Source organism: Loxodonta africana, chromosome 9 (assembly GCF_030014295.1).
Source record: "Loxodonta africana isolate mLoxAfr1 chromosome 9, mLoxAfr1.hap2, whole genome shotgun sequence".
In the NCBI taxonomy this organism is placed as follows: Eukaryota; Metazoa; Chordata; class Mammalia; order Proboscidea; family Elephantidae; genus Loxodonta; species Loxodonta africana.
The window spans coordinates 81,890,843-82,031,298 of record NC_087350.1 but is presented as its reverse complement, the minus strand read 5'-3'; the positions used below and the strand labels follow the sequence as shown (position 1 = coordinate 82,031,298).

The 140,456-nt window shown below is 45.8% G+C and overlaps 8 protein-coding genes across 10 annotated transcripts; 3 read left to right on the top strand and 5 right to left on the bottom strand.

The window, feature by feature from the left end:
• The first annotated feature begins 26,376 nt into the window (after positions 1-26,376).
• NPR2 (natriuretic peptide receptor 2) lies at positions 26,377-45,690 on the top strand. Its single transcript, XM_003407289.3, has 22 exons — positions 26,377-27,815; positions 28,645-28,850; positions 35,848-35,961; positions 36,253-36,388; positions 36,633-36,727; positions 36,957-37,089; positions 37,325-37,409; positions 37,907-38,027; positions 38,190-38,264; positions 38,476-38,553; positions 38,775-38,879; positions 39,014-39,085; positions 40,995-41,154; positions 41,338-41,493; positions 41,572-41,740; positions 41,889-42,035; positions 42,523-42,646; positions 42,838-42,906; positions 44,181-44,355; positions 44,427-44,525; positions 44,790-44,881; positions 45,013-45,690. Exons 1-22 carry the CDS (start codon positions 27,149-27,151, stop codon positions 45,076-45,078), a joined length of 3,144 nt encoding a protein of 1,047 aa, XP_003407337.1. The 5' UTR covers positions 26,377-27,148; the 3' UTR covers positions 45,079-45,690.
• On the bottom strand, positions 45,580-47,949 carry SPAG8 (sperm associated antigen 8). Its single transcript, XM_064290849.1, has 7 exons — positions 47,860-47,949; positions 46,796-47,647; positions 46,503-46,677; positions 46,247-46,292; positions 46,049-46,163; positions 45,864-45,926; positions 45,580-45,759 (listed from the first exon to the last, which is right to left on the bottom strand). The coding sequence occupies exons 1-7, from the start codon at positions 47,947-47,949 to the stop codon at positions 45,580-45,582; spliced, it is 1,521 nt and encodes a 506-aa protein (XP_064146919.1).
• Positions 47,950-48,542: 593 nt separating this feature from the next.
• Positions 48,543-50,885, bottom strand: HINT2 (histidine triad nucleotide binding protein 2). The gene is made up of 5 exons (XM_003407288.4): positions 50,620-50,885; positions 49,249-49,389; positions 49,012-49,116; positions 48,837-48,909; positions 48,543-48,733 (listed from the first exon to the last, which is right to left on the bottom strand). The coding sequence occupies exons 1-5, from the start codon at positions 50,698-50,700 to the stop codon at positions 48,642-48,644; spliced, it is 492 nt and encodes a 163-aa protein (XP_003407336.2). The 5' UTR covers positions 50,701-50,885; the 3' UTR covers positions 48,543-48,641.
• Positions 50,886-54,172: 3,287 nt separating this feature from the next.
• Positions 54,173-64,403, bottom strand: FAM221B (family with sequence similarity 221 member B). Its single transcript, XM_023545148.2, has 4 exons — positions 61,738-64,403; positions 55,354-55,464; positions 54,969-55,166; positions 54,173-54,782 (listed from the first exon to the last, which is right to left on the bottom strand). The coding sequence occupies exons 1-4, from the start codon at positions 62,678-62,680 to the stop codon at positions 54,334-54,336; spliced, it is 1,701 nt and encodes a 566-aa protein (XP_023400916.2). The 5' UTR covers positions 62,681-64,403; the 3' UTR covers positions 54,173-54,333.
• TMEM8B (transmembrane protein 8B) lies at positions 63,627-95,672 on the top strand. Of its 3 annotated transcripts, XM_010587840.3 has the most exons (13): positions 65,164-65,764; positions 70,540-70,729; positions 71,090-71,297; positions 76,872-77,005; positions 77,319-77,587; positions 78,418-78,743; positions 83,429-83,522; positions 83,700-83,823; positions 83,925-84,067; positions 84,311-84,489; positions 89,171-89,317; positions 89,483-89,599; positions 89,845-95,672. In XM_010587840.3, the coding sequence occupies exons 1-13, from the start codon at positions 65,203-65,205 to the stop codon at positions 90,178-90,180; spliced, it is 2,829 nt and encodes a 942-aa protein (XP_010586142.2). In that variant the 5' UTR covers positions 65,164-65,202; the 3' UTR covers positions 90,181-95,672. The 3 variants fall into 3 exon arrangements, with proteins under 3 accessions (XP_064147810.1, XP_023400912.1, XP_010586142.2); XM_064291740.1 differs by lacking the exons at positions 65,164-65,764; positions 70,540-70,729; positions 71,090-71,297 and adding exons at positions 63,627-64,428; positions 73,714-73,768 and having other exon boundaries at positions 77,422-77,587; XM_023545144.2 differs by lacking the exons at positions 70,540-70,729; positions 71,090-71,297 and adding an exon at positions 64,999-65,146 and having other exon boundaries at positions 65,686-65,764.
• A 173-nt stretch (positions 95,673-95,845) lies between these two features.
• On the bottom strand, positions 95,846-96,832 carry LOC100664819 (olfactory receptor 13C7-like). Its single transcript, XM_064290848.1, has one exon. The coding sequence runs from the start codon at positions 96,830-96,832 to the stop codon at positions 95,846-95,848; it is 987 nt and encodes a 328-aa protein (XP_064146918.1).
• A 10,330-nt stretch (positions 96,833-107,162) lies between these two features.
• On the bottom strand, positions 107,163-108,219 carry LOC100664538 (olfactory receptor 13J1). Its single transcript, XM_003407594.3, has one exon. The coding sequence runs from the start codon at positions 108,217-108,219 to the stop codon at positions 107,281-107,283; it is 939 nt and encodes a 312-aa protein (XP_003407642.1). The 3' UTR covers positions 107,163-107,280.
• Positions 108,220-135,342: 27,123 nt separating this feature from the next.
• Positions 135,343-137,451, top strand: HRCT1 (histidine rich carboxyl terminus 1). The gene has a single exon (XM_064290895.1). The coding sequence runs from the start codon at positions 136,274-136,276 to the stop codon at positions 136,634-136,636; it is 363 nt and encodes a 120-aa protein (XP_064146965.1). The 5' UTR covers positions 135,343-136,273; the 3' UTR covers positions 136,637-137,451.
• The last annotated feature ends 3,005 nt before the right edge of the window (positions 137,452-140,456 follow it).

The window sequence follows — 140,456 nt, the reverse complement described above, 5'->3', positions numbered from 1 at the left end:
CATGGCAAATTAGTTTCCCATTCGATAGTTTGTACACAAAGTGTTCCATAACATTGGTTCCAGTCTCCACAGTGTACCTGCCCTCCCCCATGTCCATCCTAGATTCCCCGTTTCCTCTTGTCCTGAATTGTTTTCCCTTCCTGCCTTCTGATCTTTGCTTTTGGGCAAATGTTGCCCTTTTGATCTCCTATAATGGGTTGTTCTAAGGAGTACATTCCTCTTGCGCGTTACTGTTTATTTTATGGGCCTGTCTATGGTTTGACTGATGGGTGGTCTCTGGTAATAGCTTCAGTTCAGGCTCAGAAGGGTATCTTAGTACCATAGTCTTGGGGGTTCCTCCAGTCTCTATCAGATCAGTATGTCTGGTCTTTTTTGTGAATTTGATTTTTTGTTCCGCTATTTTTCTCCCACTTTGTTTTTATATATATATTTTTTTGTCTGGGACTTCTGTTGTGATCCCTGTCAGAACAGCAGGTAGTGGTAGCTGGACACCATCTAGTTCTTCTGGTCTTGGGTTCATGTAGGCTGTGGTTCATGTGGCCCGTTAGTTCTTTGAACTGCTTGCTCCTTTGGGTCTTTGCTTTTCCTAATTCTCTTCTGCTCTGGATGGTAAGAGGCTGATAGTTGTATCTTAGATGGCTGCTCGCAAGCTTTTAAGAACCTAGGTGCTACTAACCAAAGTAGGGTATAGAGCTTTGTTTTTATGAACTATGTTGTGCCAATTGATGTAAATTTCCCCCGAGTCTATGATCACTTGCCTTTGAGCCTAGGAACTACATCCTGCAAGGTGTTTGGTTATATCTAAGAAGTTTCCCTAACTGTGGCCCTTATGTGTTGTATTGTTTATATTGGTATATAGCATCACCTATAGTTGTATATGTAGAGATATCCAGCACCAGACTTATATCTGCAGATAGGTGTGTTCCCTCATATTCTCCCACACCTCTTGTCATATCTATCTAGATATGTATCTATTCATAATTTGTTGTTGTTGTTGTTAGGTGCCATCCAGTCGGTTCTGACTCATAGCGACCCTATATACAACAGAACGAAACACTGCCCGGTCCTGCGCCATCCTTACAATCATTGTTATGCTTGAGCTCATTGTTGCAGCCACTGTATCAATCCACCTTGTTGAGGGTCTTCCTCTTTTCTGCTGACCCTGTACTCTGCCAAGCATGATGTCCTTCTCCAGTGACTGATCCCCGCTAACAACATGTCCAAAGTATGTAAGATGCAGTCTCACAATCCTTGCTTCTAAGGAGCATTCTGGTTGTACTTCTTCCAGGAGAGATTTGTTCGTTCTTTTGGCAGTCCATGGTATATTCGATATTCTTTGCCAACACCACAATTCAAAGGTGTCAACTCTTCTTTGGTCTTCCTTATTCATTGTCCAGCTTTCACATGCATATGATGCATGTGAAAATACCATGGCTTGGGTCAGGCTCACCTTAGTCTTCAAGGTGACATCTTTGCTCTCCAACACTTGGAAGAGGTCCTTTGCAGCAGATTTGCCCAGTGCAACACGTCTTTTGATTTCTTGACTGCTGCTTCCGTGGCTGTTGATTGTGGATCCAAGTAAAATGAAATCCTTGACAACTTCAATCTTTTCTCCGTTTATCATGATGTTGCTCATTGGTCCAGTTGTGAGGATTTTTGTTTTCTTTATGTTGAGGCGTAATCCATACTGAAGGCTGTGGTCTTTGATCTTCATTAGTAAGTGCTTCAAGTCCTCTTCACTTTCAGCAAGCAATGTTGTGTCATCTGCATAACGCAGGTTATTAATGAGTCTTCCTCCAATCTTGATGCCCCATTCTTCTTCATATAGTCCAGCTTCTTGTTTTATTTGTTCAGCATACAGATTAAATAGGTATGGTGAAAGAATACGACCCTGATGCACACCTTCCCTGACTTTAAACCAATCAGTATCCCCTTGTTCTGTCCGAACAACTGCCTCTTGATCTATGTAAAGGTTCCTCATGAGCTCAATTAAGTGTTCTAGAATTCCCATTCTTCGCAGTGTTATCCATAGTTTGTTATGATCCACACAGTAAAATGCCTTTGCATAATCAATAAAACACAGGTAAACATCCTTCTGGTATTCTCTGCTTTCATCCAGGATCGATCTGACATCAGCAATGATATCCCTGGTTCCATGTCCTCTTCTGAAACCAGCCTGAATTTCTGGCAGTTCCCTATTGATATACTGCTGTAGCCATTTTTGAATGATCTTCAGCAGAATTTTGCTTGCATGTGATATTAATGATATTGTTCTGTAATTTCCACATTCAGTTGGATCACCTTTCCTGGGAATAGGCATAAATATGGATCTCTTCCAATCAGTTGGTCAGGAAGCTGTCTTCCATATTTCTTGGCACAGATGAGTGAGCACCTCTGGCGCTGCATCTGTTTGTTGAAACATCTCAATTGATATTCAATCAATTCCTGGAACCTTGTTTTTTGCCAATGCCTTCAGAGCAGCTTGGACTTCTTCCTTCAGTACCATCAGTTCCTGATCATATGCTACCTCTTGAAATGGTTGAATATCGACTAATTCTTTTTGGTATAATGACTCTGTGTATTCCTTCCGTCTATTTTTTTTTCCATTTATTTATTTTAATAATTTTTATTGTGCTTTAAGTGAAAGTTTACAAATCAAGTCAGTCTGTCGCATATAAGCTTATATACACCTTACTCCATACTCCCACTTACTCTCCCCCTAATGAATCAGCCCGCTCTCCTTCCATCTTCTTTTGATGCTTCCTGCATCATTTAATTTTTTCCCCATGGAATCCTTCACTATTACAGCTCGAGGCTTGAATTTTTTCTTCAGTTCTTTCAGCTTGAGAAACGCCGAGCGTGTTCTTCACTTTTGGTTTTCCATCTCCAGCTCTTTGCACATGTCATTATAATATTTTATTTTGTCTTCTCGAGAGGCCCTTTGAAATCTTCTGTTCAGTTCTTTTACTTCATCAATACTTCCTTTTGCTTTAGCTGCTCGACGCTCGAGAGCAAGCTTCAGAGCCTCCTCTGACATCCACCTTGGTCCTTTCTTTCTTTCGTGTCTTTTCAGTGACCTCTTGCTTTCTTCATGGATGTTGTCCTTGATGTCATTCCACAACTCGTCTGGTCTTCGGTCACTAGTGTTCAGTGCGTCAAATCTATTCTTGAGATGGTCTCTAAATTCAGGTGGGATATACTCAAGGTCATATTTTGGCTCTCATGGACTTGCTCTGATTTTCTTTAGTTTCAGCTTGAACTTGCACATGCGCAATTGATGGTCTGTTCCACAGTCGGCCCCTGGCCTTGTTCTGACTGATGATATTGAGCTTTTCCATCGTCTCTTTCCACAGATATAGTCGATTTGATTTCTGTGTGTTCCGTCTGGCGAGGTCCACGCGTATAGTCGCCGTTTATGTTGGTGAAAGAAGGTATTTGCAACGAAGAAGTCGTTGGTCTTGCAAAATTCTATCATTCGATCTCCAGCATTGTTTCTATCACCAAGGCCATGTTTTCCAACTACTGATCCTTCTTTGTTTCCAACTTTCGCATTCCAATAGCCAGTAATTATCAATGCATCTTGATTGTGTGTTCGATCAATTTCAGACTGCAGCAGCTGAGAAAAATCTTCTATTTCTTCATCTTTGGCCCTAGTGGTTGGTGCGTAAATTTGAATAGTCATATTAACTGGTCTTCCTTGTAGGCGTGTGGATATTATCCTATCATTGACAGCGTTGTACTTCAGGATAGATCTTGAAACATTCTTTTTGACGATGAATGCAACACCATTCCTCTTTGAGTTGTCATTCCCAGCATAGTAGACTATATGATTGTGTGACTCAAAATGGCCAATACCGGGCAAGGCCAAGATGGCTGACTAGGTAGAAGCTATCTCGGATCCCTCTTGCAACAAAGACTCGGGAAAACAAGTGAATCGATCACATACATGACAATCTACGAACCCTGACCATCAAACACAGATATAAAGAGTTGACCTGAGTGACAGAGACTGAGAACGAACAACCACGGGGAAGCAGCGACTGTTTTCGGAGCCTGGAGCCAGCGTCCCAGTCAGGACCTTGGCGCTGGGCTTTGGACTGAGTGCAGGGGAGCTGAGCACGGCATCCTGAGACGGCGCAAACACGGGACGCAGCCCTAACCCCCTGAAGTGACCTCAGGGGAAGCCCAGCCAGTGCACACAGGCAGCGCAGCAACGCCGCTGACAGGAGAAGTCACCAGGAGGCAGCGACTGGTTTTGGAGCCTGGAGTGCGGTGTCCCAGCCAGGGAACCTTGGTGCTGGTCTTTGGACTGGGAGCGGAGGAACTGACCACAGCTTCTGAGACAGTGCAAACACGGACGCGGACCTGACCCTCGGGGGCAATCTCTACCCAGCCAGTGCACACAGTTGAGGCGCCCCTCAGGAATCTCAGATAAAACAGTCATCCCAAGCAAGATAAGTAACTTTGTCTATATTCTGGGGTGCTACTCTCTCCTATTTATCTGAACCCTCCCCTCCCCTTCCCAGGTGGCTTCATTAACATTGGAATTTCCTGAGCTAGAGAGAGAAGTGCACTGCGGTTTTTCTTTCCTTTTTTTTTTTTTTGATCTTTTCCTAACCCATTCTCCTGGCCTGAGAGAAGCAGCTACAAAAAACCCAGGGACCAAAAATCCTTCCCTAATTGGACTAAAAACACAGAACCAGCTCTAGCCAAACATATGTGATCCACAGTCTTGGGCTTTCATCCCTACAGGGAACAAGGTGGCTATTAAAATGCAAAGGCCTTTCTGATAGGGATCTGACTGTAATTGTTTTACGGGATTACTGGAAAGACAAGTTTCCCAGGTCTGATATCTCTGCATATTCAACAGAGCCCTCACTGACCCACAACAGGGAACTGAGGGCTGAAGCTCCCCCCAGACCACCTAGCCTCCTGCCTTAGGAGTCTAAGGAGGGTGACACCTACCAATCTGTAGAGGTACTTGCATTGGGGGCCTAAGGTACAGCTGCAGAGCCCGCCCACCAAAGTCCTTTAGGAATAGAGATACACCTACCTCGCTGGCACTTGGGGGAAGCCTGTCAGCATCCTGCCCCCCCTGGAGTGTGAAACCCTGCTGCTGCTAGAATCTGGTGCACACAACTATCACCACTACTTCTCTAGCTGGATAGGTGACAGTCTGCACCACACACTTGATGACCCAAAATCAGATTCTACTCAAGAATAGTGAGTGAATGGACTCTTAGGCTTATATATCTGGTAACAGCCCAAACCAGCTGGTCATAGGACATAAGTGATTCAAGGGCTACAACAAGCAAGGCAGCACAATCTAGTAGCCCATCTATGTATATTGAAAGAAAATAAAACAAAACTCAGTGAGCAAATATGGAATAAATCACTACAATATCTTAGAGACGGCTCAGAGACAGCAGTCGATATCGAACCACATAAAGAAGCAGACCATGATTGCTTCTACAACTCCTCAAACTAAAGAATCAAAATCTTTCCCAAATGAAGATACAATCCTGGAATTGCCACATGTAGAATATAAAAAACTAATTTACAGAATGCTTCAAGACATCAGGGATGACCTCAGAAATGAAATAAGGCAATCTACAGAAAAAGCCAAGGAACACATTGATAAAGCAGTTGAAGAACTCAAAAAGATTATTCAATAACATAGCAGAAAAATTAATAAGCTACAAGAATCCATAGACAGACAGCATTCAGAAATCCAAAAGATTAATAATAAAATTACAGAATTAGAAAACGCAGTAGGAAGTCAGAGGAGCAGACTCGAGCAATTGGAATGCAGGATGGGGGATCTGGAGGACCGGGGAATTGACACCAATATAGCTGAAAAAAAAATCAGATAAAAGAATTTAAAAAATGAAGAAACCCTAAGAATCATGTGGGACTCTATCAGGAAGAATAACTGGCATGTGATTGGAGTCCCAGAACAGGGAGGGATAACAGAATATACAGAGAGAATAGTTGAAGATCTGTTGGCAGAAAACTTCCCTGACATCATGAAAGACGAAAGGATATCTATCCAAGATGCTCATCGAACACCATTCAAGATTGATCCAAAAAGAAAATCATCAAGACATATTATCATCAAACTTGCCAAAACCAAAGATAAAGAGAAAATTTTAAAAGTAGCCAGGGATAAAAGAAAGGTCTCCTACAAAGGAGAATCAATAAGAATAAGTTCAGACAACTCAGCAGAAACCATGCAGTCAAGAAGGCAATGGGATGACATATATAGAGCACTGAAGGAGAAAAATTGCCAGCCAAGCATCATATGTCCAGCAAAACTCTCTCTCAAATATGAAGGTGAAATTAAAACACTTACAGATAAACACAACTTAGAGAATTTGCAAAAACCAAACGAAAACTACAAGAAATACTAAAGGAAATTGTTTGGGCAGAAAACCAATAATATCAGATACCAGCACAACACAAGGTCACAGAACATCCTGATATCAACTCAAATAGGGAAATCACAAAAACAAATTAAGATTAATTTAAAAAAGAAAAAAATGCTCAAATCAGGGAATCATTGAAGTCAATATGTAAAAGATCACAATAATCAAAAAGAGGGACTAAATACAGGTGGCATAGAACTGCCATATGGAGAGGGATACAAGGCGATATAGGACAATACGAGTTATGTTTTCACTTAGAAAAATAGGGGTAAATATTAAGGTAACCACAAAGAGGAATAGCAACTCCATAACTCAAAATAAAAACCAAGAAAAATATAATGACTCAGCAAATGTAAAGTCAAATACTATGAAAATGAGGAACACGCAATTTACAAAGAAAAACATCTCGGCACAAAAAAGTAAGTGGAAAAATGAAATTGTCAGCAACACACATAAAAAGGCATCAAAATGACAGCACGAAACACATACTTATCTATAATTACGCTGAATGTAAATGGACTAAATGCACCAATAAAGAGAGCGTCTCAGACTGGATAAAGAAACACGATCCATCTATATGCTGCCTACAAGAGACACACCTTAGACTTAGAGGCACAAACAAACTAAAACTCAAAGGATGGAAAAAAATATATCAAGCAAACAATAAGCAAAAAAGAGCAGGAGTAGCAATATTAATTTCTGAAAAAATAGACTTCAAAGTTAAATCCACCACAAAGGATAAAGAAGGACACTACATAATGATTAAAGGGACAATTGACCAGGAAGATATAACCATATTAAATATTTATGCACCCAATGACAGGGCTACAAGATACATAAAACAAACTTTAACAGAACTGAAAAGTGAGATAGACACCTCCACAATTATAGTAGGAGACTTCAATACACCACTTTCGGAGAAAGATAGGACTTCCAGTAAGAAGCTCAATAGAGACACAGAAGACCTAATTGCTACAATCAACCAACTTGACCTCATTGACTTATACAGAACACTCCACCCAACTACTACAAAGTATCCTTTTTTTTTGTAGCGCACACAGAACATTCTCTAGAATAGATCACATATTAGGTCATAAAACAAACCTTTGCAGAATCCAAAACATCGAAATATTACAAAGCATCTTCTCAGACCACAAGGCCATAAAAGTGGAAATCAATAACAGAAAAATTAGGGAAAAGAAATCAAATACTTGGAAACTGAACAATACCCTGCTCAGAAAAGACTGGGTTATTGAAGACATTAAGGAGGCAATAAAGAAATTTATAGAATGCAATGAGAATGAAAACACTTCATATCAAAACCTCTGGGACACAGCAAAAGCAGTGCTCGGAGGTCAATTTATATCGATAAATGCACACATACAAAAAGAAGAAAGGTCCAAAATCAGAGAACTGTCCCTACAACTTAAACAAATGGAAAGTGAGCAACAAAAGAATCCATCAGGCACCAGAAGAAAACAAATAATAAAAATTAGAGCTGAACTAAATGAATTGGAGAACAGAAAAACAATTGAAAGAGTTAACAAAGCCAAAAGCTGGTTCTTTGAAAAAATTAACAAAATTGATAGACCATTGGCCAGACTGACTAAAGAAATACAGGAAAGGAAACAAATAACCCGAATAAGAAACAAGATGTGCCACATCACAACAGACCCAACTGAAATTAAAAGAATCATATCAGATTATGACAAAACATTGTACTCTAACAAATTTGCAAACCTAGAAGAAATGGATGAATTCCTGGAAAAACACTACCTACCTAAACTAACACAATCAGAAGTAGAACAACTAAATAGACCCATAACAAAAAAAGAGATTGAAAAGGTAATCAAAAAACTCCCAAGAAAAAAAAGCCCTGGCCTGGACGGCTTTACTGCAGAGTTCTACCAAACTTTCAGAGAAGAGTTAACACCACTACTACTAAAGGTATTTCAAAGCATAGAAAATGACAGAATACTACCTAACTCATTCTATGAAGCCTCCATATCCCTGATACCAAAACCAGGTAAAGACATCACAAAAAAAGAAAATTACAAACCTATATCCCTCATGAACACAGATGCAAAAATCCTTGACAAATTTCTAGCCAATAGAATTCAACAACACATCAAAAAAATAATCTACCATGACCAAGTGAGATTTATACCAGGTATGCAAGGCTGGTTTAATATTAGAAAAACCACTAATGTAATCCACCATATAAATAAAACAAAAGACAAAAACCACATGATCTTATCAATTGATGCAGAAAAGGCATTTGACAAAGTCCAACACCCATTCATGATAAAAACTCTCAGCAAAATAGGAATTGAAGGAAAATTCCTCAACATAATAAAGGGCATCTATACAAAGCCAACAGCCAACATCACTCTAAATGGAGAGAACCTGAAAGCATTTCCCTTGAGAACGGGAACCAGACAAGGATGCCCTTTATCACCACTCTTATTCAACATTGTGCTAGAGGTCCTAGCTAGAGCAATTAGGCTAGACAAAGAAATAAAGGGCATCCGGATTGGCAAGGAGGAAGTAAAATTATCTCTATTTGCAGATGACATGATCTTATACACAGAAAACCCTAAGGAATCCTCCAGAAGACGACTGAAACTAATAGAAGAGTTTGGCAGAGTGTCAGGTTATAAGATAAACATACAAAAATCACTTGGATTTTTGTATGTTTATCTTATAAACATCAGCAAAAAGAACATCGAAGAGGAAATCACCAAATCAATACCATTCACAGTAGCCCCCACGAAGATAAAATACTTAGGAATAAATCTTACCAAAGATGTAAAAGAAAACTACAAAGTACTACTGCAAGAAACTAAAAAGGACCTACTTAAGTGGAAAAACATACCTTGCTCATGGATAGGAAGACTTAACATAGTAAAAATGTCTATTCTACCAAAAGCCATCTATACATACAATGCACTTCCGATCCAAATTCCAATGACATTTTTTAATGTGATGGAGAAACAAATCACCAACTTCATACGGAAGGGAAAGAAGCCTCGGATAAGTAAAGCATTACTGAAAAAGAAGAAGAAAGTGGGAGGCCTCACTCTACCTGATTTTAGAACATATTATACAGCCACAGTAGTCAAAACAGCCTGGTACTGGCACAACAACAGGCACGTAGACCAGTGGAACAGAATTGAGAACCCAGATATAAATCCATCCACATATGAGCAGCTGATATTTGACAAAGGCCCAGTGTCAGTTAACTGGGGAAGAGATAGTCTTTTTAACAAATGGTGCTCGCATAACTGGATATCCGTTTGCAAAAAAGTGAAACAGGACCCATACCTTACACCATGCACAAAAACTAACTCCAAGTGGATCAAAGACCTAAACGTAGAGACTAAAACGATAAAGATCATGGAAGAAAAAATAGGGACAACGTTAGGAGCCCTAATACAAGGCATAAACAGAATACAAAACATTACTAAAAATGACGAAGAGAAACCAGATAACTGGGAGCTCCTAAAAATCAAACACCTATGCTCATCTAAAGACTTCACCAAAAGAGTAAAAAGACCACCTACAGACTGGGAAAGAATTTTCAGCTATGACATCTCCGACCAGCGCCTGATCTCTAAAATCTATATGATTCTGTTAAAACTCAACCACAAAAAGACAAACAACCCAATCAAAAAGTGGGCGAAGGATATGAACACGCACTTCACTAAAGAAGATATTCAGGCGGCTAACAGATACATGAGAAAATGCTCTTAATCATTAGCCATTAGAGAAATGCAAATTAAAACTACGACGAGATTCCATCTCACTCCAGCAAGGCTGCCATTAATCCAAAAAACACAAAATAATAAATGTTGGAGAGGCTGCAGAGAGACTGGAACTCTTATACACTGCTGGTGGGAATGTAAAATGGTACAACCACTTTGGAAATCTATCTGGCGTTTTCTTAAAAAGTTAGAAGTAGAACTACCATACAACCCAGAAATCCCACTCCTCGGAATATACCCTAGAGAAATAAGAACCTTCACCAAACAGATATATGTACACCCATGTTTATTGCAGCTCTGTTTACAATAGCAAAAAGCTGGAAGCAACCAAGGTGTCCATCAACGGATGAATGGTTAAATAAATTGTGGTATAGTCACACGATGGAATACTACGCATTGATAAAGAACAGTGACGAATCTGTAAAACATTTCATAACATGGAGGAACCTGGAAGGCATTATGCTGAGTGAAATTAGTCAGAGGCAAAAGGAGAAATATTGTACAAGACCACTATTATAAGATCTTGAGAAGAAATAGTATAAACTGAGAAGAACACATACTTTTGTGGTTACGAGGCGGGGAGGGAGGGAGGGTGGAAGAGGGTTATTTACTGATTAGTTAGTAGATAAGAACTACTTTAGGTGTAGGGAAGGACAATACTCAATACACGGAAGGTCAGCTCAACTGGACTGGACCAAAAGCAAAGAAGTTTCTGGGATAAACTGAATGCTTCAAAGGTCAGCGGAGCAAGGGCGGGGCTTTGGGGACTATGGCTTAAGGGGACTTTTAAGTCAATTGGCAAAATAATTCTATTATGAAAACATTCTGCATCCCACTTTGAAATGTGGCATCTGGGGTCTTAAATGTTAACAAGCGGCCATCTAAGATGCATCAATTGGTCTCAACCCACCTAGATCAAAGGAGAATGAAGAACACCAAGGTCACACAATAACTATGAGCCCAAGAGACAGAAAGGGCCACATGAACCACAGACCTTCATCATCCTGAGACCAGAAGAACTAGATGGTGCCCGGCCACAACCGATGACTGCCCTGACAGGGAGTACAACAGAGACCCCTGAGGGAGCAGGAGATCAGTGGGATGCAGACCCCAAATTCTCATCAAAAGACCAGACTTAATGGTCTGACTGAGACTAGAAGAATCCCGGCGGTCATGGTCCCCAAACCTTCTGTTGGCCCAGGACAGGAACCATTCCCGAAGACAACTCATCGGACATGGAAGGGACTGGACAATGGGTTGGAGAGATATGCTGATGAAGAGTGAGCTACTTGTATCAGGTGGACGCTTGAGACTGTGTTGGCATCTCCTGTCTGGAGGGGAGATAGGAGGATAGAGAGGGCCAGAAACTGGCAAAATTGTCATGAAAAGAGAGACCGGAAGGAGGGAGCAGGCTGACTTATTAGGGGGAGAGTAAGTGGGAGTATGGAGTAAGGTGTATATAAGCTTATATGTGACAGACTGACTTGATTTGTAAACGTTCACTTATAGCTCAATAAAAAATATTAAAAAAAAAAAAAAAAGTCCAGTACCAGTCCATTTCAGCTCACTAATGCCTAGGATATCAATGTTTATGCATTCCATTTCATTTTTGATGATTTCCAATTTTCCTAGATTCATGCTTCATACATTCCAGGTTCCGATTATTAATGGACGTTTGCAGCTATTTCTTCGCATTTTGAGCTGTGCCACATCAGCAAATGAAGGTCCCGAAAGCTTTACTCCATCCACGTCATTAAGGTCGACTCTACTTTGAGGAGGCAGCTCTTCCCTAGTCATCTTTTGAGTGCCTTCCAACCTGGGGGGCTCATCTTCCAGCACCATATCAGACAATGTTCCACTGCTATTCATAAGGTTTTCACTGGCTAATGCTTTTCAGAAGTAGACTGCCGGGTCCTTCTTCCTAGTCTGTCTTAGTCTGGAAGCTCAACTGAAACCTGTCCTCCATGGGTGGCCCTGCTGGTATCTGAATACCGGTGGCATGGCTTCCAGCATCCCAGCAACACACAAGCCCCCACAGTACGACAAACTGACAGACACGTGGGGGATTCATAATTTAGTTTTTGTTAATACTACTGTTGTAGGATTGTCTATGTTGTAGTAATTACTAGAGCCCTGGTGGTGCAGTGGTTAAGAGCTTGGCTGCTAATCAAAAGGTTGGCAGTTTAAAGCTACCAGACATTCCTTGGAAACTCTGTGGGGCAGTTCTACTGTGTCCTATAGGGTAGCTATGAGTCAGAATTGACTGGACGGCAACGGGTTTGGTTTTTGGTATAGTAATTACCGTCGCTCTTTTTTCTTGCATTCCTCTTGGTGTCCTCCCATGGCTTGGTGATGTTTTGTTGACTTCTCTCATATTGTGTATTGCCTTTCCCTTCACCATAATTAACATGTAGACCTTGGAGAATGACAGTGGATCTTTGAAAACTTGACCAGGTGGTGACTCCAATTGCAGCTGCTGTTCCAGATGTCATTTCATTGCTTGAGAAAATTAATACATCTCCTGGTACCTGGTATGCAGCTATTGATCTGGCTAATGCCTTTTTCTTCATACCTGTTTCAAAGGACCACCAGAAGCAATTTGCCTTCAGCTGGCAAGGCCAGCAGTACATAGGCCTGTCATGGATTGAACTGTGTTCCCCAAAAATATGTGTCAATTTGACTAGACCATGATTCCCAGTATTGTGTGATTGTCCACCATTTTGTCATCTGATGTGATTTTCCTACGTGTTGTAAATCCTACCTCTATGATGTTAATGAGGCAGGATTAGCGGCAGCTATGTTAATGAGGCAGGACTTTCTACAGGATTAGATTGTGTCTTAAGTCAATCTCATTCGAGATATAAGAGAGAGAAGAGAGCAGAGAGACATGGAGACCTCACACCTCCAAGAAACAAGAGCCAGGAGAATAGCGTGTCCCTTGAACACGGGATCCCTGCACTGAGAAGCTCCTTGACCGGGTAAGATTGATGACAAGGACCTTCCCCTAGAGCCAACAGAGAGAAAAAGCCTTCCCTTGGAACTGGCACCCAGAATTTGGACTTCTAGCCTCCTAGACTGTGAGAGAATAAATTTCTCTTTGTTAAAACCACCCACTTGTAGTATTTCTGTTATAGCAGCACTAGATAGCTAAGAGTGTCCTACCTCATAGCTATATCAACTCTTCAGCCCTATGTCATAATTTAGTCCACGGGGACCTTGATCAACTTTCTCTTCCGTGAGATATTACACTGGTCCATTACATTGATGACATTATGCTGATTGGACCTATTAAGGAAGAAGTATCAATGACTCTGGACTTATTGGTAAAACATTTGCATGCTAGTGGGTGGGAAATTAATCTAACAAATATTCCGGTACCTTCCACCTCAGTGAAATTTATAGGGAACCAGTGGTGTGGGGCATGTTGAGATATTCCTTCTAAGGTGAAAGATAAATTACTGCATCTGACCCCTCCCACAACTAAAAAAGAAGGCACAATGTCAAGTGGGCTTCTTGGAATTTTGGAGGCAAACATATCCCTCATTTGGGTATGCTACTCTGGCTTATTTATCCAGTGACTCGAAAAGCTACTAGTTTTGAGTGAGACCCAGAATAAGAGAAGGCTCTACAACAGGTTCAGGCTACCATGCTAGCAGCTCTGCCACTTGGGCCATATGATCTGGCTGATCCAGTGATGCTTGAAGTGTCAGTGGCAGACAGAGATGCTGTTTGGAGTCTTCGAAAGGCCCTTATTGGTGAATGTCAGTGCAGACCCTTAGGATTTGGAGCAAAGCCCTGCCATCCTCTGCAGATAACTACTCTCTTTTTGAGAAACAGCTTTTGGCTTGTTACTGGGCATTAGTAGAGGCTGAACACTTAACCACCGGCCAGCAAGTCAGTATGTGGCCTAAACTGCCCATCATGAACTGCTCTGATCCACAGAGCCATAAAGTTGGAAGTGCACAGCAGCGCTCTACCGTTAAATGCAAGTGGTATATACAAGATTGGGCCTGAGCAGGACCTGAAGGCACAAGTAAGTTAGTTACATGAAGAAGTGGCTTAAATGCCCATGATCTCTACTCCTGTCACATTACCTGGTCTCTGAATGGGCCAAAGAAGTGAAGATATTTATGTCTTATGTGAATGCTCACAAAGGGTGAACTCAGCAGAGGAGGATTTTAACAACAAAGTGGATAGGATGATGCATTCTGTAGAAACCAGTCATCCTCTTCCCCCAGCCACTCCTGTCATTGCCCAATAGACTCAAGAAAAAAGTGGCCATGGTGGCAGGGATGGAGGTTATGCACAGGCTCAGCAGCATGGACTTCCACTCACCAAGGCTGCCCTGGCTACAGCCACTGCTGTGTGCCCAATCTGCCAGCAGCAGAGACCAAGACCAACACTGAGTCCCTGATATGGCACTATTCCTTGCAGTCATCATCCAGCAACCTGGTGGCAGGTTGATTACACTGCACTGCTTTCATCATAGAAAAGGCAACGCTTTGTTCTTACTGGAATCGACAGTAACTGTTCCCTGCACGCAATATTTCTGCCAAAACTACCATCTATGTGCTAACAGAATGCCTTATCCACCATCATGGTATCCCACACAGCATTACCTTGGATCAAGGGACTAACTTCACAACAAATGAAGTGTGGCAATGGGCCCATGCTCATGGAATTCACTGGTCTTACCATGTTTCCCATCAACCTGAAGCAGCTGGCTTGATTGAGTGATGGAATGGCCTTCTAAAGACACAATTATGGCTCCAGGTAGGTGGCAATACCTTGCAGAGTTGGGGCAATGTTCTCCAGGAGGCTGTATGTAATCTAAACCAGTGTCCAATACATGGTGCCATTTCTCCCATAGCAAGGATTCATGGGTCCAAGAATCAAGGGGTGGAAATGGAAGTGGCACCACTTACTATTACCTCTAGTGACCCACTTGCAAAATTTTTGCTTCTGTCCCCGAGGCCCTATTCTCTGCACATTTAGAGGTTCCAAAGGGATGAATGCTCCCACCTGGAGACACATCACTGATTCCATTGAACTGAAAGTTAAGAATGCCACCTGGCCCCTTTGGGCTCCTTATGACTCGATAGGCAAAGAGGGAACTTACCATATTGGCTGGTGTGATTGATTCTGATTACCAAGAGGAAATTGGATTGATACTACATAAAGGAGGTTAAAAAAGTATGCCTGGAATGCAAAAGATCCCTTAGAGAGTCTTTTAGTACTACCATGCCCTGTGATTAAAGTTACTGGAAAACTACAGCAACCCAATTCCAACGTGACTACTAATGATCCAGACCCTTCAGGAATGAAGTTTTGGATTACCCCACATGGTAAAGAACCTCGACCAGCTGAGGTGCTTGCTGAGAGTAAAGGGAATATGGGTGGTGGAAGAAAGTAGTTCTAAATACCAGTTATGACCACATGACAAGATGCAGAAATGAGGACTGAAATTGTTATGAGTATTTCTTCTTGTATGCGTGCATCAAATAGTCTTGTTTTCTTCACTTAAAAAATTTAAGATGTAAACAAGACTAGTGCATTTTCAGCTGTACATGTGTTGGTTTTATCATGTTAGGCACAAGTATGACTTTATAATTGTCTTTATCAGAGGCTATGTATGCTTTAAGGAGATGTGTATAGGTGCCAAGTTGACAAGAGGTGGACTGTGATTGTTAAAGTTGTGTGTCAAGTTGGCTTGGCCATGATTCTCAGTGGTTTGGAGGTTATAATGTAGTTTGGTAGTTGTACAATGATGTAATCATCTCCATGATGAAATCTGCTATGAGCAGCCAATCAGTTGAAAGGGAGTTTCCTTGGGGATATGGCCTGCATCCAATATATGTGGACTTTCTGGCAAAGCTCACTGGCTTTTGCTGTGGCCTGAATCCTGCATGGTAACAGTGGTGGTGTAGTGGTTAAGTGCTACGGCTGCTAACCAAAAGGTCAGCAGTTTGAATTCACCAGGCGCTCCTTGGAAACTCTACCGGGCAGTTCTACTCTGTCCTATAGGGTCACTATGAGTTGGAATCTACTCGATGGCAATGGGTTTGTACATATATATGTACACTTCACTGGTTTTGCTCTTCTACAAAACCCAGCCTGAGACAGTTCTGTTTTTACTCTTTTGGAGAAGTCTTTTGATGAGAATAAGTGTTTAATTTTTAGGGTTCCCATTTATCTGGTTCATCTTCTGCTGTTTGTACATTTTTAGATGTATTTTGTATTCTATTTGTACCATATATTAGGACCCCCTAGGGCTATCCCTTTTTTTTCTTCCATGATCTTTATAGGTTCAGGTTTTATATTTAGGACTTTGATCCATTTTGATTAAAGTTTTTGAGTATGACATATACTTCTTCAGGGTGAATGGGACAGGGAATTATATTCTGACTTATCTTTGTATCCCCAGAAGGCTGCTCAGTAAGTATTTGTTATATTGAACTGAATTGAACAGCTTCTGTCTTTTCTCACTGACCTGCTTATCAGACTTTTCAATGAAAATTCTGAAAACCTTCACACAATGTTATAAGAGCAAGCAAACCATTTCTTTATTTTAAACCATTTCACCCTTCCAGAATATAACTTCAAACTGCTGATGGTAGGTCTAGTTCATTTTGGGGGAGGAAAGACCCTTAATAATAACCATACCAATTAACATTTATACATTGCTTTATAATTTACAAAGTGTCGTTGTAAAAAAACTAGTTTTCAGGGAGTTCATTCCGGAATCATAGCGACTCCATGTGTGTCAGAGTAGAACTGTGCTCCATAGGGTTTTCAATGGCTAATTTTTTTCAGAAGTAGATCACCAGGCCTTTCTTCCAGGGCACCTCTGGGTGGACTTGTAGCTCCAACCTTCTGGTTAGCAGTTGAGCGCATTAACCATATGCACCACTCAGGCACTCCTGTTCTCATTGTAAGTAGATTTTAATCTGGGGGTTCTGGATTCTGTTTATTTGACCTCTGTCGGGATAGTTTTTTTTTTTTTTTAATGGAACTTTAGATGAAGTTTTACAGAACAAAATTAGCTTCTTATCAAATAGTACACACATTGTTGCATGACATCGGTTAACAACCCTGTGACATGTCAACACTCTGCCTTCTCAACCCAGGGTTCCCTATTACCAGCTCTCCTGTTCCCTCCTACCTTCCAGTCCCTGCCCCAGGGCTGGTGTGCCCCTTTAGTCTTGTTTTGTTTCATGGGCCTTTTCAATCTTTGGCTGAAAGGTGAACCTCAGGAGCAGCCTCATTACTGAGCTGAAAGGGTGTCTGGAGCCATACTCTTAGGGTTTCTCCAGTCTCTGTCAGGCCAGCAAGTCTCGTCTTTCTTTCTGAGTTAGAATTTTGTTTTACATTTTTCTCCAGCTCTGTGCAGGACCCTCTGTTGTGATCCTTGTCAGAGCAGTTGGTGGTGGTAGCTGGGCACCATCTAGTTGTGTTGGACTTAGTCTGGTGGAGGCCATGGTAGATGTGGTCCATTAGTCCTTTGGACTAATCTGTACCTTGTGTCTTTAGTTTTCTTCATTCTTCCTTACTCCCAAAGGGGTGAAACCAGTGGAGTAACCTAGATGGCCACTCACAGGCTTTTAAGACCCCAGAGGCTACTCACCAAAGTAGAATGTAGAACATTTTCTTTATAAACTGTTATGCGAATTGAGCTAGATGTTCCCTGAGACCATGGTCCCCACAACTCTGTCAGAATAGTTTAAAGGCCAGTTTTGAAAGAAAAACATTAGTGTTCTTTTCTTGTTCTCTCCTGAGTCACAGATGATGGGCAACTTCTGTGTCTTTTGTTAGGCAGTTCAGCTACTCTCAGTAGTTGATGGAGATGTCCTCAGCTGTCACTTGGTGGGAGAAGCTGGCGTCACGTTACCACTGCACTTTTCTCTCAGAGATCTAGCAGGTGTCTGGGGACAATAACAGACTCATCTGCTCACATGGTGTCTTTGCAGTCATATATATCTTGCCTGCTGTTTTTAAAGCCCTGTTCCCATCCAAATAAATATTTTGTTTGCTTTGTTTTGTTTTTAAATTATCAGCCTCAGACCTCAAGAAAGAGTCTAAGTCAGTCTTATAGTACATCCTGTCTAGTGCTTGATCAAGATTTGCTTTGTGGAAAAATCAAAGTAATTGCTTCCATGACTTTATTCTTGGGTCAGAGGTACCCCAACCAATCTTAGCTGTATTGTTTTTCTTTTTTTAATGGCATTACGCATGAAATTATCTAAATCATAGGATTTTTAAAATTATGATACGTATTTATTATAAGCTGTTCTAGTCCTAAATCTTCTTTTAGACCTAGATTTACTAATTTTGGGTTACACTTTCTATAATACGTCATTATTCTTTTCTTTCTTTTTGCCCCAAATTGCTGGTTTTCAGAAAAGCCCCCTTGGCTCTGATGTCAGCATTCTACTTTCTGATATCTTTAATCTCCCTAGTGTAGCTATGAGGGATTCATCATGTGGGTTTATCTATTTAAGGAAATCTCATCTTTCCCTTTGATGCCCCATTGGCTTCCTTTAAAACATTTAAAATATCAGGCACCCTATATCAGTATCATATATTTTTATAATTTTTTATTTATGATTAATATGAATTTTAATTAAAAATCTGAGTAGTAATACTTGCACATGTTACAAAATTTAAGAAGTACAAAATGATCTATATAAAAAAAAACTCCTCCTCATCTCATCCCTCAGAATCCTTGCTCCTCTTCAGAGAGGCAATGTTGCCACTTTCCAGTCCAACATCTACATTTTAAGGCATAATCAAATTTCTGTCCCCTACTCTGAAGTCCCTCAATTATTAATTATATTTACTATACGTATCATGACATGATGCTGAAAAATAAGTTGAATATACTAAAGTGTACAAACAATCAGAATAGTTTGGATTAGAACATTGCACTTAGAAAACTGGCACCTGGAATGGATTTCTTCTGGGTGTAAGACCAAAAAAAAAAAAGCCTGTTGCCATCGAGTCGATGCTAACTCATGACAATTCCATGTGTCACAGAATAGAATTGCTCCATAGGGCTTTCTTGGCTATGGCTTTTACGGAGGGAGCTCTCCAGGGCTTTCTTCCCTGGTGCTTGTGTGTGGGGTTGAACCACCAGCCTTCAGGTTAGTAAACCCAAAAAACCAAACCCAGTGCCGTCTAGTCGATTCCAACTCATTGCAACCCTACAGGACAGAGTAGAACTGCCCCATGGAGTTTCCAAGGAGTGCCTGGCGGATTTGAACTGCCGACCCTTTGGTTAGCAGCCATAGCACTTAACCACTACGCCACCAGGGTTTCCTTCAGGTTAGTAAAAAAAAAAAAAAAAATTCAGGTTAGTAGTCGAGCGCAAACCATCTGCGCCACCCAGGGACCTTCTGGGTGTATGTCTGACCTCCCTTCCATGTATTTACTCTACCTGATTAAAGTTAGGTTTGAGATATAATTTTTTTAAGTCAAATTTGAGTACCTTTTTAGTGTACTTTGGTTGTTTTTCTCCAGTTGCTTTTACAAGAAAACGTGTCACTAACATTTTCTGCTTTGGCTGTTCTGATCACAGAGAATCCCAACGTGAAGCACCCCATCTCTAAAGTCAAGCTTCACCCTTAACAGAAATACGTATATGACGGGGAAATGCAGGAAGTCCCATTAGTTTAAGGCATCTTGACTCATCTTTAAAAGTTTCCCTAGATCGAGGTTTTGATTTATATAACCTTTGGCTTCGTGCCCAGAAGTTTTTACACCGTAGGACAATTCATCATAGTAACGTTTGGCAGGGATGAGGGACATGTCTTTCTTTTGGAGGGTGGGAGAAGGGTACTTGTTGAGGGCAGGCTTATCCTCGGGCAGGTTGGTTTTAGGAGAGCATACAGATGGACATAGATCTGGAAATGGATTTCCTTAAAACCATCCGGACATACATACCCCTTGCAAAACCGTTCTGTGCTACCCTGTTTGAAGGCTACTGCCCCGAGGTTCCTTGAAGGAACCCAGAGGCTCTTTTCTAAGGAGGGGGCTAGAGAAGGAGGGGGACAGTTTCTGGGCCCATCACTGCTGTTCATCTGGCGCAGCTGGGCTTTTATCTGTTTTACATTTAAAATTTGGTTTGAAGGAAGAGTTTTGCTGCTAAAAATAACAATTTGAAAAACAGAGCTTCTGTGGGGAACCATTTAAGGATTTTATGCAGGGAAGTGACATAATTAGGTTTTTGTTTCAAAAGGCCACTTTGGCATCTGAACGTATTGTGCAGGATGCATTGGAGGGAGCCGAGAATGGAGGCCCAGAGACTTGTCACAGAGGCTGTTGAAATTGTCCAACAGAAAAATCAGAACTGGCAACTCAGGACTCAGTCCCAAAGTGCAGCATCCACCTTAGCAGGGGCTTTGCGTTTGCCAGTCCCCACCCAACTGCTTCTCATATTTGCATTTCCTGCCTGGCCTGGGTAATAGGCCTTTGAATTTGTGATACTGCAACCCAGTTGGGCACCAAGTCTTGCTGTTTCTTCCTTCAAATTATCTCAGATTTTTTTCTCTCTTTCCATTACTATTCCATCATCCTAGACCAGGTACCTATCATTTTGTGCTTGGATTTCTCTGGGAGCTTTCAGACTGTCTGCCAACCAATCCTACATTGCCACTGCTAGCTGCTCTTCTTGTTCCTTTTTTTTTTTTTAATTAGTAGACTTTATTTTTTAGAACAGCTTTGTTGTTGTTGATTGCTGTTGAGTCATTCCGACTCATGGCAACACCATGTGTGCAGAGTAGAACTGCTCCTTAGGGTTTTTAAGGCTGTGACCTTTTGGAAGAAGATTGGCCAGGCCTGTCTTCGAAGGTACCTCCGGGTGGGTTTGAACCACCAGCCCTTCGGCTAGTAGTCTAGTGCTTAACCGTTTGCACCACACAGGGACTCCAGAATAGCTTTAGGTTTACCGAAAAATTTAGCAGAAAGCGCAAAGACTTCCCATATATTCCCAATACACAGTTTCCCTATTATTAACACCTTACGTTAGTGTGGTATATTTGTTACAATTGAGGAATCAATATTGATACATTATTATTAACTGAAGTCCAGCATTTACATTAGGGTTCACTCAGTTCTATGGATTTTGACAAATGCGTGATGTCATGTACTGTTACAGTAGCATACAGAATAGTTTCACTGTGCTACACCATCACCCTGCCTTGGTAAGCACTGATCTTTTTACTGTCTTTGTAGTTTTGCCAAGGAGCCCTGGTGGTGCAATGGTTAAGCGCTAGGCTGCTAACCAAAAGATTGCTGGTATGAATCCACCCAGCGACTCTATGGGGGAAAGACCTGGTGATCGGCTTTTGTAAAGGTTACAGCCAAGAAAATCCTATGAGAGCAGTTCTACCCTGTCACATGGGGTTGCTATGAGTCACCTGATGGCACCCAACAACAACCCAACATAGTTTTGCCTTTCCCAGAGTGTCATATAGCTGGAATCATGCAATACGTAGCCTTTTCAGACTGGGTTCTTTTACTTAGCAATATGCATGTCTTTTTGTGGCTTGATAGCTCTCTTTTTGTTTTTTCATCGCATATTTCAACCATATAGAGAGACTAATACAAAGAACACTTGTGTGTATTACCTGCTTTCCAATTTTGTCAAATTTTGCTCCACATTTCTCCTCTTCCTTGTTTTTGGATCCCAAGTGGCATAGTGGTTAAGAGCTCAGCTGCTAACCAAAAGGTCAGCAGTTTGAATCCACCGGCCACTCCTTGGAAACCCTATGGGGCAGTTCTACTCTGTCCTGTAGGGTCACCATGAGTCGGAATCGACTTGACAGCAACGGGATTTCCCTGTTTTTGGCTTCTCTAGGAAATTCAAAGCAGAGCAGAAGATTAAAATAGTGATTAATACATTTCCATTCTATAGAAACTGTCATAATTATGTTTGTTTTTATGTGAGATATTGCTTGTTTTTATGTGAGATATTTGTAAATTTAGCAAAATTTGAAACGGTGAAGCGAACTCATACTACTTCGTCTCAGTGAAAGATTTTGTGAAGAAAGTGAGATTTTAAGTGGAGCAAGGAAGGAAATATTATATTTGACACTTTATGCTATCATATGCTCCAAGGGGTGGTAAGTGACCACTTGGATTGGTAATAATGGTGAAAGGTGGTAATCAGAACATAGGGAAGCAGCATATGTACCTACCTGGAAGGCAGGCCAAGTGTGGGAGAGCAGAGGAGACACTGGGACCTGTCTGGACACTCAAGGAGGTGCAGGCCCAGGCCTGGATGGAACAGATGGGTGAAGTATAGGTTCGTCTGGAGCATGGATCATCATAAGACAAAGATGCATGGTTGCTTCTCCTGGCGATTTTTAAATTCCTCTCTTAGGTATCACTGGCTCTCTCTGAAGCACTTTCCATTGAAAAACGACTTCTATTTTCACAAAGCTGATATCTCTGGCCCTCAGAATATGGTACTAATTCATCTTTTAGAACACACACCTAGGCAGGTAAGTTGAAAGCTAGGACCTGATTTGAAAATATTTCAAATTTTAAAGCTTAACTTACAAAAGTTAAGTTAAAGCTTAACTACAAAAGAAAGCTATGAATGAATTAAAAGTAAAAACCTTTGACCCTTCAAACAATAAGAGCAACTCTTTGAGGAGGCTTTCATATGAATGTTTATGAAGAGCACTGGACCCAAGGTCTAGAACCTACTGTGTCCTGCTGCATGGATTGTGAGGGCAGGAGAGAGGTGGAGGGGAGTAGGGTACCTGAGCAGTAATGGGTTGATTGATTTTCAAGATTCTCCCTCGCTGAGGCTAAAAAATAATGTAGAATTTTAATAAACTCTTTCTTTGCCTTCTATATGGTTCACTACCTTTCTTTTATTATACTGCCTCCCCTTCCCCCTTACTGAAATCCATCATTTGAAATGGATCTTTTCTGCCTTATTTTAGCTTACTTTTCATGGCTGTTCTTTGCCCTCTGTTGGCAGGTTCTCTTGGAAGGGTCTTGTGTGCAGGGGATAATTGCATGTAGTCAAAGTATTTTTCTGCAGGTCAGGCTGGTCAAGCAGAGCGAAGACTGAAAGGTGTTTTGTTTTTCTGGAATTCTACAGGCCAGGAGGGCATGCTCTGGTTTAGAGCAAACTTGAAAGTCCAGACTTAGCTGTGAAATCAGGTAAGTTATGAAACTGTTCAGCTCTGACCTGGGAGTCAGTTTAGGACATCAGGACCTACCATGGAGAAGATGAGCACGAGCCTGAACCACATGGTAGCTCCAGAACTCAGCTAAGGTCTTGATGCTCCATTGGCCTGAACATGACTAGGGCTTTGATTTCTTTTCACTAAGGAACAGGCTTGGTGCAATGGCTAAGCGCTCGGCTGTTAACCAAAAGGTTGGTGGTTCAAATCTACCCAGCTCTGTGGGGGAGAAAGACCGAGTAATCTGTTTCCGTAACGATGACAGACTAGAAAACCCTATGGGGCATTTCTACTCTGTCACATGGGGTCACTATGAGTCAGAATTGACTTGATAGCACCCAGCAACAACATAGCAGGAACAACAAGGAAACCATAGCAGCTTCTAGCAGCTAGCCATTAGATGCTCTGGAGTTTAAATCCGGACTAGTAATAAGGTGTTTCGGCTGGCCCTGTCCCAGGAGTCATTATACGGGGGATCTGCGGAGTAGTAAGAAGCCATATCAACCCTACAGAAAGGAAGTTGTACCCTAGCTGGGTGCTGCTAAGGCCAGAAAGATCTGTAGATGGGTTTATATGGGTTGCATGGGTTTCCATGGAGTCACCAAAAACAGTCAAAATCTTATTATCCATATGAATGACGGCAATAATATTTTGGATAACTGGAATATATAGATAAGGAAAGATCTCTTTTATCTAATATTTTCAGCCTTCCCCCAAAAGGGAAAAGAAAAACAAAAATCTTTCACTGGATGCTGATAAGAAACCACATTAAATAATTTAAGTTTCATCTCCCTGCCTGTTCCCACTTTCAAGTATAAAGGGCCAGTTGGAAAGAAGACGGAGGGTGCAAGATGCTTGAAAGTTTAGTCCCAAAAATAATGCAGAATTTTCCTTAATATTCAGCATAACGACATATCATGAGCTTAAACTTGTCTGGGAGTCTGGGTAAGAGTGATGGCTGGTCTTCACTGGTGTCTGTCTATTAGTCAGCAGAATATCTGTGAAGAGCCCTGCCCTAGAGATCAGGAAACTGGATTCTAGTCTGCCATTAAAAACCATGTGGGGGTTAGGGGGTAGCTATGTGACTTCCCTCTTTGGGACTCACTTTTCAATTATCTTTAAATGATGGCATTGCATGATATATTTACAAGATTCCTCCTAGCCCTGACATTCCATAATTCTGGAAGAGGTGGTGACATTTTGACTCTGCTTCTCCCACAAAGCTGTGTGTTGTTGCTTAAAAAGTATGATTTGGTGTATATAAATTTATATGTGAGAGACTGACTTGATTTGTAAACTTTCACTTAAAGCACAATAAAAATTATTAAGAAAAAAAGTATGATTTGGTTGCCTGTCTAATGTTAGACCCATGTCTTTTCAAGGTGTTCTGTCACCCCTCTGTTCCATCCTTCTTTTCCTTGCCCAGGCAGGACAAAATTCCTTTTCACTGTGGCGGTATCACGAGTCTGGAACAAGAGTTACCATCTCTCCGTGTTAAAGGTGGAGCTGTCCTGAGGCTTCTGTTTCTACTGGGCTTGGAGCAAGAAACATCGTCAGGGGGCTTGCCTTTGGCCTCTGAGCCCTGGGAATTGCAACAGCATGCTCCTAAAGGTAAGGACTTTATTCAGTTTTCTTTGTATTCACCCTTACAACATGTGCAAGGCACCCCCCTGCTCAATAAATAAATAAATAAATAAATACCTTGGGAGAATAAAATGGCATTGTCCTTCATTTCCACCCCAAAGCCACTAGGTGTCGCCTTCATCTCAGAGAAACTGCGCCCCTCCCTTCTCTCTACCTACACTCCCACCCTCCCCTCCTCTGCTCAGGAAGCTCTCTTAGCTTCTTGGCACTGTGATTTCTGGAGGAGTGGATTGAAGGGGGTGATAAACTGTGGCTCTCCGCAGGGGGAGGAGAATGGGTTTATGTGCATCTCCTTTATGACAGTTTGAGGAAAACTCCCCAAGGTCCCATAACAGTTCCTCCCAGCAACCATGATATCATCCTTCACAAGCTGTTCCTCAGATCAGATAAGCACTCCAGAAACGGAGTACCTGGGGTGAGCTCTCTAGGTCAGAAGCTTAGGACAGGGGTGGAACCCAAAGGGGGTGGAGAGGGCTTCCGTTGCAGAGGGAATGCTGTGCTTAGTCAGGCTACAAGCATTTACCAGATGCTGGCTGTGCTGTGGAGGGAGACAAAGAAAGAAGACGCTGTTCCTGGGTGCTGCCCTGGAGCAGATGGTGTGGGGGAAGCCCAGTGGGCTCTGGTGGGCCTCTGAGGACATGGGGGAGGGCACAAGAGGGGACATGGAGACAGGAAGAGGGAGATCGGAGGGTTAAGTCCCAGGGAAGGAGACTCAGGATTTAAGAACTCATGAAAAATCCGTCCTTGGAGGCCTGCTGCTTCTGGAGAGAGGCCTGTCTCCCAGTGAGGGGGCATGTCTTACTGAAGGGTGTGAGGTTCGTGATAATTAGAAGGGTGGAATAAGTTTATTAGGTGAAGGACTAGTGAGGATACCAAATATTTGAGAATTCCTGACTGCTTCCTGGAGACTGGAGAGTATGAGGGACTCAGGGGAGTTAAGAGAGGGGACCCTAAGAAGAGCAGGATAGGCAAGGGAGAGAAGAATGTGTGAGATGGCAAGAGGGCGGCGGGCTGGACCAGGGGCTTGGGGAGACAGGGGTAGGCCCCCCGAGTGAGGGGACACCCGGGAAGCACGCCGGCCTGAGAGCCCCTAGTGCAGAGCCCCGGGTTTTCACTGGGGTGGCTTTGGGAAATGGGAGGTCCCTGGGTGCCGGGTAGGGGGTGAGAGGGAGACAGCAGGCGCCGGAGGGTGGGGCGGGGAGGGGAGGAGGAGGGGCCGTGGGGGAGGGGGCGGGGGAAGTGGCCGGGCGGGGGCGGGGGCAGGCGGCCTGCCCCGGGAGTCACACTCGGCCGCCGCCGCCGGCGCAGCGAGCGGGGACGGGCCCGGCCGAGGCGACCTGACCCGGACGAGCGGCGCGCACGGGGGCCCAGGCGGGGGGCGGGAGGAAGCGCCGGGCAGCGCCGGCCGCCGGGCCCAGGAGGAGCGGAGCAGAGGAGCTGGGACACGGGCGGAGCCGCCGCAGCTGCGGATGGGACCAGCGCCCAGGGCCCGTTAGTCCAAGCTGGAGCTTCGGGAGAAGCCTTCACGGGGAGATTTACCCCTGCATTCCCCTCCCTCCGGCCCAGGCCTCGCTTCGCTCCCCGCCAGCCCATGGTCCCTGTTCTTCTGCGGCGCGGGCACCCTCTCACCTTACCCCCTTGGTTCTGTTTCTCGCAGCTCTCTGCCCTCCTAGCCCCTTCAGCTGGGAGGTACCCCCAGGCCGGTTCTTCATATCGGCCTCCCCCCCCACCCCCACCCCATCCTAACCTCAGATCCTCTTTTCCTTCTCAGCTTGATTCATCAGGCTACTTCACCCCGCACTGCCCGCAACCCGCTCACAGGCCCCCTTGGTGCCTCCCTCCTCCTGCCACCCTACTCTTATGTACGTAGTCCTCAGCCTTGTCCTTAGCCCTTGCCCTAGGCTGCTAGATCCACTCCTTACCCACCCCTGAGGCTTCCACCCACCCTACCCTCCTCTCCCCAGTCCGCAGCACTTTCTGTGTCCCCGCCCACTTAGCTTATCCTTACTTCTCTTCCTAGCCCCCTTTCCCAGGTGCCAGGCTGGGTGGTGATTGTGCCTCCTCTGTAGGCCACAGCAGCCCCAGGTCCTGGGGGTGGTGGGGCTACTGTTGTATCCCCATGGCACTGCCATCACTCCTGCTGTTGGTAGCAGCCCTGGCAGGTGGGGTGCGTCCTCCCGGGGCTCGGAATCTGACGCTGGCAGTGGTGCTGCCAGAACACAACCTGAGCTATGCCTGGGCCTGGCCGCGAGTGGGTCCCGCTGTGGCACTAGCTGTGGAGGCACTGGGCCGAGCACTGCCCGTGGACCTGCGGTTTGTCAGCTCTGAACTAGATGGCGCCTGTTCTGAGTACCTGGCACCACTGCGTGCTGTGGACCTCAAGCTGTACCATGACCCTGACCTTCTGTTGGGCCCTGGTTGCGTGTACCCAGCTGCCTCTGTAGCCCGCTTTGCCTCCCACTGGCGCCTTCCCCTGCTGACTGCGGGTGCTGTGGCCTCTGGCTTTGCAGCTAAGAACGAGCATTATCGTACCCTGGTTCGCACGGGCCCCTCTGCGCCCAAGTTGGGTGAGTTTGTAGTGACATTGCATGGGCACTTCAATTGGACTGCCCGTGCTGCCTTGCTATATCTGGATGCTCGCACAGATGACCGACCTCACTACTTCACCATCGAGGGCGTCTTTGAGGCCCTGCAGGGCAGCAACCTCAGTGTGCAGCACCAGGTGTATGCCCGTGAGCCAGGGGGCCCTGAGCAGGCCATCCACTTCATCCGGGCCAACGGGCGCAGTGAGTGTGGCTCCGGGCTGTTTCAGGGTCAGGGGAGGAGGGTTGCTGTCACCCTGGAGCTCAGGACTAGGAAACTGCAGTTGGAACTAGGCGTTGAGGGGCTGTACCTGAGGGTTGGGATCAAGAAGCCTACGTGGGCACAGCACCTGTGAGAGGGCTAAGGCACTATGAGGAGAGCATGAAGACGTTGTGGCAGATGTAAAAAAGAAATGAGATGGCATGAGGAATGAAGCTTGTATCAGTGGAGAACATGGGATTTGGGGATTTTGTGTTCAGGAAGCAGTGGGAGTACCCTAGAGTTGTGAATGTGTTTGATGGCCACTCTGATATTTGTGCCTGTCTGTGAGCAGAGATTTCTCAAATTGGGGCACCGAGACCCTTTGGCAGCGTGAAAATAGTGAGGATTCCATAAATGGGCTTGGGGGCTGAGCAGATTTGGTTGGGAAACACAGGTAAAGCTCACACTGAGAGAAACTCTGAGCAATACCTTTGAGCCAAGGCAAAGGCAGAGGAGAGTAGGGGAGTGAGGAGGGCTGAGTGGTAAGTAGCAAGCAAGGCTCTGGGAAAAGGAGGGGCTTGAGGGTGATGGCTCTTTTCCTCTGGGGTCTGGAGTCAGGCTATGACATCTGCCAGATGGTCCATATGGCCTCAGGGTATGTATGACAGAGCCTCCAAGGGGGGAAGGACAAGGGGAGCATCTGTTGGGAGGTTGATAGGTTAGGGCGTGCTCTTTCTTGCTAAGATGAAAATGAAGATGACTCAGAGAGGGGACTGTTTGAGGACCTGGATGCTTTCTCAGAGTGCTCCTCTGTCGTGTACCTGTACCCAGTTGTGTATATCTGCGGCCCTCTGGAAATGCTGCATGAGATCCTGCTTCAGGCCCAGAGGGAGAACCTGACCAATGGGGATTATGTCTTCTTTTACCTGGATGTCTTTGGGGAGAGTCTCCGTGCGGGCCCCACGCGCTCTACAGGCCGGCCCTGGCAGGACAACCGCACCCGGGAACAGGCCCAGGCTCTCAGAGAGGCCTTCCAGGTATCATTTGAGCCAAACCTGAAGGAGGAGGGGGAAGAGGTGCTACACTGGAGATTACCTCTCTTTGTCTCTCTCAAAATCCCACAGGAACCCCAGGAACAGGGCAGGAATTCTAAGCTACAGGAGTGAGATGAACAGAGGCTTTCCAAGTCTACTGTCATCCTTTCTTATGTCCCCACCTGAGTGATTCTCAGTGTGTCTGCCAAGACTGACTGATTACCTCCAAAGATCCTGGAGCACTGACTTTCCTAAGTGCCAGGAATAGGCTATATGGTGGGAGAGAACAGTTCAGGAAAAAATCAGTCCCAACCCCTGGGAAGCTTCCAATCTTTTTAGAGAGGCGAGACATGATTGTGGCACAGTTAGATACAAGTATGAGAAAAGATAGGATTATGTGTCCTGGAACAGATGCTAAGAACTTTATATTGCTCAGAGGAGGAAGAGTCTTTGTGGGTTGAGTTTAGGAAGGCTTTATAAAGGAAGCAAGACTCTATTGTGACTTTAAAGATGGATGTCATATTCATTGGCAGAGTGGGAGAGGAAATCCAAGCAGCTGAGCAAACAGAAAAAGAGAAGGATGGGCATGTTTAGGGGACCAAGAAGATACTTATTTGACAATACAGACGGGTTCATTTGAAGCTGATATAGGAAATAATATTGCAGAGATATAATCAGGCTAAGGAGAGGGCTGAATCTAAGATTAAGGTACTTGGATTTGAATTTGGGGTCCTTGATGTTTTTTGTGGAGATCATAGTGACAGAATTCAGGTTGGATTAAAGAGGCCGATACTAGAGACAGTGAGACCAATGGTAATAGATTAGAAATGAGTGAAGTGATGCGGGCTTGAAGTAGGGTAACAGTAGTAGGAATGAAAAGAAAAAAAATTCATAGGAAAAACTGAAATGACTGCTCACTGCACTTCTCTGAAAAAAGCTTTCAGTGACATTTCCTGCAGAATGAAGTCCCGACTCCTTGTCATGAGACTTAAGACCTTTTACAGTCTGGTCCCAACCCACTTTTTCAGTCTTACCTCCTAATGCCCCTCATCCCAAGTTCTTCAGATGACTAGACCTCTCTCAGATCCCTCAACCCCTGAGCCTTCCTACCCCTAGGACTTTGTGTTCTTTGCTCCTTTGTCTGGAATGTTCTTCCTTCCCTCACCCCACATCTTTGCTTCTCAAAATCATACCTATGAAGCATTCCCTGATTTCTTCTGGGATTTTTCACTAATTTATATATGTGTTTCTTATTTATCTATCCATACCCCTCCTTTACCACAAAGGATTTTGGGTGGCTTATGGAATGACCTTAATGTCCTTTCAACTCTGAGACTGTTTGATTCTAATAGATTTGCATGAGGGCTGGACTTGTGTGGCCATTCTTCTGCAATGAGTAAGGTTTCATGTGGCTGTGATTATATATTTGATTGTGACTGACTAGTGTGTGTCCAACTGTTAATGACGTATCTGCACACCTGAGTGTGAGTGTGTGACTGTCACACTTGAACATGGGCAATGGCAGGTTCCGTTTATGCTGTACATTTTGCCTAAGGCAACCTTTTCACCTTTGTTTAGATAATGCTTGCATATTCTTGAAGTCTCAGACCAGTTATTTACTCTTCTAGGAAGCAATCCCTGAATCCTTAGGTTGGTCTGAGTTTCCTGCTGTTGTGTTTAACTCCATCATAGAATTTACCACATTATTCAGTCAGTGTTTATTCATTCATCGATTCATTTGAAGATTGACTCATTCTACTAGTATTTATTGAACATCTATTATGTCCCAGTCACTAGGCTAGGCACTGTATATAGTGGAGAACATAACAGATATAAATCTTCCCTTTTGGAGCTTACAGTTAGTAGGATGGACAGACAATACACACATAAGTAACTAAATACAAACATAGGAACAAATTGTGATAAGTGCTACTAAAAAGAAAAAAAAAATAGAATGGTATGAGAAGAGAATAACAAGAGGATTATACTTTTTTTTTTTTTTTATACTTTACCTAATGTGGTCAAGGAAGGTCTCTATGACCCTCCCAGAGGGGAGGACTCCACAGCCTTCTAGGCTGTATTCTTTTTGGGAAGGAAAAACTCTCTCCTGTGAGAATTCCTGCCAGCCAAAGGTCCTCAGCGCTTGGGGTAAGGGGAATAGGATCTAGTCAGCTAACAATCAATTATATCAATTGATTCTCATTTCTACTCACTTTAGGCATTATTCAGATGGGAAAACAGAGAGGGAGATTTTGCTATGATACGAGGAGAGGAGTAGGCACCAAGCATGGGCAGATTATCCAATAGGCAAGATAGGCACGGTGCTTACCTTGCTTACCAGATCATCTGTAGTGAACAATTTCACATTTTTTCACCACATCAAAGATTGTACTTCCAAGTATGGCTGGCATCTTTCTCTCTCCCAATCCCATAGCACCTTCCTACAGAATCAAAGCCTCTTTTCAAATTTACAGGCCCTGATGGGTGGATGACCCAGGCTTACTTGTGCTTACTAATCTGTAGTGAAATTGCTCACTACAGATGATCTGGTAAGCAAGGGAGCACTGTGTTTATCTTGTCTATTGGATAATCCATTCCCTTGCCAAGAATATGCTGGAGGGAAAACAAAGGCTTTGGGGCGGGGTTGGGGGACGGGAGTGATGAAGTGTCCTTTTCCAATGCTGAAGCAGGGCAAGGGATGAGGGAAGTTGGGTGGTTTGTGCCAGTCACTGATTAAAGAGCAGATCCCTCACCCCAGAGATACCTGTCCCACTGGGATCCCAGACCAGGCCAGTGGCAGATGAGATGAGGAGGCTTTGACACAGATGCCCAAAGCTTTTCCAGGAGGGTGTCACATTCAAGGAGAAAGTCCCAGCTTATGCTGGATACTAGCTATTGGGGAAAGGGCCTCTGAAATGAAGTGTGTTTATATGACTTTTTCATTAGGCCATAGCTGCTCAAGGACAGAGATTGTGTTCATCTTTGTATTCTATGTTCATTTTTGTATTCCATATACTGGTTGCCGTCGAGTCAATTCCAACTCATAGTGACTCCATAAGACAAAGTAGAACTGCCCCATAGGGTTTCTAAAGAGCGGCTGGTGGATTCGAACTGCTGACCTTTTTGGTTAGCAGCCGAGTTCTTTACCACTGTGCCACCAGGGCTCCATATTTCATATAAAGCAAAACCAAACCCATTGCCATTGATTCGATTCTGACTCATCGCAATGCTGTAGGACAGAGTAGAACTGTCTCATAGGGTTTCCAAGGAGGAGCTGGTGGATTCCAACTGCCAACCTTTTGGTTAGCAGCTGAGTTCTTAACCACTGCACCACGAGTCCATATCCAAGAAAATCCAAATCTGTTGCTGTTGCGTTGATCCAGACTCATATAGTAGGTGTTTAATACATATTTGTTGAATTAAAGTGTGTGTTGGGGAGATGGGGACAGGACTAGGAGTTCATCTAGACAAGAGTAGAGCTGGCAGGCTCTATAAACCAAAGTGATTGGCCAGAAGAAGGAGGAATAAGTAGATACAGTGGAACTAGATAAGCATGTGACCAACTCTAAGGATCCAGAGGCCCAGGCTAGGTAATTGAGGACTAGAGGGTCAGAAACCCAGGCAGAGGTCACAACCTAGGTGACCAGCATCAGATCGGTTATAGGTGGGGGACATCACTGGCAAGAAGGGAAGTAAGCACTAAACCAAGGACTGTGTAAGGCAGAATCTCTTCTTGGAGATCATTTTTTTTTGTCAGTTCAGGCCACTGTTGACAGTGCCTCCTGCCTGAGCCAGCCTCCTTGTGGGTGGCCCAGCAGCGGCAGGCAGCTCCACCAGTGCACTTTACCTAGGTGTGCTTCTGGCTTCCAGGCCGGCCACCCACTGGTGAACCTATTTTTGGCAACCTTGGCTTGTTTGTTTTTCACATGGGACCCACCATGAAATGCGACAATTACGTACCTTCGCCACCTTCTCTCTAGTCCCTGGGCAAGACCACAAACTCTGGAGGGTTTTTATTTTTATTTTTTTAACTGCTAGTAGCCACAGCAAAACAGAATCTAGCACAGCAGTTTTTTCTAAGTGTGGTCTTGGGATCCTGGAGATCTCTGGAATTCTTTTAGGAGACCATGAGGTCAAAACTATTTAAAATATAATACCAAGATGTTACTTGCCTTGGTCACTCTCCTTCTTTCGTGATTGTACAGTGGAGTTTTCCGGAGGCCATGACACGTGTGATGACATCATCGCTCTGACTGATAATGGAAGGTGTGCTTGTGTATTCTTGTGTTTTAAAACTTCACTTTTCATTTCCAATATGGTAAATATTAATACATATAATGCACGCAAACAAAAGCTCTTTGGAGTCCCCAATAATTTTTAAGCATATAAAGGGGTGCTAAGACCAAAAATTTGAGAATGTGTAGTTTAGCAAACAAGCCAACCTGGAGAATTAAAACCCATCACCATCAAGTCCATTCTGACTCATAGCGACCCTATAGGACAGAGTAGAACTGCCCCATAGGCTTTCTAAGGCTGTAATCTTTATGGAAGCAGACTGTCAAATCTTTTTCCTGGTAGGTTCAAACCGCTGACGTTTCTGTTAGCAGCCGAGTACTTAACCACTATGCCACCAGGGCTCCTAGAGAATTACTGTTAATAAAGCATTAAAAACCCTCTCATCAGCCTTTATTGAAATGTACATTGTGTTAAACCTGATCTTCTCCAGCTCTTTTGCTGACTTTTTATATTGTTTATCAAAGATGTCTTACCACTCTATTTTTCTTTTATTCTTGTAACAGGTATTACTGAAGGAACCCTTTTTGTCCCTACTTTCAGTCCCTCCCTGTCCCTTTTTATTTTGCCTGAGAGTGGGAGGGTGTTAGAAATTGTAATCAAGTAACCAAATGCATCAGTAAGAATAATTTTTTTTAAATAATTTTTATTGTGCTTTAAGTGAAAGTTTACAAATCAAGTTAGTCTGTCACATATAAGCTTATATACACCTTACTACATACTCCCATTTACTCTCCCCCTAATGAGCCAGCCCGCTCCCTTCTTCTAGTCTCTCCTTTCGTGACCATTTTGCCAGTTTCTAACCCTCTCTACCCTCCCATCTCCCCTCTGGACAGGAGATGCCAATACAGTCTCAAGTGTCCACCTGATACAGGTAGCTCACTCTTCATCAGCATCTCTCTCCAGCCCATTGTCTAGTCCCTTCCATGTCTGATGAGTAGTCTTCAGGAATGGTTCCTGTCCTGGGCCAACAGAAGGTTTGGGGACCATGACCGCCGGGATTCTCCTAGTCTCAGTCAGACCTTTAAGTCTGGTCTTTTGATGAGAATTTGGGGTCTGCATCCGACTGTTCTCCCGCTCCCTCAGGGGTTCTCTGTTGTGTTCCCTGTCAGGGCAGTCATCGGTTGTGGCCAGGCACCATCTAGTTCTTCTGGTCTCAGGATGATGTAAGTCTCTGGTTCATGTGGCCCTTTCTGTCTCTTGGGCTCATAGTTATCGTGTGACCTTGGTGTTCTTCGTTCTCCTTTGATCCAGATGTGTTGAGACCAATTGATGCATCTTAGATGGCCGCTTGTTAGCATTTAAGACCCCAGACGCCACAGTTCAAAGTGGGATGCAGAATGTTTAGTAAGAATAATTTTATCTTGACCCAAACTCGAGTCTAATGTAAACTAAAAAAATCAAACCAGTTGCCATCAAGTTGAGTCAACTCATGGCGACCCCATGTGTGCCAGCGTAGAACTGTGCTCCATAGGGTTTTCAATGGCTGATTTTTTTTTTAACTAGGTCACCAGGATTTTCTTTCAAGAAGCCTCTGGGTGGACATGAACCTCCAGCCTTTCAGTTAGCAACTGAGTATGTTAACTGTCTAAGCCACCTAGGATCTCTGAGTCTAATATAATGAATATATATTACAGATTGACTTAATTATTTTCTACCTGAATTGGATAGTCAATCACATATGATATTTCTAGTATCTCTGCGATCTACATGTACTTTATATGGAAGGAATTTAAAAAGCTGTTAGAAATTATTAGAAGAGAAATTACTAGATTTTCATCCATCATTTCACAAAGTCACACTTCACAAAATATATGAAAAGGAAACCTTTCCTAAAGTTGTGTGTCCCAGGCAGAGGCTGGTTTCAGTGGTTGTGTGGGCCTGAGGCAGAGGCTGGTAGGTCCCTTGACTAAGGAAGGGAAGATGTGTGAGGGTAATGGGAGCTGGGCAGGGGACGTTGGTGACAGACAGAGATCTGTGACCCGTGCACCACTGAGATCGCATGTGTGATTTGTCTGTCTATGAAATGTGTGTGGGCATGTGATGGTGTGTGTCTCTGTGACACATGTCTGTTACTTAGTGACATGTAGGGCCACTCCAGTAAGCAGCACAGTGCTACTTGTGTAGTTGTTCCACACACGTTACACGGATGAACTCCCAGCCTTTCACAGGTGGTACCACTGTCTCAAAGTATTTCCCCCAGTCATCATAGGGCCTGAACTCTCTTTAATCACTGGGTTGAGGCACTGTGTTCAGGTTGCCCAAATGAAAGTGTAAACATTTTACTGATAACATCAGTAGTAATTAACACCTTAGAGAGGAGTTGTTGATCAGGCTTGTCCTTGACAATGAAGAGGTACCCAGAAAGAATGGGCTGGAGGGTCTGTGAGAGCTGTGGTAGCTGGCAGGAGGGCCTGGTGGTAGGAGGGGCTTCAGGAAGATTGTGGGCTGGGTTTGGGGGACAGCATTGACTTCATCTATTTCCTAGTCTCCATCTTCCCGGAACCAGCCCTAGGTACCTATCATGGAGGAGTGCTTCTCCCTCTCTCCAGATGTATTAAACACACACACACAGTTCAGCAAAGTATTCTTTCAGCCTCAGACTCACTCATGTATATTTCATCTCAAGTTTCCCTACCTGCCTCCTCTCCTCCCCCAATGCCCATCTTGAATCCTGCTCCCTCTCCTCCATGTGCTGTTCGTACAGACGGTATTGGTGATCACATACCGAGAACCCCCAAATCCTGAGTATCAAGAATTCCAGCATCGCCTACTAATGAGAGCCCGGGAAGATTTTGGTGTGGAGTTGGCCCCCTCCCTGGTAAGTAGATCTCTGTCTTCTTGAGAGTCAGGCCAGGCTTAGAAGAAGGGCTCCCCTCCCTAACCATCAAGCCTTGGCCCAGGAGCTAGCCTTACTTTGGATATTTCCATCTAGGATATTTCCTTCTGCCCTAGGGACAAGTTAGGTAGGGATGGCACCTTAGGAATGAGAGGAGGCAAGAAAGCAAACCAGGAGAGATAAGAGGTAGGAGACCCCAAAGATGGAGAAGGGGGCTGGAGAAGGGGGCCTCTCAAGACATTTGGAGAGCACTAGTGAAATTGCCATCCCCAGATGAACCTTATTGCTGGCTGCTTCTACGATGGGATCCTGCTATATGCTGAAGTTCTGAATGAGACAATACAGGAAGGAGGCACCCGGGAAGATGGACTTCGAATTGTGGAGAAGATGCAGGGACGAAGATACCACGGTAATGAAGAAAGTCAGATGGAGGCCAGAGGGCTGATACTGGGCTCAGATGTGGAGTGGGCAGAGGAAGATAAAGCTTCCAGGGTCAGGTGGGACAGTTAGTGGGGTCAGAGAACATGGCAGAGGTGGACACATATCAGGAACACGGTTGAGGGCAGACTCTGAGGTAAATTGGAGGAATTGTGGGGACAGGAGTGGGGGCTCAGGGTAGATCTCAAAGTAAGGGGTACTCTTTTCTATCTTAGGTGTAACTGGACTGGTTGTTATGGACAAGAACAATGACCGGGAGACTGATTTTGTCCTGTGGGCCATGGGAGACCTGGATTCTGGGGACTTTCAGGTGATGGGGGAGGAGGCAGGAAGAGACTGTGGGCCCTACAAATCCAGCTTTCAAGGGTCCAGTGGGGACAGAATCAAAGGTACTAGATGCAGGGGGAGTGTATTTTCTCTGCTGAAGCTGCATCCTGGGTGGGTGGTAGGTTGGGGAGAAAAGCAGCAAAATAGCTGAGGTCTGGGGGAGGAGGTTAGAGAGAGCAGGCCTGTGGGCCCAGTTTTCTCCTTCCTCACAGCCTGCAGCCCACTACTCAGGAGCTGAGAAGCAGATTTGGTGGACAGGACGACCTATTCCATGGGTGAAGGGGGTCCCCCCTTTGGACAACCCTCCCTGTGCCTTTGACTTGGACGACCCATCCTGTGATAAAAGTGGGTGTGTGCAGGGACTGGGAGCAATCCTTCCTCCGTTTTACTTTCCATTCTTTTACCTCCCACCCCAACTCCCCCTCTCTTAGCTATATTTTTGCCTCTACTTCTGCATCACTCCCTCCTGACTTCTTTTCCTCTAGAAATCTGTCTGCTCCCTAACGCCCTAAGCATCACCACCCTCCCATTCTTAGCGTCACACACAGAATCTTTCTCAGGGTCTCTCTCTTACCTGCAGCTCCACTTTCAACTCTGGCAATAGTGGCTCTGGGCACAGGAATCACCTTCATCATGTTCGGGGTGTCCAGCTTCCTCATTTTCCGGTAAGTTCTGGGCTTTCCACTGACCTGCTCCCTTCCTCCCCATTGCTACATAGACTTCTGGCTGAGACCAGGTGGTCCCTATAACCTGGGGTAGGGGCAGTAGGTTTCTTAATTTGGTAGTTGTGTCTTAGACCTAACGACATCTTCCCCTCTGGCCTTTCTTCTTGGTTATCTTTTAGCCTAGGTGTTTGTTTAGCTTTCAGTTCTAGACTGAGTATACGAACTAGTGATTTTGAGTGGGGTGAAGGTCAAAGATGAGTTTTCTATGGATGCTGCCATTTTAAGAAAGAACTTTTACTTTTGACCTCTGTGCTTATAAATAAGCATAGGGGCATGTGTCAGCTGTGTAGAGAATGCATCCTTATCTTTCAGTCCTGTCTCTCAGGGGTAACTATTGCAGTTTCAGGAGCTACAGGGAAGCCCTGCAACCCCAAATGCTGGCTTCTGGGGTGGCAGGATTGGGCTTGCCAGTCAACTAAGGTGTGTAGTCCTTACAGAAAACTGATGCTGGAGAAGGAGCTGGCTAGCATGTTGTGGCGCATTCGCTGGGAAGAACTGCAGTTTGGCAATTCAGAGCGTTATCATAAAGGTGCAGGCAGTCGCCTCACACTGTCGCTGGTGAGCCATTGTCTTAGCTGTCCCTCTGCTTCCCTCTGAGTTCCTGTCCTTTCTCACCCTGGACCTTCCCCAGCACACTGGCCTGTAATGATAGCTCCTGCACTACCACCATCATCTAATGTTCCTTTCATCCTTCCGCCTCCATGTTGCCCTTGGCCCCAGCGGGGATCCAGTTACGGCTCGCTCATGACAGCCCATGGGAAATACCAGATCTTTGCCAACACCGGTCACTTCAAGGTGAACAGTCATCTGCTTCTTCTGGTTCCCACCATTTCATCCTGTCTCATCCCCATCTACCATCTCTGCCCATGAAACTCTGCCCCTCATCCCCCTCCTTCTCTCTGCCTAGCTGAGCTCCTGGATGCTCCCACAGTTCTCCAGTATTTCTCACACCTAGCAACTCCTTCTGATATTAATTTTCCTTTTCCCCCTTCACTCTTACCATCAGGGAAATGTCGTTGCCATCAAACATGTGAATAAGAAGCGTATTGAGCTGACCCGGCAGGTTCTGTTTGAACTCAAACATGTATGTAATGGAGTATGGGTTGAAGGCAAGGGGTAAACAGCCATGGGGAAGAGGAAGAATTTAAAATAGGAAAATTGGCTGGAGGGCAATGGGTTTATTTGCAAATAATTTTAAATTGTAGGTACAACTAAGAGAAAGGTCCTCTCATGTAGTGAAAGATTTCTATATCTAATTTTTGCTCCTTCAGTTCTCCTTTTCTTCCTAATGTTTTTTTCTGCTAGATGAGAGATGTTCAATTTAACCATCTCACTCGCTTCATTGGTGCCTGCATAGACCCCCCCAACATTTGCATCATCACTGAGTATTGTCCTCGTGGGAGCTTGCAGGTGAGGGATAGGTGGAGGAGATTATGACTGGTGGAAAGCGGGGAAGAGGGAAATGGTAAGTTACACGATACTATGCCAGGAGACAGTTAGTGGGACTAGGACAGTCACATTCTTTATTCCATGTCACTTACCAGGATATTCTGGAAAATGACAGCATCAACTTGGACTGGATGTTCCGTTATTCACTTATTAATGACCTTGTTAAGGTGAGTCCTCTCTATTGCATAAAATTTCATCTACTTTAAAATGCCTCCATCTTTCTTTTTTTTGTTTAGGGTTTCTCTCCTTTCCCGCACCCCATTGTCATAGTGACCCTATAGGACAGAATAGAATGGCCCCCATTGGTTTCCAAGGCTGTAGATCTCTAAGGAAGCAGATTGCCACATTTTTCTCCCTCAGAGCAGCTGGTGGGTTTGAACTCCTTACCTTTTGGTTAGCAGCAAAGTGCTTAACCACTGCACCACCAGGGCTCCTTTCTTTCCTCTTAGTCCTCTGAAAATCTAGCTCACGCCAGTTCCCTTTATTTCTATGGTTAGGTAATGATGGGTAAACAAGGGGACTGGGGTTTATAATTGGGAGGGATGAGTTTTATGTCATAGGAAGTCCCATATCTATAAATGTTTGGCTTCCTACTCTATATATCTCACATCTTTCTCCATTATCTCTTTTTACCTCCAAAAGTTTATATTAAAATCCCTTACCAGGGAAAGATGAGTCTCCAGACATATTTATATGCTGTTTTTCCTCTCATCATTTTTACTCTCTGACCAATATTTGCCATATCTGCTCTTTTGTTCAGAAAAATTGAAATTTATAAAAGAACATTTACTGATAAAACAAAGAGAAACTAAGGAAAATTATACTAAACCTTTGATACTTTCCAATATAATATACTAGGTTTCAGCTTTTTTCAAGTGACCCATAGGTCTATGGATTTTCTGAGGCAGAAATTTGAACCTTGCACCGGTTGGACAAGCAAGTCTCATAGCCAGTGAGCAAACCTGGCGGATCACTTCATGTCACCACCTGAAGCCAGCTTTGGTTTCTCTGCTTAATTCTCATGAAGTTATTAAAAAATAATTTTTGTGTGTGTGAAAGTTTGCCATCAAATGAGAGATAAAATATTAGGTAAAGTTGATGTGGTGCTTCACTAGAGGTGATGGTAAATATAGTAAAAACATAACAACAGAAAAATGACTTGACGGTAAAGTGATTTAGAAAAATCCACAAGCCTAATCATTTCTGTATTCACAAATTTGGGGATTCCAAAGGTTTTGTTGCTATCAAGAGCTTACTGTGTAAAAAGAGTTCACAGAGACTAGAGTTCAAGTTCAGAACTAAACATTTAGTTGATTTTGGTTAGCATGTAGAATACTACATCTCTTTTCTGTCTCATCTGAACTGACTTATGGGCTTTCAAGGTTTCATTTTTGGGATGCGCCACTCTGCCCTCTTGGAACCTGTCTTATAGTCCCTCATAGGCAAAGGTGCTTTCCTCTCTGGCCCCAGCAGACCAGAAGTTTCAGGCTTCTGTATTGTCTTGATAGCTATCTCCTACTTTTGTACCTTCTGTAGGTTTTTCTAATTTACTATTTCCACATTCTCTTTGACCTAGCATTCCCTTTAATAGATCATATTCCTCCTATGCCATGACTTGCCTGTCTACCATGGTTATGCAACTGGTTGGTCTTCCTTGGTGCATCTAGCTACTCTTGATATTTAGGTCTCAAGCCATGTCTCCCTAATTGCATTTGAGCCAGATGGTTGTCATATGATTTTGGGGGTCCACCCTCATACTTGTGTTCTCTTCACTATCCAGAAGACTGATATTTTCAGGGTAATAACTGATATCTCTCCTTGTCCTTGCTCTTAAGTATTTCTCCTATCCCTGGTTAGCTGGGTGCCTATATACTGCTTATGGTGCTAGGGAGGGATGATGCTCCCATTGTGCCTGCTTCCTTGTGTAGGAACTGTGAAAAGGATGCCTTCCAAAATAGCTTAGTATGTTTTTATGGTCCCAAGAGCTTTAGACAGCTAGCTAATCCCCATTTTGTGAAGAAGGGGTTTCCCAATCCAGATATGATCCAATCCCATGACTTGATCTATATCCTGCAGGGCATGGCCTTTCTCCACAACAGCATTATTGCATCCCATGGGAGTCTCAAGTCCTCCAACTGTGTGGTGGATAGTCGCTTTGTGCTCAAAATCACAGACTATGGCCTGGCCAGCTTCCGATCAACTGCTGAGCCTGATGACAGCCACGCCCTCTATGCCAGTGAGGTCTTCCTCCCCCCAACCCACTTTTTATACTGCTCCTGTGGCCCTGATCATCTCCACCTAGGGAGGGTGGGAGAGGGATATGAAGTAACAGTGATACGGGGAGCATTATGGGAATGAGCCTAGGTGGGCATGAGAATACCCTATTTTGGAGACCTGGCCAGCTGTTCCCCCTTTTCAGAGAAGCTATGGACTGCCCCAGAACTGCTCAGTGGGAACCCCTTGCCAACCACAGGCATGCAGAAGGCTGATATCTATAGCTTTGGGATCATCCTACAGGAGATAGCACTTCGCAGTGGTCCTTTCTACTTGGAGGGCCTGGATCTCAGCCCCAAAGGTGAGAGTCAATTCACTACCCACAGCCTCTCCTAGCTGAGGGGCCCCATTCTTCATCCAAACCCTTTATCACCCTCAGAGATTGTCCAGAAGGTCCGAAATGGTCAGCGGCCATTTTTCCGACCAAGCATTGACCGGACCCAGCTGAATGAAGAGCTAATTTTGCTGATGGAGCGATGTTGGGCCCAGGACCCAGCTGAGCGGCCAGATTTTGGACAGATTAAAGGCTTCATTCGCCGATTTAACAAGTGAGAGGGCACTTAGGGGAAGAGGTTTCCAAGGGATGGAAGCCTTATCTGTCTTGAAGGTGAGGTGGGGCTGGAGGGTCCAGAGAGTGGGTTGGAGAGGGTGTCCTGGGAATCTCGGGGCAGGCACCATATCCTGGGTTTCCCCCAGGGAGGGTGGCACCAGCATATTGGACAACCTCCTGCTGCGCATGGAGCAGTATGCCAATAACCTGGAGAAGCTGGTAGAGGAACGCACACAGGCCTACCTGGAGGAGAAACGCAAGGCTGAGGCTCTGCTCTACCAAATTCTACCCCAGTGAGACCTTTGCTTCCCTTCCTGAGTTTTCCTTTGGGATTCTGCTGTTGGGTTCTGCATCGAGCTACTGAGAACTCACTTCCCATCCCTTGGGACCCTACTTTGTTTCATCTTGCCAGAGTGAGCCCTTCTGGCTATAGCCTATGTGCTATCATTCTGCCTCCAAATGAGCTGTGCTGCCTTCTTTCTGGCTTCCGATCTCTCCTTAGGGCATGCTCTACCATGCTCTTGCTCCACCAAGTGTATGTAAAACAACCCTAACTTGAGGCACTTAGCCGCATCCCCAGGGATCCTTTCCCAGCCCCTCACCACTTGTAAACCTCACCTTGCCCTAGACTGTAATGTCTCCCCAGCCATCTTCCTTCTCCACCAAGCTCAACTCTCATGTTAGAACTCATTCCTGCTACAGCAATGCATCCCTTTCCTCTCTCTCCTCCTCCTACCCTCTTTCTCTGAGTTAGGCTCAAACTGCTCCCTTGCTTCCTAGTTCAGTGGCAGAGCAGTTAAAACGGGGAGAGACTGTACAGGCTGAGGCCTTTGACAGTGTCACCATCTACTTCAGTGACATCGTCGGCTTCACGGCCTTGTCAGCAGAAAGCACCCCCATGCAGGTGAGAGCTATGGATAAGAGGTAGGAAGTGGGATAGGGACCTGGGGGGAGCTTCAATGGGACATAGGGTTCTTTAATAATAGGGAAGATTAGATTGTTCTAGAGTTCCCACATCTTGTTATGGCTCATGGATTAAGAATTCTTAGAAAGTTGGTGCAAGTCTCAGGACCTGTGCTTTCCCATCTCTGTCAGGTGGTGACACTTCTTAATGACCTGTATACCTGCTTTGATGCCATAATTGACAACTTTGACGTCTACAAGGTGAGATCTGGGCCTACCTTTCTACTGAGACCTCTTTAAAGCCTAAAACCACCACCAAAAACCCAGTGCCATCGATAAAGCCTAGACTCCCCGTATTCCCCATGGACCTTCCCTTTCTGGTCTCTAAGCATCTACTGCTCTTTGTAGACAAATGTGGCACTGGTACTATAATGGGCACTCCAGTCTAATATCTTGGGAAACCTTAGGCTTCCCTGATCAGAACCATTGCTACTCAAGATTTAGCCCCTATTGGCTACTTCTTTGCCTGGGGATATAAATACAGCCTATCCATCCTTTCTCACTACTTCACTCCTGACATGGAAGAATCATACAGGATGTGGGTGCAGAAAGATACATTGGGGTGAAGGACAGGTATAAAAAATACTGTTAAAAAGCTTTTTGGTGAAGTCTTCGAGTTGGCATAAAATGGACTTTATGGTGCTTTGGAGCAAAAATGATGTGGATTTGATATTGCCCTTGTCACTAACGGGCCTTGGGCAAGTAATAGAATCTCCCTGAGCCTCGGTTTATTTTATCTGTAAGGTGGGAATAAGATATTTGTTGAATGGAAAGTGCCTAACATTGTGTTTGGCATATGGCAGATAATATATACCTATTTCTGTCCCTTCCCTTTAGACTTAGTCTACCATCTCTGTTATTACTGTAACACTCACATAAATCCTTTACCCATATTCATTTGTTTATATTTCCCCCATTTTCTTTTTAAAATAAATCTATGTAATTATTTTCTGAACCATCTGAGAGTAAGTTTCAGACATATCTTTATCCCTAAATACTTCAGTATGTACTTCCTGAAAACAAGGAGTTTCTCTTACATAACTACAGTACAATTAATAAAATCAAGTGTCTGCTTTTTTACCCTTTGAAAGTTGGGCTGTCTGAGGCCCATTTAAGTGACCTGCCTTACCTTCTTACCAGCCCTCTGAGCTCTTCAGTTTAGCCCTGTTTCTTGCTTTCTGTTTCCTGACAGCAGAGCCTATTTGTCCATGTTCTGTTGCAGCTAGGGTATCCATTCATTCAGCAAACATTTACCAAGTATTCACCAGGTGCTGGAGTGGAGAGGAAAGATTTAAGGATTCCCTTGACTCCCTCCTTCCCCCAGCCTCTCAGAACTATGACACTTATTTTCTAGTCAATGTTCTGGCTCCCAGGCTGTCAGGATGACTCACAGTAGTATCCAGCTATGTTCCTCTACTCTTTCCCAATCCCATTGATACAGACAGAGGTGACCTTTTAATCCCCCTCTCAACCAGGTGGAGACAATTGGAGATGCTTACATGGTGGTATCTGGCCTTCCAGGCCGAAATGGTCAACGTCATGCTCCGGAAATTGCTCGTATGGCCCTAGCATTACTGGATGCGGTTTCTTCCTTCCGCATCCGCCACCGGCCCCACGACCAACTGAGACTACGCATAGGGGTCCATACTGGTAAGGCTGCTTTTCACCCCAGCCCTCATCTCCACCCTTTCCAGGCTTTCCCAACCTGTTTTTCCTTATAGGTCCAGTCTGTGCTGGGGTTGTTGGCCTGAAGATGCCCCGCTATTGTCTTTTTGGAGACACGGTGAACACTGCTTCGCGAATGGAGTCCAATGGTCAAGGTGAGACATTAGCCCAATCCCAGCCTCAGCCTCAGTCTCTCTTGCTCTCACCTCCTTTTCAGATTCCTCCAGATTTCTCAACCTGAGAGAACTCAGTTCCTAAGTCCCGCTGTCCTTGAGGATATTTTAGTTCTAGTAAATGTGCACTGGGGAGACTGAGAGCCTCCTGAGGGCTGGTTGGTTCGGTAAAGCTCTCTCCAGTACTGCCAGTTTTTCTGTTGCCTCTTCTTTGACTCTTCTCTCCACCATCCCTCCCCACCCCAGCCCTGAAGATCCATGTCTCCTCTACCACCAAGGATGCTCTGGATGAGCTAGGATGCTTCCAGCTAGAGCTTCGGGGGGATGTGGAGATGAAGGTGATGGCAGGCCATAGGGAGGGGGTAATGGAAAGGGAGGATGAAAGTGATTACGGGATCATGGGGGAAGAGAGGGAGATAAAGAGACAAATATAGAAGAATCTGAATTATCTTCACATCCCCGCTTCCAGGGAAAGGGAAAGATGCGAACTTACTGGCTCCTAGGAGAGCGGAAAGGACCTGCTGGACTCCTGTAAACCCTACTTCATCCCAAGTCAGGCACTCTCCTATTGCTGGTACCTGGGTCGGCAGTGGCTACCATCTCTCTACACATCAAAAATGGACATTGTCGCAGGATGGAGACCACCGTGCACAAAAACCCTACCTTAGTGTGGAGGTTATTGCCCTTCACAGCTCGGCCATGTACATATACCTGCTCCTCTCTAGCCTGGCACCCCTCACTACCTTTTGTAAATATCTGTATCTAAACCAGAATATTTTGGTCAAATATAAAACAAAAAAAGGCATGGCATCATAGTCTGGGGTAGGAACAACCCCAAGGAAAGGAGATTATGGGGTATGAACACAGTAACTCACAGAATCACTGAATTAGCAGTCTCAGAATGAAGGAGAATCTTTTATGTAATCTGTCCTCATCAAATATAGATAGAATTCACTTCCTCCCCACCTCTCCATTACAGACAGAAAAAGATTCAACATTCCACACATACACCTCTTCCCAACCTGTAGGCAGTAGTTCACCCTTCTCTACCACACTGCCCTCCCCCCTGGCAGGCAAGGGAAGACATTTCTCCCAATTGGTGGGGGTAATTCTCAGGTTCATAGGGCAAAGGCTGCCCCAGGGACAACGGCACTGGTGTTGTGAAGCTGCAGTTCCTCCGGAATGGTGTGTCCAATGTCTTGATATTACTGACACCCTGGAGGAATGCCAGAATGAGAAAAGATCCCCTGCCCCCAAGTCAGAATAGAACAGCCCCTCCTTTTACTCTCCCTTCCCCAACACCTAGTCACTGTCACTCACCAGTAGCTGTGGCGCCCTCTGTAGCCAGAACGTTTCAGGCTGCTCCTTACGGTAGTCGTGGGGCTGTGAGGGAGAGACACTGAATAACTCTTAGCCTATAGTCCCTTCTCTCAGCCTCTGGGCCTGCTGCGTTCCCATAGCCTGTCAGAGTCCAGCTGTGCATGTGGGATGGGATGAGTTCTCACCTTGGTGGGGGCGGGAGGCCCTGCTTGCACCAGCTCCATTTGGTAGTCATGGTGTGTCACAGACTCAGCTTCAAACAGCTTCCTTGTGGGTTCCTGCTCTGCCTGTACCTCTTTACTATACAGCCCTGAGGGAAGTCAAGGCCACTTTCTCCCAGTTTTTGTCCTCCCCTTCCCTTCCATCTTCCCCCAGACTCCTACCAGATCTGGTGATGCAGGAGCATCTCCACCATGGCTTCCCGCTTCCCTGTGGGAGGGCAGGGGGTGGACAGAATGCGGAAATATGGTTAAGAAACAGGCCCAGAAAAAACACATTTATGATAAAGGAATGAAAATCTTATGTTTTTTTTTTTTTTTCCTATACTCATTGGACCATCCACAGTCCCACTGAAAATTCCTTCCTCTCCTGTTTTTCTGATTAATGGACTAATTTTGGCCTGTCTCTCATGCTTCACACCTCGAAGTGACTGACAGACGTTTGCTGGGTGTTGGTACGAGTCTTTCTGGGTGGTGCTGGAGGGCATGGGTGACTGCAGCTGCAGGGTCAGCAGTCCTCGGTGTCCGTGTCGGAAGAAGAAACTCTCATAGCCATCCTGCATGCTTGGGACTTGATCCAGGTGGTTGGTAGCCCTCTGTGGACCCCGAGTTGAATGACCATGATGTCCCTTCTGGTACACCCTCAAGATCTACTTTCTCCCCCAGGAAACAGGGCAGCCCTTAAGAAAAGGGGGCAGGCCAAAACCTTAATACCTCCTCCTCCCAGTTGTAGAGAAGACACTGGCCCCGTGGCAATGTTTCAGAAAGCCCCTTAGATTTCCCTTGGACCTTTGAGGGCTTCCATAGCCCTCGGGCACCAGGTTCTGGGACTTGCAAAAATCCCCAGGATGGCTGTTTCTGAGGCTCCAGGTAGCACTGCTGCCTCCAGGAGGTGTAAGTAGGGTCTGGATCTGCTCTAAGGTTTCTGAGCTCAGGGCTAGGGCCAGTGCTTGGACCAAGGCCAGAGCCTGGACCAGGCCCAGTGTCAGAGGCAGGACCAGGACCAGAGCCTTGACCAGAGCCATGGCCAGGGCCAGAGCCTTGACCAGAGCCACGGTCAGGGCCAGAGTCCCAGCCAGGACTGGAGCTAGTGTCAGGAACAGGACCAGAGCTAGAGCCACGAGGATGGCAAGAGGGAGAGCTATCAGTTGTAGTACAGCGGTCCTGAGCAACACGGGAAACATAGGTGGGCTCAAAGCCAAGACTTCCATGGCCTATTTTGTGAGTAAAACTGGATCCAGCATAGGAATCCCCAAGAAAACTGAGGTCAGAGGAGGGATCGGTGAGAAAAGCCTCAGAGTAGGGGCCTGGGATCTTTGTAGATAATGCAGCTGCTTTGGCAATAGAGGCGGCTGCAGTGGCTGCAGCAGCTGATGCAGCTGAGGCAGCCGAAGCAGCTGCTGCGGTTGCGGCTGCCAGGGCAGACCTAGTAACGCCATCTGAAGAAGGAAGCGGTTCTGAAGTGGACCCTAGTCCTTCGGAGCTGGGCTGTACGTCTAAAGACCTGAAAGAGAGCAAAGCCGTCAAAGTTGTCAAAAGCACAGCTGAGGAAGTCAGCAGACCTTCCTTGACCGCTTATGCCTGCAGCCACAGCTGCAATTCTCACCGCGACTCCGATCCCTCTGTACACTGGTTTTTCTCCATCTTCAGGCACCAGCTATCGCGTTGCCATGGAGATGGCAAATAAATCCTAGAGACTGCGCAGAACCGGAGCTGGGCGGATGTGGATGGTGGGGGCGGAGACAAGTCCTCTGCGGGGCGGAAGTCTTAAACCTGACGTGGTTTGGGACGCTTGCTTTCTCCTTCCGACTCCATTCCGCCTCAGGCCCATTTTTAAGGTTCCGCTGACCCAAGGCCTTGTTCTCCATGCCCAAGCATGAGCCTTGGCAGCTAAGGCTGGGTCTTTATGCGAAGATGCTGGAGACAAGCAGAGAGCTGTGGCTCAAAGGCAAAAGCCTACCTGGTGTGTTTGTGGAGAGGCAACAATAGCTTTCCCTTAGTTCATTCTCAAAAGTTGAGGGAGTCTTTAAAAAAAAAAATTATGGATGAAAATACACGAGATGACAATTTGAAAGTAAAACAGCGAGACGTAGGAAGAGTCAAAGAGTAGCAGGTTTTTTTTTTTTTGTGGCTGCTTCTCCAATAAAAGGTACAGGCCTTTCACACTGACCATCTTCTCTCCCCCCCACCCCTGCCCCCCTACCTTAGAATCTGGCTTGGCCTCTGAATAAGGGCCGGGATTTGAGCAAGCCTCATTCCTGCTACTTTTCTGTAAGTCTGACCCGGAGTGCTTCACTAGTCATGAAGACTCAAATCTACAGGCAACCACTCCTTTAATCACAAGATGGGGCTCCTCAGTGTTTCTCACTCACTCAGACTATAGTTAAGAGGGATCATACCTGTGGATGTTATCCCCCCTCCCCTTTATGGTATAAATCTTTATATATTTAAGACACGGATCCAAAGTTGTAGGAGAGGTTTATTGGCATCACAGGGTCCTTTTTCCCCTTCCCCATCCAAGCATCCAGGCCCGGGGTCCTTGGTCAGTTGATTGGTTGGTTCATCCGGGAGGCCACAGGAGCTGTCGGCCCCCAAGTACATGAATGTGCAGGTGATAAACAGATTGTGCGCCCAGCTTCCCATCGTTGATTACTGAAAGGGAGCTTGGGGTTAGGATGTCAAAAACTGAAGATCATATTAAAGGGTAGGTATGAGAATTCATAGGTTAGGGGCTCAAGGGCCAAAAGTTACGCACCAAGCCGGTATCCATCTGCCAGGCCCTCAGCCTTTGCTATCTTCTTGGCCACAAGGAGGAGGTGTCCTAGAAGCTACAGGGAGAGGGAGGGAGCCAGGTGGCTTCATTCACAAGGAACAAAATCTCCAGCTGGTCCAGGGCCTCCCCAGCCAAACCGTGGCCCCGTTCTTCCCACCTGCTGATCCTCCTCTTCAGCCTGGCTGATCCGAGGAATGGGCTTCTTAGGAATGACCAGGAAGTGCACAGGAGCCTGAGGGGCCACATCACGGAACACAAGGCACTGGAGGTTGGAGGAAGGACTTATCAGGCAGTGACAGGCCAGATGCCACCATGTTACTTCATTAGGCAGGACTGTATCTTTGAGGGGTTACCTATGAAATTCCTGGGGGGATGTGTCCTAAGGGCATCCCACCTGATGGTCTTCATATAGAATGTCAGCTGGGAGGCTTCGGTCCAGGATCCGGGAGAAGATGGTTGGGGCTGCTCCCCCAGGAGCTGCCCGCTGAGCCTTGGCCACTTCGTTTCCATCAGTCACACCTGCGCGTCCTCGGACCTGAAGGTTGGTGAGACATACTCAGAGAAGGATTTGGCAATACCTCTCCCATGTACTAAGGGCCACAGAAGCTGAGCTCTGATAGTCATTAACTTCACCCTTCTAAGAACCTATTAGTGACTCCCACCCAAGGGAAAAGGTGCTGAATTTCAGAGTATCAGCAACAGAGGTGGGGCCAGATGGTGCTGGGCCTAGCTACGTAACAGGAAATATTTCAGTGAAGGATTCAGCAGTGCAACTGATTCCTGCTCCTAACCTGTCTAGGGGACCTAGCACTGTCAGGGGAAAAGGATCCATAATGAGAAATCCAGAGGCTCAGGTCCCAGTTCCTATTTTACCACTGAATTACCTCAGATAAATACCTTCTCTTCAAACAAACAACAAAAGAATGGTTTGCATCATCTCTTAAATCCACTCAGAGCTCTTTCCATTTACTCTTACCTTGTTAATAAGTTTTCACTTATTTCCATTATTTGCTTTCTGATCTTTAAGCCTTGTCACCTATTTTATTCAGATTTTAATACAACTGCCCTGTTTGTCACGAGTTGATCCGTCATCTGGGTGTTATGTCTGACCTCCTACTGTGGATTGCAACTCCTGTCAGGCCCTGGAGTCAGTGGAGGGAAAATGTCACCTAAGTGAACTCAGCTCCCTCAGCCCCAGGGAATCGGGGGAAGGAAGTCCCAGGTGTCCATCGCTCAGAAGAGACTGAATTCATGAGTCACTTTGGGGAAGGGGGCAGGGTACAGGATGAATTAGACTTCTCTGACCCTCGAGTCGCTCTGGCAAGTCGCTGGGGAAGATGAAGGGTTAACACTAGTGCTCATTAGAAGGCCCGGGTCCTGAAGACAGTAGAAGGCTGGCTCCGAAAAGGGGAAGCTCATTTCCTGCAGGGGGCATCAAGTAGGCTGCCCAGAGCAGGCATCGGGTCAGCTGGGCTCCAAGCCGGAGGTGATACCAGCCGCTGCAGTGACCCTGTCCTGATCTCGGGTCTGTGCAGGGCATCGGTCACCTCCAGTTCGCGTCTCTCGCGGAGAGGGTGCCGCGACCTTCAGTCCGACCTTATCGCACAACCGCAGAGCCTGCGCCTCGGTAGAGGCAGACGCCACAGCCGTGCGCTCGGGCTCCGGCCCCGCGAGGCCGCAGAGCTGTGCATGCCTTTGGGATCACGACCCTGGAGGGCGCCAGAGCCCACGGGACACCCTCCCCGCTCCTGCGGCCACTTCTCACCTGCGCCCCCTGCGACCCCGCGGCCGCCACCGCCCTGCGCGCTACGCGCAGCCCGGCGGCCAGCACAAAGGCCGCCGCCATCTTCCCCTCAGCCACCGCGGGAAGTTTTCGCCTAGGCCAGTACTCTAGGCCGGTTCGAGGTGGGGCTGGACGCCACAGGCTGCGTCGGGGCTACCGGGGGAGCGGGTGAGGAGCGGCCATTGGCTCCGCCAGCGCCCAGGAACAGCCCTGCCATCCCATTGGGTTGTGCTCCTAGGCGCTAAGTGCCGCCGAGAGGGTGGCACTATTAACTCCATTGACTCCTCAGCTACGTCAGAGGCGGGAGCTTTTCATCCCATTGGCGGCTTTTGCCAGGCCGAGAGTGATTTTTCCACTAGTCAGGGTGAAAGTTGTTTTTCCATTGGATCCCCTAAATAGTTTCACGCCATTGGAATGATTAAGAGACCCAGAGGTGGGGTTTCCTCCCAATTGGATCTGATACAGAACACGGGTTCTGCTTAGATTGAGGCTTCCCAGGTCTAGCCCCTACTGGTGGACTCTGGGGACGGGGGCGGGTTCGGTCATCTGCCACACAAAGCGCTAAAATATTTTAGATTCTTCCACCGCATTGGTCAAGAGGAGGGAGGGGTTCGGAGGTAACTTAGCGTTTATTGGCTCCAGGGAATTCCCGCTAACCCCTGGAGCCAAGGCCCTAGGAGTCCCGGAAGGAGGAGGGCGAGTGGAGGACAGGGGACTGGCTGGGCTGAAGGTGAACTGAGTCAGAGTTCTTTTTTTTCCATCCTACGGGTGGGGTCGACGTCTAAAAGTTGTACTTGTCAGATAGCCACCATTTGCACACAAGGGCAGTTTCAGCCTCATGAGCTTTCTACGATTTTAACTTACCGCTTGATCTGAGGGCAATTCTGCCTTAATTTCATGTTCTCGTTAACGCATTCACTCCAAAGATTAAGGATTCTGCAGTTGTAGGGCTGTTTTTTTTTTTTTTAATTGGGAGGGGGTGTTCTATTTTTGCCTCACTACTAAATAAGCAAAAGAATGTATCTAATGTTCTTTCCTAATCAGAAGTTAGCTCAGTGCCTGGTATTTTCAGTGAAATACATCATGGACATAGGTCAGAAGCATATTTCCCTGTGGTGGAATATATATTTTTGACATAACAAACATGGGGTCACAAAATGCTAATATACTCAGACACCACAGAAGTTGAACTCTGAGGTTAAGCACATAGGACAGGATACCACTGTATCTTTAGTGGCCTGACCCATGTAGGTGCACAATCATTATTTGTTGAATAATTAACATTTGATGTTTTTCCTTTCATAATATACAATGCATATGTATTACATATTATGTTTATTCTCTATGCCCCACAGACTTTCCAAGGAGCGCCTGGTGGATTCGAACTGCCGACCTTTTTGGTTAGCAGCCACTCAACCACTACGCCACCAAAATTTCCTATTATTGATTAGTCTATGTAAATATACTTTATAATGGCTACATAATATTTCCTTTAGTGAGTTTATCACAGTAACCATTACTGTTGATTATTAGTTGGGTTATGTTTAGGTGAATTATCATAGTGCTAACTGCATATAGGAGCCCCCCCCCCTTTTTTTTTTAACTGCATATAGGAGCCCTGGTGGTATAGTGGTTGAGAGCTTGGCTGCTAACCAAAAGGCTGGCAGTTTGAATCCACCAGCTGCTCCTTGGAAGCCCAATGGGGCAGGTCTACTCTGTCCTACAGGGTCACTATGAGTCAGAATCGACTCGATGACAATGGGCTTTTTTTTGTTGTTGTTAACTGCATATAACCAGTGATTAGCTCTTTGCTTCTGGAGATAGTACAATCTCTTTTCGTATAGCTGTATTATTGTTAGAAAGTCCTTTCTCCCTGAAGGGCAGACATTTGACCCTGTGACTTCCCCCAGGGATCCTAGAAGTCAGGCTGTAGTCATTCCTTCGGAAGGATAGAGGGCCTCCCTAAATATAAGTAAATGTAGACTGGCCTTTTCTCTGTGTTTCAGAGACCAAAACTTTTTGTGGTGTCTCTGGGATAGCAGGACCCCCTGGAGCTCGCGTGGAGAAAGGTAGCTGAGATGTAGGACGAGGTAGGAAACCAGCCAAGAGGGGTAGATGAGTACAAAGCACTTGAAATTAAGATTAAGGTAATTGGTTATTTCTTTGGGTTCTCATAGAGAGCAGGTAGCAAACAGATTATTCCTGATTTACAGATCTGAAAACTGAGGATCAGAGAGGGAAAGTGACTTGCCTAGGGTCACAAAGCCCATTGGACTTTATACCAGTCTGATTCTGATTTTGTGTCAGAATCTCATACTCCTCGTAAAAGTTATCTATGGACTTCCTAGTCACTCTCCTACATTCACTGATCTTGGCCCCTGAGTCATAGTCTTCTCTATGTGAAGCGCTTCTCATCACCTGTAGCTGCTCTCATCTGAAAGCTTCAGTGCTCTGCAGACTGACCACTGTCTCCTGAGCTTATATCTCTCCCATTACCAACTGGACTTCATTTCCTTGACTATTCCTTTTTTCAATCTGTCAATTATTTCCTGGCCTCCTTTTTTTCCCTGTCTGCATGGTCAGCTCCCTCATCATCTCATGCTGCCTTTTACTGCCTTATTATCCTGATCATCCCTGACACCCACCACCACTCATTAATCTAAACATTTTGCTTCTCTGCTCTTCTAACTAGGTTCCTGCTTCCAACCATACCTTAAGCCTCAACCACCCACCGATAAGGTTTTTCTCCCATCCCTCACATTAGCCTTTCCAAGTCTTCACCTCTCCCTTCTTACCTCCTATTCCCCAGTCTTGTCCCTCTCCTCCCCTACCAGCAATTGACCTCGTCTCCTATTTTCACGGGATATAGAAGCCATCACAAAGAACTTCCACAACATCCTGCTCCCTGAAGCTCATTGAAGCCCCTATCCTTTCTTTCTTTCTCTTGGTCTTAGGAAGTAGTGTTTTTCCTGTCCAGAGTGAATCTCTTCACCCATGCCTTGACCTCCTCCCCTCACTCCATCTCTGGGATCTCATTTCATCAGGCATCTCTCTCTTCTGCATCCTTCAAGGTCTTTTTTCTCTACTGGCCCCTTTCCCTGAGTCTATAAAGTCTTTTCCTTCCTAGAAAAAATGTTTCCTTGACCCCATGTCTTCTTCCAGATATTGTCTGACTTCTCTTCTGCTCTTCTTGTCCAGGCTTCTTAAAGAGATGCTTCCAGACTCATTGCTGTTTAGTTTCTGCCTCCACCGCGCCACTGAAACCATGGCCTCTGGAGTCCTCAAAGACGTTCTAATTGCAAAATCCAGTGGGTACTTTTCAGTCTTTATCTTACTGGATCCCTCAGCTGCATCTGACATCACTGACGATTCTATCCTTGAAACTCTCTCCTCCCTTGGCTTCCCTGAAACCACTCTCTCCTGATGTCAGAGCCAGCAGCTTAAATGTGGTTTTGATGGAGGAAGATGGCTGGATCCAGCCTCTCTGCTGCTTGGTGCTCTCTCCTCCCCCAGTAGGTGCGAGCCCTAAGGTTCCAGGGTGTCTGTCCCTGGGCTGGACTCTACCTGCCCCATACAAAGCCAGGTCAGATTCCAGTGGCTTCCCCTTTATTGCTGACCTGAACCAGGCTCACAAAGGCCTGCTCCAGGTGTTGACAGTATCTGTCCCTGGAGGAGGGAAGAGCAGAGGTGAAAGGGTCAGGTAGGGGGGTCAGATGTGGGGTCAGGCTGGGGGCTATGTGGGCCAGGGAGCCCAGGGGACCCGGGGTGGGAGCTGGAATGGACAGAAGGCCCCTGTGTCTCTAGGGCCTTGAAGTCAGAGTTGTGGAAGATGACTTCTCGAAGGGCGGGCATCTCTGCAAATGGCACATAGTCTGCTCCTGGGGGTGGAAACCAGTGCAGAAATGGGGTATGGGGAAACAGGTGTGTGTGAGGTAATTCTGGAGGGGATGGTTGAGGGTGAGAATGCTTTTTGTCTGCCTGACTACAGGCCTTGGAATGGTCCCCTGTCCCAGGTTGCCCCTCACCGTGAGGCCGCCCTCCTCGTCTCCGTGTCTCCTTAGTCTCAAAGAAAGTCTCATGTTCTTCCCAGCGCCGGTCACAGGCCGCACACAGGAAATTAGACTCAAAGCAGCTGCAGCAACAGCCTGGGACAAGAGGACACCCAAGAAGAATACAGGGAATAGGTGCTTCCCTGTGGGCTGACTACATTCTCATCCCTTCCCACCGACCACAAGCCCAAATCTCTCCTAGCAGCTCTCTATACTCAAACCATCTGCATTTCTATCCCCACCCATGCCTTCCCCTTACACTCCCTTTGCCCTAAAAGGTACCATAGTGCCTGCAGGGATGGGACCCAGTGGCTGTGTGATCTTCATGGCTGTGTTTGCAGCGACATTGGGCCCTCCAGGCCTTGGGGTCGAAGGTGGCCCGTCTAGTGAGCCAGAACTCACCCACCTCCTCTGGACGTGATGGGATAAAGCAGAACATGAGGCAGCGGCACTGACCCACACCACAGGGCACGGATATATCTATGAGAATGAAGATGGGTGGTAGGGTTGGGCCAGCACCTGATGGGGCCTGGCCATACTGCCTTTCTTGGCCAACTCCTTCCCCCACACCAACACATACACACACACACTTTCACATATATCCCAAGATATGACAGAGTACAGTTATCCCTCCATACCCGACAGGGGCTGGTCAGTTCTGCTCTACCTGAGATGATCTGGTGCTCCTTCAACAAGTGTCCACAAAAGCACTTGGACTCATCCCCAATCCGGAAACAGTCCCAGAGGTAATGGGGGCAGCGCCAGCCAATGTAGAGACCTAAGTGTGGAGGAATTAAGTGATAAGGAAATATGAGAAGGAAAAATATACTAACCTCCCCACAATGTGTTCTCACCTATCCCCTTGTGGCGGGGGGTTCACCTCTCCCCCCCAGGTGTATTCATCTCCACCCAGGAGTCCTCACCTCTACCCCTTTAGAGTTTTTCCTCAAGGTTTTCTCATCGCCCCACAAGTGTCTTCAGTTCCCTTCCCACCCCAGGATCTGCTCCATCTCTGCCAGCCTGTCAGAGGCTGAAGCAAGTCTTCAATTTCAGTGCTGGAAGATTATAAATGAAATTTTGTTTGAAGATCAATATGAATCTCACTTGAGTTCTCTGTGACTGTGTGTGGGTCCCATCTCCTCCCCTCCCCACATCAGAGCCCAACTTTGATTTGTTTCCTTGGGGTGTCTAAGGGAAGGCCATGTGTAGAGTAGGTGATAGGGATTGGCTCCTAAGAAGTATGGTTATGTAATGGACTTGAAAAGGAGGAGAAGATTGGGCAGCTTTGGTGGCAGGAAGTAGGAGGAGGGCTTCCCTTCACTTCTGCAGCTTGGTACCTTCTTACTTCCCTTTCCTGTTGCTGGTGGTACTGAAATAGTACCCTCTCAGATGCTAACCAAAAGGTCAGCAGCTTGAATCCACCAGCCGCTCCTTGGAAACCCTATGGGGCAGTTCTACTCTGTCTTATAGGGTCACTATGAGTCGGAATCAACTTGACAAAAGGTTTTTTTTTTTTAACGAACTTAAGAGGGGCTGCCTATGGTTCTCCAAGGGCCAGGAGACAGGTAGGCCAGAAGTCATGGGTAGTGAAAACCAAAAATATAAGTTCACGAGGCTGAGAAAGGAGGCCTGGAAAGGACAGCAAGGCCAAAAAATATCCCTAAGAGCAGGCACCAGCAAAAGGCCAAAACCCCTGAGAGCTATTGAGCAGTGGGATCTGAACTGCCTGGTTTCATGGCCAATCATATCACAAGCAAGGGTGGTGCTGCATAAATGTGGGAGGAAGATTTTCTCATCCTCCATGAGAGCTGAGAGTACTCCTAGCCAGGAATCCTGTATGAGTCCCCATGGAGTGATACATCCAGCTTTAGGACTCTTATTCCCACTTAAAGTCTTAACTGAAATATGCCACCTCTACCAGAAAGCTGTCCCTGACTTCCTCTGTCTAGGGCCCTTCCTTTTGCCTTCCATAGCTGCTTGTGCTATTCTTATCACAGTAGGATGCAGTATAATGATCTGTTCACTTGTATTCCCATTAGTCTGTGAGTTTCTCAAAGGAACTCTATCCTACCTAGCACACGGCCTGGCACAAAATAGCTGCTCAGAGAATGAAGACTGCCCAACTGAAGCAGTGAAGGGGCAGAAGCAATTCCTTCAGGAGGGAAGAGAGACGCAGTACTTTAGGAACCTTTGGAGGCATAATCCTGAGGTTTCGTAAGGAGGATGAGAGAGTTAATGTCTTCTGGTCTTTGACTCTGGCCAGGGCCACAGTCCACAGTTCTGTGCCTAACCGGCAGACTAGGCTTTCTTGTCTTACCCATGGTCTCTCAGGATCTAAAGCCTGTGCAGACGTGGCTTTTGACTTTGCTGTTTGTCTTAATACTGCTGAAAGTCCGTAGTACCAGTGCCCCATTACACCAGGGAGACTTGAATAAGAGGGCAGGGTATAGCAGAGTCACAATGGATGTGGGCGGGGCCCAGGATTCCACTAGAGGAATTTTCAACTCTGTCTAGAGTAGCAGGACAGGTGAAGTACAGAGATGAACGAGAGTCAGTGCTTGTAGGTCAAGGCCTGGCCTGAAGGCCTAGGGGGTCAAGGCCAAGCACTGGAGTGGAACAACGTTCAGATAAAGACTGGAGTTTGAATAGGGAGAGTGGAAACTACTCCTCAGATTATTAACGGTGGCTAAAAAAAAAAAAAAATTTTTTTTTTCAGATTATTAACGGTGGCAGTGCCCTCAAAATGAGACAATTGGCATCTGCCAGTAGATTCCAGAGTGGTGCTGGTAGCTCTCTGCTTTGATTTCAAATCCCCTTCCTGTTATGAGTAGACAAGGACTGGCAAGGGAGGGAGAGAGTATCTGGGATAACATTTTGACTGTAAAACACAGTCCATATGATGATCGCATGATTACATTTGCACAATAACATCTCTTTGCTCTTAGAATGTCTCCATACAGTATTACATGATGTGTCCAGCCCAGACCTCTTTCTGAGCTTCAGACCCACGTAGCCAACTGTCTACTAGACTCTTCCCCAGCATGTTCCACAGGCACTTCAAATGTGTTATCCCTTCAAACCTGGCCCTGTCCTTTGTCCTTCATTCATTCAACAAGTACTTATCAAGCATCTACTCTGTTTTAGGCATTCAATTAATTAATGGCACCATCATCTAATCAGTTATTGAAGCCAAAAACCTAGGTATCATTCTAGGCATTTCCCTCCCTCTCATCCTACACATTACCTTCACAGCATTTCTTGAATCTGTCCACTTCTCTCCACTTCCACCCATTCACTTCTTACTGGGATCATGACCAAACCCAAACCAAACACACTGCCATAGAGTCAACTCCAACTCATTGCGACTCTATAGGACAGAGTAGAACTGCCACATAGAGTTTCCAAGGAGTACCTGGCGGACTTGAACTGCCGACCTTTGGTTAGCAGCTGTAGCACTTAACCACTATGCCACCAGAGTTTTTGGATCATAACCAGTGTCTCACAATAGTCTTCCTGTCTCTGGTCTTATCTTTCTCCAGTCTACCCTACTGCCAGAGTGATTTTTCAGAAGCACAAATGTGTTCATGTTATTGTCCTATTTAAAATCTTTTAGTGACTCCCAGTTACCCCCAGGATATAATCCCAACTCTGTAGCTTGGCACAGAAATGTCTGCACAGTTCTGAGTTTTCAGAGCTGAGCTGTCCCTTCCTGCTCCCCGCCCCCACACACAACACCCTATGCACAAGGCATACTGTATTGCCTACAGTTTCCTACTGGTGTCTTGTCCTGTCATCTCTCACCTTACCCACTCTTCACCTAACCACCTCTTTGCTACTTGTCTTACAGGTTTCAGCTGGAAGTCACCTCTTCCAAGGCTTATTCCTGAAACCACCAAGATAGGGCGCCACTTTTCTTTGCTTGTGCAGCAGCACTCTGGCTGACCTCTATCATAGTAATTATTAGAATAAATTGTAGTTGTTCCTTTTACTTATTATTACTCTCATTACAATGTAAATTATTTGAGGGATTTTTGTTTTTTCAACCCTTCCCCTGCTGCTTCCACAGCCAGCTCAATGCCTGGCACATAGTTGGTGCTCAATAAATGTTTCATGAATGAATTTAAAGAAAACTCATGTTTGTTGTTGTTTTTGTTAGGTGCTGTCAAGTTGGTTCCAAATCATAGTGACCCTATGTACAACAGAATGAAACACTGCCTGGTCCTGCACCATCCTCACAATTGTTAACTTGAGCCCATTGTTGCGGCCCCTGTATCAATCCATCTTGTTGAGGGTCTTCCTCTTTTCCATGGACTCTCTACCAAGCATGATGTCCTTCTCCAGGGACTGGTCCCTCCTGATAACATGTCCAAATACGTGAGATGAAGTCTCGCCATCCTTGCTTCTAAGGAGCATTCTGGTTATACTTCTTCCAGGACAGATTTGTTCATTCTTCTGGCAGTCCATGGTATATTCGATATTCTTCACTGACACCACAATTCAAAGCATCAATTCTTCTTCGGTCCTCCTTATTCATTGTCCAGCTTTTGCAAGCGTATGAAGTGACTGAAAACACCATTACTTGGGTCAGGCACACCTTAGTCCTTAAAGTGACGTTTTTACTTTTCAACACTTCAAAGAAATCTTTTGCAGCAGATTTGCTTAATGCAATGCATCATTTGGTTTCTTGACTGCTGCCTCCATGGGTGTTGATTGTGTTTCCAAGTAAAATGAAATCCTTGACAACTTCAATCTTTTCTCCATTTATCATGATGTTGCTTACTGGTCCAGTTATGAGGATTTTTGTTTTCGTTATATTGAGGTATAATCCATACTGAAGGCTGTGGTCTTTGATCTTCATAAGTAAGAGCTTCAAGTCCTCTTCACTTTCAGCAAGCAAGGTTGTATCATCTGCATAACGCAGGTTGTTAATGAGTCTTCCTCCAATCCTGATGCCCCCTTCTTCTTCATATAGTCTGGCTTCTCAATTATTTGCTCAGCATACAGAATGAGTAAGTATGGTGAAAGAATACAACCCTGATGCACACCTTTCCTTACTTTAAACCACACAGTATCCCCTTGTTCTGTTTGAATAACTGCCTCTTTGTCCATGTACAGGTTCCTCATGAGCACAATTAAGCCCTGTGGAATTCCCATTCTTTGCAATGTTATTCATAATTTGTTATGATCCACACGGTCGAATGCCTTTGTATAGTCAATAAAACACAGGTAAACATCTTTCTGATATTCTCTGCATTCAGCCGAGAGCTATCTGACATCAGCAATGATATCCCTCATTCCACATCCTCTTCTGAATCTAGCTTGAATTTCTGGCCGTTCTCTGTCAATGTACTGCTACAACTGCTTTTGAATAATCTCCAGCAAAATTTTACTTGTGTGTGATATTAATAATGTTGTTCAATAATTTTTTGCATTCTGTTGGATGATCTTTCTTTGGAATGGGCACAAATATGGATCTCTTCCAATCGGTTGGCCAGGTAGCTGTCCTCCAGATTTCTTGACATAGATGAGTGAGCACTTCCAGTGCAGTATCTGTTTGTTGAAACATCTCTGTTGGTATTCTGTCAATTCCTGGAGCTTATGTTACACTTGATTTTTCTCTACACAAAACATATACTATTATGGAGTTCCTACTCTCCAGGGACTCAAGATTCACATATCACCCCACATATCTTTGTTCAGGATTGAACAACACTTGAGTTTCTGTATAAAACTGCCTGTTTAAACAAGCAAACAAGAAATTTGTTGAGAAGAATAAGGAATGCAGTGTTCTTCAAGAGTGAGGAGTAGATAGGTTCTGACAGTGAGAGAACTGAGCAAACTCTGCATTTGCAAGAAGAATAAGAGTGACAAAAGATGCTAAAATAAGCAAACAAAGCCATCTCAATGCCTGAATTGAGAATGAAAGATGAATGTGACCACCATTATTTTCTTGGCCAGGAATAGAGGAGTGAGGGTCTCTGTATGGGAATGGGGAAAGTAACTTACATAGAGGAGCGATAAAGATATAATTAACTAGTTTTTGTGTCTTAGGCTCATCGAGTTTAGCTCTTTTCTCAACACAGGGGAAGGGAAGTACGAAAGACCAACATAAATGTAGTGACATCTATTGAATTCAGTTTAGAAACCCCAGTGTCCTCATAGCAGGTTGGGGTGGTCCTTTTCTTGAAGGTAATCTCTACAGATAGGAAGTTTGGTATCACAGGTACACATGGTCACAGACAGGATGGCAAGTGTTTACACAGTTCATCTGTACGCCTTTTACATAAAGCCAAAAACAAACAAACCTGTTGCTGTAGAGTCGATTATGACTCATAGTGACCCTATAGGACAGAGTAGAATTGCCTCATAGGGTTTCCAGGGAGCATCTGGTGGATTTGAACTGCCGACCTTTTGATTAGCAGCCATAGCTCTTAATTGCTACACCACCAGGGTTTCTACCTTTTTACATATTACCCACTGCTGTCGAGTCGATTCCGACTCATAGCGACCCCACAGAGGCATACATATGTACAGCATGTCATGAACAGAACTGTCAAGAGTACTGGTCCTGCACTGAAGCAGGAATCAGCAAGGCTAGAAGACATGGCTCTTCTTTCTGGTGAGGAAACCTAAAGCTTTTGCGTATCCAGGCATGAATGAAAAACTTTTAATGGAGTTCCACCAAGGGGGCCAAGGTCTTTTGCCATGTCATAGCAACAAGTCTCCTGGGACTGTCCAGGGTCCTGGGCCAAACTCTGCCTTAGAGTCTTCTTTGTGCAGGCTATCAGGGTCCTAGAGCTGGAGCTGGCTTGTGACTTTTCTGTTTTTAACAACTTTGGGTTAAACATCTTTCTCTACCTGGGCTTTATATTAATATCCCAATATCCCTACTTTTTGTCCGCATCCACCCTGCCATTCTGAGTATGTGGAATTACTGTTTCTACAAGGGACAGCTATCCATTAAATGAGTAGGTTCCAAGATTCTGTTGGATTGGAGGCGGAGGATGGCCATAGGTCTGTCACAGGCCTCTGCAATGCTGCCTGGACTTACCTGTCTGGATGGCGCTCAGGGCTGCATGCTTCTCCCATTGGAAAAGATGATTCACCTGAGCACCAAACTGTTCTCTGTGCTTCGCCTTAGGCACTTCCACCAGCTCTGCCTGCTTAGCGGGCACTACTGGGCGGACAGTGTAACCTGGGGAGGGAGGGACTGAATAATCAGGGGGAAATGTGGAGGCCCTAAAACTAAGGGAAGGGGCTTTGTAAAAGAATAACCCTTCTTCTAGGGCATGAGAAGGGCAATGATAACAGGAGAAAGGGCAGGAGCAATTACGGCTAGCTGCTTTCTTCCTCTTCTTGCCCGGCTGGTGTCCAGGTTGGGGTGTGTGAGCGGTGTTGTCATTGGCAACCACCCTTTCCTTGTCCTCTTCTGCTTCTTCCTTCTGCCCTGCAGATGTGTCCTTGTAAGCCTGCGCTGAATGGCCTGAAAGGGAGTGCTTTTTAAGGATCTCAGGTTCAGGAGCCTCCAGGGTGGACTTCCTTGCCCTTGGGACCTCATTAAATGAGGACTCAGAGTAGAGGTCTTCCCTCAGGGCATCACCTTCAGAGGAAGATGCAGAGACATGGTCTTCTGATAAGGGATTAGAAGAAAGGTCTCTCTCTGGGCCTTTAGAGATATGAGACTCCACTGGGGCCTCATAAATGGGGGTTTTTGGAGAGGTCTCAGAGATGGAATGTTCTAAAGAGGCTTCAGAGGCGTGGGCCTCTGAAAGGGTCTCAGAAGTATGGGTCCCTAAAGGGGTCTTTGAAGTGAGTGGCACCAAAGGGGACTTGGAGATATGGGGTTCTAAAGGGGCCTCAGAGATGGAAGGCGCCAAAGGATCTTCAGAGATAGGGGGCTCCTGCGAGTCCTCAGTAGAGGAGTTCTTTGAAGAGGGGTGTTCCTCTGTATCCATGGTGGTATGAGGCTCTTCTGTAACCTCGTCTGCCTCCATCTAGTGGTAGAATAGGGTACAGACTTTATTATGTTGAAGTTGGAGAGTCTGAGTCCAGGGTTCACAATGGGTTGTGGAATTAGGATAAAGTGCTCTTTGCACCTGAGAGACAAGAGGGAAGAAAGATAAGCTCTGGATCTCAGAGTATGATGCCAGGTGGGTCACCCGTATGCTAGAGTCCATGTGGCATGCTGCTATGGTTTGTGAGAGAGCTGGAACTTAAAGATGGAAAGGCTGAAGCAGTCAGAATTCCATCAGTAGATGGTAGCAGGAGACCAGGGGGGAGCCTGAACATAGCAACTTGGCCAGTCCATATCTTAGGAGCTTGGAGGTCAGGCTGTGGAGCTCCAGGGACCGGGACTACCAAGTCAAAGTGGGGAAGAGTTACTTGGGTGTTGGCTCCAGAGCATGCAGGAGGATGCCATGATGCATAATGCACGGCCCTGCCCGCAATCTGGGTTTGTCTAGGGACCACATACCACCCTCCCCTGATGATGTCATTCATGTTCAAGGATTCAGCTACTTCCAGCTGTGTGCTGATGACTCCTAAATCCATACTTCCAGCCCAGACCTTTTTAGACCCCTGAACTTTTTGCTCACATCCAGCTGTCTGCTAGACATCTCTAACTGGATGTCCCAGAAGGCATCAAAACTGAACTCTGGGAATTATTCTAGCCTCCTCCTTTTTCTTCAGCCCTCATCTTCAAGTAGGTAATAAGAACTGTAATTCTTATCTCCTAAATATTCCCAGAATCCATTCTATCCTCTCCCTTGTTCCCAATTTTGTTCACGTCCTTTCATCATTTTCTGCCTGGACTGTGTAATATCCCCCCATTTCCCACATACAAATCCACTCATCCATTCATTTTTGTAACTTACACTTTTACTTAGGCACGGCACTAAGCACTGGACTCAGTTGAAAATCTGGGAGAGAGACAGGTTAAACAATGACAATGTGAATGGGTTGGTATTGTGTTGGGGTAAACTCAGGATGCTGTAGGGAGGGGGTGTGCCTAATTTATCCTGAAAGGATGTCCAAAAAAAGAACGACCCAACTAAGATCTTTCTAAAATGCAAACTTGACACTTTTATTCCTCTGCCTAAAAACATTAGGTGACTCAACCTAAAGGATTAAGTCCAAATATCTCGGCCTGGCGTTTGAGGCCTGTCATCATTTGCAACACAGCCTGAGGATTCCAGTGTTAACTTTCCCCACTGCCCACTTTTCCCTATGCATCAGAGATACAAGATATATCACTCCTTAAACTCACCAGAGCCTTTCCAAAAGGAAATTTGGAAAGGAAACTAGGGGAAGAGGTAGAATGATGGGGAAGAGGATGACCAGAGGTTCAGCAAGAGGAAAAAGAAATCTGAGGGCAGAGAACCAGAAAATGGGAGGAGAGGAGGGAACTAGGCAGAAAGACGTGGTGGAGGGGAGGGTAACGATGGAAAGTAGAGAATGGGAGGGGTTGGACTGGCTGGTGGGGAGGGACAGAGGGTATTCGGAGGGAATGGGATGAAGGTTTCAGGGAGGGACGACATACCCCTGGGCTTTGGCTCGGCTGCGACCAGTCCTTGAGTCAGGATCTCACGTGAGGATGGAAGAGGGAAGTGCTGGCCGGAGGGAGGGAAGGCTCTCGGCTGTGGCTGAGCCCTGGCTGCAGGCGCTGAGTGGAAGAGGCCTTGACTGCAAGTCTACGACCTGGGGAAGAGACCTGCAGAACTTCGCTAAGGAGCTCTGGCTATATGTGAGGAAAAATGGGGAAGGGGAAGGGTGGGGGGGGGGGATCCAGGGTCAGTGAGGTAGGGGATTGACTGAAGTCTCTGGAACCCTAGTCGGGAGAGGAGGGATCCGTAGCCAGGGCAACCGGAACGCTCAGTAGTGTCCATGGCAACAGCAGCCTGGTCATCTCCTCGGTGGGAGAGGTCTCTAGAGGGGACTACATTGGGCCCGGAGAGGACGAACCCAGAAAAAGTTCACTTTTGAAAAGGAGAGTTTTGAGGAATCTCTGGGTAAGATCTGCGGAGATCTGTGAGGAGGTCTGCGGGGTGTCTGGGTTCATGAAGGTCCCCGTGGGGTTCCTATATCTGTGGGGAGGTCAAAGGGGGCTGTGAGGATCTGAGGGGACATCGGGGCTCTGTGCTTGGTGAGAACAGCAGGGTCTCGGGTAGCTGGGGCTGGAGAGGCGTCTGTCCTCCGAGCTCAGCAGGACCAAGTTAGAAACCAATAGAATAGGGCAGTGGGCGGGTTTTACTGAGAAAGACCAGTCGAATTGGTCGAGGGGCGGAGCGTCATACCGACGTCAAGCCGAGGCCGCCGCCGCGGGGCCTGGTTATCACCGGTCCGGCGCAGCCTGGAGTCGCTCAGGCCTCAACTCCCGCCCAGGTCCCAGCCGGCCCGACCCCAGCCTCCGGCCCGCGAGGACACCAGAGGTCACCACTCTGGGGGTGGGGAGCGGAGCCGCGGTCAGCTTTGCGAGCGCCCTGCTCTGGCCGGTCCAGCCCCGCCCCTGTCCCGGGCCATGGCCCAGCCCTTGTCCCGGCTCCTCGTCCTATCCCAATCGGGACCTTGGCCCCCGGCCCCGCCCCCGCCTCGCTTCCCACGTCGGTCCCAGTCCCGGCCTGGGTCCCAGCGAATGCCAAGGTCCGGGTCCCAGTCGCCCCCTTTGCTTCCTTCCGGGTCCCAGCCCCGGCCGCCCCTTGAGTCCTTGACCCTGGCCTGGCCCCCGTCCCCGCCCCTGCCGGTGTTCCACACCTTTTCACAAATTCCAGTCCAGCCCTTATCCCAAGCCCATTCCCAGTGTTTGCCTAAGCCCCTGGCCCAACCTCTGCCCTTGCTCCAGTCCTCATCACAGCCCAGGCTTCCATGCCACCCCCTATCCTTGTTCAAGCCCCAATGCCCAGCCCAGCCCAACCCATTATTTCAGCCTTTGCCCTCATCCCCGTGTATACCCAAGTCTCTCCCGCTACCCGTCCCTCTCTCTCATACCCTGCCCCTCTCCCAGCCCCGACTCAGAACTGGGCTCCAGCTGCCGCCAGCCCTATTGCTGCTGTTGCTGTTCTCTGTCCTTGGCCCAGGGGCTGGTGAGTGAAGAAGCAGGAAAGATTGAGGCAGGGATGAGGCTCTGACAAGGAGGGGTGGACTGGGGGGATTCGGGAGAAGTGGGACCTGGGGAACTAGATCTTTGGGGAAGAAGTGGAGGAGAAACAGGGAGGAGAGAGATCTCAAACAACTGAGAGGAGTTGAGAGGTGGTGGTAACTGTGGGCCTTGAGGTCCAGCAGGTGGTTGTGTCCCTAGGACAGAGTCCAGTGTTTTCTCTCCTAGAGTCCATCCTGACCTCACCATGACTCTTGCTTTCCCAAAGGAGTCTGGAGGGCGTTGCTCCTGCTCTCATAGTTTGATAGGCGAGACGTTTTCTCATACCAGAGAGCTTCTAGTCCAGTGTGGGGAGATTGAGCTGAAACCTTTGAAATATTGGGCATGTATTAAAACAGAGTTGAGGAAACAGTTTTAAAGATAATGTATGGCAAACAGGAGAACATGGGTTAGTGGCCATTATAACACGTTTTCTTCTTTAATGAGTCTTCTTCCAAATAAGCTTGATTTGCCTAGGAATAATTCCTGACACTTTTAGAGCAGGGTGGAAACTTAGAGATCATTTTACTGATGGGGAAACTGAGGCTTAGTAAGGGAGCAATTTGCCCAGGGTCACATTGTTTGTAAATGGCAGTGCTAGGGCTAGAAAAAGTTTCCTAATTCCTTTCCTATACTAGTGTTTTTTTTTTTTTTCTTCACTGCAATATATGCCTAATAGGAAAACAGACTCAAGTGGGGAAAGACTCAAAGCACAACCCTTTCTTTACCCTGTCTGCCCTCTAGAGGGCTTAATCCACAAACTGTTCGTTTGCCAGGTGTCAGTGGGGATGGGGACATCAACTAGTGAGGGAGTGATTTGGATAGAAGAGGGAGAGGTCAACTTCTAAATGGGTGGGATGTGGGGGAGAATGTGGTCCTGGCCTAGGAGATGTGTCATAAAAATGGCACCATCCTAAGGAGGTGACTATGGTCTTCATGGCCTTAGACCTCAAACACCTGTGGTTGGTGGATGGAGATGTGCCTGAGGGTGTATTTGACAATAACAACCAACACAGCAGCTGGGGGAAGTGGATCAGTGTACAAGCTTGAGGAGAGCAATGCATGCCAAAGGTCATGGCCTCTGCAGTTGTGTATAGCTTTATGTGTCTGAACACTTACATGTCTGTGTGTCTGTGTGTGTGTAATGGAGGGATCTGAGAGAATGCTGGGCACATGCAGCATGTGTGCATGGCTGTGTGTTGGTAAGTATGCACCTGGCTGTCGTATGACGTGCACGTGAGCCTATGTGTCCTCTGAGGGCCTTTGTTATTAGTGAGGGGGAGGATACATGTTGTGACTCACGCACATGTCTCTTCAGCTTTTCCTGCACCTCACATGGACAGGTTACTGCAGTGTCACCTTCAGAAGTGATATTTCCTTGGTTGAGTGCCTCCCACAACATATAAGTCATTCATCTGCCCCTAGCCACTCTCCTTAAGGGACTCAGCAGCTGAAAAATTGGGCACTCAGCAGAGGCAGTAGCCAGATCAGTTTTGGTGAGGGGGAGGCCAAGCCGTTGAGCCCAATGCATAGCTCCCATCCCTGCCATCATGGCTTCTTTGTTCATGAGCACACTGAGTGAGCACTGGGCTGGTTAAGGGAGGAGAGCAGCTAACAGTCACAGAGTCGTACAAAGCTGAAAGATGTGGATAGAAACATGATTCACCAAGAGCAGATTTAGTGGCTTTGGTGAGAGTTGTAATGAAGTTGGAAAAGAGCACTAAGTAGGTCCAGCTGCAGGTAAGCCTGCCCTTAGTGCTGTTAATGGTCACTGCTTGGCAACTGTGACCTGGCATACAGGGGTGCTCGGTGACCCAGCAATGCTGATGGGTTTTGCCTGAGGAGAAGCTGGCAGTGAGTGTCACAGGACCATCACAGCACAGGACTATACACATAAAATAGGGTCTCAATAAATGTTATTGTTGGCTTCAATCTCATTTCAGAAATGGAAGTTACCTCCTGGGTTTCCTAGTCTCACCACTGATCCTTGGGTCTTCACCTTAGCTGACCGCATGCCTTGCCATTCTAGGAAATGACCTTTTGTTCCACCCATCGCTATCATTGGAGTCCCTGGGTGGTATAAATGGTTAAATGCTTGGCTACTAACTGGAAGGTGGGCAGTTCAAACCCACCCAGAGGCACCTTGAAAGACAGGTCTAGTGATCTGCATGCCAAAGGGCACAAAAACCCTGTGAAACACAGTTGTATTCTGACACACGTGGGGTCACTATGAGTCAGAATTGACTTGATTGCAATTTTTTTTTTGCAATTGGTTTTTGATTTAAGTGCTATCATTAGCAGGGCCAGCCTCGACCTGTGTGTGTCTGTGTCTGTGTTTTGGGTGGTAGATAATCATCTAGCTCCATTCTGGAAGTACTGGGACATCCAGGGCAGTTTCATCTGATCTTGGATAGGGCCTTGCTCATGCCTCCTCTGGTACATGGCTCTGGTAAAAAATGAAAAAACCACACCTGTTGCCGTAGAGTTGATTTTGACTCATAGTGACCCTATAGGAGAGAGTAGAACAGTCCCATAGGGTTTCTAAGAAGTCGCTGGTGGATTCAAACTGCTGAATTGGTTAGCATCCGAATGCCTAACCACAGTGCTACCAGGGCTCCACACATGGCTCAGGTAGGCCCTGTTAAAACCCCAAACCAAAGCTTGGAGTGAATGGGGACTGTAGACACTTTATCAGAACTTTTTCTGGATTCTTCTCAGCATCCCCAGATGCCGCTAACTCCTTTTTCCCCACCAGTCTATTCTGTGACTTTTGTAGCCCCTGGCTACTTTGTGGGTGGCTTAGCTAGTTCCACAATTCACAAGGTCATACCATGTTCCTTTGAGTCATAAGGCTCTTTGTGTTTGTCTACCCATGTTTCTCGAAGGTTACCAGCTGCTTTTCACCGCCAGCCCTCTGAGTGTCTACTGGGAGCCAGGCCAACATCTCTTTTTCCTAACTGTAGCAATGGCTAATGAGTTGTCCCAACACTGGTACCAGTTTTGAGGAGGAGCCGTCCTTCCGTAACCCCAGCAGAGGGTGCTCTAGAGCCCTGATTTCTTATAACTGTACGGAGCTGTTGGCCTTCTGCTTCCTAGTTGTCACAACTAGAGTTTCCAGGCAACCTGTCTTCCTCAATCTCCATTTCCCTTCATCCCTCTTCTCCATTTCTCTCTGAATGCTACTTTGTGAGCCTCCCCCGCCCATCTGTGAGCCTCTTTGGGTTCCTGGGCAGTGCTCAACTTGCGAGGTAGCAGGTCTTCCTTGCTGACAGCAGAGGGTGATTATGTGATCTGTACTGGACAGACCTTGGGTATAACTATTCTTTGAAAATGAGTACAGGGAAATCTAGGGCCAGTGGCCTTCACCTATTTAGGGCAGCTCTCTGGGGGTGACTCTTGAAGTTGTTCCACTTTAGCAGGGCCACTCTTATCCAGTGTTCCCTCCTTCAGCAGCCTCCCTTTCCCAGATGCCTCTATCTCTGTTACTTCAATGTCTCTCATCTCCAGAAAGAGAGATTGTCAGATTAGGTAAGCCCTGTGGGTATTTCCTGCTTGGCTGAAGACTCCCTTCCCAGGGATCCCCCGTAAACTACTCCGTCCCTACTCTGTCCTGAAGCTGCTTGAGTTCCTCTCATTCTCACCAGTCCCGGGGGTATCCTCCTGGGCTTCTCTGGGGCTGGTCATAAGTCTCCAGAGCAGTCAGATTTCCCAGCGCTTTACTGTGAGGGGCCTTCCCTGCCATTTGGGGCTCTCTTCCCCTCCCCAGCTGAGCTGTTGGGTTATTTTCACCATCATAAGAGTCCCAGCCCCTATGTGTTTGCCTGTCCAGCCACTGACAGCAGGCTTTCCTACTCACTTTGGCTCTACTCCTGACAACATGATCTGGTATCTCGGCGTTTCAGCTAGAGATGACCACTTCCTGTCCCCCTACCCTCACCCAGACCTGCTAGAATATACCCAGGTGATTTGAGATCCCACTGGGTCACCAATTGCCTCACTGGGCTTCCTGCCAGAGAAGCACCACTGGCTGCTCATTGTGAATCGTGGAGGGCCTGATGTTTCTCCTTTCCTTTCTCCTAGGGGCTCTCACAATGGTCTTCTAGCTCCTGTCCCTGCCTCTGCCACCCAAACAGGGCCCTTTGTAGCCTCACCACACTTTGCCTTTCCCCTGCCTGCTCTGAGCCAGTACACAGACAGCTCTGTGAAGCTTCTGAGAGTTTTTGCTGCTCCTAGCCCAGAAAGGGGAAGAAAATAAACAGAAGTCACACAGTTCTATGCTGACTCCCAAGCCCCACAGGTGGAGCTCTAGCCTGCTCAGTGATTAAGAGGCCATGCTAGTGCAGACCTCTATTTTGTTAGACCTAGTAAGTTTTTTTTTTAGTAAGAGGTAAGAGGAGAACAATGGCTCCTAGGTGAGGGGTAGCCATAGGATCAAGTGAAGAGTCTTGGGTTTGGATTTGGACATATTTGAATTTTAGCTTTGAGCCTCAGTTCCCTTATCTGTAAGAACAGTTCCTTTTTTTACAAGGTTTTTTTTGGTAAGGATTAAACCCAACAATGGCTGGGGCAGCACCAGACCTTGGTCCTAGCTCAGAAGAGGGCATTTGTTGAGTTGTTGCTGTTAGTGTGGCTTTTGGTAAAGGAAGACTCCCGTTGCATAATGGAAATGCGGGAAATACCGTCTGTCCTACCCTGCTCCTTTCTCTCTCTCCTCTTCCCCAGGAGGCCTTTTCCTGACCGATTACTCCACCTGCTCACCCCGCAAGCTGAGTCCTTTCCGCTCCTTTGCCAGCACTGAGCTCTTCCACTTCCATGTTCCCGAGGACACATTCCTGGCTGTTTGGAACCTCATCATCTTCAAGGAGCAGGGGGGAACCTTTGGGGACCACTGCCCAGACCAAAGTGTGACTGTGTGAGTGTCTGAGTAAGGTTCCCAACCCCCACTTCCAACCCCAAGACTACTTTCCAAATAGAAGTGTGACTTTATAAGTATAAACTAACCTCCTGACCCTGACCCCTGGGCCCAGATTGGAGTATAACTGAGTAAGGGCCAGGGCCTCTATCTCCTGGGTACTTCCTGACTACTACTGTATGTGTGAGTACCTTTCACCCTTTATGATCTGACCCCTGACCTGGATCCACTTTGTTGTATGTGTCATTATGGAGAATCCATTTGTTTTACTGGTGATAAGTGACAGTTCTTTCTTTTTCCCATTTCCCACCTCCCACCCCCATTGCCTACTTTCCTTCTCTCCTAATTCTGGTTCCCCAGGTATTTCCGGTCCGGGGCACCCCCTGTCATCAATCCCCTGCACACACACTTCCCAGGGGACACAGCTGTGCCTGGGGTTTTCTCACTGAACCTCAGCTGGACACTGCCTAACCGCACCTCAGGCATCTTTAATGTCAGCAGCCCCTTACCTGGGGACTGGTTCTTGGCTGCCCACCTTCCACAGGCCCATGGCCACATCTCTGTCAAGGTGGGTTGATGCTGTCCAGGGAAGAGGGAGGGGCACAGAGCTGCTTCTCAATCCCTGCTGAATTCTCCCCAGAGGCTACCTGGCACAACAGCCCTGTGCCGAGTGGGCAACAGCACAAAGGTGGCTGGCTTGGGACACAGCTAGAGGCTAGCAGGTCATCTGGGTGGGCCCAGAGTCCACAACCTGGAGGACTCAATTTGGAAGTGTCCTAAAGGACACAGAGGGTCCAGGTAGGCTGAAGGGAAAGTTCAGAATCTGGAATCTGTTAGAGGCCCTGGCACTGGGGAGAGTGCCCCTTCCTATTAGAAGGCTCAAGGGTTAATTAAAGTGATCAGAAGCTAAACAGGGACTATTGCAAATACCGCTGCACAAACCCAGGATTGGTCTTGTTCTGCGTCTTGATCAGTGATAGCTCTTAAGACTTTCACAGGCCATAGTCCCTTCTTTAGTCCATCTGGGAGAATATATTCCTCTCCTATCATAATTTCAGACAGCTCACCACACCCCATGGAAGACCATAAGGGACCACTCTGAAACAGAGAAACCCCTTCCTGTTAAAAGGAAGCTTGGGGCAGCTGGTGTCTACCCTGACTGTCGCCCCCCTTTCCTCTCTTCATATCAGCATTGATTTCATAGAGCAGAGGTTGTAAAAGTCTGAAGGATAGATTAAAAGGTTAGGATGTTTTTCCATGCTGGTTTGGAGGGGAAGGAAATGTCATGTATTTTCCTACCACTCCCAGGTGTTGGGCAGGCCAGACGTCCTCCTTGTAGTGAAGGAGTTTATAGGTTTTCTACCCCTGTCCATTGGAGGAGAGCATGTGATGAGCTGGCCATTGTCAGTATGGGTCCAGCAGTGAGGGTGAAGGACTGAACAGGAGCAGAGTGAGGATGTAAAGAGCAGGATGCTGAAGAACAACAAACTAATGGGGTTTACGTCATTGAGAATTCAGTGGGGCAGAAATTCCCAAACAGGTGAAGATTTGACTTGGATATGTCCCTCCAGGCTGAGTTCCCTAAGGGCAGAGACTGTGACTATGTCAGAGTCAAATCTCTTCCTGCTGTAGTCCAGTGTTCAGAGGTGTTAATAATGCTTTTAAACAAGCTGAGAATTGTACAGGGACAGGTATACTGGCACTGCTGTTGTCAGAGATATTAGGTGCCATGTGTTGGTTAGGGCATCTCAAGGTCTCAGTGATAGGCCTGGAAGCCCTCTGGATGAGCACATCACCTGGAAGGGCTCTGGGATTTTCTAGAGCTTTCTTCCAGGGCTCCATCTTAACATGCTTCTTCCTTGTACCATGGTCCAACATAGGAAGTTATGTGGGATGGAGAGCCTTGGGTCGGGACAGAAGAGTCCCAGAGATAAGGAGGCAGTGTTGTTTCTAGGGGTCTCCTTAGCTTTGGGGATGAATTCAGGCCTCACTTTAGCCCTTAGTCCTTGAGAACCTGCTCTATACCAGGTCCTGGGTTGGGTGCTGGGGGCACAGAGATAAATAAGATGTATGTTAGTGAGATGTGGGAGAGATGGCTAACTCAGCTTGGTAGTATGGTGGAGGTGGTGTTAGGAGACTGTTAGGGAGTGAGGCCTAATATTGAGAAGGCAGAGAAAGGTGGTGGGAGCAGCATGGGCCAAAGCTTAGAAGTGAGAACTGAAGTGGATCATTGTGGCTCAGGTGTTGGGGCAGGTGAGGGAGCTGGAGGGGTGGCTACAGTGCTGGGCTAAGAAGTTTGAACTTTTATCCTGAGAGTGATAGGGAACTTCGAAAGGTTCTGTAAAAGGAAGTGTCTCACCTAGTTCAGGCCACTCTCCTGAGCTCTAGTCCCACACTTCTGCTAGACCTTGTATCTGTGTTATTCACTGCTGTATTCCTAACACCCAGTAGAGGACCTGGCACATAATGGGTACTTGGCAAATTTTTGTTGCCCTTCTGCCACCTTCTCAAACTTATAGTGTCCAAAACTGATTTCATTTTCTCTTCCTTGTCCCCTTTTTCCTATCAACCACTTCTGTCTCACCCCATGCCCTCCATCTTTTTGCCTTTCCTGTCTTGGAGCGTGTGTTCATCCTAAGGTGTCCAGCTGCCAATCTGCCCCAAGGAGCTAGCCTTTTGGTTGTGGGTACCATCCGGCACCTAAATGGCTCCTGAGAGAAAAGTTCTCCCAAATGTCTGGGACACAGGTTTTCCTTAAGAGCTTCCTCTTTCTAGGTCCAAGATTTGAAAGAAAGTAAAAATAATGGTAAAATAATGAAAACAACTATAAGAAAAGCAAAGAAGCAGATGATTGCAGGACAACAAAGGATTCTGTTGAATCCACCAAGCAGGGTTCAATATCGCAACTGAAATGATTAAAATCTGCTAACAGTGCTTCTTCTCTTCTCCCTCCTTCTAAATTCTTTCATTTATATTTCAAATAGGTAATATATGCACCTGGTACAACATTCGAAAGGTACAAAAGGCATACAGTGAAAAGTAAGTCTTTTGCTTCCCTTCTCCCCCTTCCAGTCCCCACTTCCCTTCCCCAGAGATAACCAGTAACTAGCTATTAACTAGTTCTTTATGTATTACTCTTTCCTTCTTGAAACACTTTCTCCTTTTGGCCCTTGTGACTCTGCACAAGCGTACAAGCGTCCTTGTTTTCCTCCTACCTCACCAGCCACTCCTCCTCCATCTCCTTCCTGCCTTCTCCTCTGCTGGACCTCAATGTGTTGGAGTGCTCCAGTGCTTGGTCCTGGGATGACTCCTTTTTATTTCTGCATTCTCTTCCTAGGTGTCTCCAGTTAAAATAAGAGTTTTAAACACCATCCATAAGTTAATGCCTTTCAAATGTATTAAGACAGTTCTTTTTTTAGTTTCTCTGAATCTCAGATTTCGACATCTCCAATTGGATGTCTAATAAGTGTCTTGAACTTAGCATGTACAAATCAAAACCAAACCAAAGGTAAATCTCTTTGATTTCCATCCCACTTCTACCAGTTCAGGGCTTTTCTTTCTCTGGCCTTCCTCTTCTCAGTAAATGGCACTGCCATCCACCAATTGCTCAAGCTCCAAATTTAGGTGTCATCCTTGATTCTTCTTTTTCCCTCATTCCACCACAATCAATCAAGAAAAAGTTTTGTTGACTCTACGTCTAAAGCCTGCCCTGAATGCGTCTACTACTCTCTATTTCTAGTCTTAGTACACCTTCCCTCAACTTTCTCCTGGGTCACCACAGTAACCTCCTAAATGGTCTCCCTGCCTCCACTCTTGCTCCCTGCAGTGTGTCCAGCACTTACTTACTTCTGTGTTGATTGATGCTGACTGACAGTGGGCCAGGGGCTGTGCTGGGTACTGGGCTGTTCCCATGGAAAAGATCGAGTATCTGTGAGCATCTTCAGGCTTAAAGCCTCACTCAGAGCCTTACACTGGCCACCCTGCTTAGGCCTCTCTAAAGAAACCCGGTCTACCCTTACTAGGATGTTCTAAGAATCCACCTGCCTTCTACTCCAGGATCCTTCAGACTATTTCCCATCCCCTCTACTACTCATTCTTGGCTTTCCTGGTTTCTCAAGCTTCCTTGCTTTGGCCCTGTTCCTTCCATAATTTCTGATTCTGGTTTAACCTCTTCGTGAGCTTCTCAGTTTGGTCTCTCTCATTTGGCTTCTGCCTTGGCAGCTGTAGAGGACCTGGCTTCTGGTGCCCTTTCTCTGGCCTCATCACAAGTGTGTGAAGGGTACTGCACCCCTGCACCTTCCATAGTCCCCACTGGCAGACACATCCCCCCTCACCCCAGGGAGGGCCATTGGATGTGCGCATTATATACTTTAGGGAAGGAGCACATCTTAACCAGAGAGGTCATGTCCACTGATCTTTCAATTAGGCTAACAGTGTGCAAAACATGGAATAGTGTTTCTTTCCTCTAGACTGTCTAGCAAGAAAATGGGCTACCTCTTGAGCATGAGCCCCCACTCTTGGGGCTCATTCACTACTCTTTCAGTGGGGATTCCTTGCTTAGGAGGTTGGGTTGATGAAAGGACTTGTGATGCTATTTCTGGTCCTTAGGGTTTCACACCAAAGATGAGGGACATCTGTTTTGGATATATGAGATGGAGATCTCTGAGCAACTAGGTGGTTTCAGGAGCTGTCTGGAGGCACCCTCTTCTTCACAACCATTCTTTAACTCAGCAGATTTTTTTAGCACATGCCAGGTGGTGTGCTAGGCATTGGGAATGTAATGATGCAAAAGACACAGAAAAATTTCAGGCAGAGGGTGATGAGATCTTGGCATCTGTCAAAGTCTAGCATCTATCATAGCCTCTTTCGGCATCTATCAAAGCCTCCTTCTAGCCTGGTGGAGCTTTTGCTGGAAGCCAGTGCCTTGGCTGGCTTGTTTCATGGCATGGGACTCAATGGAGAATCAGGGCCTGGAACTTTTGTCCCAGAACAGGGCTCAAAGGTATGTCTAGGTTAGAATAACCATTTAAGTCTTGGTTAGTATAACTGTATAAGTGAATAGTTTATTGGGTCAGTATAAGACCATTTGTTTGGAAGATCAGGGAAGCCCAGCTAGGAGCCTCCTCCTATAGTGAACTGCTAGATTTGGAGGGCTTCTATAGCTGCAAATGCTGTAGAGGAGGAATCGTAACAAAGGGGGACTGTGCTCAGTGAAGACTGTGAGGCTGGGAGGGTCAGGGGATGGCATCATTTGAGCAAAGAAGGTCTAGGGATTTCAGGATAAGGCAAGCAGCTGGAGGATGTGGTGGTTCTATTCTAGGAACAGAAGAAACAGCCCGAGGCAGAAGAAGCAGATAGATGTGTGGGCCCCCTGAGAGCAGAGTGGTAGGAGGGGAGTCAAAGATGTCGGGTTTTGGCTTCATAAGGGTCAGAGCTACCCCTGTACCCACCTGAATTGCTTCACTTATTTATTCATTTATTCAGCAAGCATTCATTGGTAAGGTCTGCACTTTCTGCTAGGCCCCTGTGTCTAAAAAAAATAATAAAACGAGACAAGGTTCTGTTCTCAAGTTGCATGTAGTCTGAGGTTGCCTTGGGACGTGTTTAACGGCGAGAGGTGGGTGTTAAAGCAAAGGTGGGTTAAGCATTTGGGTGGGGACAGGGTGTAGAAGTAGAGGGAATTAAAGCTTCAGATTGATGGTGGTAGAGGGAAGGGTTTGGACTGGAGACCTTTAAGGAGTTTCCCGACCTAAAAAGGAGAGCCAGTGTTCTCAACTCTGGAGAGCCTGGTGGCGGATGGAGTGTTTGAGATTACCATGAAGTGGCTCTGCCCAGGAATGCTCAGGAGGAGGGGTTAGATTGGAGGAGGGTAAGGCAGGACTAGAATGTCTGCAGGGCTCGGATTTTGAGCCGAAAACCTCAGCCCTTGCTGGGGGATCACAGCAGACCCAAGGAGGGCAGAGGTGGAGAATAGATATGGCTGTTTAGGCAGCGTGGACCCAGAGCTTAGAGAGACCTCGAATAGATCTCTGAGAACAAGAGACCAGGAGAATCTCCCCCTACCTCCAGCAGCTTCTATTTGCTTTGGTTTAGTAGTACCCCTGCTCTCTCTCTCTCCCCCCCATTCCTGCTTTCTTCTTAGGGTCTCCAGGATGAGTGTCAGTACCTTCTTCAGCCACAGCTGATTGTCCGGCGTTTGCTGGACGTTGCTGTGCTGGTTCCTGGCCGTCCCTCAGAGCAGACCCTCTCCTCCCACAATCGCTCAGCCCTGTACAAGTAAGTCAAATGCTCCCCCAGACCTGGCCCTCTCCCTCTTCCTTTTCCTTGGCCTCAAACAGGGAGGTGGGTTCTCTCTTGACTCCTCAGCTCTCCCTCCTGCCAACCTGGACTACTGGGTCATCCAGAGCCCCCAGAGTGGGTTGGATCCTTCCATCCCTTTCCCAGCACAGAGGGGAAGACCTGGAAAGGCCTATTCCTTCTGTTGCTCATCCCCTCCATGTCCCCTGCTTCCTAATGTTCTCTTCATTCTGGTGTCCCTCTTACCTCTCTGCTCTCTATCCTTTCTTACCCCAACCTTCCCTCTGCCCAGGGTCTTTGTACCCAGCTTCACTTACAGGGTTTCAGCACAGCTGGTGTGTGTGGGGGGCCACGGGACGTCCACCTGCCCTCTGACCCTGCGCCTACGTCCCAAGGCCCCACCCCTGCACAACTCAAGCTCAGTGACTTGTGGAGGTACCTCAGCATGCCAGCTGGAGCTGGCATTGCCTCCCTGGGGGCACTGGGTCTACGTGCGTGTGGAGACACCACCCCGGGGTCCTGGCAGGACTGTTCGCTTCCAGCTGTGTGTGCGGTTGCAAGGTCAGAACCCCCATATCTGTGCCATCAACCCAGCCTGTGCGTACATCTGTGGCTGGGGAGAGGCAGGCATGGGTGGCTATGTTCATTGACTGTCTACCACTGTCCCTACCTACAACCTGCCAACCCCACCAGGCTCTTTCACACTCCCTGAAGCCCTCCCACTCGGAGCTCTAGGTCATTGAAAGGTCTTCAGATCACTTTTTGCACCTGACTTGGGGCTAACTAAGGGACCTCATGAGGACCTCTGGAGGCACAATGTTTAGGTGCTTGGCTGCTAACTGAAAGGTTGGAGGTTTGAACCCACCAGCTGCTCTGTGGGAGAAAAGCCCTGGCTATCTGTTCCCATAAAGATTACAGCCTAGGAAACCCTATTGGGCAGTTCTACTCTGTCATATAGGGTTGCCATGAGTCGATATGGACTTGATGGCACACAACAACAACAAAGGACCTCATTACTATTCTTGATTCAATCACCTTCAGTTTTCTGGGGTAGGCAGGGATAGCCAGGACCTCTGGGACACTGTCCTTGCCAAAGCCTGTGCAAGTCCTTGAGAAGGCTTGTCACACTTAGTTTCTGTCTCAACTACCCTTAGGGAGGGACAGAGGACCTTCATTCCCTCCAACATGACATTCCATTAGCTGTGACCACTAAGAAACCCCTGGGCCCCTTCCTGTGACCCTGGATGACTCATACTTCCAAGATGCATATGATTCTAGTTCTTATTCCTTCCTATCCTTTGTGCAATCCTGTTTAGTTCAGATCTGGTTTGTGGTAGGGGTACAGGGTTATGAGGGCTGCAGTCCCCAGCTCTGGTTTCTTTGCCCCACAGAGTGCCCGCAGCCCAGCCTGTCCCGTGCCCTGGTCCCTGGAGCTGCCATGAACATGCCCCAGTCACTGGGCAACCAGGCATTGCCCCCAGAGCCTCCATCCCTCGGGGCCCTTGCAGATGGGCCTGGGGCCACATCCCCACCCGAGCACTGCTGGCCAGTACGTCCGACACTGCGCAATGAGCTGGATACCTTCTCTGTCCACTTCTACATCTTCTTTGGCCCCAGTGTGTCCCTTCCCCCGGAGCGCCCAGCTGTGTTCTCCTTGAGGCTGCTGCCAGTGCTGGACAGTGGAGGCGTCCTCACCCTGGAGCTCCAGCTCAATGCGGTACTCTTTGTGAAGAGGGCTACCAATGGGGGAACTCAAAGGGGAAGGTTTTGGGTGTGGGGCCCTTATCTCCTCCAGAGAGTCTGCCCAGGTTGCTTCCATTCAACCTTACGGTTAGGGACTATGTCTCAGCCCAATTCTAGCCAAAAAACATGCTCTGACAATTGACTGTCCCAGGAATGGGCTGGGCCAGCAAGGCAACTCAGAGTTGTTGGGGCTTTGCCAGTTTTGTAGACTACCTCCCACTTTTTAAGGGCCTCTATCTATGACAAGGAACCCTGGGGGGAAAGGGGTTAAGCACTTTGCTGCTAACCCAAAGGTTAGCCACTCCACAGTAGAAAGATGTAGCAGTCTGCTACTGTAAAGATTACAGCCTTAGAAACCCTATGGGGCAGTTCTACTCTGTCCTACAGGGTCACTATGAGTTGAAATTGACTCAACAGCAGTGGGTTTGGTTTTGGGTTTTCTATGGCAGTTGTCTAGTTCCTGTGATGGGGAACTCACCATCTCCCGAGGCCATGCAGTCCGTGTTCGGACAGCTCTGATTGCTGAAGGTTTTCCTGATATTCTATCAGATCTGCCTCCATGAATTTTTATCCTCTGACCTTTGTTTTGCCCGAGAAGCCTTATCCAACTACTCTATCCCTGGTCTATTTTAACAGCCCTTCACAGGATCCTCAACCTCCCCAAAGCTGGAAGAGCTTCAGTGTATTAGGCAGAGCTTAAGGGCCCTGGTTTTTAGACCCGTCCCCACTCTCCACTTTCTCCTCTGGTCATACTTCTACTGGTCATTGGGTCTATAAGATAAGTGATCCAAGGAGGTCTGACCAGGGAAGCAAGCAACAGGTCTGACATTTGTACAGCCCGAGATCAAGTTATCTCTTTTTAGCTGCTGCATCACATAGTGGGAGCACCCAGGACTTGTGGTGAACCAAGACCCCTAGTTCTTTTTCCTTTATTTTGTTCAAAACAGTTATATAAATTTACTTTTTTATTATAAAGTAGTAGATTTACACATATAAAGACTTTGGAAAGTAGAGGAAAACATCCCCATAACACAACTGATTGTTCCTTTCCACACTAACTACTTTGTTTATCTAGTTGTAATCAAGGAGCACACACATTTTTGCGCCCCAGGCCTGATTCATGTGAACTGCTGCCAATTCTCATCTTGTATTTTTACGGTGAATTTTTGAACTTGAATGTAAGAATATATGCCCACCCTTGGGGCATTGCCTTATATTGGTTTGGGCCTTTCTCCTTTTGGACTATTGATTTTCTCTGCTTTGTGTAACTCACACACTCGAAAAGCCAGCCTTCTTCACTTCTTAGTTATTACTGTCAGCATAGAATAGCACTGGGCTGAGGGCACAGCCTAGTCCTGCCACTGAATATCTTCTTCAGTTTGACATTAGTCCAATAATTTATCAGCTCTTCCCTTAGCCAGGCATCCTTCTAACTATTTTCCTCCAGCTCTGGGGGCAGGAACCACTTTCCCATTAGCAGACCTGGGGCCCTGTCTGTGGCTTGATATGGCATTTTATAGGATGTGGCTCAGAACTTTCTAGTGGTCCCTCTAGTCAGGGTAGAGCTGGCTCTTCAACTTGAATACATTCCTTATCTTCGTATCAAATTCTCTGATTTCTGTTCAGGCTAAGACTGCATTTTGAGTTTGTTTATTGCCATACCTTTGGGCAATGGCAGTGAGGTTTTTTAAAATGATTTTTAAAAATTTTATTTATTTTGTTGTTGAGAATATACACAGTAAAACATACACCAATTCAATAGTTTCTCATGTACCATTTAGTGACACTGATGACATTCTTTGAGTTGTACAACCATTCTCACCCTCCTTTTCTTAGTTGTTTCCTCCCCCATTAACATAAATTCACTTAAGGTTCCTATCTAATCTTTCCAGTTGCTTTTGTTAATTTGATTCCATATAGTTCTTAAAAGAGTATAATGCTCAAGGCAGACATTTTTTACTAGTAAGCTAAACTACTCTTTGGTTTTAAGAAGACTTCAAGGGATACTTTTTTTTTTTTTTAAGTGTGCTTTAAGTGAAAGTTTACAGTTCAAGTCAGTTTCTCATACAAAAATTTATACACACGTTGTTATGTGACCCTAGTTGCTCTCCCTGTAATGTGATAGCACACTCCTCCTTTCCACTCTGTATTTCCCTTGTCCATCCAACCAGCTCCTGTCCCTTTCTGCCTTCTCATCTTGCCTCCAGACAGGAGCTGCTCACATACTCTCATGTATCTACTTGAGCTAAGAAGCACACTCTTCACAAGTATCATTTTATGTCTTATAGTCCAGTCTAGTCTTTGTCTAAGAGTTGGCTTTGGGAGTGGTTTTAATTTTGGGCTAACAGAGAGTCCGGAGGCCATGTCTTCTGGGGTCCCTCCAGTCTCAGTCAGCCTATTAAAAAAGTCTGGTCTTTTTACTAGAATTTGAGTTCTGCACCCCACTTTTCTCCTGCTCCGTCAGGGACTCTCTGTTGCATTCCCTGTTAGGCAGCCATTGATGGTAGCCAGGCGTCATCTAGCTCTTCTGGTCTCAGGCTGATGGACTCTCTGGTTTATGTGGCCCTTTCTGTCTCTTGGGCTCACAGTAACCTTGCATCTTCGGTGTTCTTCACTCTCCTTTGCTTTAGGTGGGTTGGGACCAACTGATGCATCTTAGATGGCTGCTTGCTAGCTTTTAAAACCCCAGACGCCACTCACCAAAGTGGGATGCAGAACACTTTCTTAATAAACTTTGTTATAACAATTGACCTAAATTTCCCCTGAAACCATGGTCCCCAGACCCAGGGGCTAATTTTGGTTTAAGGTTTAAAGATTATCTCAGGGGAATAGTTTCAAGGGCTCATCCAACCTTCATGGCTCTGGGCAGTCTGGAGTCCATGAGAATATGAAATTCTGTACTGCATTTTCCCCCTTTTGATCAGGATTCTGCTACAAAACCTTTAATCAAAATGTTCAGTAATGGTAGCTGGGCACCATCCAGTTCTTCTTGTCTCATGGCAAAGGAGGCAGTTGTTCATGGAGGCAATTAGCCATACATTCCATATCTTCCTTCAAATCCTGACTCTCCTTCTTCCTCTGTTGCTCCAGGTGAATAGAGACCAATTGTGCCTTGGATGGCCGCTTGGAAGCTTTTAAGACCCCAGGCACTATGCAATGAACTAAGAGGTAGAACAGAAGCACTAAACATGTTATTAGGCCAATTAACTGGGATGTCCCATGAAACCATGACTGTAAGCCTCCAAACCAAGGAACCAAATCCCATGAGGTTTTTGGTTGTACGTAAGCAGACAGTGAGGTTTTGATTTGACCTTAACACTGTAGAACTCGAAGCAGAGTCCAGCCCCCACCCATATTGTTCTTCTTCAGTATCCTGAGAGTAGAGGCCCCATGCAGACCCTCACCCTCTCCCCATCCCCATTCTTCTTGTCCATTCACTCTAAAGGACACTATTTACATTTCAGTTTCACCTATCTGCATTCTGTGACCCTTGCTAATTCTGTGACCCTTGCTACACTCCTTAGACAACCCTTATTCTAAAAAGTATATTGGTACATCTACTCTGATAGGTAGACTATCTTTCTTTCCAAATATTCTGAATTTTTTCCTTGGACATTTGGATCAGATAACTACATACCTAGATGGCATTTTTTCCCACTTTGGTCCCCTCCTAGAATGAGTTTTACTGAATAATACTCTGGCATAGTGCCCTGGGCTTGCATTGAGGTTATTTATAAACAAGTTGTTAGAAGCTCATCCTGGCCACTGAGGACAGGATGCAGAAGAGAAGACAGTGCAGCTTTTCTGAGAACTCACCTGATATCCACCCCTTTGGGCGCTGTGCTTCTCCCGAGACACTGATGAACTTCGCTCTTTTATGGATGCACAGATCTGGCAACTCATCATATTTTCTTCTTTGCCTTGGTCCTTGGAAGTCAGGATCAAATGTATGGCCCAAATCTAGGGACAGACTTTATTTTCCCACACCAATCTTTTAATTTCCCTCATGCATCCTGTTATATGTATTTAATAAGCTGCCTGAAATCCTTCTTGAATGAGGTGAGCTTATGGCATTCTTTTACCTTTATTCTTGTACATAGCCCTTCCGCTCACTCCTGTGGATATCCCGTCACTTTTCATCCCAGCCAGGTTGCTACATTTAATCCGCGAGGCATTCTGTTACCACCATTTAGTACACGAGAATCATTTCACCTGAGTGCATTGCTTTACACTCCTCCTGCCTTCAGGCCCAGGTCAAGATGACTGCAAACCTTACAGTTCTCTTTGTTCACAACTAGTTTCCACATCCAGCAACAGCCCCTTCCCTCTCCCCACTCTCACTCCTACCCCCAACAAGCTAGCTACTACTAGATAAGAGAATGCCTGGACAGAATATAAACAACTCTGCCCAAAAACGGATTCAGAATTGGATCCTTACCTTCTCGTCAGTCTTTGAAAGATTTCTGCTGTTGAGGATCTGATATTTTTCAGAGTTTTTCTGCCCTGAGAACAGTTAAGAGAGGCTTTGGTGTGAAAAGGACCTGGAAGAATGAGATGTCCAATGAGGGCCTGAGGGGGCTTCAGATGTAGGGATCTGGGGGTGGTGGTAGCAGGGCCAGGGGGGTATGATGGCTTCATTTTCATACCTGCCCTCCCCAGAGCTCCCTGCACCAGGAAAATGTGACAGTCTTTGGATGCCTGACTCATGAGGTGCCCTTGAGCCTGGGGGATGCAGCAGTGACCTGTTCCAAAGGTAAGGGTGAGGAATGGGGGAAGGACAGGAGGCTAAAAAGCCTGGGTAGGTGGGTATGGGGGATGGTATGAACGCAGGCCATCTAGGGTCTGGGGAAATAGGCGTAGGTGGGTGAGGGTTCTTTGTGCTTGAGGCCACACTGATCCTTCCTCCTCCCCTTTTGCTTCTCTTTCCCAGAGGCTCTGGCCGGCTTCCTCCTCTCTGTCAGTGCCATCTCCAGAGTGGCCAGGCTGCGAATCCCCTTCCCCCAGACAGGGACCTGGTTCCTGACCCTTCGCTCCCTCTGCGGGGTGGGGCCCCAGTGAGTGGTGGGAATGGGGCGGGTGGGGGGGAGGGGTGGGCAGGCGGAACGGACCTAGGAGGGGGCACCTGGACCTCAGATAACAGCAAGCTTGTGCATAGGTTCGTGCGGTGCCGGAACGCGACGGCCGAGGTGCGGCTGCGCACTTTCCTGTCCCCGTGTGTGGACGACTGTGGGCCCTATGGGCAGTGCAAGCTGCTGCGCACGCACAACTACCTGTATGCGGCCTGCGAGTGCAAGGCTGGTGAGGGAACTGGCTGCTGTGGGCTTCCCGGAAGGGGGTGGCTTGCTTGGTCAGGGTGGAAGGTCTCAGCTTGAATTGGGGACCGCCTGTGATGGGTCTGGAGAGAATGGAAGGACAGAACCAGGGTGAGACCACCCTTCACTAGTAGTGGCCTAAGGCTTGGCAAGAGGCTGCGAGAAGTGTCTCTGAACCCATGGCAGCCTTCCCCTGTCCTCTTCCACCCTGTGCATTCCCCACCTGCAGGGTGGAGGGGCTGGGGCTGCACTGACAGTGCAGACGCGCTCACCTATGGATTCCAGCTGCTGTCCACACTACTGCTCTGCCTGAGCAACCTCATGTTTTTGCCACCTGTGGTCCTGGCCATTCGGAGCCGATACGTGCTTGAAGCTGCTGTCTACACCTTCACCATGTTCTTCTCTACGGTATGCGGTGGTGTATGTGTCACCTCGTCCTTATCCATGGTGGTGGGTGAGGGTCTACATTTCCACCACATTCTCCAGGAGTTTGAGGATGTCTGCACCCTTATAGTTTGAAGATATGTCTCCCCTTCTCTGTATCTTCTACAGCAGAGCTTCCCAACCTTTTCATATCATGTAGGTCATTTTCTATTAATTTTTGTAAGGACACTGGGGTAAATGAACAAGGCTGTTTGCAACTTAAGATAATATGCTTGGGGGCTCCAGCTGTTCCACACCCTCCCTGCCTATCTACCCAGAGAGCAGAGGAGACAGTTACCTTAACACACTGGCTGAGAAAGTCTGTCATACAGTATGGAATTGTGTCTATACCTTCAGCATGTTCTTCTCTATTCATTTCTCCCTGGAATGTGTTCACATTCAGGTTCTTTCATGATGGGAGGGCTGGCTATACTATGCTTTATGTTCTCCATTAAACTGGGGATTTGTATGTTTTTAGAATATTCTTTTTTTTTTGCATATTCTTTCTTTTGATATGAAGGTATCTCCCCATTCGGTCACCATGGCCTCCTAAATTCTCATGAAAACTTTTGGAAGACAGAGGGGAGCTTTATAATTGGATAATTTTTAGAACAGTCTGGGTCTCAGAACCTTATGTATAACAGAAGGAAACATGGTCCAGTGCAGTCTTCATGCTAGTGTGATATGAAATCCCAGCTCAAAGGAGTTAATTTTTATGAAGGTTGGTATATGTTAAATCTTGTCCATTCCCATTGCAGACTGCCTACAACCCCTTCCCAGTGTTTCCCCACTTCTCCGTAATCAGAAAAGTTCATATTATAAGCAAGCCTGTTGTAAGAAAAGGTAGAGGAGTCAATCTGGTAATGTGACTTTAACCCCAATTTAGACTTTTTTTCCTCCGGAGATGCCACTTTTAGGATCTCTTCATTTAATCTCTAGGCTCTTGGCATCTTGTGACATACAGTGCCTGCCTTGAGCGCTGCAGAAATCTTAAATGAATCCATACTTTCTTCATGTCTTGGCAATAAGAATATCACAAAAACTAATACACATCTCCCTGGTGTCCAGCATCAATAGATCAGACTTATGTCCAAGTTACACAAATCCTACTTATTATCTAGGAGAAAGCAGGAGGTAAATGTCCTGAAACTCAGGGTCCTGGGTTCCTCCCACAGATGAGGAAGAATAGGCTGTCAACGACACTTGTAGAGAGCCCTTGGCTCTTTAAGCTGAGTGAGAAGTATATACCCCAATTCTGCTTGACTGGCCCCTTGTAGGCCTGTTCCAACAATGCCTCATTCTATTTTTATATTAGACTCTGTTTCTTTTTTTTTATTGTCAGATGCCCTTTATACTGTTGTTCACCAAATGTATGGGACAGTTCTAATATGTCCTATATGATTGCTAAGGGTTGGGATTGACTCGACAGAAACAGGACCGGTCGTCTAGTTTTCCTGGGCAGGTTCCCTGTTTTCCCTCTTCCCTATTCTTTCCTTAGTCTAGACTTAATTTCATTCCTCAGCAGTCTCCGTTTGGTCACATTGTGGCTCACGGTATAAATGAATAATTTTATAAGGATCAGCACAAAGCTGGTTCCTATGAGGTGGATGTTAAAGACGTCCCAAATGTCCAGCTTTTCCAAGCTGCTGTACCATTCCATTATCTCAAACATCAGCTACTCCCTCTCCAAGCAGTACTCTCCCTCCTGTCTTTGGGTTCTGTAATTCGCTGCAATGTCTCACAGAACTCACCGACCTTATAAAGGAAATGGCTCGTGTGGTTTTGGAGGCTGGCAAGTCCCAGATTTGTGAATCAGGCATAGGCTTCTCCCTGGCTGTCAGTCTCTGCCAAAAGGCACTCAATTTTCTCGCTCCTTGGGCCAGGAAGTGTACTGCACCATCTCCTGCTGGTCTTTCCTGTGGGTCTCTCCTGCCAGTGTCTCCTGCTGGGCTCTCCTTCATTGGTGGTTGGCTCTTCTCTTTCCCACCTCTGGGGTGGCTCATTTCAAGTCCAAGGGAATGACAAAACTGACCAGTTCTCTTGGTGGGCCACAATTACCCTATCACACAGTCCCGCCCAGTCACCTGAGTGGGAGTTACAAGACCATGGCTAGAAAGGCCACACAAAAAGCAATCCATTACACTGTACAGTACTAGCATGCTCTGGATGGCAGCCTTCTTCCCTGTCTTAAATTCTGGACAGCCTACACCTGGGAGTAGTATATCAGTCCCTATCCAGGACATAGGAGCAGACAGTGGGTTTGCTCTTCAGGAGCTTATAGATGTAAAATGTGTTTAAAAAACAAAAACAGGTCACAAATACAGCACTTGATTTTTATATAGCCGAATGATTCAAATAATGATAATAGTACATGAACATCTACTGAATACTTGCTGTGTGTCAGACCCAGTGCTAATTTAATCCTCACAGTAGCATAATAAATATTAATAATAATAGATACATACTTTTATTAATATCATCCCTTTTTGCAGATGAGGGAAGGTTAAATACTTTGTCTAAAGTATAAGGTGAGTGGTAGAGCCAAGATTCTCACCCTGCCTGACTCCACATCCTTCCACATAATTACTGAGCTGTACTGCTCCCCTGGTACCAGCACAGTGAGCATTTACCGATAACTTTCTAACCTGACTTCAGTTTCTCAGAAGCTCTGAATTATGTACAGAAATTCATGGCCTAGTTTAGTAATTCTTCCCAAATACTTAAAAAAAAAAATATATATATATATATATATATATATATAGCTAATTAAAAAATCGGAGACGATAACCAAATCAAATTTAAGAAATCATCCGGGAAAATATACCAAACGTTGCAGTTCGATATCCTGGGGCTGGGCAGTCTTCTTTGCTGGTTGCTAACAGTCTGGCTGCAAGCCTGCCTTCCCATTACCTCTGTGTTTCTCAGACCATCACAAGTAATTCTCAGTGGCCCTTGGCAAAATCCCACAACTGTTTCCAAGAGAAAATGGAAGCAGAACACAGAAAAAAAAGAGACCAGCAGTAAGTTCCATTATATCCAGAGTGCAAATATCCCAATCTTTGCAAGGATTAAATATATTTGCATTTCCAGTTTTACATTCTGTTGTGTCTGGGTATCTCATCTTGGAGCATTAGATAAATTACAGCTTTTTAAATTTTCCTCTTATCCTGATTCTGTCACCATAACAACCCATTCTTCCTGACATGGGAGGAGTGAGCAACCAATATGCTTGTTCTCAGTTTGGAGCTGTTCGTCCTCACAGATCTACCCAGTATCCTTTCTTTTGGAGGGTTCATAAGGCACCATGAATACTAGAAGAGTCCATGGAGGGATACATCTTTGTACCAAAGATATTCTTTTTTTCAACCTTCTCATTTTATTTTTTATTGTGCTTTAGGTAAAAGTTTACAGAGCAAATTAGTTTCTCATTGAACAGTTAATACACATATTGTTTTGTGACATTGGTTGCCAACCTCATGACATGTCAACACTCTCCCCTTCTCAACCTGGGGTTCCCCATTTCCATTCGTCCAGCCTTCCTGTCCCCTCCTGCCTTCTTATTCTTGCCCCTGGGCTGGTGTGCCCATTTAGTCTCATATACATAGCTGAACTACATGTGTTATTGTTTGTTTTATTATTTGTTTTATAGGCTGGTCTAATCTTTGGCTGAAAGGTGAATCTCAGGAGTGATGCACCAAAGATATTCTTAAAACCATATGTGTTTTTAGTGTCTGGCATTAGAATGTCAATAAATACTCAAATTACACAAATTCTACATAGGAGTTCAGAGACAGGTGACAACAAATACTCTAAAACAAAGAGAACTCAGGTTATCCCTGGATAACCCTTTTCACAAATTATGGAATGCAGGATGCCAGAAGTCATGAGAGTGTTGTCCAGAGAGACAGAGGTGTTGGAACCACAGGCCAAAGGAGGCTGATGGCAGACCTTAGTTCCTGAATTAGGTGTCCGTTCTAGCTTGATCCAGTTCCACTTGCATCCCTTGTACCCCCTTTGAACCTCCTTAGTAGTCTACCCTTTACTATGTTCTGTGCAGGCAGGATAGGTAGACACCAGCCCTTCCTCATATTCTTCCTTATGGTATGAAGTGCCATGCTCTTCTCCATGGTCTTAGGGATTTTTTTCTTACTATGTCCCCCATGGTATTGGGTGGGAAGGGATGAAGAGGGCCAGTTAGTGAGAGTCCTGAGGGTAAAGCCCAACTCAGAGTCTAAGCTTTCAGGGGAAACTGGTACGTGCAGGGGAGGCTTCAGGTCTGGGTTGGCTAAAATGCTGGGCCCCAGGGCTTGGGCCAGGGATGGGGATTATAGGTAGGACACATAGTGAGCACAAGGAGACTGGAAAGGGATTGGTCTCAGCTTGAGAGATCTGGACTCACAGGTTGGGTGCTGTCCACAACACATTCCAGTAGCAGAAAGATTAGGACATGGATTAGGGCTGTCAGGTATATAACTGCATACAAGGCAGACCAGGCCTCCCTACCACATTGTTCTCAGGAATGGGGATGTTGGCTGTTTCCCAGTTCTGCTTAGCTAGCGACCACTGACCTCTGCTCTCTGACAGCACACCACTCTTGTGGCCTCTTTGTCCATTTTCAGTAGACCTTTGCCCCAGTTTCTCTCACACCTGTCATTTCTTCTTCCAGTTCTATCATGCCTGTGACCAGCCAGGCATTGTGGTTTTCTGCATCATGGACTACGATGTGCTACAGTTCTGTGATTTCCTGGGCTCCTTAATGTCCGTGTGGGTCACTGTCATTGCCATGGCTCGTTTACAGCCTGTGGTCAAACAGGTCAGTGCAGAGTGGGCCCTGGGGGGCAACCATAGCCAAAATCTACTTAAAATCCACTCCCAACCTCTCCCCGGGGGCATCGCCAAGTGCCCCTTGCCATTCTTGTCCAGCCCCTGGACTGCTGTCACCAGCTCTGGCCCAGCCCCTGGAGTGCTCTTTCCCTAGGTGCTGTATTTGCTGGGGGCTATGCTGTTGTCCATGGCTCTGCAGCTTGATCGGCATGGACTCTGGAACCTGCTTGGACCCAGTCTCTTCGCCTTGGGGATCTTGGCCACAGCCTGGGTGAGGCTGGGGAAGACTGTGGCCGAGGGTGGGGTGGGGTCCCAACAGAACCTGGGTGCAGAGCCCTGAGTGCCTGGCCACCACTTTAAGGTGGGCTTGCTCCCTGTTATCATCACTGTGCCCCTCATGGTGTCTACTCCAGTCCTGGAAGGTACCTTCAGGTCACAACCAGGGATCAGGGGACAAGCCTGAGAGTGACTGGCTCTGGCTGCTATAATAGGGCCCCACTTCTCTGCCTCCCTCAGACAGTACGCAGCGTCCGCCGCCGGCACTGCTACCCACCCACGTGGCGCCGCTGGCTCTTCTACCTGTGCCCAGGAAGCCTTATTGCAGGCAGTGCTATCCTACTCTATGCTTTTGTGGAAACCCGGGACAACTACTTCTACATTCACAGCATTTGGCATATGCTTATCGCCGGCAGCGTGGGCTTCTTGCTGCCCCCTCGTGCCAAGACTGACCACCGGGTCCCATCTGGATCCCGGGCCCGGGGCTGCGGTTACCAGTTGTGCATCAATGAGCAGGAGGAGCTGGGCCTTGTGGGCCCAGGAGGGGCCGCTGTCAGCAGCATCTGTGCCAGCTGAGTGGGGCTTTGGGCCTGGCCCTTTGGGAACATGAACCCTTCCCTAGGGCAGAGAGCCCTTCCCTAGGATTGAGAGACAAGCTGTATTTCTTGAGGACATAGAGTCTTTCTTAAGGATACGGAGTTCTTCCAGGGACCCAGTGCTTGCCCCAGGGACGTGGAACTGAGGGCCTGGAGTCATCCTGCATCCATGGAATCCTTCTTAAGAATTGGAGTCTGTGCAAGGACACAGAGCCCCTCAGAACCAGGGAGCCCCTCCTAGGGGTGTGGAGCCCTCCGGAGGACATGGATTCCTTCCCAGAAAGACAAAGCTCTCTCAGGAACATGGTGTCATTCCTGAGGAAATGGAGTCCATCTTGGGGAAACTGAGTCTCCAGATCATCCCAGCAGCTCAGCAACTCTGGCCTCAGACTACTTTCCCAGAGGCAGTGACTGGGCTGGGCTGTGCTGTGTGAGGGAGTGAGGAGTGCAGGACAAATGGGGCTGGGCTAGGGTGGCTGGTATCCTGAGTTGATGGAGGTGGAGTCTGGTGTGTTTCCAATGAAGTATGTGCTGGTTCTCTGCTGCCTTTTTTTCTGGGGCCAATGATGTGGGAGCGTAGGGGAAGAGGGACCCTCAGGAAATCAGCAGGAGTGATGGAAGCCCAGCCTGAATGACCTGCAGGAGCTACTGTTTGAGGCTTTGACCCCATCATGTACACACCTCATCCCTCCCATCTGGTCCTTGCATTCACTTCCAAATACCTTCCAATGCTTGCTGTTCCAGGCACTGGGCTAGTTTGAAGGGAGACCAGGCTGCACTAGCTGGGAGTAGAGAGTGTGTGAGTGTGTGTGTTGGAGGGGGGGTGGCTGAGAAGACTTAAATTGGTATGAGAGACCTCCCTCATGAAACTCACACTCAGTAGGGAAGGAAGTCTAGGTACCTGGTGGAGCAGGTATGAATCTCAGACCTGTAAGAAATATCACAAGAATGTAATGTCTATTTTTAGCCCCCACTTTGAGTGCCAGAAACATAATCTTTTGTCAATTTTGGATTTCTTTTCTTTCCACAGGGGTCATAGCAGAGTTCTGAGGGGTGTACATAATGCCAGGATGTGGAGAGAGTGTTTTCTCTGGTCCCATTGTCCGTGCTGCATTTCTGTCGTGGCACCTGGTCCTCAGTGGCCCAGACAGGTCATCCCAGAGAAGTTTCTTGTTCTCATTGGCATAACCTTTTTCAGTATTAAGGCTCTCTCTGCCACTTCTGTGTCACATGGGAAGATGTTTGAGGTAGTTCAAGGCCTTGGCTATCTAGAAACACCTTGAAGCCATTTCTATTTGGGGATCTTGCTGCCTCCCTGGGTTTTAGTTGACCAGCAAGGCATGGGTGGCTCCGGCTTTTAAATTCTGCAAATCTATGCAGAGGTTTGCCACCTTCTCAAGACTTGGCCTGGGTACTGCAGCTCAGGGCCCCTCCCTTTTGGGACCCTCCTGTGCCAATGCTCTCATTACTTCCCCTCCTTTTTCTTTCTTTCCTCTAGCTCAGGGAATGAATCTTTTGTTAATCTGGAGGTGGGGAAGCCTTACTTTTCTATGTTTTCTCCCAAATCTTTCATCTACTCCTTAAGTCTTTTGCGTTCCATTCTGGGCCTAGGCTTTTGAAACCCAAAAGCCAGGAAAAGATTCCTTTGTTCTCTGCTTTCTGCATCCACATGTCTTCCTTGGGGAACTGGGTAGAGAATGATGGGACCAACTAAATGGCAAAAAGGACAAAAGAGGTATGGGCTATGTGTCTGTTCTTATATCAGAAAAAAACTGTCTAAAAAAAAAATAAAACAAACAAAAAAAACTATTCCCATGTAAGAAGTAATCCATCACACTAAGATGTACAGAGCCAGATCACAGGACAGATGAACCCAACTAGGTGGAATTCAGGACAGAGTCAGCAGAATACAGAAGTCATTGAGGAAGGAAATGGAGCCAGGACAGATCACACCCAGCTAGGGAGATCAGAAGGGGCTCCCTGGAAGAGGAGGTTTGAGTGAGAATAAAATGTGCTTACGTAATGCCAAGCTGTTGGAGGAGCATTTTCTCTGACCACCATGTCTACACTGCATCTGCCCTCTGAGATTTCCATTGTTCCATTTAGTCTCCAGTGAGTAAAACACTTAGAACAGTGCCTCACCTGGTACGTGATAAGTGTTCAATATATGTTTGTCAAAGGGCTGAAGTGTTTGGACATGGGGAGGGATGAAGGAGGGAAAGACACAAAGGCAGGAAAGACATACTTTTTCAGGGAACTGAATAGTTCGTATGCCTGGGCCTGAAGAGAGAGAGAGAGTGTGTGTATGTAAGTAGGCCAGTGGAGGCAAGCAGCCAGTGATGAGGGTGGACAAAAGAGCGTGTCTAGTTTTTATCCTACAGGAAATGGGCAGGGATTTAAGCTGGAGAGTAGCTTCAATTGATGTTTTAGATGGCCAGCGTGAAGGATGGATTTTGGAGAGAGTTTGGATGACAGTGGTGTGGTGACACAGCTGTTGCAGTATTTGAGAGAGAGATAGTAAATGCTTCTTAATGCAGTAGCAATGAAAAAGAGGGCCTCTATAGGACTTAGTGACTGGTTGGATGTATGGGATGGTGAGGGATAACAGGAAGTCTATGGTGACCACCATGTTTCTGGCTCGGTGACTCCAGGCTGGTAGTGCTATTCCCTGAGATGGTGACATGACTTTCAAGGGGTATCTTAGTCATCTAGTGCTGCTATAAGAGATAATACCACAAGTGGATGGCTTTAACAAAGAGAAATTTATTCTCTCACAGTCTAGTAGGCTAGAAGTCCAAATTCAGGGCGTCAGCTTCAGGGGAAGGCTTTCTTTCTCTGTTCGCTCTGGGTGAAGGTCCTTCTCATCAATCTTGCCCTGAACTAGGAGCTTGTCTATGCAGGAACCCAGGGCCCAAAGGATATGCTCTTTCCTGGTGCTTCTTTCTTGGTGGTATGAGATCCCCACTCTCTGCTTGCTTCCCTGTCCTTTTATCTCTTGTAAGATAAAAGGTGGTGCAGGCCACACTCCAGGGAAACTCCATTTACATTGGATCAGGGATGTGATCTTAGTAAGGGTATTACAATCACAGTATAATCCTCTTTAACATAAAATTACAATCACAAAATGGAGGACAACCACGCAATACTGGGAATCATGGCCTAACCAAGTTGACACATATTTTGGGGGGGCACAATTTAATCCATGACGAGGGTTGTATGTGATGAGTTCAGTTTTGGACACTTTGATTTGAGGTACCTAGGGGATCCCTGTGGGGTGGGACATCAGCAATAAGACAGCTCTGGGCGTAGCTGCTGAACCAGGCCTGGAACCTCAGTCTCTTCGGTTGTCTCCTGATTTGTTTCAGTGGGAGACAGCACAAGATCCAAACAACACCTGTCTTCCTTGAATACAGGGCTGTAGTCAGCAGATATTGCTGGACCCTCATGTGTGTCTGCATACATAGCCAGACTAGGACCCCTGACCATTTACAGTTGCTTGGAGCAATTACAGTAACATAAGGCTCAATCCCCAGGTGATGACTTTGTGAGGGCTTCTAAGTGAGAATTCAGTTCAGCGAATCTTCTATAGAGAAGGCTCTGTGGGAGCTCTAGGGGTGAACCAGACCTGGTTGAATTCTGCCCTCAAGGAGCTGACATTGTGAGATATAACTAATGTAAGGCAGAATGGGATAGTTACTAAGTGAAAGACTAACAAAGTGCTGTAGAATATAAAGAAAAGAAAAGAGAATAATTTCGAACTGCACTAGGAAAGGATGCATGAAAGGTGGTGTCTAACCTGGCTTTTAAAATTTGTTCTAGGTCTTATCGTAGAACAGCATGAGTAGATATGGAGATGGGACAGTACAGACGATGTAGTAAGGGGGAACGGCTCATGTGAATGGGGCTAGTGGAAAACAAGGCTGCAGAAGCTGGTGGAGCCAGATTCTGGAGGGCCTTGAGGACTCAGCTGAAGAATTTGGACTTAATGCTGTAGAAATGGGAACCCATCAAAGACTCTTGATATGAAGAATGGTGAATTAGTTCGAGCTTATCAAAGTAGCAGAACCACTGTGAGTGACATAAGGGATTTATTATAGAGAATAGGCTTTATGCAGTTGGGGGAGCAGTTGGAGAAGTCTATGTAAAACTGTTACCTCTGCATTTGGTGTTGAACCTGCAGTAGGTCAGCTGGGCTGGCAGTCAGGTAGAAAAGCTGGATGTAAACCGAGGGAGAGTAAGGACAAACTAGGACCCATGAGGACAAACTGGAACCTGTGTCTGTCTCACACTGCCTTCAATCTCAATGACGTGGAAGACCTACAGAAGAAGCTGGTGTTCTTCACCATGGAGCTTGTCTTAATTACCTAGTGCTGCTATAACAAATAAAAGTGGATGGCTTTAACAAACAAGTTTATTCTCTTATAGTCTAGGAGGCTAGAAGTCCGAAATTCAGGGTGCCAGCTCCAGGGGAAGGCTTTCTCTCTCTGTTGGCTCTAGAGGAAGATCCTTGTCATCTGTCTTCTCTTAGACTAGAAGCTTCTCAGTGCAGGAACCCTGGGTCCAAAGGACGTGCTCACTCCCGGCTCTTGTTTCTTGGTGGTATGAGGTTCCAGTGTCTCTACTTGCTTCTGTCGTTTATATCTCAAAAGAGATTGGCTTAAGACATAATCTAATCTTACAGATTGAGTCCTGCCTCATTAACATAACTGCCACTAATGCCATCTCATTGACATCATAGAGATAGGATTTACAACAGATAGGAAAATCACATCAGATGACAAAATGGACAGTACTGGGAATCATAGCTTAGCCAAATAGATGCACATATTTTGGGGGGACAGAATTCAATCCATGACAGAGCTGTACTTGGCTCAGGATTCAGAACAGCTGAAGGAAGAAAGCTGGTGACAAGTAGAGGAGCTGAGGGCCCAGCTTCTACCCCATGCTAACAAGGCAAGCCAGTAGATCAGTGACAAGATGTATGTGTTCCTACAGTGCCTGGTGTCCTATACTGACCTAAGCATAAAATATATTTGCTGCTTCACTTCCGCCTCTCAAATCTTACACAAATCTCTCTAGTGGTCAATCCTAACTCTGAACCATACAGGGAAGAGAATTTTGGGAAATGTAGTTCCAACCTAGTTAGGTTGACACAGTACAAAGCTACCGTAAGATGAGTAACCTTTCACTCAGTATGTAGGATGGGTGGTCAGGGCAAAGGAAGCCAAATCTCTAGCAGCTCTTGGGTTGACTAGGATAGTATGGTAGTCATTAGTCTATTCACAAATATCTCAGTCCGCTCTTTCCTTCCGGACACATGGTAGCCAAGCTTCCCTTCTTCCTTGATGTTAGATGTGGTCATGTGACTTGTGTTGACTGATAAAACATAAGTGGAAGTAAGATGTCACTTCTGAATGGAAATTTTAAGAGTGCATACTTTGTCACTTTCTCTTTTCCTTTTTTCATGATGACCTGTAGTGTTGCAGATGGTAGCTGCTTTGTCATCCTTACTCCCAGAGGGATCTGAAGGCGATGATGCAGAGCAGAACGCCCATCTATCCGCTAATGGACCTGAAGCACGAGCGAGAAATAAATCCTTATGGTTTTAAGCCACTGAAATGTCGAGGTCATTACCACAGCATAACCTAACCTATCCTGACTGATAAAGATGGAGTGCAGCAGCAAAAGTGGGACATTTTCCTGGACAGCAGATCTTCCCGCAGCAGAGCTATTACAGTGGCTTTCACCTCTGTATTCCTCAGGCTGTAGATGGTAGGGTTCAGTGAGGGTGTCATGTCCCCATAGAACAATGTAATAATCTTATCTAAGTCAGGGTCCTTGGCTTTGGGCTTCAAGTACATGAAGGAGATAGTTCCATAGAAAATCACCACCACTATTAGGTGAGAAGAGCAGGTAGAAAAAGCCTTGCTCCAGCCTGCAGCAGAAGGTACCCTAAGGATGGCAGCAAGGATGAAAATGTAGGAGAGAAACATGAGCAGGAATGGGGTCAGCGTTAGGACAGCTGTGGCCACCATTAATGCCAATGCATTTAGGGAGATGTCCCCACAGGCCAGTTTTATCACTGCCAAGATCTCACAGAAGAAGTGGTTAATGACATTGTGGCCACAAAAGGAGAGGTGCCAGGCCAGGATGGACTGCAGCAGTGAGTTGGTGAAGCCTATCCCCCAGCTCAGCACTGCCATCCACATGCAAAGCTGCCCACTCATGAGCTCTGAATACCTAAGTGGCTGGCAGATAGCCACATAACGGTCATATGCCATCACGGCAAGGAGCAGGCACTCTGTGGAGCCCAGTGCCAGGGTCAGGTACATTTGTAGGGCACAGCCAGGGAAGGAGATGGTCCTTCGGGCTTCCAGGAAGTTGACCAGCGTGAGTGGCACAAAGGAGGATATACCAAGGATGCCCATGAGGGAGAGGTTGCTGAGGAAGAAGTACATGGGGTTGTGCAGGTGAGGGTCCAGCATGTTCAGCGCTATGAGGAGGGAGTTCCCCATCACATCCACACAGTAGATGCCCAGGCAAAGGACAAACAGGACCATCTCTAGGTTATGGTGCTCAGATAACCCCAGCAGGATATACTCCCTGATAGCTGTCTGGTTTGCCCCATCCATCATTCTCCCTCCTTTTCCAACTGGACCACACAGATTTTGGAAGAAGCTCTGGCTGGCCCAGGAGTCGAGGAACCTGTATGTGTGACCTGAGGTCACCCCCCTCTCTGAGATTTAGTTTCACCATCTGGGTAGTGAGAGAGTTGGACTTCAAGTCTGTAAGCTGGCCCTCTCAGCTCTGCAGTTCTACTGATGTAGTTTAGGGGAGGATGTTGCACATTACAGTCCCCCAGGCTCCTTGCTGCTCTCCCCAGGGTGGGCTCAGAGGAGACAATAGAGTGGGATTCCATTTGACATGCTCCTTTGGCATCTAAAGAGTTCTTGGCTGCTAAAAGGAAGCGTCTTTTCTAGGTTATGACTCCAGATGATTGAATTATGCCCGTAGTGTTCCAGATTTAATTCATTCACTGAATATTTATTGACTGCCCACTGTGTGCTAGATATGTTTTAAGTGCTGAGACTACAGCAGTAAATGATGTTGATGACGATACCATACAAGAAGGAAAAATCAGAGTCTAACCTGGCAGAAATGTTGTTGGTCATTGACTACCTTTATAGCTGGAGGAGTGGGAAGAGGCTGCCATTTTCTCCCAGATAGCTTCCCTCCTGTTCTGAACTGGTCTCACTGTCTACTTGAGAATGGCCAGTGTCAGGCATTTGCAGCAGGGAACCCAAGTGTCCCCAGGGCACAGCAATCTTGTTAGGACAGGAAAGGAGTCCCTGGTCTGAAGAAGAAATAGGAGCTGAGTGTGAACGTTTGTCATTCAGAGGATATGATCCCCCACCTCCTCTCTCCCTTCCTTCCTGCATTGATAGGGAGGCCAGTGTCCTGTGACCGTCTTGGAGCACCATCTGTCTTTCTCCAGGACTAGTTTTTTTCTCTCATTCCCCTTGTTTAATTGCATCAACCATCTGTAGGGGCCAAAGGGCTCACCCTTTCCCAAATAAACCATGTCTTTTCCCAGTTCTACATTTTTGCCCAGGCAATTCCCTTCTATAGGCACGTCCCTCCCACCCAGTGGAGGTGCTGCTGCTCATTCTTCAGATCCCAGCTCCCCCCTCCTTTCTTCTCCTGCCCCATGCAGAGTTACCTGCCCCCTTCTTGTGCTCCCACAGCTCTTTACCCATTCCTTTGGTTTGTTGTACATCTTGAGAGTAAGACTCTGTCTTCTCCCTTCTAGCAGTTCATCATACAGCAAGTCCTGCCAATATCAGCCACTCATGAATATCGGAGGCATGATTCAAAAACCCAGCTTTGCATCTCAACTTCAGCACTAACTAGCTGTGTGATACTGACCAAGTTACTTGGCTTCTCTGGGGCTCAATTCTTCCTTGAAAAATGGGGCTGCAGTGTAGCTCAGATAGGACGTACCTCGCAGACATGAGTTTCAGCATCTTTCATGACACCCTCTCTCCCCAGAGCCTATGCTGATTTTCTCTCCTCCACCCTGAATCAGGTGACTATTAAGGAACAGTTGCTGGAACAGACAGTGGCAGTTGGTTAATGTGGGTCAGCAACTAACCTCTAATCTTATCCACATGAACTTTTACAGGTAGGGTTTTTCTTGCTGAGGTTTGGTAAAAAAGAATTGCATGAGTGTGATGGCTCATTTATTGATCATTCAACGAATAGTTACTGAGTATCTACTATATGCTAGGCCCTGGACCAGGTGCTGGGAATACACAGAGACAGATGCAGCTTCTGCCCTCATGGAGTTTATAATCTTTCACTCCCTGTCTTGGTAAGCTTGGACACATTTCTTCTCCCTGGGCGTAAGAGACCTTTGAGGTCCCTCCCTGGACTGATTCACTTTGAGTCTAAGATGTAAAGACAAAACAAAACCTGAAATCTTAAAAGAAGAATGGTAATTGCTGGGGGTGTTGTTACAAAAAGACCTGTGTTAGTCGCAACTTCTGATGCTGGGCATGAGTTTGCGGTGTTTTCAAGCAGGTGACGGGTAGGAAACCACCTGACTATGCATTTCTCTTTCTCACTGTTGTCTCCATCAAAAAGACCAGGTGGGAATGGCGGAGCATTTGAGGTCTTTTGTGATCAGGCTCTAGCCTGCTGTCCTGCTTCCCCTCCCTGCACCCTTCCTGCAGCCTTCACCAACCTCATCAGACAAATCCCCATCGCACGGACAAACTACACATGCTCCTAGCTCGTCTCTCTTCTCATGCTGTCTCTTCAGGCTGGAATGGCCCTTCTCTTCCACTTGTCCTTCCAGGCTCAGCTCACACACCATCTTTCCTGTGTAGCCTTCTCAGACTCCTCCCTAGACCTTACTACGCTGATAACAGCTATTTAACATAGATTAATTTCATTCAGCCTTGTACTGTAGTTAGTTTATTATGTACCTCTCTCTGACTAGACTGTGAGCTATTGAAGGCAAAGGACTTCATCACTGTCACCCTCCTGTGCCCCGAACCTGGGAGGGGTCAGTGGTTGCCATTTGAGTTTTACTGACAGTTTATTAAGATCCAGTGCAGTTGTTCTGGCAAAAACCCTGATCCCAGATGTCTTACCTGGAGATCACATTCCCCCCAACCCCCTCAACACACACACCAAAAGAAAGATGGCAGCCATTTTGATTGCTAGAGAAGAGCCTGGGTGGGAGTCAGGGGAGGGTGGGGGGAGGTAGGTACCAAGATGCTCTAGTAACAGCTGCTCTTTCTGAAGAGCTAAATCAGGAGAGTGGGTGTAAAAATGGCATAGGGCAGTGTCTGACCTCCTGTAACTTCACAAGGAGGAAGGAGAATCAAGACCCACAGCCCAAGGCTGATTCTTATGAAGGGAAGTCAGGCATGCCTTCTCTTTCCCCTATCTTTGCTAATTCTGACACCAACCATTCCTCCCATAGCACTCTCTACTTCTCTACTGGGTTAGATAATTCATTGCAGTGGACACACAGAGCTCACAGACAATACTCACGATTATGGGTTTTATTAGGGAAGTAACAGGTTACAATTCAAGATCAGGGACACTAGGATACAGCTCTATCAGGAGAGCCTCTTTTCAGCTGTGCTCTCAGGCGCACCTCTCCCTGGCCGTGGGCCTCTGCCCAAAGATACTCAGCCTTCTTGCTCCTTGGGCTGGGAAGCCCACTGACCCGACTCCTGCTGCCAGGTCCCTGCTTCTGAGTCTCTGCTGTTGGGTCCCTGCTTTGGGTCTCTCCTGCTACCACTTCTCACTGTCTTCAGGGTTACAGCCTGCTCTCTCTCTTCGTCTCTTGCTTCCAAGAGCTTCTCAGCATAGGAATCCCAGGCCCAAAGGACGCTCTGTCTCTTCTTCGTTGTTGGTGGTGGGATTCTCTCTTTTCCACCGCTGGAGTGGCTCATTTCAAGTCCAGGGTGATGACAAAACTAACCAGTCCCCTTGGTGGGCCACAATTACCCTATCACACAGTCCTGCCCAATCACTTGGGTGGAAGTTACGAGACCATGGCTAGAAAAGTCATACAAAAGCGATTTATAGCACTGCAGTGGGGTTTCTTCACAAATCAGGAGACTAATCACATCACATTCATGGAAATTAGAACCAGCTCACAAGGCCACAGGCTTCTGGCCCCAGCAAAAGCAGTCTGTGTCTGGAAAATATCATGCTGTCAGGTTACCAGCAGCTTCGACTCTGCCAACATGGGCACAGGTTGGGACATGAGAGAGGAGCTGCTATTCCCTCGGGGTCAGTCAGGATGAGTGAGGTCCTGCTGCAGCAACACACAGTTCCATAATCTCAAAGTCTTAAAATGACATGCTTCACGTCCACTCTGTGTTTTCTGGGGCTCTGCTCCATGTCATCTTCCTCAGGGTCCTTGGAAAATTGAGGCTTCACAGTCTGGAACGTCGCCAATCTTTATGGTGGGGGAAGGCACACTGGAGCATCTTGTATCAGTAACTAAATGCTTTGACCCGGAAGTGACACATGTCACATCTGCCCACAACCCATGGCCGTGTGTAATCCTACCTCATGCCCAGATGGAGGAGAACCAGAACTATTGCTGAGCAGCACTTGTTGTTAGATGCTGTAGAGGTAGTTTCGACTCATAGCTACCCTATGTAAAAAAGAATGAAATATTGCTTGGTCCTGCACCATCCTCACAACCGTTGTTATGTTTGAGCCCATTGTTGCAGCCATTGTATTGACCTAGCTCATTGAGGGTCTTCCTCTCTTTTGCCGGCCCTCTACATTACCAAGCATGATATCCTTCCTGATAACATGTCCAAAGTACATGAGACAAAGTCTTGCCATCCTGGTATCTAAGCAGCATTCTGGCTATACTTCTTCCATGACAGACTTGTTTGTTCTTCTAGCAATCTATAGTATATTCAGTATTCTTTGTCAACACCATAATTCAAAGGCATCAATTCTTCTTCAGTCTTCTTATTCATTGCTCAGCTTTTGTATGCATATGAGGCGATTGAAAATAGCATGGCTTATGTCAGCACAGTGACACAGTGGCTACAACAATGAGCTCAAGCATAACGATTGTAAGGATGGCTCAGGACCGGGCAGTGTTTCGTTCTGTTGTGCGTAGGGTCGCTATGAGTCGGAACTGATTTGATGGCACCTAACAACAACAACAACATGTCAGCACTAACGCCCTCTGTCTTAGTCATCTAGTGCTGCTATAACAGAAGTACTACACTTGGATGGCTTTGACAAAGAAAGGTTTATTTTCTCACAGTCTAGTAGGCTAGAAGTCCAAATTCAGGGTGCCGGCTCCAGGGGAAGGCTTTCTCTCTTTGTCGGCTCTGGAGGAAGGTCCTTCTCCTCAATCTTCCCCTGGTTGAGGACCTTCTTAGGTGCAGGGATCCCAGGTCCAAAGGACGCATTTTGCTCCTGGTCCTGCTTTCTTGGTGGTATGAGATCCCCAACTCTCTGCTTGTTTCCCTTTCTTTTCATCTCTTGTAAAATAAAAGGTGGTGCAGGCCACATCCTAGGCAAACTCCCTTTACATTGGATTAGGGCTGTGGCCTGAGCAAGGGTGTTACATCCCACCCAAATCATCTTTAACTACAGGCAGAGATTATGATTTGTAACACATAGGAAAATCACAAAATGGAGGACAACCACACATGGCCTAACCAAGTTGATACATATTTTGGGGGGACACAATTCAATCCATTATACCCTCTATATTTGGATACAATGGAGTTTCACAATGTACTCAGAAAGCTACTCTAGCATCTACCTGCCAATGTTACACACTCTAAAATGTCCTGGAAAATCAGATTCGTGGAGTGATAGGACACTGAGTGTCTCTGAAAACAATTTTACTCTCCCAGTTTTACATCTCTTAGAGGTAGGGTGATGCCATGACATGAGCCATGTACTAGGAGTGAGGGGACTCGGGTTTGAATCCTGCCTTTGTTCCTATTCTGCTGTATGACCTTGTCAAGTTTCTCCTTCTATGAAATGAAGACATTCAGTTAGGTGGTCTGTGGTATTCTGTATGAGGTATTGGTAGTTCAGTGATAGAATTCTTGCCTTTCATGTGGGAGACCTGGGTTTGATTCCTGGCCAACGTACCTCATGTCAGCCACTGCCTGACTGTCAGTGGGGACCTGCATGTTGCTATGATGCTGAATAGATTTCAGTGGAGCTCCCGGACTAAGACAGACTAGGAAGAAAGGCCTGGTGATTTACTTCTGAAAATCAGCCAATGAAAACTCCATAGATCACAGTGGTTTGATCAGTAACTGATCATGGAGATGGCACAGGACCAGGCAGTATTTCCTTCTGTTGTGCAAGGGGTCCCCATGAGTCAGGGGCCAACTCGGTAGCAGCTAACAACCACCACAATGGTACTCCGTAAGCTCTGAAACATCTCCTCACGTTTTTCTAGCAACTTCTATCTTGCTTTGCAAGATAAACATCAAATATCAGTTTCGCTGGCTAGTAAATCTAGTTTTAGTCATTTACTATTTATTTTATGCTTCACAGATTATTTTAAAAGAAAGGGACGTATAACAAGAAGAAAGCTGTTAAAATTTTCCTGAAATGCCTGAATCTGGGATTCCTGCGTCACCACTTCCTTGATGAGAAGCAGAGTAGTTAAGTGTGGGCTTTGGAGTTCGATTGACCAGGGCCCAGGTCCCTGCACTGCCACTTGCTAGCAATTTTCTGGCACTCAGATTCCTTACCTGTAACGTGGAGATGTTGGTATTTCCTTGTGGGGTTGTTCCGAGGATCCAGTGAGATAATGCCTGTAAAGCTCTCAGCACAGAGCTTGGCACATGGTAAGTATTCACTAATTGGTAGCTGTTATAATTATTCATATGTCCCTTCTTCTAAGCAAACATTCTGGTTTTTAAATGTTTAAAAAAGATTCCATGAGAATAACGCTCTAGATGACTGCTTTTTACCTCCTCCCTGTTGGCCCAGTGGCGTAAGTGGATGCAGGTGGCTGCAGACGGCTGCCTGGTGAGCTGACCAGGAGGACTGGGAGAGCAGAGGGGAGTGCCGAGCTCATCACCAGCAGGTGCACTGGGCGGGGCTGGGCTGGGCTGGGCTGGGCTGGGCCGGGCCGGCCGGGCCGGGGCAGAGAGGCCCCCAGGACCATCTCCTGGTCCCCTGCCATAGACACAGCTCGCTACTCTCAGGGATCTCACGGTCCCTGCCCAATTTAAAGTTCAAACTCTGCAGCTACACGAAGTTTCAGGATTTGGCAGCTGTGGGCCTGGGCTTCAGAGACTCCAGGTTCCTGGCCCAGCCCCAGGAGAGCCCTGCTGGGGTGAGGTGGGCAGAGGAGAGGCTGCTGGACAGAGAATCTGAAAACTGGGTCTCATTTCAGTTTCACCCTAGGATGCCACAGGCTTGGGGGCCCACGATTCCTCTTCCCTGGGCCTGGGTGTCCTGGGCTGTGACATGGGGTGAGAAAATCCTTCCGTCTCCTTCCAGGATTGCTCTGAGGACCTAGATTCATGAAAGCATTCTTTCTTTCTCTCCCCCATCTCCAGTCCTCTCCCTTCCTCTCCCCTCCCCTCTTTCTTTCCTTCTCCTTTCCCCTCCCTTCCTTCCTCCCTTCCTCCTTTTTTCTCTTTACAATAAGAATAACAAGTTGACACATTTTTTTTTTTAAAGTTTAGGGACTAAAAATTAACTTTAAATAAAGCAACAGAAGCTGCAAATTCCCACATTATAATGATTTGTCTTTTGGAAATTTTTATAAAGAAAGTAAAAATTGGAAGGTTGCTATCACTTATTTTCTAACTGTTCATGCAAGAGTGCCCTCTTGCTGCCCCAAGGATGCCCAGAACTCAATACGTTTAAGACTCATTATCTCTGGCCTTTATCCAAGCTTTTCCCATGTTCCCCATCTCAGTATCTCAGTGTGTGGCTCCACCCAAATAAGCCAGAAACCGGAGCATCAACTCAAAGTCCTCTCTCTCTCCCTCACCATTTTCTGTAACCATCTGATGTCCCAACTGTTTCTTGGCTCCACCCTCTCTCCTGACCACCTCACCTGGTTCAGGCCTCAAAACCTGCCTGGGTCACTGCACAGCCTCCTCACTTCCCCCCTAGTCTGGAGCCCTGCTAAATCATCCTCCACCTTGGAGTCAGGGTGGAGCCGTTTGTTAAAAATGAACCAATTTTTTTCAGTTCAGAGCATGTACATTTTCAAATAATTGAACCATATTGAAAATAATAATTAAGAAACAATACTTACCTGTAACCAGCAAGGTTATTCCCAGAGGAAACAACTGTTAGCTAATATTTTGTCATAGTTTTCTAGAATTTTCTACATACATACTTATTCATATATCCATAAGGAAAATACTTAAAAAAAATTGGCATCATGCTGAATACAAAGTTTGGTGTTCTGCTTTCATCTACTAATTACACTGAGAATATTTTGCATCATCAAATACCCTTCATAAAATAAGAGTTCTAATGGCTGCCTCAGTTCTATTGTTGGACACCACCAGGATTTATTTAAACATTTCTCTATGGTTTGACATTTTGGTTATTACAAATTTTTTTTAACCACGAAAAATGTTGAGATTAATATCCTTATACATATACCTTTTATTGCATCTCTAATTATTTTCTTATACTCAATTTCTAGAAATAGAGTGTTAGGCCAAAGGAGCTGGAAAATTTTAAAAACACATATTTGATTGTGTTTTAGGTGAAAGTTAACACAGCAAATTAGGTTCCCATTTGACAATTTTTATACAAATTGTCCTGTGATATTGGTTACAATTTTTTCAATGTGTCCGTATTCTTATTGTTTCCATTCTGTTTGTTCTGTTTGCATTCTTCTAGTTTCCTTGCCCCTCCTTGCCTTCTCATCTTTGCTTCTGGGTAGATGTTGACCGTTTGGTCTCTTACAGTTGGTTGTTTAAAGGAGTACATTCCTCACAGGTGATACTGTTTATTTTATAAGCCAATTTATTATTTGGCTGAAAGGTGATCTCCAAGAGTGGCTTCAGTTTCAGGTTAAAAGGGCATCTTAGGGCAATATTCTCTGGGGTTCCTCCAGTCTCTATCAGTCCAGTAAGTCTGGTCTTTTTTAGGAATTTGAATTTTGTTCTACAGTTTTCTCCCATTCTACCCGAGACCTTCTATTGTGTCCCTGGTCTGTATTGTCAGTAGTGGTAGCCAGGCACCATCTAGTTCTTCTGGTCTTGGGCTAGAAAAGGCCATGTTTTGTGTGGCCTATTAGTCCTGTGGACTAGTTTCTTCTTTGAGTCTTTGGCCTCCTTCATTCTCTTTTGTGGAGCTGGACATTTTTAAGGCCCTTGATTCATATTCCCAACTTCCCTTCCAGGAAGTTCATATTAATTTATTCCCATCTCCAGCAGCAGTGTATGACATCACCTATTTCACTGTACCTTAACTGACAAATGGGGTTATATTAAAAAAAGCTCTCCACCAAAATTATGGATGAAGAATGGTATTTAATGAATGAACTTTCTAAAAAGCATATCTGAATGTATGTCCCAGTGTCCACATAATCAAGTCCAAATCCTGCGATGGCATTCAGGTACCAACAGAAGGTCACGGCCAGCTGACAGCCATCATTCTGGCTGAATTGAAGAGGTTTGTGTATCTCTCTCCCCTCAGTTGGGAACTGCTGAGAGTGGGCTGTGCTCCTCTGTGCCCTTGGTGTACCTATGCTGGGCCTGTTTCTGACCAGTAGAGAAAGCAGAAAGAGGGTCTGGGAGGGGAACTGAGGACCCAGGCAACCAGGGATCAGGGGAGCTGGACTGTGGCTGGGAGGCCAAGCCCAGCTCTCCCATCATACAGACGGTGCCACTGAGGCCGGAAGGGTGCAAAGAACGGAAGTGCTCCATGAATGTGGCCACCAGGGTTCATTTCCACTATGTGTTCAGTGAGATCTCAGAAAGGAAACTGGAAAGAGGCTGAGTACTAAGAAGGGGTAGGTATGGCAGGACCCCAGGGGGTGGGATGACTAAGGATACTGCAAGCCTCACCAAAGCTAGGTGAGGCCTGGGTGCCAGATAGGGGCACTGGAAGCTGGTGCCACAATGGGGGCATGAAGGTGAGTCAGGCTCTAGATGCTCTGGATGATTGGTGTCCCAGGGCTGGACAGATCTGGGAATCATGGGCTCTGGCCTCATCACTCCAAAGGGGCCGGGCTGTGCCTGTTATCTGGAAACTCCATCCTAGTTCTCCTCAGGCTTGGGAAGGACTCTAGCCTCTGCCATTATTACCCCTACATTAACATGTTGTTTATTGAAGAAACATGTGCAGGGCCTGGGTTTGGGCAGGGATGGAGCTTGGGACAGAGTGGAAAGTGACACTCTCTGCTCCTGGAATAACACTGAAAATAAAGCAAGAGGAGCACAGTGAGAGGAGCAAACTGGGGAGGCTTCCTGGTGGAGGTGGTGTTTGAGTTGAGCATTAAAGGTCAGACAGTATTTTTATCTGTGTGGTTGTGTGCTGGGAGGGGGTTGCCTTGTGGGAAGAGCCCAAGAAAGGCACAGAGGTGGGTGGTACAGGGCATACATTTGACTGGTGGGTGTTGTGTGAGGAGGGAGACTGGGGCAGAAGGCTGGGACGTTTGTTAGGCAGGGAAAGCTTGTGGGGCCTCAAGTGCCCCATCAAAGAGCTTATACTTTATCCTAAAGAGTCGGAGCCACTTACAGCTCCATTAGGAGGGTGATTTGATAATGTGTGCTTTTAAAGAAAACCTCTCTGGAGGATAGATTGGAAGTCTTGAGGCCAACCATGAGGCTGGTCTGAAGGTCCAGTGATTGATGCTGACAGCTGGCCTAGGGCAGTGTCAGGGGAAGGAGCAGAGGGCCCATTGATAAGCTATTTCTGTGGCAGGATCAGTAAGACTTGGTGTCACCTTCTGGGGACTTTCTGGGATAAAAGCATTAGACTCATGGCCTTGCTCCCCATCCCAGAGCCACTAAAGGCAGATGATAGCCTCATCTGCTAACCCGAGACCCCTGCTGATGCTGAGTCCGGCCCTGTCTCACCTGGAGGTCCAAATCCTGCCCCACAGCTTCCTTGCAGCCTCCTTTACCTCCTTGTTCCTCAGGCTGTAGATGACAGGGTTCAGCATGGGCGTGACCACAGCGTAGAGGACTGTGAAGACCTCGTCAGAGATGTGGGCCTCCTTGCTCTTGGGCTTCATGTACATGCAGATGATAGCACCATAGAAGAGCACCACCACAGCCAGATGCGCTGAGCAGGTGGAAAAAGCTTTGTGGCACCCGGCAGCTGAGGGCACTCTCAGAATGGTGACCAGGATAAGAGCATAGGAGAGGCAGATGAGTGCCAGGGGTAGGGGTAGCAGCAAAATGCTGCCGGCCAGCAAGAAGCCCTCACTGACCGACGTGTCACCACATGCCAGCTTCAGAACTGCCAGGATCTCACAGGTGAAGTGGCTGACCACGCGGTGACCACAAAAGGGCAGCCTCATGGCAATGACTGTCTCAGTCACTGACTTGAGGAGGGAGAAGGCCCAGGAGGCTCCCACCAGCAACAGGCAAAGCTGGCGGCTCATGAGCACGGGGTACTGGAGTGGCCGGCAAATGGCTAGGTAGCGATCGTAGGCCATGACGGCAAGCAGCAGACACTCTGTGGAGCCCGTGGACAAGCTCAGACACATCTGGACTGCACAGCCAGTGAAAGAGATGGTCTTCTGGGCCAAGAGGAAGTGGACCAGCATCAGGGGTGCAAATGAGGATGTGTAGCAGATGTCCAGGATGGAGAGGTTGCCCAGGAAGAAGTACATGGGCGTGTGCAGGCGGACGTTCAGCACGCTCACTGCCACGATGGCTGTGTTCCCCAGCAGGGTCACTAGGTACATGGCTGAGCACAGCGGGAAGAGCAGGTGCTCCAGGGCCGGGTAGGCAGAAAATCCTTTCAGAAAGAACTCAGAGACCCCTGTCCTATTGAGCGCCTCCATGCTGCAGGGTTTGAAGAGGCACAGTTGTGAAGGAGGGAAAGAGGATGCAGAGTCATGTGAAGCTCACAGAGGCTCTTCTGGGAGGAGCAGACTGCTAGGTTCTTTTCCAACTCTGTGACTTTAGCCTATCTCCCTGTCCTCCCTAGGCCTCCATTTATCCACTTGAAAAATAAAGAGGATTGATTTAAATCAGCATTTTCCTAAGAGGGTGTTAATGTGAAATGTTAGTAGGTAATCTGAAAAATGAATTTGAGGAAACACTGGATTGATCAAAAGTAAATCAAGCTCTAAACTGCAGGACTTCCCAGAGCCTTTACTATACCTGTGACTCTCTAAAAGCAACGTAGAGTACGTTGTGCTCTCCAAATCTGTTTGATCATGGATTCTCCTACACAGAACACCATTATTCTGCCCATCAATGGTCTAAGAACACACTCCGGGAAATAATGGGTTGGAACGGAAGTCCTCACACTTGAGCTGCTCCAGAATCACCTGGAGAGTTCATTAAAACACAAATTGTTGGGCTCTACCCCAGAGTTTCTGACTCAGTAGATCTGGGTGAAACTGATACTTCTAGTCTAGTGTCATACCTGGAGTTACCTGGGAGGCTGAGGGTCTTCCTGGCTTTAAGGAAGCCTCTGAGCCATTGCTTACACTGTTCCCACTGTCAGGAATACCCTTCTTTGTCCCTCAGCCTGCAGAAATTGGACTTGTCTCTTCAGGACTGCTCTGGTCTCCACACACAAAGCATACATCATGTCTCCAGTCGGAGGCTGCTGGCCTCCAAACCCATCAGTTGGCGCGTCACCTGTGCTCCTCCAGGGCCTGCTCCCTCAGTCACTGTGTGTGCATTGAGCCTTCAAAATTTGTCTCCATCCTCTGTCAGTCCCCCTGTTTCCTCTGGGCATCAGCATGGAAAGCATCCTGAGAGGTCAAGTTGTTAAGTCTCCCACTGTGCAGGTGAAGAAACTGAGTTCACACAGTGGGTCCTTGGCCAGCTGATTCTAGAATCCATCCCCAAACATTACCTAAACTAGACGGCCTCTTTCTCCCATGTCCTTCCCGCAGTCCTCTTACGAGCTAAGGAGCACGATCCGACCTCTTCTTAGTGTTTTGGGGTACCTGCCTGGTGCCAGATAAGCCAGTGGGGAACATTGCCAGATTCCGGGCCTGGGCTGAGTGTGTCATTGGCATGAAAACATTTCCTTCCTTTGTTCTTCATTTATTTCAGAATCAAGAAGTTATTGCACTGTGCTAGGCATTAGGGGAGCACATGAAGACAGGTGTGCCCACAGGTTACTGATTTGAACGCATCTCATGAAGATCTCCCTCTACTCTTCCATGCCTAGCCTCGTCCTGCTTCTGCTTGCATGCCTCTAGTGACAAGAGACTCATTATTCCCTTAGACTTTCTTCTTTTTTTGCTGTTGGCCATGCAGACAGTTACAATCGTTCCTGATATGGAGTCTCCCTGGATCTCACTGGGCCTCTACCCCCTTTTAGGCTGACAGGCCCCTTTAGCCACTCCTTCCTGGCACACAGCACTCTGCACTTTGCACTGAGGTTCTTCTACAGAGAATTAAGGACAACTTCTGCAGCAAGGAGGGCTCTGAGCTAGCCCTGGGGCCTTCATACACAGTTTTGCCTCAGCCTTACAGAGCCCAGAGTCACCGTGGGGTTGGGGTGTGTTAGCTGCCAGCTCCCTCCAAGACTTAGTTGTGAAACTCTGAGGCTGGGTTCCTGGACAGGCACCTCCGTGTCACACAGCATCAGCAGGGACAGACACAGAGACAGCATCGTGTTTTCCCTACAGCCCCAGTGGCTGTGTCAGTCACAACCTCCTCTTTGCACAGCCCCACGTACTATAATTTATTTCCTAAAGTCACTAGACAACATTTGCAGCCATTGGCTACTTGTTGGAATGTATATACACCCACTTAGGGTCACAGACATGTGGACCCACTGTATGTGTGCGCAAACACCTCCTTGACACACAGATACATGTGTACATGCCTGTGAGTATATATGCTACATATAAGGCTCATGGGTGTACATGTATGGTCATTAACTTGAGTCCATAGGGACCAGGCACTTCACTCTCCCTCTCTCTTTCACACACACGTCTGGCCGATAACCACTAGTGCAGACCCTCGGACCTGTGACCAGGCAAGAGTCCTTCTACATGGGTGACAATACACAGAGACCATGGCCAGCCAGGGACTTAAGAGGTATCACTAGAGAAGGAGCAGCCCTGAGGGCAGGAGGCAAACCACTCAGGATGAACAGGAGGATGAGGGAGCCTATGAGCAGAGGGCAGGGACAAGGTCACCGGACCAGCTTTGCTTCCCAGCCTGAGTGCCTGCTCTGCCTTCCCGCCTTCGCCTGGGGTTAGGGTCTGGGGTGGGGGGATATGGCAGGATGCTGTGGAAGGCTGGTCCCCAAAGCAGAGCCAGGACCTTTTGTCTGCAGAGCCCAGATATTCTTTCTGTCTTTACCTCTCCCCTGGCCAGGACCTACCTAAAAACAAGCTCAAATGCCACCTTCCTGGGGAGGTATCCCCACGGAGGTATCTTCCTGTATCCTCTCAGGCCTCCCTGAGCCCTCTCTCCTGTGATGCTGTATTTGTACCACTAGGATGATGCTCATGTCTCTTCTTGCTCTCTGCCCACGCCCTAGCCCTGCCAGTCCGAAAGAATGCCGCCTTCCTTCTGCTCCTCTCCCAGGCTCTGAAGGACAAGTTGAGTCCCTGGCCTGGCCATGGCCATCTTCTCCTTCTGTCTGGCTTTGGCTTCTGGGCCTAAGGCAAACTGGAAGCAAGCACCTGGCTGCCAAACAGGCTCTTCTCAGCCGAGATGGTACCCTAGCAGAGCCAGGCGGTGTCTTAAAGATCAGCTAGTCTACTCCTTGTTATATATGGGGAAACTGAGGCCCAGAGAGAGGAAGGGCTTGCCCAGCATCTCACAGTGAGTCAGAGAGGGAAGCCCAAGCCCCAGTAATTCCCAGGCCTCCGGACTCCCAGCCCAGGCTCCTTCCTCTGCCTCCACGCCCCACTTCTCGCTCACCTTTAGGCTCTTCTGAATCCATGCCCCTGGCTCTGTGGAGGGTGTTTCAATCAGAAGATTTGAAACCAGGAACTTTCTTCTTTAGCTGGAGCTTTTTTGGGAAAGCAGGCATAAAAGCCTCTTCTACATAGGGAATCTCAGCAGGCAGGACATTGGGTTTCTGCTGACCCAACTTTCCAAACTGTGTAAATGTGCCTAGACCTTCCTAGAATTCATAAAGTGTTCAGTAGAATTTGCTAGAACTCAGTGGAACTGTTAGAATGTGGTAGAGTTATACAAAGTGCTTAGAATTCGCTCTGAAGTGTTTCAGATTTGGTCAAATCTGGAAATCCTGGTAGGTTCAAGCTGGACAGAACAACAAATAGTTTGCCGTGGACAGCCAGGACCCCCTGAGCTGGGCAGCCCCCCGCTCCATCATGGCTGGCAGCCTCCTGGGGAGTAGGTGTCCAGATGGAGGAGATGCCTTTCAAAGCTCCCTGTGCACCAAGGGACTTTCCAATCCCTGAGGCAATTTAGAGGGAGAAGAGGAGATGTGCCCAGCTTAGAAAGTTTGGGGTGCTTCAGGGATGATGTCCCAAAGACCCAATTACATAGTTTGTGTAGAAATTTTAATTGATGCAGAAAAGTTGGAGAAAGTGGCTCAGGGCCAGGGCTGCACCCTCACAGGCCAGTCCCCAGCCAGTGCTGGCCCAGGAACGTTTATGGAGTGAATAAATGATGAACAATTAAATGAGTGCATAAACAACTTTCAATGAGTAAATTTAAACATAAATGAATGAGGGAGTGAAAAAATGATAGGCAGTGTTGCTTTCCAGATGGGGAGTTAGAAGTTGGTTCAACTCTAACAGGAATCTGAAGAAAGTGACAAATCTGAAGAGAGGAAGGAGCTGCATGAAAGGAGACAAACAGGATTGTAGAACATCAGAGCAGGGAAGTCCTTGAGGCCATCATGACTAATGCTCCTTGTACAGACAGAAACACTGGCCTAGGAGCGAAGGAGGTAACTCAGTATCACTTAGTGAGACTGAAGCATGGCCAATGCTTTGCTGTGTGACACCGGATGCCCACTCTGAGTCAGCTGTCTCTCAGTCATTGGGAAGCAGCTCTGCTCAGGAAACCAGCATCTCTACCTGGTCTCTCTGCCCTGTGCTCAAAAAGTCCATCTTGATAATTCCTCCTCAAGGTTCTTTCCAGTTGCCAGAATCTATAAGTGCAGGCTGAAGGTCAAATAGGTTCACTTTATTTTAAAGCTGGTGTAGGACTGCGCAATGTTGTGTTCCGTTGTGCATGTGTGACCATGAATCAGGGGGTAACTTGATGGCAGCTAACAACAACATTGTCGTTGTTATATTTGTATCTAACGATTTAAAAAAAAATTGAGTCTCTGTGTGATTCAAACTGTGAAGTGCTCAGCTACTCACTGAAATGTTTGGTGGTTCGAATTCACCCAGAGGCGCCTCTCAAGAAAGGGCCGGTGATCTGCTCCTGAATGGCCACAGCCTGGACAAGCCTATGGAGCACATTTCTAGTCTGCAACACATGGGGTTACCATAAGTTGGAACCAGTTCGATGGTAACTGGTTTGGTTTTTTCTTTTTCACTTTTTTTGGTTTAGTGAATGTAAAGCAGTACCTTATTGTCTGTTTTTTTTTTTAATTAAAAAAAAATTTTTTTTTTTTGGTGGTGGTGTTGAGAATATACACAGTAAAACATACACCAATTCAACAGGTTCTACAGGTACAATTCAGTGTCACTGACCACATTCTTTGAGTTGTACTATTCTCACAGTTCCTTTCTGAGTTGTCCCTCCCTCATTAACATAAACTCACTGTCCCCCAAGGTTCCCATTAAATGTTTTGAGTTGCTATTGTCACTTTGATCCTATATAGATAGTTCTTAAAACAGCATAATGTTTAAGGGAGACGCTTTTCACTAGTTAAGCTAAACTGTTGTTCAGTTTTAAGTAGACTTCAGGGGAATATTTTTGGTTTAAGGCTTAAAGATTATTTCAGGGCAATAGTTTCATGGGTTCACCCACCCTCCATGGCTCCAGAAAGTCTAGAGTCCATGAGACTTTGAAATTCTGTTCTGCATTTTCTCCCTTTTGATCAGGATTTTTCTATGGAATCTTTGATCATAACGTTCCGTAATGGTAGCCGGTTACCATCCAGTTCTTCTGGTCTCACGGCAAAGAAGGCAGTTGTTCATGGAGGCAATTAGCCACACATGATATATCCTCCTCCTATTCCTGAATCTCCTTCCTCTGTTGCTCCAGGTGAATAGAGAACAATTGTTGTGCCTTGGATGGCTGCTTCAAGCTTTTAAGACCCCAGGCACCATGCAACAAACTAGGAGGTAGAACAGGAGCACTAAACACCTTATTAGGTCAATTAGCTTTACGTGCCATGAAACCGTAACCCAAACCACCAAATCAAGAAACCAAATCCTATTAGGTGTTTGGTTGTACATAAACATCCTCAGCAGCTACTCTTTTTTTTTTTTGTCATTGCTATAAATATGTCTATCACACTTTTTCCAATTCAGCTTTTTGCAGGTTTACAACTTATTGGGAGCAATTACAATAACTGGCTGTAAAGCGCTATCTTTAATCAGTGCAATTTTCCCATCACTGTTAACCCTTCTCTCCCCCACCCCCACTTTAGTCTTTATCTAAATACATCTCCCTTTTCTTGTCTTTTTATATAAGCGAGATCATACAGTAATTGTCCTTTTGTGATTGACTTATTTCACTCAGCATGATATCTTCAAGCTCCATCCGTACCGTAGCACATATGAAGACTTCATTTCTCCTGCTGGCTGAGTAGTATTCCATTGTATGTATGTGCCACATTTTGTTTATCCATTCTTCTATTGATGGGCATTTACGTCGTTTCCACCTTTTGACTATTGTGAATAGTGCTGCAATGAACATTATTAGTGTATGAATCTCTTTTTGAGTCTCTACTTTCAAGTCTTTTGGGTATAGAATTGCTAGGTCACATGGTAGCTCTACTTTTAGTTTTTTGAAGAACCACCACACTGTTTTCCACAATGGCTGTACCATTTTGCATTCCCTTCAGCAATGGAAAAGGGTTCCAATTTTCCCACGTCTTCGCCAACATTTGTTATTTCCTGTTTTTATCTTAGCCATCCTAGTGGGAGTGAAATGGTATTTCACTGTAGTTTTGATTTGCATCTCTGATGACTAATGACGCTGAGCATTTTTTCATGTGTCTGGTGGCCATTTGAATGTCTTCTTTGGTAAAATGTCCATTCAAGTCTTTGTCCATTTTGTGATTGGATTATTTGTCTTTTTGTTGTTAAGTTGTTGAAGTTTCATATATTTTGGTTATTAGGTTCTTGTCGGATATATGGTTCCTCATTGTAGTTTTGACTTATATTTACCTGATGGTTAATGATGTTAAGCATCTTTTCATGTGCTTTGACTATTTCTTTATCTTTTTTGGAGAAACGTCTAATCAGATTCTTAGCCTATTTTTAATTGGGTTCTTTGTCTTTTTTTATTGGATTGTATTACAGATTGAATTATGTCCTGCAAAAATGCATGTTGTAAACCCTAACTTCTATGCCTGTGGTAATAATCCCATTTGTGAATGGGCTGTTTTGTTATGTTAGTGAGGCAGGATTAATGTAAAGTGTATCATGAGTCAATGTCTTTTGAGATATAAGAGAGATTAAACAAGCAAGTGAGTAAGCAGAGATGGGGGAAGAAAGGTGCTAAGCCACATGAAGATTGCCTAGGAGCTGCAACTCAAAGAGACTTGGACCTTCCTTGAGAGCTGACATAGAGAGAAAGCTTTTCCCTATAGCTGCCACCCTGAATTCAAACTTCTGGCTTCCTAAACTGTGAGAAAATAAATTTCTGTTAAAGCAACTCATTTGTGGTATTTCTGTTAGAGCAGCACTAGATAACTAAGTTGTTAGAGTTCTTTCTATATTTTATATACAAGTCTCTTATCAGATATATAATTTGCAAAAATTTTCTCCCATTATGTGGGTTGTCTTTTCACTTTCTCAGTGGTGTTCTTGGAATCACAAAAGTTTTTAATCTTGATGATGTTCAATTTATATATTTTTTCATTTGTTGCTTAATTTTTTGTGTCATAGCTAAGAAACCATTCCTAATCTAAGGTCACAAAGCTTTACACCCATGTTTTCTTCTAAGACTTTTGTAGTCGTAATTCTTAATTAAATTTAGGTCTTTGATGCATTTTGAGTTAATTCTTTTGTATATAGTGTAAAATAGGGTTCCAACTTCACTTTTTTATATGTGGATATCCACTCGTCCCAGCACTATTTGTTGAAAAGACTATTCTTTCTCCATGGAATTGTCTGGACACCCTTATTCAAAGTTGATTGACTGTAAATGTGAAGATTTATTTCTTGATTCTCAATAAATTGATCTATCTATATGCTATGACCCTCTACCTTACCAAGCTTGATGTCCTTTTCCAGAGACTGGTCTCTCCTGATAACATGTCCATAGTATGTAAGACGAAGGCTCGACATCTCTGCTTCCAAGGAGCACTTCAGCAGTGCTTCCTCCAAGAGAGACTTGTTCATTCTTCTGGTAGTCTATGGTATATTCGATATTCTTCGCCAACACCATAGTTCAAATGCATCAATTTTTTTTTGGTCTTTCTTATTCACTGTCCAGCTTTCACATGCTTCTTCAAAAGATGCGATTGAAAATACTATGGCCTGAGTGAAACACCTTAGTCCTCATGCTGTCTTGATTGTGGTAGCTTTGCAGTAAGTTTTGAAATTGAGATGTGTGAATCCTCCAATTTTGTTCTTCTTTTTCAAAATTGTTTTGGCTATTCAGAGCCACCAGCTTGAATTCTGACAAGGATTATATCGAATCAGTAGATCACTTTGGAAAGCATTGTCAGTTTAACCACATTAAGTCTACTTACTGATCCATGAGGATGGCATGACTTTTTATTTATTTAGGTCTTTAATTTCTTTTAACAATGTTTTATAATTTCAGAGTATGAATTTTGAGCTTTGGAGTTAAATTTACTCCTAAGTATTTTTTGTTGTTGTTGCTATTGTAAATGATATCATTTTCTTAACCTTGTTTATGGATTTTTCATTGCAAGTATATAGAAATAACATTGATTTTTTTGTATATTGATCTTGTATCCTGAAACCTTGCCACACTCTTTTATTATTCCTTAGTATTTTCTATATATAATATCATTAATCTGTGAATATAGGTTTAGTTTTTTTTCTCTCTGATCTGGATGCCTGCCTGCCTTCTTTTCTCTCTCCTTTCTTCCCCTCTTCTTCCCTTCCTCCTTTTTGCTTTATTTTTCAATTCAGACTCTTTACTTTTTTAAAAAAATAGATCTATTCAGATATACTGGAGCCCTGGTGATGCAGTGGTTAAGAGCTCAGCTGCTAACCAAAAGATCAGCAGTTCGAATCCATCAGCCAATCCTTGGAAGACTTATGGGGCAGTTCTACTATGTCCTATAGCATCGGTATGAATTGGAATCCAGTTGATGGCAATGGGTTATTCAGATTTAATGTTTCTTCTAGAGTCAGTTTCAGTACTTTGTGTCTTTTTAGGAATTTGTCCATTTCATCTAAGCTATCTAATTTTTGGTATATAGTTGTTCATAATTTTTCATTATAATCCTTTTTATTTTTGTAAGCCAGTAGTTATGTCCCTTCTTTTATTCCTGATTTTAGTGATTTGAGTATTCTCTCTTTTGTTTTTTGGTCAACCTAGCTAAAGATTTCCCAATTTTGTTGATGTTCTCAAACAATCAACTTTTCATTTCATTGGTTTTTCCATTGTTTTCTTTTGTCTGTTTCATTTTCTGCCCTAATCTTAAATATTTTCTTCCTTCTGCTTGTTTTGGTTTAGTTTGCTCTTTTTTTCCAAGTGTATTAAGGTCAAAAATTAAGTTATTGATTTGAGATCTTTTTAATGTAGATATGTACAGCTATAAATTTCCCTGTAGGCACTGCCTTAGCTGCATTCCATTAAGTTTTGGTTGTATCTTCATCTTAATTCATATTAAATTATTTTCTAATTTCTCTTATGATGTCTTACTTCACTCATTTGGTATTTAGGTTGTGTTGTTTTATTTCCATATATTTGTGAATTTTCAAAATTCTTTTTTTGTTGATTTCTAATTCTTTCATCGTGGTCAGAGAACACAGAAAAGAGAAATCCTTTCAAATTTGTAGAGTTTTTTTTAATGGCCTCGTAAAGAATAACCCATTGCCATCAGGTTGATTCCGGCTCATAGCAACCCTACAGGACAGGGTAGAACTGCCCCCATGGAGTTTCCAAGGAATGCCTGGTGGATTTGAACCGCTGACCTCTTGATTAGCAGCCATAGCACTTAACCACTATGCCACTAGCATATAGTTTATCCTGGAGAATGTTCCATGTGCATTTGAGAAGAATGTGCAATTAGCTTTTGTCAGGAGGTGTCTTAGTTATGTAGTGCTGTTATAACAGAAATATGGATGGGTTTAAAAAAGAGAAATTTATTCTCTCACAGTTTAGGAGGCTAGAAGTCCAAAGTTAGAGCACCAGTTCTAGGGGAAGCCTTTTTTTCTCTGTTGGATCTTGGGGAAGGTCCTCATAATCAATCTTATACTGATCTAGAAGCTTCTCAGCACAGGACCCCAGGTCCAAAGGATGCGTTCCACTCCTGGCACTTCTCTTGGTGGTATGAGGCCTCTCTCCTCTCTGCCTGATTCTGTCTTTTATATCTCAAAAGAGATTGACTCAAGATACAACCTAATCCTGTAGGTTGTGTTCTACCTCATTAACATCATAGAGATTAGGATTTACAACACATAGGATAGTCACATCAGATCACAAAATGGTGGACAACCACACAAAACTGGGAATCATGGCCAAGCCAAGTTGACACACATTTTTGGGGGACAAAATTCAATCCATAAAAGGAGGTGTTATGGGTTGAATTGTGTTCCCCAAAAATATGTGTTGTAAGTCCTAACCCCTATACCTGTGGTTTTAATCCCATTGCAGATGATTATCGTTTTTATGTTAATGAGGCAGTATTAGTGTAGTGTAGTGTAGTCAATCTCTTTTGAGATATAAAAGAGCAGATTAAGCAAGGAAGCAAGCAAGCAGACATGGGGGGAAGATAGATGCCACGTACAGAAATAGGAGCTGAAAAAAGACAAGGACTTTCCTCAGAACCAGCAGAGAGAGAAGGCCTTCTCAAAGTCAGGCACCCTGAATTCAGACTTCTAGCCACCTAAACTGTGAAAAAATAAATTTCTGTTTGTTAAAGCCACCCACTTGTGGTATTTCTGTTATAGCAGCACTAGGTAACTAAGGCAGGTGGCATATTCTATAGATGTCTGTTAGGTCTAGTTGTTTTACAGTGTTGTTCAAATCTTAAATTTCCTTGTTGATTTTTTGACTAGTTGTTCTATCCATTATTGAAAGTGAGTATTGAAGTCTCTATTATCTTTCAATGGTCCATCTCTTCCTTCATTTCTGTTACTTTGTCATTCATATATTTTGGGGCTCTGTTATTAGGTACATATATGTATTTATAATTATTGTACTTTCTGATGGCTTGATCCTTTTTTTTTAATTTTTATTGTGCTTTAAGTGAAAGCTTACAAATAAAGTCAGTCTCTCATACAAAAATTTATATACACCTTGCTATATACTCCTCGTTGCTCTCCCCCTAATGAGACGGCATACTCCTTCTCTCTGCCCTGCATTTCCGTGTCCATTCTGCCAGCTTCTGTCCACCTCGGCATTCACATCTCCCCTCCAGACAGGAGCTGCCCACATAGTCTCGTTTGTCTACTTGATCCAAGAGACTAACTCCTCACCAGTATCATTTTCTATCCAATAGTCCAGTATAATCCTTGTCTGAAGAGTTGGCTTTGGGAATGGTTCCTGTCTTAGGGTATCAGAAGGTCTGGGGACCATGACCTCCAGGGTCCTTCTAGTCTCAGTCAGACCACTAAGTCTGGTCTTTTTACAAGAATTTGAGGTCTGCATCCCACTGCTCTCCTGCTCTCTCAGGGGTTCTCTGTTGTGTTCCCTGTCAGGGCGGTCATTCGTTATAGCCAGGCACCATCTAGTTCTTCTGGTCTCAGGCTGATGTAGCCTCTGGTTTACGTAGCCCTTTCTGTCTTGGGCTCCTAATTACGTTGTATCTTTGGTGTTCTTCATTCTCCTTTGCTCCAGGTGGGTTGAGACCAACTGATGAATCTTAGATGGCCCCAGACGCCACTCTCCAAAGTGGGATGCAGAATGTTTTAATAGATTTTATTATGCCAATTGTCCTAGATGTTCCCTGAAACCATGGTCCCCAAACGGATTGATCCTTTTATCATTATAAAATGTGCCTCTTTAACTCTAGTAACATATTTTTGTTTTAAAGTCAATTTTGTTTGATGTTAGCATAATTACTCTAGCTCTTTTAGGATTATTGTTTGTATATCTTTTTCCATTTTCTTAGTTTCAATATATTTATGTCTTTGAGTGTAAAGGTCATGAATCTTCTGTATATGCATATTGTGGGACGTGTTTTTTAATCCAGTCTAACAATCATTCTTTTTGATTGGATTGTTTAATCCATTTACAGTTAGTGTTATTATTGATATAGTTGGATTCATGCCTGCAATTGTACTTGGTTGTATAATATAGGTCATTATGTGAGGTAGGATAAACTTACTTACTTGCCCAAATAAAATTTATTGTATAGGTTATTTTTCTCTCTGAGTTAAACACGCCACCTTTATCTAATTTTCCATATATATGAGTCTTTTTCTGGACTCTCTGTTACATCCTAGAGAAATGTTATTATTTCTTCCTGTTCTTATACCACCCTGTTTTAATTACCGTAGCTTTAGAGTGCGTATTATAGGGCAAGTCCTCTCTTACTGGCCTTTTTCTCAATACTACCAGGTCGCTGTGAGTTGGAATTGACGTGATGGCATTGGGTTTTAGTTTTCTTGGACCTTGGTTATATTTGTACAATTTTTTTCCAAATAAATTCTATAATCTGCTAGTCAAATTTTGTAAAAATTATTCTGAGATTTTGCTTTTAATTTATTGACTAATTAGGAGCAAAATTGACATGTTTACAAAATCAAGTTTTCTCATCCAGTGGCTTTGTCTCTTGTTAATTCAGGTCTTTAACTATGTCTTGATCATGTGGCTCTTCTCCTCCTGATCTATTAATGAATGATTTCTGTCATTATATATTTTTGCTAATGTTGAAGCCTCCTTGTAGATTTGAGGTAAACCCTTCTTCCTCATGCTGTTTTTTCTTGTCATAGAAGTGAGCTTACTGACCACTGGGCTCCCCCTGGTGGGCATCAGACCAATCTTCACCATCTTTGGGAAAGGGGATTGGAACAGCTGGGAAACTCTGGGCTCCAGGGCTACTAAAAAAAAGTTCCAGGCAAATCACTATGGCAGGAGGATCAGAGATCTAGAAATTGGTTGACTTGATCTTCTGTCCTGACACCTTGAACTTGCTAATTTCTCACTGCTAAGTGATCCTGATGGAAGAGACCATATCTGTGTTAAAAGAATCTATTCTCTCAGAATCCAGTAGTCCATTCACAGATGTGTCCATTTCCTCTAAGCTTTATAAATATCTTTGTTATTTTCATGGAGAATAAAACCTCAAATATGATTCCACTTTTATGAATCTGGATGGCTTTTCACATTAATAAACTTAAAAATCAAGAAACTTTGGTCCAGAAAGTGGTATCTGGAGCCTCTGGCACTAGCCTATCTTGGCAGCTCAACATTTGTTTAGAGATCTTTTTGAAAAGCTGCAGAAGATAAAACTTGCATATGCTTTTAAAAAAGTAATTTCTTAGCAATACTGTAAAACAAGAAAAAGTACCACCAGCTGACCAAAAATGTTGAGGAATTTCTAAAAAAATGGTGCAAAATAAAATAAGCTTTGCTTTATGAAAACAGACCATGTTCTCTTACTCATGACACTAAAATCATCTTATTAAATGTTAGAAACCCATGTGCTGTGTAATCATATGTATATAAATATGTGTGTGTATATATATATGCACACACACATATATATGATTCCCACTCACAGTGACCCTATAAGACAGAGTAGAACTGCCCTATAGGGTTTCCAAGGAGCGGCTGATGGATTCAAACTGCTGACCTTTTGCTTAGCAGCCATAGCTGTTAATCACTGTGCCACCAGGGCTCTCTCTATATATACATACAATTTTTAAAGCTTATAGTTATGCCTTAAACTATAACTAACCATTAAAAGTAGTTTGTCTTGTTTCACATAATTGTATCTAGGTGATCATACTCACTGAAGCACTTCAACCTTATTTTTTCAGAAAACAATAGATTAATGAACACGTACTGTTTCCAAGGCTCCAGAGATCCTGTAATCACAATCCTGTGATTTCTTAGTAAGATTTCTTTTGTTCGTTTTTTTTTTATTGTACTTTAGGTGAAAGTGTACAGTTCAAATTAATTTCTCATACAAAAATTTATACACATATTGTTCCCTGACATTAGTTGCAATTCCCACAATGTGACAGCACACTTCCCCTTTCCACCCCGGGTTTCCTGGGTCCATTCAACCAGCTCCTGTCCTTTCGTGCCTTCTCATCCTGCTTTAAGGTTTCTATTTAAGCTTTGGTAATGTTTGAGCACATACTGCTCTCTTATAAGATTTATGTATTCTGACATAATCATTGTCTTAGGCTGGGCTCTCTAGAGAAGCAAAATCCGTAAATCATATAAATATATATAGAAAGAAGTTTATATTAAGGAAATGGCTCACATGGCTGTAGAGGCAGGAAAGTCCCAGGTCCATGGGTCAGGCTGCAGGCTTCTCCTGATTCACGTAGCCATAGGGGATGGCAAACCCAAGATTAGCAAGTCAGATAGCAGGGCTCTGGCTCACAGGCTTCGAAGACCGATGAATCTCAAGATCGGCAGGCAAGACAGCAGGGCAGCTGCTAGCTCAAGTCCCAAGAACTGGAAGTCAGATGAACAGGAGCCAGCTGCAGGATCCAGAGCGGACAAAAGCCCAAGAGCCTTGACAGGAAGTTCACCTATATAGAATACAGGCCACACCCTCAAGGAAACTCCCTTTCAACTGACTGGCTACTCACAGCAGATCCCATCAGGGAGGTGATCACATTATATCAGATCTTATCATGGAGGTGACCACATCATTATACTACTGCCAAACTGTATCTTAACTGCCAAACCACTGAGAGTTATGGCCCAGCCAAGATGACATACAACCTTAATGACCACAATCATCAACTGATCAAAAAAAAAATTTTTAATTGTGCTTTAGGTGTAAGTTTACAGAGCAAATGAGTTTCTCATTAAACAGTTAACACACAAATGGTTTTGTGACATTGGTTGCCAACCCTGCAATGTGTTAACACTCTCCCCTTCTTCACCGTGGGTTCCCTGTTTTCATTTGTCTAGTTTTCCTGTCTCTTCGTGCCTTCTTGTCTTTGCTTTTGGGCTAGTATGCCCATTAATCTCATATACATGATTGAACTGCGAAGCACGTTCCTCATGTCTATCGTTGGCCCAATAGACCTGTCTAATCTTTGGCTGAAGGATGAACCTCAAGAGTGACTTCAGTACTGAGTTAAAACGGTGTCTGGGGGTCATACTTTCAGGGCGTCTCCATCTCTGTCAGACCAGCAAGCCTGCTCTTTGTATGTGTGTGTGAATTTGAATTTTGTTCTACATTTTTCTCCCACTCTCTCCAGGACCTTCTATTGTGATCCCTGCCAGAGCAGTTGGTGCTGGTAACCAGGCACCACCTAATTGTTCTGGGCTCAGTCTGGTGGAGGTTGTGGTAGTTGTGGTCCATTAGTCCTTTGGACTAATACCTTTTGTCTTAAAATTTACTTTGCCTATTTTGCGTAGAGGTTAAGTGCTACGCCTGCTAACCAAAAGGTTGGCAGTTCGAATCTGCCAGGCGCTCCTTGGAAACTCTATGGGGCAGTTCTACTCTGTCCTATAGGATCACTATGAGTCAGAATTGACTCGACGGCACTGGTTCTGGGTATTATTAATAAAATTACCCCAGCCCTTTTGATTAACATTTGCATGATATACCTTCTTCTATCTTTTTGCTTTCAACCTATTTTAGGCCTTTGTAGTAAATAGCACACAGTTAAATTTTTAAAACAGTGGGCAGGAAGGGAGAAATGAGGCCTCAGAAAGCCAACTTGAGGCACTGAGACAGGGAATCAATCTCTTCACATCTTAGTCCATTCCTGTTCTTGACCTTAATCCCTCTCTCTTCTTCACATGACCTCTTCCTCTCCTCTAGTGGCTCCTCAAGGCTCAGTACTCTGATCTTTAATAAAAGCCTTCTTTAGTGCAATTTTCTCCTACTGCTGCCCCAACTCTGTCCTCCCCTTCACTGACAAGTTTCTCAAAAAGTTATTCCTACTTGTTCTATCACTCAGTTGCTCAATCCAGAACTCAATAACTCTAGGATAGGAGTACCACTTGACTTCTCCTTCATTCTTCTCATCGAATGACTCAGAAAATCTCTTAAATCCATCTCAAAAATGTATTTTAAATCTGTTCCATCTGCTCCCTCCATCCTCTTCCACCCCCAACTCACTTCAGTGGTGCAGACCCCATCCTCTCTTCTCATGAAAGGGGATGGCATTTCTGGTCCTTTCCCAAGTTGGCAATGTTCCTCTGCTCACCTCTGAGTTCCCCCAACCCTCAACTGATCCTCAGCCAAGGCCCTCTGGGGATTGGCTGCGTTTTGAGGACTCCAGGTCCTTCAATCTGAGTTAAAAGTCATGTGGGACACACTCCCCAGCTTCCACAGAGCCAATGCTGAAATCAGGCCAGCAGGATGACTCATTTTCACTGGGGACCATCCTTAGAAATGCACTGTTCCTGTGGCATTTTCTGGCCTGGTGCTGGAGGTTGATGCCCTGAGCACTGGGGACAGCCTCCCAGAAGACCAATTAGGATGAGCTAATTGAACCCAACAGTTGGCAGTTTTCATAATCAGACAGTTTTCCTGCTGCGAGATAAGCCCTTGAGTGTCTCTGCCTGTCCCAGGGTGTTTTTCCTACCCTTAAGAAGGCACAGAATTGGATTCGTGACTCAGTACTCTGGAAGGTCCTTGTTTCTGTTTCCATAGAAATAATGTTTCTGTCCCCTGTGGGTTAGAGTGTGGGCCTCAGTGTTCTCATCCAGAGGACAGCAAAAGATGTGCCATCCTTCCACTACTGGGTGTCTCAACAGATGCACTCCTAGTGTTTTGAATAGGACAATTCTTCCTCCTTCCGGACTGCTCCGTGCTTTGTGGGACATTTAACGTCCCTGGCTCCTGCATGCTATGTGCTGATCCGTCCCCCCTGCTGCAGTCACCCTGACAACCGCACATGCCCCCACATAGTTCCAGATGCTCTCTAGGAGGGTGCTGCTGCTCTGAGTCTAATTCAAAAGGCACCAAGTGGACACCCACAATCGCGGAAGGCATTGAGATTCCCAAATGCTGAAATCATATGATGTTTGATCAGGGTGTCTCAGCTTGTTCCCGGGACCTAGATCTTCAGCTCCCTGAGGGCAGAGACTATGTTTGATTCGTCTCTACCTTCTGCAGCACAGGGCTTTGTTCAGAGCAACTGGGAGCAAGCAAGTGACCAGAAACAGTGGTGACTGGATGCTCTAGAGGAGTGCTGTAGGAATAGACTGCCAACCACATCTGTAATGTAAAATTTTCTAGTAGCCACACACACACACACACACACACACAAAAGTAACAAAGAAACAGGAGAAATTAATTTCAATAATGTGTCATCTGTCAGTTTATTATACTGTGGTAGCTTGTGTGTTGTGATGCCGGAAGGTATGCCACGAAGTGTTTCAAACACCAGCAGGGTCACTCATGGTGGACAGGTTTCAGCAGAACATCCAGACTGAGACAGACTAGGAGGAAGGACCTGGTGATCTACTTCCAAAAAAAAAAAAAATTGGCCAGTGAAAACCTTATGAATAGCAGCAGAACATTTCCTGATACAGTACCAGAAGATGAGCTCCTCAGGGAAGGCACTCAAAATACTACTGGGGACCAGCTGCCTCCTCAAAGTAGAGTTGACCTTAATGGCGTGGAGAGAATAAAGCTTTAGGGACCTTCATTTGCTGTTGTGGTATGACTCAAAATGGAAGAAACAGCTGCAAATATCCATTAATAGCAGAAGGTGAAATGTACAAAGTAGGAATCTAGGAAAATTGGAAGTTGTCAAAAATGAAATGAAACACATTTCCTAGGCATTAGTGAGCTGGCCTGGACTGGTATCGGCCATTCTGAATCAGACAATCATATGGTCTACTATGTCGGGAACAACAAACTGAAGAGGAATGGCTTCACATTCATTGTCAAAAAGAACATTTCGAGATATATCCTGAAGTACAATGCTGTCAGTTATGGGATAACATCCATAAATCTACAAGGAAGACCAGTTAATATGACTACTATTCAAATTTATGCACCAACCATTAATGCCAAAGATGAACAAACTGAAGATTTCTTACCAACTTCTACAGTCTGAAATAGATTAAACATGCAATCAAAATGCATTGATAATTACTGGTGACTGGAATGTGAAAGTTGGAAACAAAGAAGAAGGATCAATAGTTGGAAAATAATGGCTGTCCTATTTATTTAGTGCTGCTATAACAGAAATACCACAGGTGGATGGCTTCAACAAACAGAAGTTTATTCTCTCACAGTCTAGTAGGCTAGGAGTCCAAATTCAGGGTGTCATCTCCAGGGAAAGACTTTCTTTCTCTGTCAGCTCTGGAGGAAAGTCCTTGACATCAATCTTCCCCTGGACATCAATCTTCCCCTGGACTAGAAGCTTCTCAGCAAAGGGACCCTGGGTCCAAAGAATGTGCTGTGTTCCCAGTGCTTCTTTCTTGGTGGTAAGAGGTCCCCCTGTCTCTTTGCTCCCTTCTCTCTTTTACATCTCAAAAGAGATTGACTTAAGACACAACCTAATCTTGTAGATTGAGTCTTGCCTCATTAACATAACTGCTGCTAATCCCACCTCATTAACATCACAGAGATAGGATTTACAACATTAGGAAAATCACATCAGATTACCAAATGGTGGGCAATCACACAATGCTGGGAATCATGGCCTAGCCAAGTTTGCACACATTTTTTCGGGAAGGAGGGGGCACAATTCAATCCATAACAATAGCCTTGGTGATAGAAGCGACTCGGGAGATCACATGATAGAATAAATGTGAACTATTTGTTTTATTTATTCATAGCAAATACCTTTTTCAACAACATAAACGGTGTCTATATACATGGACCTTGCCAGATGGAATACACAGGAATCGGATTAACTGTATCTGGAAAGAGACGATGGAGAAGATCAATATCATCAGTAAGAACAAGGCCAGGGGCCACCTGTGGAACAGACCATCAATTGCTTATATGCAAGTTCAAGTTGAAACTGAAGAAAATTAAAACAAGTCCACGAGAAACAAAATATGATCTTGAGCATTGTTATGGATTGAGTTATGCCCCCCAAAATGTGCGTCAACTTGACTAGGCCTGGATTCCCAGTATTGTGTGATTGTCCACCATTTTGTAATCTGATGTGGTTTTCCTATGTGTTGTAAATCCTACCTCTGTGATGTTAATGAGGTGGGATTAGTGGCAGTTATGTTAATGAGGCAGGACTCAATCTACAAGATTAGGTTGTGTCTCAAGCCAATCTCTTTGAGAGAAGTGAGCAGAGAGACACGGGAAGCTCATGCCACCAAGAAGGTAATGCCAGGAGAACAGCATTTCCTTTGAACCCAGGGTCCCTCAGGTGGGAAACTCCTAGTCCAGGGGAAGATTGATGATATGGACCTTCCTCCAGAGCCTACAGAGAGAGAAAGCCTCCCCCTGGAGATGATGCCCTGAATTTGGACTTTTAGCCTACTAGACTCTGCAAGAATAAGCTTCTGTTTGTTGAAGCCATCCACTTGTGGCATTTCTATTACAGCAGCAGTAGATAACCAAGACAAGCAAATCCCACCTGAATTTAGAGACCATCTCAAGAATAGATTTGATATACTGAACCCTAATGACTGAAGACCAGACGAGTTGTGGGATGACATCAAAGACATCATACAATGTCATGGATTGAATTATGTCCCCCCAAAATATCTATTAACTTTGCTATGTCGTGGTTCCCAGTATTGTATGATTGTCTACCATTTTGTCATCTGATGTGATTTCCCTATGTGTTCTAAATCCTATCCCTATGATGTAATGAGATGGATTAGTGGCAGTTATAATGATGAGATCTACAAGATGAGATAGTGTCTTAAGTAAATCTCTTTTGAGATATAAAAGAGAGAAGCCAGCAGAGAGACAAGGGGACCTCATACCACAAAGAAAGCAGTGCTGGGAGCAGGGCATGTCCTTTGGACCTGAGGTTCTTGTGCTGAGATGCTCCCAAATCGAGGGAAGACTGATGCATCACAAGGATCTTCCTCCAGAGCCGAAAGAGAGAGAAAGCCTTCCCCTGGAGCCGGCGCCATGAATTCAGACTTCTAGCGTACTGGACTGTGAGAGAATAAACTTCCCTTTGTCAAAGTCATGCACTTGTCGTATTTCTGTCACAGCAGCGCTAGATAACTAAGACATAGATGATGAAAGCATAAGGTCATTGAAAAGACAGGAAAGAAAGAAAAGATGTCAGAAGAGACTCTGAAGCTTGCTTTTGAATAAAGAGTAGCTAAAGCAAATGGAAAAAATGATAAAGTAAAAGAGCTGAACAGAAGATTTCAAAGGGCGGTTAGAGAAGACAAAGTAAAGTATTATAATGACATGTGCAAAGACCTGGAGTTAGAAAACCAAAAGGGAAGAACATGATCGGCATTTCTCAAGCTGAAAAAGCTGAAGAAAGAATTCAAGCCTTGAGTTGCAATGTTGAAGGATTCTATGGGCAAAATATTGAACAACACAGGAAGCATCAAATGAAGATTGAAGGAATACACAGAATGACTGTACCAAAAAGAATTGGCCAATGTTCAACTGTTTCAGGAGGTAGCATATAATCAAGAACCGATAGCATTGAAGGAAAAAGTTGAAGCTGCACTGAAGACATTGGTGAAAAACAAAGTTCCAGGAATTGAGGTATTTCAACAAATGGATGCAGTGCTGGAGGTGCTCACTTGTCTATGTCAAGAAATTTGGAAGACAGCTATCTGGCCAACAGACTGGAAGAGATCCATATCTGTGCTCATTCCAACAAAAGGAGATTGAATAGAATGCGGAAGTTGTCAAACAATATCATTAATATCACACAAAAGTAAAATTTTGCTGAATATCATTCAAAAGCAGTTGCAGCAGTACATTGATGGGGAGCTGCCAGAAGTTCAAGCTGGATTCAGAAGGGGATGTGGAACGAGGGATATCATTGCTGATGTCACATGAATCTTGGCTGAAAGCAGAGAATACCAGAAAGATGTTTCCTTGTGCTTCATTGACTATGTAAAGGCATTCAACTGTGTGGATCATAACAAATTATGGATAATATTTTGAAGACTAGGAATTCCAGAGCACTTAATTGTGCTCATGAGGAACCCGTACATGAGCAAAGAGGCAGATGTTCACACAGAGCAAGGGGATATTGCATGGTTTAAAGTCAGGAAAGGTATGAGTCAGGGTTGTATCCTTTCACCATACTTATTCAATCCATATGCTGAGCAAATAATCCCAGAAGCTAGACTATATGAAAAAGAAGGTGTCATCAGGATTTGAAGAAGACTCATTAACAACCTGCAATATGCAGATGACACAACCTTGCTTGCTGAAAGTGAGGAGGACTTGAAGATCAAAGACTGCAGCCTTCAGTATGGATTACGTCTCAACATAAAACAAAAATCCTTACAACTGGACCAATAAGCAAAAGCATGATAAAGAGAAAATATTGAAGTTGTCAAGAATTTCATTTTACTTGAATCCACAATCAACACCCATGGCAGCAGTAATCAAAAAATCCAATGACGTATTGCTTTGGGTAAATCTGCTACAAAAAACCTTTTCAAGGTGTTGAGAAGCAAAGATGTCGCTTTGAAGACTAAGGTGTGCCTAACCCAAGCCATGGTATTTTCAGTCACCTCATGTTCAGCGAAAGCTGAACAATGAATAAGAAAGACCAAAGAAAAATCGATGTCTTTAAATTATGGTGTTGGTGAAGAATATTGAATATACCATTGGCTGTCAGAAGAACAAAACAAATTGTCTTGGAAGAAGTACAGGCAGAACGCTCTTTAGAAGTGAGGATGGTGAGACTTTGTCTCACATACTTTGGACATGTTATCAGGAGGGACCAGTCCCTGGAGAAGAACAACATGTTTGGTAAAGTAGAGGGTCATCGAAAAAGAGGAAGACCCACAAAGAGAAGAATTAACAGAGGCTGCAATAGTGGGCTCAAACATAGCAAAGATTGTGAGAATGGGCAGTGTTTCGTTCTGTTGTACATAGGGTCACTATGAGTTGGAACCAACTCGGAAACACCTAACAACAACAACATTTTAGTTAGCCCAATATATCCAAAACATATCATTTCAACTTGCAAACAAGTATTAATTCTTCGAAATCTGAAGTGTCTATTATACTTAAAGAACATTTGTTCTCTGCATTGAAGGCCAGAGTAGCAGGAGTGGGGGTTTGGGGACCATGGTTTCAGGGGACATCTAGGTCAACTGGCATAAAAAAATCTATTAAGAAAACATTCTGCATCCCATTTTGGAGAGTGGCGTCCGGGGTCTTAAATGCTAGCAAGTGGACATCTAAGATGCATCAATTGGTCTCAACCCACCTGGATCAAAGGAGAATGAAGAACACCAAAGATACAATGTAATTATGAGCCCAAGAGACAGAAAGGGCCACATAAATCAGAGGCTACATCAGCCTGAGCCCAGAAGAACTAGATGGTGCCCGGCTACAACCGATGACTGCCCTGACAGGGAACACAACAGAGAACCCCTGAGGGAGCAGGAGAGCAGTGGGATGCAGGCCTCAAATTCTTGTAAAAAGACCAGACTTAATGGTCTGACTGAGACTAGGAGGACCCTGGAGGTCATGGTCCCCAGACCTTCTGTTAGCCTAAGACAGGAACCATTCTCAAAGCCAACTCTTCAGACAGGGATTGCACTGGACTCTTGGATAGAAAATGATACTGGTGAGGAGTGAGCCTCTTGGATCAAGCAGACAAATGAGACTATGTGGGCAGCTCCTGTCTGGAGGGGAGATGTGAAGGCCAAGGTAGACAGAAGCTGGCAGAATGGACACGGAAATTTAGGGCAGCGAGAAGGAGTGTGCTGTCTCATTAGGGGGAGAGCAACGAGGAGTATATAGCAAGGTGTATATAAATTTTTGTATGAGAGACTGACTTTATTTGTAAGCTTTCACTTAAAGCACAATAAAAATGAAAAAAAAAAGAACATTCGTTGTCTTGTACATAGGGTCGCTAAGAGTCAGAACCGACTCGATGACCCCTAACAACAGCAATACCTATATGGTATGTGTCTCTTTAAATACTTTTCCTAGTACCCAGTGCAGAAGTTAAGTCCTGGCAATCTGCTTTCGAAAGGCCACAGCCTTGAAAACATTATGGAGTACAATTCTATTCTGCACACGTGGGGCCTCCATGAGTTGGAATCAGCTCAGTGGCGCCTAACAGCAGTACCCAGTTTGCCTTTTGATCTAAAGGCTTCAGGTCAGTAAATTTTCTTTATTTCTTTAATGATTGTTTCTCCAGAACTGCTGTTCTCTACTTCTGGAATGTCTATTTGTTTTAGTTGGGGTTCTGAAGGTACAAGTATATTCCACCTCCCAGATCTATTCTCTCTCTCTCTTTCACCTCTTTATTCTTTTTTTTCTGAGTTATAGAGAAGGTTTCCAAAGCAGTCTTTCCTGACTTAGTTTTCTGTAATTTCTTATCTGTTGTAATTTCTTATCTTTCACTGCATTTTAAAATTAAGTAATCATGGTTTATTCTGAAAGTAAAATTTCCTGTGTTGTATATTTTCCCATATTCATATACATACAGATCTTTTGAATCATATTTAGAGTCTAAATTAGGGAATTTTAATATGTCTCTGTTTCTTAGACTGTGGTAACCCTAGTAATAAGAATATAATGCCTTGTACTTTTTATCTGCCTAGTAATTTTTCTCTATTTGCTCATCTTCACAGAGGGACATAGCTCTATGTTTGTTTGGGGTTGTGATTTGAAATGAGTTCTATAACAGATTATGTGGATTATTTTCAAGTATGTTGGTCCCAGGCAATGGAGAAAGAAAGATTGTTTCTTGGTTTAGTTTTCTAGATTGGCAGATCCAGTTGGCCACGAGTAGGGCAGGGAGAGGTCCTGGTAAGAAGAGAGAGGTTTGCTGCTTTGCTGGGTGACTTCGGTATTTGCAGAGGCAGCCCCAGGTCAGCTGGAGGAGTGTCTCCCTTCTCTAACTACCATGAGTGCCCATGTTATGAACCTACTGGCCAATTTCCCTTCTCTTCGGTGCCAACTAAAAGATGGGCTGAGCTTTGGCCAACTGCTCTGTGAGCAGACACTAGCATATTTCTTGAAGTTGCTCTGTTTGTTTTCTGCCTGTGCCCACCTCACCTTTCTTCCTAGCCCTGGTGGTCAAACAGAGTGTCAGCTAGGTTCTGCTGGGACGTATCATCCATTATGTCCCAGGCATGACTTTTCTTAGTCAATACATTCATCAGTCTGGCTCCATCTGCACTGTATCTTGTAGACGTTCCTTAAGATTTTGGGGCCAGTAATGTGACTCTTTAGACACTCCTTGGAAACTCTATGGGGCAGTTTTACTCTGTCCTCTGGGGTTGCTATGAGTTGGAATCGACTCGATGGCACTGGGTTTCTGTTTGGGTAATGTGACTCTTTACTGATTTCCGGTGTAGGAGAGTATTTTCCTACTTTTAATTCTTTGGTCATTTCAGTGGGAATTTGGAAGGGAAAGGAGTTAAATGCATGGGTTCAGATTATGATCTGTAAATAAGTATCAGAATAATACAACGTTTGACAGGTGTTTTGGGAAGTGGGTCAGAATTTGAAACAGATTTATTCACAGGGCTACCACTAGATGGTGTTACTAATGAATGAAAACAGTATGGTTGTTATTGCTGGACAGGAGCCCTGGTGGCCCAGTGATTAAGAGCTAGGGCTGATAACCAAAAGGTTGGCCGTTCAAATCCACCAGTTGCCCCTTGGAAACCGTATGGGGCAGTTCTACTCTGTCCTTTTGGGTCGCTATGAGTTCGAATCAACTCGACAGCAACGGGTTTGTTTTTTTGTTTGTTTGTTTATTGCTGGACAACCAACCAAGAACCACCACAGCTAGTAAAAGCACACACATATATGAATGAATATATGAATGACTGTGTTTGCACACAACTATTGGTGCATGAATCTTCCCGAAGAGCAATGTTGGTTTACAAGTGTACACATGCATGCAAGTACATCAAGAGTCAGTGCACCCTGGAAAGCATGGGTATGAAGCTAAATAATATGTACTTCAAAAGGCTTACCCATCTGCCATCTGGTCTGTAATTCTTGTCCCTCAGCTGGGAAGGTTGCTTGTGGAGAGTGCAAAAGACCCAACCCTGGGGAGAAGAAGTACAATGACACCTTCACAGGACAGTATTTCTAAGTCAGGGGACCTTTAGACACAGCCACACATTCTTCTAAAATCATCAGTCCTGCAAGTCCTGCGTCCAGTTCAAGCTTCCAAGAAGGTCTCAGTCAGTTCTGAAGCCCCAGAGACTGTAGTCTCTACACCTTCCCCTGAGTGCCCAAAGTGTCTAATAAGATGTTCACTTTGGGATCCAATCTTGTTGCCTGTGCCCAGTTGGGGAGACACTGTGTTTTAGTTACAATGATGATAAGCTCCTGGTTTAATTTTATTCTTTTTAATTATGTTAAGGGAGAACCGTAAACCACCACCCACCCTAAAAAAAAAAAAAAAAAAGTTGCCATCGAGTCAATTCTGACTCTTAGTGGCCCTATAGAATCCTAATACACTTTTATTTACACTCAAGAAATATAGATGCCTTGGGTGTGTGTGCAGGGAGGATCTTCACACCCACACATTCTCTTCCTTCTTATCTCAATGGAGGAGCCCCCATTGCTCTCAGCCTCTTGCTTTACGTACCCCTCTTACCCCACAGATAGTGTGCGGTTGATTGATTACCTGCTATAGATAACAGCCACCAAACTGGAGACCTTAGGCACATCCTTCGCCTTCTCCGGCCTCAGTTTCCCCATTTTTCATCGAGGAGTCAATCTAGGTGATTCCAAGAGGCCCTTCGTGCTGACTGAAGGTGTGTGAATCTGCAGGTTGTAGGGCCCTCTCCACCCTCCAGTGTCCATTTTGGAGTGGGAGCCTCCTCAGAGAAGTTCCCAAGAATGAGAAAGTTCCCTGTTGGCGTTTAGACTCTGTACTACAGCAGACTCCCCTTCTTAACAGCCCTCTACGAAAGGTAGCTGGGCTCCCAGCGGCCCAAGTCTGCAGGAGGGAGTTCTCACTCCAGCATCATTAAAAGTGGCTTCCCCTGAGGGCATAGAGATTCCCCAAGATTCATTAGACCTGCTGCCCCTTGAGCCCAATTTGGTTGAGGGAAATGTTTAGTCTTTCATCCAGAGAAGTTCTTCTCTAAGGGTTTGAGCCTCACTGAGAGAACTTGGCCTCAGATTGAGGTCATGGGAGCCCTACATTGTCAAAGAGGGAAGGGTTACTGGAGGTCCCCTCTTGTGCTGAGACTTGTACAGAAGAGGAAACAGCTTGGTCAGGGTAAGGGATTTGCCCAGGCCACAAGGAGGAATTGGTGCTGGAGCTGGGACAGCCTACCTTCTTGGCTCTGTAAACATTTCTACAGGTAACACAGAGATGACCACACACCCAGGAAGGGGTGTGGAGGAAGGAGTTGGTGACTCAGCCTAGAGGGACCTGGAGATCCATGGTTTCAGAGACCCAGGGGCTGAGCTGGGGCTTTGGGGAGGCCCCACTGCACGTGAGAAAGAGCTCCAGGAACATCTCAACCAGTCCCTAGCAGAAAGGGCTGCCCAGGGGGACAGTCAGCATTCATCCCTGAGAAGGGTGCTTGTCTATGACGATCCGATGGGGCTCGGAACCAGGAGGAGGAAGAGGAGTCAGTGACTGTCAGGTCCTGCCCACTCTGGTTTTCTGGAATTTCTCCACTAGGCGGGAATGGCAGGTCACAGCTGCTTCACGAGATGGGAGAAGGAGCAAGGAGCTGCTATTTATGACTAGTTGAGACTGTTGAACTGGAAACCAGGAGGCTGGGACTGGGGCCTGGCCTCTGAGCTATGCAGCCTCAACTCAGTGGCCTCCTAGCTGCCTCCCTCCACACCGTGGGCTGACTCCCAGCCCCGCTTGCCTTCCAGGCCAGCAGGACAGAGGACTTAGAGGCGGTTGTTCTGGCTCCCTGGATAAAGGAAATCTGCCTGTGGTACCTTGCCGGGCTCCTGAAGTGCAGGGCAATTCGCTTGTCAGAACCTGACTCTTAGTCCTGGAGGACTTTGTGGGCTGAGGGATACAGAACCACAGATTCTTAGATGGCAAGGTTTCCCCAGTCACCTAGCCCAAACTCCATTGCAAATTATCGATGGCAAACATTTACCAGAAACTGGTTTAAGTACTTTATATACATTAACTTGCTTAATCCTCATAAAACCCTGTGAGGTGAGTACTATGATTAGCCACTTTACAGATGGGGAAATTAAGGCAGAGAAGTTACGTAACTTGTGCGCAGTCACAGAGCTGGTGATCATGTGGTTCCAGGATCCATGCTCTTAATTGCTGTGCTATCCTGTCTCTAAAAGAGGAGGGATTCTGCATCCCACTTTGAAGAGTGGCGTGTGGGGTCTTAAACGCTAGCAAGCAGCCATCTAAGATGCATCAATTAGTCTCAACCCACCTGGATCAAAGGAGAATGAAGAACACCAAGGACACAAGGTAATTACGAGCCCAAGAGACAGAAAGGGCCACATGAACCAGAGACTGCGTCATCCTGAGACCAGAACTAGATGGTGCCCAGCTACAACCAATGACTGCCCTGACAGGGAACACAACAGAGAACCCTTGAGGGAGCAGGAGAGCAGTGGGATGCAGAACCCAAATTGTCATAAAAAGACCAGACTTAATGATCTGACTGAGACTGGAAGGACCCTGGTGGTCATGGCCCCCAGACCTTCTGTTGGCCCAGGACGGGAACCATTCCCGAAGCCAACTCTTCAGGCATGGATTGGACTGGACAATGAGTTGGAGAGGGATGCTGGTGAGGAGTGAGTTTCTTGGATCGGGTGAACACTTGAGACTGTGTTGGCATCTCCTGCCTGGAGGGGAGATGAGAGGGTGGAGGGGGTTAGAAGCTGGTGAAATGGACATGAAAAGAGAGAGTGGAGGGAGAGCAGGCTGTCTTATTAGGGGGAGAGTAATTGGGAGTACGTAGCAAGGTGCACATAAGTTTTTATGTGAGAGACTGACTTGATTTGTAAACTTTCACTTAAAGCACAATAAAAATTATATTAAAAAAAAAAAAAAAAGAGGAGGGAACTGTCACCCAGAGAGGCTGGTCCCTCAGCCAGGCGGCAGGGCTCGTGGGGCCCAGACATTTTATCTCTAGACACGGGGCTCTTCTCCCGACGACACCCAGCCTGACAGTACCTCAGCCTCTGCCTCTCCTCCCTGCTGGCCTCCCCAGAGTTAACAGCCGCTTGGCTCAGTCCTTGGCCAGCAGCTCCAGCCCAAACAGGCTGCACCCACATTCCCTGGCTGCTGTCCAGCCTGCAGGAGCTGAGACAACAACGATCAGTGACTGAACCAAACTGAGGAGGGAGGCTGCTGAAAGGGAGGAAGCAGCAAGGAGCTACCGAGCAGAGACGGAATGTCCAGCATCCAGATGCTAGGCCTCCTGGGGAGCCCAACCCTTGTGGGCTTGATTGTGGGCACTGCTGTGGCTGTTCTGCTATTGCTGCTGCTGCTGGCCACCTGTCTGTACCATGGTCAGCAGGATCGAGATGTGGAGAGGAACCGTCCAGCTGCAGGAGGAAACCGAGTCTTGTGGGCTGGGCCTTGGCTCTTCCGGGGCCGGGGCTGGGGCCACAGGGGACGCCTTCACCATCCCCATCATCCTGGCCATGTGTCTCCTATGCTCCATGCTGGCCTCCACCACCACCACCACCACCACCTGCACCACCCTCCCCACCACCTCCACCACCACCACCACCCTCATCGAGGCCGCCGCTGATGCCTGTGGGTAGCTGTCGCCACCTGCCCTGCTGTCACCAGGACAAGTAGACCCAGACCTTTCAGTTTAGAAGAACGTCTCTCTGTGGTGAATGCCGGGTACTGTGAGCTGAGTCCTGCTCAGGCTTCATTCTTATACTGTGTCCCAGTGTACTATGGAGGCAGAGGACTGAGGAAGCCAGGGTAGTGCTGTGGACACTGGAGGATTACGGAGTGGGGGAGGGGAGCAGGAGTGGTCCTTTGGGATGGACGCTCTGTGACTGTAACTCCCAGTGGGCACCAGAAGTAACAAGGGTGCCACGGCAGAACCCGTTTAGTGCACCAGTGTATATGGACACTCGTGGACTGAAAGTGCTCTCTTCAAAGTGCTTGGGTAGCTTCAGGCCTCTGGCCAGTAGGGGTAGCTGGGAGGGTCCCTAGGAATGTCTTTTCTGTTTGAAGAAGGCAGTACACAGCCAATTCATTGGTGCCTTAATACAAGAAAATAAAAATCACGAAGAAGCTTTTGTGAAGAGGCTCTTGATTGCTACACAAGTGGGCGGGAACTCAGGAGCCACCAGGCCTGTGTCTGCTCTACCCTGGGCCTCTCTCTCTGATGGGAAGGGAGGGCCCGGGGACTGGCTGCCAAGTGGGGAGAACTGGGTGGGCACTGCAGGGCTCTGTGGACAAGGCCCAACAAAGCCTAGTGAGCAGATGCCCAGCCTGAGCTCTGAGTGGATTCAGGGTTCGCCTGTAGCCCTGCACAGGGCTGGCTCTCTGCAACGTAGCAGGGCTCTGGCCGTCTGGGCCATCTAGGGGATTGGAGAGAAGAGGGAGGAGGCCACTTAGGCTGACTGCCCATGGTTCTACCCACCTGTTCTTTCCAGCCCAACTGCAAGGCTGACTGAGCCCTGGGACCTGCCCTGCCCCAAGGAAAAAAAAAAAAACCAAGGGCTGCCTTGAATTCAGTGTTTCCTTGGTAACTGGGTCAGGGTTTCTTCTCTAGGCCTTGCATCTCTAGCCAGCAGCTGCTGACGCCAGTGTGAGGCAGTGGGGATGGTAGTGAGGTGGGGGTGAGGGGGGGGAGTTCTTTCAACTGGAGGGTGTGGTGTTGGGGTAGCTCCCTGTGTAACTTGCTGAGTGATCTTGCAGACTACTTGCCTCCTCTGGGTCTCAGTTTCCTTCCCTAAAATGGGATTGATAACAGACTCCTTCTTGCCAAAGCCCAGAGACGTGCTACCAAATGCTCCACGAATGGCTGGTGGGATTCCACAGTGTGGAAGGAAGTCTTGTTCTGAGGCCTTCAGTCTGGGGCCCAGAAAGGCTGTGGGGAGGGGGAACAAGCCTGCAAATCAGTGGCCTGGTGACTCACTGGAACAGAACGTCCTGTTTCCTTTCCATTTCCCAGCGGATTCTCTGTGAGGGCTGGGGAGGAGTGAAGGGGACAGGGAGGCAAAGTCACATTTATGGCCACACTGGATTTCTGGTTGGGAAAATGGACCATAGGTCGCCACACATTGTTGATTTTACCTCTGCAGTGTCCTCCAAATCTGCCTCCTCTTCTCCATTCCTGTGTTCAGCCCCAGCTCAGGCCTCATCCCCTAGCCTGGATTCCTGTCAAAGCCTCCTCTGGGCCTCCTCACCTGGCCCTGCTCTTTTCTGAAGCATCTTTACACTGAAGCCTGAAGGATGTGCTCCAAACCCTCACTGCCCTTTTGGGATAAAGTTTATGCCCCTTGATCTGCCATTCAAGGCCCCTATCTGGTTTCTGCCTGCCTCATTGGACTACCCCATTGTGCTTTTTGTCTTACCCACACTGTACCAGTCATTGGCCCTAGAAAACACCCTGCAGCTTTCCCTCTCTGGGCCTTTGCCTAAGAAGAATCCATTGTTCCCTCCTATGAGTTCCTGACCTATTATTGTTATTTTTTCGGTATTTCTGTTGAAGCACTGACCACACCCTATCTCCTTCCCCAGAGATTGATGGCAGAGTGTAAGGGGTCCTGCCCTCATAGATCTGAGAACTTGCAGAGGGTTCCCGTCCCCCTAGGGCAGGACCAGCACACACGACAGTACTTGAGAAGGGGGTCAGGAAAGATTCTCAGAGCCTCATGCTCCCTGGAAAAGGAAATGTGATGGGAATAATCACTGCCAGAAGTTATAGAGTTTGAGAGACATCAATTACAGCACTGCAAGGATCAGGAAATAGGGCCTTTGACTCCCAGGGTCTCACTGAGGGTGCTTGTGTTCCCACCTCAGGCCCCAGCGTCCAGGAGTTCTGAAAAGTGGGAAACATTTAACCAGTGGAGGGGTGTAGTCAGCAGGCCTGGACCTCCCCTCCTTCAGTCTCTGCAGAGCCCTATCTCAGCCCCTGCATTTGCTAACAGTGGCTTGGAGGCTCTGGAAGAACTTTCATCCTCTTTGTTTTAGAATTTCTGCCATCTTCTCCTCCCTTGTTAATATAATAACTGAAGTGTATGTGATGAAGCCGTTTCCCTGACCAGTTGATGATGATGGGTGCTAGGAGGAGACACATGATATCTAAGTGACAGATATCTTTGGGAGCCCTATTCCACTGGGACTCATGGGCAGGTTCTGTATATAATAGCATGACGAAAGTCATAGGAAGAAGAGAAAATACAAAAAAAAAACAAACCCTTAAGGGCAAACACCTCTAAATTTCAGGAAAAGTCCATAGTTGTTTTGCTTTTCTCAACTCTTCTGATAATGCTGCTGCCACTGATCACAGAAAGTGGGTTGTTTTGGGGATGGTTGGCAGAGGGGAGTATACTGAGCTGGGAGGAGATTATGCACCACAGAGGCGGTATGTAAACTTTATTTGCCTGTATCAGTATTTGCTCTTTTTGCCCTGAGCTTGAAATTTCATGTTGATTATTTCCACATTACAGATTGTCATTGTGAAGTCCATGGAGACCCCTAAGATTCTTCAAACCAGACTATGCTTGTCCTTACTAAATAACCCAGGCTCATCTCATGCTATATGGCCTCCATTCAAATACTCGATGGCACTGGCTGTACCAGAATACCTATTATAAGGATATCAAATCTATTTGTAATCAGTCCAGTCCAGTGCAATTCTATTCAGTTCAGCTGTACATACAGTTAGTTCTTCCTCTGACCTTAAGCACTGGAGCTAGGTCAGATGTCACAATTTAAAGGAGGTACATTCCTCCACACTGCCAAGTCTGCCCAAGCTTCAGACTCCAGCCACAAGCCTGGGGGTTCCCATGACACCCTCACTTTTGACCTGCTGGCTCCCACTACTCTCTCGGATTTGATAATTCACTGGAATGACTCACAGAACTTAGGAAAGTGCTATATTTATGATTATAGTTTTGTTTTCAAATAAAGGCTAGAAATCAAGGCCAGCATGAAAGACAGACACATAGGGCAAGGTCTGGGTGGGTCCCCAATGTGAAGCTTCCCTGTCTCAAAAAGGGTGTGTCATTCTCCCAAGAATAAATGTCTTTTACCAACCAGGAAGCTAATGGAGGTTCAATGTCCAGAGCTTTTATTGGAAGTCCTTTACGTAACTCAAACTCCAGCGCCTCTCCCCTGAGGTCGATTGGTATTATGAGGTTGCTATCACAAGGTTGATATCAAGAGGTTGATATAATGGTTGATGATAATGGTGGTGGATCTTTCTGGCACTGTCAGTCGCACCCAACATGAATCATAAACTTTCAAGTGTAGTCTGAAGTCCTCATGTAAGACATTTGAATTGCTGGGGAAATTCCAAGATTTTAGAGGTTATCTCTCAGGAACCAAGGACAAAGACCAAAGTCTTTAGGTAAAGTTAAACTCTGTGTAGTTAGGTGCTG

Excerpts from the sequence above, each read along its gene's own strand:
- NPR2 (XM_003407289.3), top strand. The coding sequence starts at position 27,149 with ATGGCACTGCCATCACTCCTGCTGTTGGTAGCAGCCCTGGCAGGTGGG. Across the intron at positions 42,036-42,522 it reads CTCTACCAAATTCTACCCCA|TTCAGTGGCAGAGCAGTTAA; the intron begins GTGAGACCTTTG and ends CTTGCTTCCTAG. Across the intron at positions 42,907-44,180 it reads ACAACTTTGACGTCTACAAG|GTGGAGACAATTGGAGATGC; the intron begins GTGAGATCTGGG and ends CCTCTCAACCAG.
- SPAG8 (XM_064290849.1), bottom strand. The coding sequence starts at position 47,949 with ATGGAGAACAAGGCCTTGGGTCAGCGGAACCTTAAAAATGGGCCTGAG. Across the intron at positions 46,293-46,502 it reads CGTCTGTCAGTCACTTCGAG|GGAAGCGGGAAGCCATGGTG; the intron begins GTGTGAAGCATG and ends GCCCTCCCACAG. Across the intron at positions 45,927-46,048 it reads GGCCTCCCGCCCCCACCAAG|CCCCACGACTACCGTAAGGA; the intron begins GTGAGAACTCAT and ends TCTCCCTCACAG.
- HINT2 (XM_003407288.4), bottom strand. The coding sequence starts at position 50,700 with ATGGCGGCGGCCTTTGTGCTGGCCGCCGGGCTGCGCGTAGCGCGCAGG. Across the intron at positions 49,390-50,619 it reads CGGGGTCGCAGGGGGCGCAG|GTCCGAGGACGCGCAGGTGT; the intron begins GTGAGAAGTGGC and ends ACCAACCTTCAG. Across the intron at positions 48,734-48,836 it reads GGCAGATGGATACCGGCTTG|TAATCAACGATGGGAAGCTG; the intron begins GTGCGTAACTTT and ends GCTCCCTTTCAG.
- FAM221B (XM_023545148.2), bottom strand. The coding sequence starts at position 62,680 with ATGGAGGCAGACGAGGTTACAGAAGAGCCTCATACCACCATGGATACA. Across the intron at positions 55,167-55,353 it reads GGAGCACCAGATCATCTCAG|ATATATCCGTGCCCTGTGGT; the intron begins GTAGAGCAGAAC and ends TCATTCTCATAG. Across the intron at positions 54,783-54,968 it reads CCATCCCTGCAGGCACTATG|GCTGTTGCTGCAGCTGCTTT; the intron begins GTACCTTTTAGG and ends CTCTTGTCCCAG.
- TMEM8B (XM_010587840.3), top strand. The coding sequence starts at position 65,203 with ATGGCCCAGCCCTTGTCCCGGCTCCTCGTCCTATCCCAATCGGGACCT. Across the intron at positions 71,298-76,871 it reads ATGGCCACATCTCTGTCAAG|GGTCTCCAGGATGAGTGTCA; the intron begins GTGGGTTGATGC and ends CTTTCTTCTTAG. Across the intron at positions 83,523-83,699 it reads AGCAGTGACCTGTTCCAAAG|AGGCTCTGGCCGGCTTCCTC; the intron begins GTAAGGGTGAGG and ends TCTCTTTCCCAG.
- LOC100664819 (XM_064290848.1), bottom strand. The coding sequence starts at position 96,832 with ATGGATGGGGCAAACCAGACAGCTATCAGGGAGTATATCCTGCTGGGG.
- LOC100664538 (XM_003407594.3), bottom strand. The coding sequence starts at position 108,219 with ATGGAGGCGCTCAATAGGACAGGGGTCTCTGAGTTCTTTCTGAAAGGA.
- HRCT1 (XM_064290895.1), top strand. The coding sequence starts at position 136,274 with ATGTCCAGCATCCAGATGCTAGGCCTCCTGGGGAGCCCAACCCTTGTG.